The sequence below is a fragment of the Centropristis striata genome, chromosome 20, assembly GCF_030273125.1.
Source record: "Centropristis striata isolate RG_2023a ecotype Rhode Island chromosome 20, C.striata_1.0, whole genome shotgun sequence".
Lineage (NCBI taxonomy): Eukaryota > Metazoa > Chordata > Actinopteri > Perciformes > Serranidae > Centropristis > Centropristis striata.
In genome coordinates this window covers 28,062,161-28,178,465 of record NC_081536.1, presented here as the reverse complement: position 1 = coordinate 28,178,465, position 116,305 = coordinate 28,062,161, and the positions used below count along the sequence as shown (strand labels likewise).

The window sequence follows — 116,305 nt, the reverse complement described above, 5'->3', positions numbered from 1 at the left end:
TTTTTATCTTGTTTTTAGACACACCTTTTTTGCAGTGTACAAGCATGCCCATAAAGTTTTCCCTATATGCATCCTATTTGCAACTATCCATGGCATTGTATAAGAGTTACCTCTGCAACCAGTCGACCAAACAATTGAGGATGAAGAAAAATGTTATTTTCAGACCACAAGCTCCAGCTCCTGAATGACGAAGCACAGAGGCACTCCTCAAAACTCAAAAACAGGCAAAGAATTTAAAGTTGAAAGAGAGAAACCGTATTTGGGATTAAATGTCCGTTCAACCACCAACCCTCTAAACTAGTTAACACACTCATAGTTTCACTGTAACTGTGAGAGTGTGCACTTAGAGGGCTGATGTTTGGACTATTTTTACAATGAGGCTCTTTGCATCAAATGGGGCAGATCTTTCACCATATTACTTAATTTAAAAAAATTAAGGGATGCATTTATGCATTTCATCATTTGGGATGTTTCCACAAAGTCAAATTGAATTTTGAAGCAAAATTTTAAGGGCCAAGACTCGGTTAAAAAAATGAATCTAATTAATTTGAGGATTGATTAATTAATCGAAATTAATCGCATTTTAATCGCATATAAATATTTGACCTGAGAACAGTGAGAAGTAATTTTTTTCACATGGATTTTTAGTATACCATTGAATAATGACTGAATACATAAGCTTAAGCAACAAAAATATTGTTTATTTTTGTTCAAGTCCAACAGACCAGTGCAATTTTTGCCATTAAGTGTAGCAATAGCATATTTAGAAATATAGTACATTTCATAAATGCAGGTAGCCTATAGGTAGGTAGACCTTCTGTAAACTATAATACTTTGCTGGGGTGATACTTGAGGCTGGATGTGCTGCGGTGATATGTGAATTCCATGTTGCATAGCAACACAACCATGCTCTTATCAACGCTTCCATCCGTTGGTTTTTAGTAACTAAATGTCCCATCATCCACGGGGCCAACCAAAGCGTCTCATCAGCTTCTTCCTTCATGTTCACTGTGGTTTGTTGTTGTCTGAACTCATGAACGCTAGTTGGTGCTCCAGTATAATCGGTCCGCCTGAAACTCATCCAGTGAGAAACGTTCCGCGGTGCAAAAATAAGTGTGATTAAAATGCGTCAATTTTTTTAACGCGTTAATTTTTGTGTAATTAATTAATCTTTATTAACGCGTTAAAGTCCCGGCCCTAAAAATGTTAAAATGTGGCATTACAAAAAGTGTGAATTAGTGAGTTTCCACCAACTGGTTTAAAGCAAAAAACAAAGCTGCATAAATTTTGGTCAGAAGATAGCAGTGTAAATAGGAGAAGAAGAAGAGAGATAATAACAACAAAAATAGGTTGCTGATCGGAGAGAAAATGGCGAGAATTCTTCATGAATTAGATTCAACTGAACAATTGTTCTTTCATGCTAGAGGAAACAGCTGATCAGTCATGGGAGTTAAATGTTCACAACATCAGAATGTATTCTGAAAAAAGTTTTTCCATCTACTGTTTAGCATCGGATTTTGGTGTTTTTGTCAAGTTTTTCTCTTTGCAATCAAAAATTTGTTGATGGAAGCACGACTATTGTCTTTCTGTCTTACTTTAGATTATCGGCCGCAAAATCCTTGCAATTCTTTTGTGAATTTGCCTTGACAGTCACTCAACACGCGCGCACACACACACACACACACACACACACACACACACACACACACACAAACATGTTTAGGGGTTCAGATTCTAAAACAAGATGCTTCTACTGTCCATCATTTCTCTTTTCTTCTCTCTTAATGTATCTCCTGTTGCATCTTGTTTTTTGTTTTGTTTTTTTAAATTGTCAGACTGATCCAAAAAAGATGTTCTCCTGCAGAAGTTCTCCATGCCAAATTCCAAATGCTATTTCCAAATGTTCCACCCATACTCCCTAAAGTTCAATGTTGGCTACAGAGGAAAACAAGAAGATCATGTAGGAAGTTGTAGGAAACTGAACACACAGCGGCATGAGTTAATGATGGCAACAGTATTATGATGCTAAAGTATCATTCATCTTCCTCGCAGAATGTCACTGTGTGTACTTGTTTTTTGAGTCCCTGTATTTGTGAAGCTTTGTGTGTACATTTTATCATCTGACCTGTTTTTTTCATGCTCCTTCATTTGTGTTTATGTTGACACTTTCTTTTACGCTGCGTGCCAAATGTACTGTATTTTAAAAGGATGTGAAGGTGTATTGTAATTTTTTGAAACAAATTAAATATCATGATGTCAGAAAGATATTTCTGTTTGTCTCATGTATTATTTCTGTCTATCTATCTATCTCTTTTTTTTCTACATTTATGTCCTCTGTGACCCGTCAGTAGGACACCCAGGGAGAATGAAAAATTCCCCTCAGTAATCTTTACCATCTGAAATGTTTGAGAAGTTGACTGATGAGAATGATGTTAAATGCCAGAAGCAGTTATCTGCCTCAAAGTTTCTGAAAAATGTGGCGAAACCTGCTCTTTAACACACTGAGAGAGAACATCGACGACAGCTATGACGCAGGCTGAGCTGCTGCAGGTGATCTACCTTTGTGTTTGATATATAATGTTAAAACGCCTTGTGCTATATTCCAGATCAGTCAGGTGAGCCCAGATATTTAAATACAGATCTCATTCTCTTCCAAACACAGATCAATAGTCATGTTTTACATTTAAATTTCCTATCTGACAGTCAGCTGGAGTTTAGATATAAATCTATTTGAAAGCTCGGTGGATGATGTCAATAAATTACAAACGAAGAGCTGGAAGAAGTTCCACGGTCTAGAAATGCTGCACTTAAAATTTGGAGGCTCATACATACTCCCAAAGAACAGAGACATTTGTTCTCTCTCCCAGGCATGCACATATAAATATTGATGCATTATTTTGCATATTACTTTAATGTTGCAGCTGAAAAAGCTGAAAAAGTTTGGTTCATCCTTAATATACACAGTGTACTGTTGGGTATCTTCTGAATTTCAACAATAGATCAATCAATTTGATCAATTTTTATCATAATTTGCCTTTTTGATTATAATATGTATCAATAATCTGACACTGCAAAGAAACTTAAGATGCCAAACAAATGTAGTGGAGTAAAAAAGTACAATATTTGAGATGTAGTAAAGTAGAAGAAGATATATACATTTGCATAAATTAGAAAATACTCTGTTGGGTTAGTCAAGTCAAGTCAAATTTATTTATATAGCACATTTCATACGGCAGGTATAAACTCAATGTGCTTAAAGTAAAAATCATTCATGAAGGAAATATACAATATACATACGCTAAACATTGCATTGACATTATATATAAAACAGGAAATAAACCATAAAATAATGTGACAAACATAAAAACATATAATACAGCATAAAAAGTATATAGTACTGTTTTAAAAGTCACCCTTTACCTAACTAAAAGCTTGAGAAAAGAGATGTGTTTTAGTCTGTTTTTAAAGGAAGACACTGTTGTAACAGACCTGAGTTCCTGTGGTAAAGAATTCCAGAGAGTAGGACCAGAATGACTGAAGTTAGGGTTAGGGTTTGTGCAAGTACCTCAGAGCTTTACTTGAGTAAATGTACTTAGTTACTTTCCACTCCTGCTACCAAACTTATGCATTTTGGATTCAGTAATCGAATCATAAGAAAAATGCAAAAGTGCCCTCTATGGTAGATAAAATTTGATGGGGTGCTGGGATGCCCCTCCAGTGAAGAAAAACAACAAGAGGTGCACCAATGAGTTCCCTTTAATCGGAGTAAATGCAAGCAGGTGCACTGTGAGTGTCCTTAAATGGAGAAAACAGGATGCAGTGCCCTGATGGTGAAGAAATGTCCTCCAGAGTGTCCTTAAACTGAGAAAACATGTTTGGGTGCCATTCAGACTGCACTATGTGCTTGAGAACTTTTTGCATGCTGGTACCTTTCTGTTGTCCATAAATAAAGGTCTGGTGCCGAAGTTAAAGCATGCTCCCATCTGGTCTGTCATGAGCTGGTGTTTCTGTCTCATCAGTAGTTGAGATATGTAAAGCCACCCTCTCTGTCCATGCTACCTTTGACACAGTTCTTTCATCTTTCACTATAATATGCAAAATCTGTGCAACCTGGGGTTTGATTGACAGTTTGAAATGTGAAAACAAATGAGTTTCTACGGCATTTCAGGCTGCAGGGCTTGGACAACGGCATCTTGATTTGCAGGTCAAAGCGTTGCACTTCCACAGTACTTCACCGTAAGAAATACAGTGAGTGGGTTTTCTACTGTAAATTAAAATGTAAATATCTGTAATTTAGACTGAATAATCCCGTTATTTTTAGGGTTATGGTGTCATTGTTACATAATCGTATTTCTCCCTTAATTTTGCATGAAAATGTTAAATTTTTACAGCAAAACTGTGTGTTTCCTACAGTTAATGACAGTAAAAGTTAAAGTTTTGCTCGATTCTTTGATTTACGGTAATTAAGTGTCTGACTATGGTGATATATCATTTTAAATTTTACGCCCTATTACTGATGTTATTTGACAGTTTTTAATGTAATTTCTACTGTAAATGTAAATGTCAGCAAAAACTGTAAATTAGACTGAATATTCCTGGGTTTTTGTGTGGTGTAATTGTGACATCATGGTATTCTCCATTAATTTTACATGAAAATGTTATATTTTTACAGCAAAACTGTGTGTTTCCTACAGTTTCTGACAGTAAAAGTTAAAGTTTTTATGCTATTCTTTGATTTATGGTAATTAAAAGTGTCAATTTACAATTACAATTTTTAATTTCACGCCCTATTTCTGATGTAATTTGACAGTGTTTTACTGTAATTCCTACACACAGTTTTTATATTATATATATATATATATATATATATATATATATATATATATATTATCAATATTTGTATTGATGCCTTAATGATTTTGCAGCGATAGGGCTTATTTTTTTATTTTTTTTTTATGACTTTTTATTCTGTTATGAGGTATAATTTTTTTTTAAATACTTGAAATGTATCATGTTTTTTATGTTAAATCTCAACCTGAAAAGTAACTAAAGATGTCAGCTAAATGTGGATGTAGAAGTATACATTTACATAAAATGGAAGTACTCAATTAAATTATCTTCTAATTGTAATTACGTACAGTACTTGAGTAAATGTGATTTGTTACATTCCACCACTGTTTAAAACCAAATATGTTTTGAGAGTTTTCAGTAAAAAAAGTATAACTGTAAAAAAAGAAAAATCATTATGCATTTCATAAAAACATTATACTACTGGTGGAATGTAACTAAGTACATTTACTTACTTTAATAATGCACTTGATTATGATTTTGAGGTACTTTTACACTGTTGCCCATAAGGTTTAGAAGAAGATATGCACTTTATGTGTTAAGGATAAATCACATTGTCACAATCATTTCATGGAAAGAGGTAAAATAAATTTTATTCTAATTTTATCAGCAACAGTGTCCTTTACTTGAGTAATTCTATTTTATGTCGCCTTTACGTCTATTCCACTACATTATGAGGTAAATATTGTACTTTTTACTCAACTACATTTAGCTGACAGCTTTAAAAAAAAAAAAAAAGAGATAAATTTAAAATGATTACGCATGTTTATGAATCAAACCATATGTATAAGTATATTAAGTAGTTAAAATGAACCCTATCTTTATCAATGAAATACATACATCAATAGAAATAATCTAATAATACATTTAGAATATATAAAACATTCTGCATAACGAGTACTTTTACTTTGATACTGATATTTTTAAGTAGGGATTTTACATTTGTATAGTCATTTTAAGCCTATTTTTGTTTCTGTGATTGTTTCCCTCTTTTTAACGTGATTGAGAGCAGTGGTGAAATGTAAATATGTACATTTACTCAAATACTGTTCTTGAGTACAATTTTGAGGTACACAAATTTCTATTTTATGTAACTTTATACTGCTACTCCACTACATTTTGGAGGCAAATATTGTACTTATTGCTCCACTATACATTTAACTGACAGCTTTAGTTATTTTTCAGGTCGTGATTTAAGATTAAAAAAAAAAAAAAAAACATGATTCATTTAAAGTGATTAGACTGTCTTTTAAATACGTACCATAAGAGAATATTAAGTCGTATAAATGAGCTCTACCCTGCTTACATAAATGCACAATAAATGCATAATAATCTAATAATATATAAGAAAAAATCTGAGTGGGCCTATTCTGCATAATGAGTACTTTTGATACTTTAGGTTCATTAGACTTCATTTTAAATTTTTTATTTTTTTATTTATTGTTGTTTGCGTTTAAAAAAAACATGCAATCATAAAGAAAGAACAGTACAAGAAACAGAAAAAAAATGTGCAGGAATGATCAAAAAGCCAAAAGGGCTTATAAGCGACCCTCCCTCTTAAACCTATAAATAACTATACTTTACTTAAATTACATAGCTAGATGAAAATAAAAAACATACAAACAAAATATAAACAAAACAATGGTACAAAGGTGATTAGAACATCTGTAGTGATTTTTTGAGCTTGGATTCTGTTAGTTTTTTATGTCATTCCACAGCACTGCACCTTGATAAACAAATGAGAATTTGGCAACAGAGGTCCTCCAGAAAGGAATATGTGAGTCATTCTTTCTTCTTGTAAGATGTGCATGATAATGAGAATTAATCTCAAAGTAACTATGAAAACAATAGGTAAAGATGCAGGGTTCTTATATATAAATTACTTTATACATAAGAACCCCTGTTTGATACTTATTGACCTCATAAATTGTAAGTAGTTGCAATTGTTTAAATAATTGTTTAGTTGGGGCTAAATATGAAGAGTTGGTGGCAGTTCTTACAAAGGATTTATGAAATCTATGGATTGCTTGTAAATAAGAATGGTAAGTGTTCGCCCAAATTATATTACAGTAAGAGATGTAAGGATGAATTAAACTGGAATACAATGTGTGCTCCTTTTCAAATGGTGTTTAACTCTTTTTATAATGCCCAATGATTTTGAAAGCTTTTTACAAACAAATTCACAGTGATTCTTAAAACAGAGTTTCTCATCAATGTAGACACCTAAGAACTTTACTGATGAAACTTGTGCAAGTGCACTGTCATTGATATAAATTGTGGCTATCTCTGCATTGTAAATCTTGTTCTTATTTCTAAAAATAATAAAGTTAGATTTCCTGACATTGATTGATAACTTATTTAACTTGAACCAATAAGAAAAATGGATGAGTCCAGCATTTGCTTTAGCAATAAGGGAATCAAAGTTCTTGTCAGTGACAAAGAGATTTGTGTCATCAGCGAATAGGTGACAATAAACTTGAAGTATTGGTAAGATCATTAACATATATCAAAAACAACAAGGGTCCTAAAATGCACCCTTGTGGGACACCACATTTTAGTACAGTCTGTTTTGATCGATAACCATTGAAAACAACAAACCGCTCTCTTCTATTTAAGTAAAAATAAGCCCCATAACAGAATATTAAGTTGTATAAATGAGCTGTACCCTGCTTAAGGCTCGCTGAATCAGTGGGTTCTTTTAAATCACTTTTCAAAATAAATTTTTACAGACTTGCATTCATGTGATGTTGGTCTTTCTAACTTGTGTGGTATATATATGCCATATATACATGTCTAGAAACATAAATGGCACACTGTGAAAGCTCCTATGATTGAACTTTAACTGGCTTTCTCAGCTTCTTTACATATCATATATAAATAAAGTTATTTATGTAAATAAAACATGTATTTTCAAGAAATAGATGGACTCCAGAGGGTTAAAGTAAGTTTATATGGTTTTATATGGGTTAAAGTAAGTTTTGACTGCAGGACTTTAACTTGTAGTGGAGTCATTTCTGAATACTTTTTTACAGGTAGGGAGCAGAGCACACTTGGGGGGAGGGAGCAGTGCTGAAATGTAAATATGTACATTTACTTAAGTACTTTAAGTACTGTACTTGAGTACAATTTTGAGGTACATGTATTAAATTACTTGAGGTACAGATGTTTATAAATCAAACCATATGTATAAGTATATTAAGTAGTTAAAATGAGCCATATCTTTATCAATTAAATACATACATCAATACAAATAATCTAATAATACATTTAGAATATAAAAAACATTCTGCATAACGAGTACTTTTACTTTTGATACTTTGAGTACATTTTGATCCTGATACTTTTGTACTTTTACTGAAGTAAGGTTTTTACTTCTCTGTGTTGTCAGAGGGATTCTCTTTGTAGTTGCTTTGGTCATTTTTATAGTTATTTTAAGTCTATTTTTGTTTCTGTGATTGTTTCCCTCTTTTAAACATGATTGAGAGCAGTGGTGAAATGTAAATATGTACATTTACTGAAGTACTGTTCTTGAGTACAATTTTGAGGTACATGAATTTCTATTTTATGTAATTTTATAGTGCTACTCCACTACATTTTGGAGGCAAATATTGTACTTTTTACTCCACTAGATTTAACTGACGGCTTTAGTTACTTTTCAGGTCAATATTTAACAGAAAAAAACATGATACATTTAAAGTGATTAGACTTTCTTTTAAATACGCCCCATAAGAGAATATTAAGTGGTACACATGAGCTGTTGTACTTTTTACTCCACTACATTTAGCTGACAGCTTTAGCTACTTTTCAGGTCAATAGCCTATTTAACATAAAAAAAAAAACATGATACATTTAAAGTGATTAGACTTTCTTTTAAGCACTGAATAGTTTTCCCATTTCTGTTTATCGATCGTGTGTGAGTGACAGTTTGCCCAGCTCCCACCTGTTGCAGCTCAGGTATTAACAGGTAGGGAGCAGAGCGCGCTTGGGGGGAGGGGCGGGGTTGTTGAGGGGGGGCGGTTCCCGGCGCCGCTTGCAGCCAATCAGCGCGCCGGGACCGTGACAGCGGCTTCCACGGTGCCAGCTGAGCTACAGGTCAGACACCGAGCGGCTCCGGGACTTTTCAGATCACAAAGCGAAGAAAAGTTTGCAGAAGCGGACCTGTGGTCGGCTTCTGACAGCACGTTCAGCCCCAGCCTGTGCGGGCTTCTTACTGCGGGTTAGAGGCTGTACAATCCTCAGCAGTGTCCTGAGACTGTACGGCCCCGATCCCCTCACACTGCTTTATGGACTATCCAGCAGCTTAATGACATAATCAGTCAGAGAGCTCCTTCTGACCTGCGCACTTCTATCTCAAACCTGCAAGTGTCACTTCTTCTGGACTTGGACTAAACTTCTGCGGGATTTACAACTCAAGAGAAAACATGACGGCCGATAAGGAGAAAAAGAGGTAAGACGATCCTTCCTTTTCTGAGCTGTTTAGTTTCCTCTCCTTTATGAGTTTATTAATGCTTGGCTCGCAGATGACAGAGGCTGTTTGTTCAGCGGAGACTGGCTGACAGTTCGGCTTCTGTGGGACCTGTTGCTGCTGCAGTGCTGCATGTGACCTGGTCTACTTTCTGCTGGTTAGAAATCACAGTCACGGCGAGTGGTGTTTACAATACAAGCTTTATGATTATGTGAATGTGTTTTAATGCATTAATGTCACATTGGTAGTAATTTGACTCATGGAAGGTAAGTGGGGGATTTGATTTAGCAGTCTGTACACTGCAAATGATTTAGAAGTGTTTGATAATTGATATTGTTTTAAGAGTTAATTTCTTATTTTAAGCGTTCAACGTGCTTATTTCTACATTCAATAATACTAAATTAAGAAATATTTTAATAGTGAAATTATCTGTCCATGCAGCAAGATCATTTCCCTCAGATTGAGTGTTTTTATCTTGTTTTTAGACAGCCCTTTTTTTGCAGTTTACCATATTTATTTCAGGTTATCTCTGTGATAAACCAGATTTAAGTCTGTTTTTGGACATTTTTTGACTCATGCAACCTTTAAAACTTGTTTCTCTTCTGGCCTAACAAACTCAAACTTAAGATCTGAAGAAGTGGAGAACATTGAGCTGTTATAATGTGTCCACTCAATGAGAGGCTAAAGGTTATATACGTCGCTGAGCAGTGTCATATTAGAAGCATTGTGGTTTTCTCAACATGAAGCTTCAGTTTCCTGCAAAGCCACAGGGAACTTTTTACTTCTGCAGAGAGGATGGTGAGCAGACAGTTGAAATACCAGCAGCCTTGCATCTTTCTAGTGAGGATTTCAATCTTATAAATGTCCACACAGAGCTGTGAGTCTGTCTAATCTAACAGACAATGTGTTCAACCTCTTACCTTCTTTAAGAGATAACCACCAGTCATTACAGGAGATATCTGTTCAGGAAATTTCTAGAACTATCGGCTGGTAGCTGTGAGTGTGCTTTCTTGCGGACAAGATTACAACTGCTCAATAACCACTTCTGCTAGATCTTTTTTGTCTTTTGTAACTTCTTTTTTTAACTGAAAACATAGAAAATACACCACCTAACAAGACAAAACAAGGGGGAATAAAATCTAAGTCCACAAGCTCAGACATTCTGCTCTTACATAATCCAGCATTTTAAAATCAGAATAAGACTTATTTTGCCAAGTCACTTAAGAGGAATTTTACATGCGATAAACAAGAAACACACACACACACACACACACACACACACACACACACATATATATATATATATATATATGTGTGTGTGTGTGTGTGTGTGTGTGTGGCAAAGTACTGCGAGAGAAAATAATATAATGTATAAAATTACAGTAATAATATGAAAAATATATTTTTTTATTCATGCCGTCATGATTTTTTTGCTCTGCTGTGTCACCTGGAAACAATTCATTGTTATATTTATTATAAATATAAGCAGTTACTTACTTATTCATTTTCACTGTGAGCTATAACACAATAATTTCCCCTCTCACATGATTTATTCACATATTTTGAGGTATGTGTTTCAATCGACCTTCTATCGTGTCATCAGTGTGTCTTCCTGTTACGTCCTCTCTGCTTTTTTTGATTATTAATTGTTCACCAGTACTGATGAGGTCATATCTATTGCGACATAATGCTGTATTGATTCCAACTTGCCCCAGTTTGTTTCCCCAGAACAAATTCCAAGGAGCATTATCTCATTTTCTGAAGAATAATCACAGAAAGACGTGTAAATTAAGACCAGCGAGGCATTTTACTTTAGAGAGACTATCTGTTAAAAATGAGAGAATCAATCAGGCCACTTGGAGAAGAACATTGATTTGAATCAGTAGAGTTGGGTCTGTCCTGTGACTCTCTTCTTCTCTCTATAGCTCTCATCTAACAATCGCTATCAGATCAGGCCCCAAAATGAACAGAGCAGGTATTAAGACAGAGGACAGAGACACTGGACTCTCTGTCATCAGGGGATGAAAGAAAGAAAACAAGATTAGGAGACAGAAAGTGAGCGTTTCCTCTGGCTGTCCACGCCTTGGTGCTTCCACCGGAGAGCTATCGGCCATTTTAGGGACCTGCAAGTGTGTCTCTGTCAGGCTGCAAAGGAAAAACGTCTGTGTGTGTGTGTGTGTGTGTGTGTGTGTGTGTGTGTGTGTGTGTGTGTGTGTGTCCTTGTGTGATCTGTGTTTCCCTCTGTCACTGTGTTTGTATTACACAGTAGCACACTGTCGCTGCCGCTGCCTGGAAGTCATAATTGCTCTGATAAGTTGTATGAATCATACCCGGCAAACACACACACACACACGGAGTGTTTATTTGAGACACAGTGTGTCTGATTAGTCTTATTAATATAACTCTTGTTGATGTGAGAGGATGAACTTGATGGAATCTGTTATGTGTTTGATTAAGTTATGGCAGAAATAATGCACAATGCATCTTTAGAAGTCCATAAAAATAAAGAAAAACATGCACTACACCGTCGCCACTTATCAAACCGAAACAGTCGCTGTGTCCAAAATCATCATCTTTTCTTTTTTTTTTAAACTGTGTTTGCTTTATTATTGATTATTCTGCAGATTCATTTCTTGCATTGTTTGGTTGGAAGAATGTCAGAAAACAGTTGAAAATAGCCTTTACAATCTCCTAAAACCAGAGTTAGCGTCTAATCTTATACATGGCATTAAAATATTATGATCACAACCAGCTGGATTTAGTTGCTGGGTGAACTCTTTCATCCTTATATGGTTGATTTTATATCTTAATAAAAATATTCATTGCAATATGACATATTTTCTGCAAATATTCCCTTCCTGACATCACAACACCTTTTCATCTTTCACATGACACTAGAATCTGCACACTAACTTTTTATTTTATTTTCTGTTGATTGAATTCTGTTAAATATTCAAAATGAATCACAAAAGTATGAAAAAACTCATACACTAGATCAGGGATGGGCAACTGGAGGCCCGGGGGCTGCATACGGCCCGCACCCTCACTTGAAGTGGCCCTCAGTACAACTCCATGCATTTGAGCATGAAATCTTAAAAGTGCAGTGTAAAAATGCAAAAAAAATTACTTCTTGCAATTAATGTTGGTCTGCTGTTCTTGCACTGAAAAAAAAATCACAGTAAGTTATTTTGTATTTGCTTCAAACCTTTTGTATTCCTATTTATACTGTTATACATGCATTTGAGCATGAAATATGTTAAGTTACTGCTCTGTAAACATCTTTAAAATTGCAGTTTCATCATATCTGGTTAGGTGCACGGTCCTATATGTGGCCCTGTAGTAGTGTCAATAAAAAAAATTGTGGCCCCCTCCAGCATTTAAGCTGCCCATCTCTGCACTAGACATTCTTTATGTCGTTCTGATGATATTATATCGTGATATTGCCAGCGCTAGTTTCCAGTACCATTCCACACCTTAAGTTACAGTAAATACACACTGGAGCGTGTTATGGCAACAAACATCTCCTTAATCTCATATGCTGTCAGCTTGTAGATGACATTTAGAAACTCAACACACTTCACAGGTGACAACGATCATGGGAGTTTATTCTTATAGGTTTTTTTAAAGGCTTTTTTAAAATCAAAGCTCCATAAAGTACACATATGAATAAAAAATATCTTAGATAAAAATAGCCTATGAAATAAAATGGGCCAATCTTTTTCTGAAATGAATATATTTATATGAGAAAAGAATAACAAACATTAAAAAAAGAACTAAATATAACAAACCCTAGTAAGGGCAGCATTTATATATAAAGAAAGAAAATGTTTTTGAACTATATCGATATATGCGATGTGGTCTAATTCCATATCACATTTAAAAATATATCCATATATTTTTTATATCGATATATCGCCCAGCCCTAATATAGACAGCTGAAAAATGTCACCGTTACACAAGCATAAGTATTTATATTGCACACGTGAAGTTTAACAAAAAAACATTCAACACTGACATTCCCAGGTCATGTAAAACCAAAGATATGATAATAAGATAAGATAATAATGATAATAAGTCATTTTGCACATAGTTTGTTTTTGAAGAGTTGCAGCTAACAACTAACGTTTTTATGGGACTTTTTTGTATATAGTTTTATTATATTTAAATTTTACTTTTTTATATGTTCATATATGTATCCCATGTTACATTTTCAAGTTCAAAAACAGTTTATTGAGCATAGTTGTGGTTTTTATTGTAGTAAATAGTATCATTTTTCAACTCAGATTTCATGATTTTTGTGTATTTTTGGGCTCAATTTGATGATAAAGTAGTTTAAATCGAAAAAATAATTGTCAGATCATATAGGTGAATAAAAAATGGATACCAAATATAGGTATAGTAAACATTTGTATGTGGTACATGAAGGGCAAAATCAAATGTATTTAAAAACGGCCAAAATAGGCTCAGACCCCAGAGGGTTAAGAATAACTTCTAACTTTTGTTGATGAAGGTACACACACAAGTTAAATGTAATGACTCATTTTTAAGAGAGTTAAAGAGAGATAGAGAGTAGTAGGTTTCAGGTTCTCACGGAGCTGAGAGATTGTATCAGTTATACAAAGGAATCAGTCAAACTGCGTCACGTTCATCATCCTGTTATCTGTCAGTCAACTCCGGTAAACTCCAGCGTTTCTCTGCAGTCCATCACAGCTTGAGTCAGCTCTGACCACAGTGTGACGTGGCGACAAATCAGCACTTTTACTTTTCCCACAGTTGGAAATTAACCCTTTATCAGGCAAAAAAACATATTTGGTAACTTGAGCGGACATCTATAACAGGTCTCCTCTCTCTCTCTGTGAGCCCATAGGACCACATGGATTTCTACATCACAGATAGTGACACTGTGGCATCTGACCAATCAGTAAATCACACAAGATTCAAGCTTTCCTTTATTGTCATTGCATTTAAAAATTATGCAACTAAATTTACGTGTGCTTCCCATATATAAGGTGCTTTAAAAAAGACATTCAGACATTACGCATATGTCATAAGTAGTCTAAAAAGATAATAAATAGTTTAAAGGTAAAAGATAAAGTGGTGATGGATGCAAATGATGTGTTATTGTCTATTTAGGGTTGCTGTGGGAAAGAGACTATAATAAATATTATAATAATAATGACTCAATTGACCTCGATTTGCAATATGAAAATGAAACATTTTGCAAAAAGTCTTGTAATATCCTCTAATAACACTTCAGAGTTGACATTTTCAATTTCCAGGAGTGCCCTATAAAGGGTTAAAGTGCTTTATTTTGACATCCTGGCTGCCTGATAGCAGACATAGGGTTAGGGTTTGGAGGAACCCCGTACACTTCACTCAACATGTGAGTCTACTGGAAACAATGTGCAAAGGTCAGAGTACAGGGCAGCTGCCAGGCCCATATCATTACAGACTGTGGAGAGATTGATCCATTTGGGTGTATTTTCTGTCTCTTTTTAAGACCTCTCAGCAGTATCATCCTCAGTGGGAGTGTAACACTATATACTGTCACGAAACATCACTGCATTAAAATACTGTAGCTGCACGCTCCTATCTAACCCTTGTTTCCAATTTAGTGTTATATATCGATTATATTTTTGCATTTTGCATGACAATCTATAAGAAACCTGTCATAAAAATTAGATAGTTTTGCATTGTTATGACTACAGGAGGAAAAAATTGAGAATCTTCCTCTGCCTTATTAAAATATTGTTTATGTATTAAATGTGAACCTTGAAAATGAGTCAGTGCATGAAAGATGAAAGATTTTCAACCTAAACGACACATATGAGCAGCTCAAGGTACATATTAGATTAGATTCTTACAGCAGAGTGCTTCTAAAAATAAGCACACACGCCATTATACATACACGTATGGTTTAGGCGTTATAAAAGACAGCTTAAACAGTAAATAAATGTGGATAAATGCCAGAGGTGAAGTAGTTACGAGGGTTACGTGAGCCAAGAAAGTTGTGTTAAAAGTATTATACTTTTGTTTTCACATAGGACAATAACCCTGTTCTCCTGGGTGAAAGTCCACCGTTTGAAAACCATCATAAAAACGAAATAGTTTTGCACTGCTATGACTGCAGGAGGAAAAAATGGAGAATCTTCCTCTGCCTTGTTGAAATATTGTTTGGTCATTAAATTGTGAACCTTAAAAATGAGTCAGTGCATGAAAGATGAAATCGTTTACCACAATAATAGAGACTGGTCTCCCCTCAAAAACAACACCATCACAATCCTGCAGACGTAGAAGTAATGATTGCCCGTGATGAAAAGTTTAAATGTAGGACTTTCACCTAGATCAGGGGTAGGCAACCTGTGGCTCCAGAGCAACATGTGGCTCTTCAGGCCGTCTGCAGTGGCTCCCTGTGGCTGTGACAAACAAATTATACAGTTTTTTCTTGACATTTAAATTTTCATTTTCATTTTTCATTTTTGCTCAACTGTTTTTTATTATAAATATTTAACCTGTGGTTCTGTTAATTTTTACATGTTGCATTTTTCTTGTTAATAAAAATATTTCTGTTAAATTTTGGGGTCTTTGTTTTTATCCTGGTGGTATCGAAAATGGTGTCGAGTATCAAATATTTTCCTGAGTTGAACATTTTAGTATCGTGACAACCCTAGACATTAATGAGCAGCACAGGGGCTCCACAAGGCACTGTTCTGGCTCCATTCCTGTTCACACTGTACACAGCAGACTTCAAATACAACTCTGAGTCCTGCCACATCCAGAAGTACTCGGACGACACTGCTATTGTGGCGTGTATCAGGAATGGACAGGAATCTGAAAATGGTATCGAGTATCGAATATTTTCCTGAGTATCGGTATCGAGTTGAAAATTTTAGTATCGTGACAACCCTAGTTTGTGGTGCAAATTTGTTGATATTTAGGTTTCAAATGCCTCATCAGTTTATTCTTTTGTTGGCTGCCCTCGATTACGGCCTGCTGCTGCACCTCAGTGTCCCGCTCTGTTGTGCCTACTCATGAGAGGAGAGGGGAGGGAGAGAGAGAGGGAGGAGGAAAAGTTGCCAAAAAACAAGAGAGAGAGAAGAGAGCGGAGGACAGAAAGCTGTTAAACAATAGTCAGCTGGACGTGGAGGTGAAACAGATGAAGATGAATGAGTGAGGAGTGTAAAGACCGATGCAGAAGAAGCAGCTCTGACTCTGTCGGAGTGTTCAGGCCTGTCAGCTCGCCGCTTCACATGGTCGCTGTGCTCTGCGGCGAGCCGAGGCCTGGCTGGCACCGCGCCGTCATGCCTCTTTTGTGTGCTAACCCCCGGCCTCCTAACACTACCCAAACATCACGCCACTTACAGCAGCCGCTCAACCTGCCCGCTGAAAGACACAGGAATGCAGGAGAGTGAAGCTAAATGTCTAAAAGTGGACTGAGTGGATTTATCGCCTCTTGGTTTGTTTGCAGTGATGGGAAGACATTAAGTCCATATAAGTTCTCTGCTGCTTCAGTTCAGTTTGAGGTTCTCAAGCATCTGCCTTTTTCTCCTCTGGATTAAAAAACAAAAGGATTGTGCTGCTCCAATTATATGATGGCTGTGCCTTCTGATTACTCTGGGTATTGATTATCTTTCTTTATGAATTCTTTATGAAACCTTTTGGCCTCCTATTCAAGTCTCAAGTCTCACAAAGTGTTACTTTTAAAGCTGCAACCTGCAATCATTATTTTTTTTCATCAAATTTTTCTTTGGATTTTAAAGATTTGCATGAGAAAAGAGAAGAAAGACAAGAGAAGAAAAGAAAAGAGAAATGATGGACATTAGAAACATTAAGTTTCAAGTCTGAAGTGTGTGTGTGTGTGTGTGTGTGTGTGTGTGTGAGTGTGTGTGTGTGTGAGACCGTCAAGGTAAATTCACAAAAGAATTGCACAGCTTTTTACAATAGCCGTGATTCCATCAACACATTTCTCTGTGCATTTTGAAGATTTTCATGAGAAAAGCTTTATGGAAACATCAAAATTCGATAAAACTTTCTAAAATGCGCATAACAGTTTTTACTCACTTGAGGCGTTTTTTGTCTTTTTCGAAAAAAATAGTTAAGGCACTAAACAGGAGATGGAAACATTTAACTCACATGATCAGCTGTTTCCTCATGAAAGAACAATTAGAAGTTGCTCAGATCAATATATCAGAAAATGGACCTACTGGAAGGTGACACTTTTATTATTCTGGGCGAATAAAACATATCCAGTAAAGCTGACTTAGTAACCAATTTATTTAGGGATTGTGGTGGTGGATATGGAATTTCCCAAACCCATTGTCCTGGATCATTGTTGGGAAACACTAAGAGTTATTCTGGAAACTGGAAACCTTAATGTTTTACTTTTGGTTTGATAACTTCCAAGAATCACTGCCTGCATGATTCTCTGGTCTGAAGTGAACTTTGTTAGATGTCAGGTAATGTAAAAAACACACACCCAAAATCGTTTTTTTTTTTTGTTTTTTTTTAGCTGAAATCGCTTGAACTAAACAGCAGCAAGATTAAAAGCCACTTCAGTGTGTTTGTCAGTTCTGAATGAGTCTCTTGGTGGTTAAAAATCGCTCTTTGTGCTGTTTGTGTTCGGGGTTTCAAGCTCTTGTTCGGTGTGTAAACAGACAACAGACACTGGGAGGAGAGTGAGTTACAGATTGACTGCAGGAAGTGAGAGACTTTGGGTTATTAAGTAGAGAGGTGAGAGTGATACAGATGTTTTCCAGCTGTGTGGGTAGTGTGATTATTTCTCTGAGGGGGATGAAGAGCAGTGCAGGGGCCGCTCTGAGGCTAAATGACCGACTTTAACTGAGCCAGCTGTGGTGGACTTATTCTGTGGAGGTATGTGTAGATTCTGCTGAGAGCACTTAAAGAGCTCAGAGGATTGGGGGATAATGGGCAGTGTGAAGGGTAATAAAGTGCTCTTCAGTGATCACCACTTTCAGCAATGGGAGGCAGAGATTCAGCTCTGTATTGCATGACAATGGCGGTTCATTGGATGAGGATTATTACCTCTGCCAAGGAAGTTCTGTTTCTGTTTTCTGTCAGCATGCTTTACTTCTGGCGCATTTTTATGAAAAGTGGAAGGTTTTTTCCAGCAGATCGGAATTAAAGGGAGAACACACACACGTTTTTTACTTTCGATAACATTGTGAAATACGGTATTTGTGTTGCATTCATGTGGTGTTGGAATGTTTGGGAAAATTAGTTCCTGAGTGAGTAACCAGTTGAAACATCAGGAAAGGTGTTGGTGCACATTTCCTTCCTCACCTGGTCCATTCCCTTTGCTCTTTATTGACTACAAATTCTGGCTAAACGGCTATAAAACGTGTGGTGTAAACACTCAATTAAAGCAATCTTTAGATAAAAAAAAGTTTTCTACGTAGAATCCCTGTTGTTATCACGTTATGATTTTAAGTTCACGAAGCACGGCAAACATGATTAAGCTTGGCAGAGGTCTTTCAAAAATGTTTTGTTTCCTGCTGCAGAAGACACTTATTACCACTGACAGTAATATGTCCCCGTTAACCTAATGCTCATTTACATGCAGTAAGTAAAGTCCTCCTGCAACATTTACAACTCTGAAAATGCTTAAAAATATTGGGGAAAATAACAAATTCTGACAAAACACAAGCTCCTAATCACTCATCTAAATCTTTTTACATTTTCCTCAGGTTTAACAATAATGAAAAAAATAAAACAAATTATTACACACACACACACACACACACACACACACACACACACACACACATATATATATATATATATATAGTCATATTTTTTAGTTATATGTATATATATATTACATACATATATATTATTAATTCATATTTTAGTGATATGTATATATGTATGTATATATATATACATATATATGTGTATATGTATATATATACACACACACATATATATATATATATATATATATATATATATATACGTATATATGTATATATATGTATAGATATGTGTGTATATATATTTATATATGTATATATATGTAGATATAGATATAGATATAGATATATAGATATATGAGCCTAATAAAATGAATGCACTTTTTTGCATTGAGAACATTGAGATAATATATTTTAGGCTTTTAGCAATAAAAACCTTGAATTGAATTAAGATTAGTGTTTAAAAAAGTGATATAGAATGCAAAACAAATTCTAAAAACAAATTCTAAAGATTTGTAAAACTGTATATCTTAATATGGAACCTGCTGGTGAACACCTGAAGGCCTGTGGTGTCCGGAGGCCCCTGGTCATCCGTTTGGCCCCCGTGGCCCTCGGGCCCCTGCTCAGCGGGGGGAACCTCTCTCTGCATCTTTCCATTGTTGTTTTTGTCTCACTCATTCTCACCCGCCCACTCCCCCCTCCCGCTTTCCGTCTTCTTCTGTGTCTTTCTGCTCATATCAGCTCTCCCATGTTTCTGCTGGGCTCCCTGCTGAGCTCCCTGTGATGTTGTTTGCCCCCCTTTTTGCTTCCATGTTTGAGGTCATTAAACCAGGCCTACTGTATACGTTCCCCTCTCTCGCCTCCTTCAGAACTCTGTCTCCTTGCCATTTCCTATTTCCTGTCCGCCAGCTCCCCGTCTTCCTCTTCCTCTGCTACCAGAATGGCTCCCTGATCCGCTGTGTGTCACCTGGATGAGCTCCAGGTCCTCCCAGACTCCTTCAGGATGACCCTGAGAGTCTGGCTCCCCGATGCCAAGTCAATTCTTCCACTTCATGATCGCGTCAGTTAACAACTGTTAAATAAATTCAAGTGTTGCCAGTTGGAATTTCATCTCTTTTATTTGTTTGTAGCAAAGCCATTTTTGTTTTATTTATAAAGAAGAAGAAGATTACTTTATTGGACCTGCACTTATAAAGCGCTTTTCTAGTCGCTTTGCGACCACTCAAAGCGCTTTACACTACAGACTGCGCGCATTCACCCGTTCACACACACATTCATACTGGTGGCAGAGACTACCCTAAACAGTCCCACCTGCCACCATTGGGGATTCATTCACACACCGATGAACACAGCATCGGGAGCAATTTGGGGTTCAGTATCTTGCTCAAGGATACTTCGACATGTACGCTGCGACGGTCAGGGATCGAACCACCAACCCTTCGGTTGGGGACCAACCAACTCTACCAACTGAGCCACAGCCGCCCCACAATGGGGAAATTCCCCATTAATCCCACAATGGGGAAATTCAACCTCTGCATTTAACCCATCCTTTTTACACACAAGTGAGCAGTGGGCAGCACATTACTGTGCCCGGGATAGGTGCCTTGCTCAAGGGCACTTCAGTCCTAGACCTGTCAGTACCTAACCTCTAGGCCACAGACTGCCCTGAATTAATGTACTCATTAAGAGAATATTGTTAATTCCAGCCTAGTATCTGTACTATAAAAATATTGGTCTTCCCTCAAAAACGACCATTATTTGTTGTTTTTTTCTGTTGTTTTTGTGTGTATAAATAGTTTTTTAAAAAAAAAGTAAATTTCCATAGACACCAGTGTCTTTTGTTTGTATTTTGGGTTCCTGGCAGCTTTATACTTTGTTAATAAAAATAAAATGAAAAATCTGACTGATAGCCAAGTTTGTGGGGAGAAAAAGGAGCCATGCATGTGATGTAAGGACAGACTGAAAGATGCTAAACAGAGACAGAAATGAATGTATAGGAAGTTGACAAATTTGAACCAAAATCTCCTGGACTTCAGAGGTTTAATTTCCTAAATACATTTAGTATTTATCACGTTCATGAGGAATATTAACAGCACGAAAGTTCTTGGTCGTGTACAATTCGTCTCTGGAACGGAAGTCTAGAGACAGTCAGACTGTGTTTTTCCACCTGTGTGTTAAAAGCTTTCTCCTCCAGCTTAATTTTCAGCCATTTTTGACAAAACTCGCTTTCCAAAGTGAATAACAAGCAGAGAAAACACAGCAGCGCTGAGAGCGGCTAAAAGCCAGACACCCTCCGCAGGACGTATCGCTGTATCAGAGCTTGTTTTCTACCTGCAGCTGTGGCTTTTTGCTGCCTGAAAAACATGTTATGAACACTTAAAAAAAGATGTCCCGAGATACAGGAGATAGTCCATCTGAGTAAACAACCAGAAAATGGTGCACTTCACTTTTATTTTAATTTCTCTTGCATAGATATATTAGTTATCATATGCAAAAAGAAGTGTTCCTTACATTCAGGGTCACAGGGTTTTCTTTTTTTCCTTGCATTGCAGACTGTAAGCTGCTGTGAGAAGCTTCAGTGACATAGTGAAAAACTGTACAAAGCTTGCATTCCTTCCTCTTTAAGTCTCTGTAATCCTTTTCTACAGCTTACTGTTTTCAGTTTAACATTTCAGGACATGCAAACTAATGAAGTATAGCTTTCTCCTTCTCTCTTTCACCTCAGTCATCACATCTTTTTAGACATTTTTTAAAAGAAAATGTGCTTTTACCTCTGGAAGTCACACACAAATTGTCCTTCTGTTGCTGATGCAGTGCTGCAGAGCTCCTGCAACTAAAACGTATGTCTTCCCCAGAGAAGTTTATTTTTACTTCCAATAAGAAACACTGCCAATAAGGTTTTCCACACTATCTGGGAAAAAAATGATAAAAAGTTCACCTCTAATACACCGGTGTGGAGGCAGAAGTCAGGCATCTTAAAACCTTCAATAGGGCTGAAACAATTTATGTCCTTATGCCAAACTGTTTTCAGCATGGAGACGCAGTTCAATGCATACAGCTGCATGCAGAATACACCTATATAGATTGATGTATGTTCCACCTAGAAACCTTTTTATTATTTTTTAACCTTTTATATTTTATTAGAAGTTCCTTTCATTTAGATGGTGACGACGTTTTTGGGGCTTAAAAATGCTAAAATGTGAAACCCTCCAGAGTGTATAACTGTAATCCGCTCCGCCGTAGCGTGTCCGTCTACACTGCCAAGACACAAAACTCTGCTCAGATCTGCTCACGTCACGTACGCGTTTACGTCACATACTGTACATGCTCCAGTACAGGGAAATAAACAAACATGGGATTATTTCCATGCGTGGGACCTTCAAGCTGCTCTGGCAGCTCTAATAAACTTACAGGAGTCTTTCCACCAAATGTACAGGATATGTACAGATAGTATTAGTGAACAGAGAAGGATCTGGAATTACCTCTATCACATTTAGGATGCACCGATTGGTGGGAGGCGAGCCAGACGGCTTTGGACGAGACCTGGGAGATCTAGTGGATGGTGGAGAACTTTGTGGAAGGAGTAGCTGATGAAAATGCGTGGCGTGAAAACTTCCACATGCCCAAAGATGCTCTTATCACTTTAAGTGATGCCGCCTGGCATGCATACCCAATCCAATTCACACACTTTTGCGTCGCCGTATGCACGCAGATTTCCTCCTGAAAACGCTTGTCTAAACACGGAATAAATAATGAGGCTACGTTTACATGATGACGGTCTGAACAGAGGACGCAAAAGTGGTGTTGCGTCTTCTGTTCAGACCGTCATCATGTAAACGGGGCCTCAGTCACACTTATAAAACAGCAGAGCTGGAAGATGCAACAGGGTGAGAGAGAGTTGTGTAGAAGATGAATCCAGTGTGCTGGCTTGACTCCAACGTATGTAGCTATGAGAATGGAAACACATTCATGATACTAACACACGTTCAACCGGAGACTGATCGGCTCACTTGGCACATTTGATGATGTGATGCGGTTTAATGTTCACAGCTTTAAGATGCAAAAGAAAAACATGATATAACCTTACTGAAGCATTTACGTTGCCACAAAGCCAAGGTAGAACACTCCCCCTAATGCGCAAGTTTGATTTTTTTTTAAGCACCGGGACTCGATTAAAAAAATGAATCTAATTAATTAGAGGCTTTGTAATCAATTAATCAAAATTAATCACATTTTAATCGCATATAAATATCTGACCTGAGAACAGTGAGAAGTAATTTTTTTCACATGGATTTTTAGTATACCATTGAATAATGACTGAATACATAAGCTTAAGCAACAAAAATATTGTTTATTTTTGTTCAAGTCCAACAGACCAGTGCAATTTTTGCCATCAAGTGTAGCAATAGCATATTTAGAAATATAGTACATTTCATTCAGGTAGCCTATAGGTAGGTAGACCTTCTGTAAACTATAATACTTTGGTTTTTTAAGTAAAACACCATCCACGCTAGCTACCACACTAGCTGCTAGCTGCTATATGTTTTGCATTGAGGTGATACTTGAGGCTGGATGTGCTGCGGTGATATGTGAATTCCTTGTTGCATAGCAACACAACCATGCTCTTATCGATGCTTCCATCCGTTGGTTTTTTGTAACAATATGTCCCATCATCCACGGGGCCAACCAAAGCGTCTCATCAGCTTCTTCCTTCATGTTCACTGTGGTTTGTTGTTGTCTGAACTCATGAACGCTAGTTGGTGCTCCAGCATAATCGGTCCACCTGGAACTCATCCAGTGAGAAACGTTCCGCGGTGCAAAGATAAATGCGTCAATTTTTTTAATGCGTTCATTTTTGTGTAATTAATTAATCTTAATTAACGCGTTAAAGTCCCGGCCCTAATTTTTTTATTATACTGTGTATGTATTTTGGCTTTTTTCAGTTTGATAGCAGGCTACACGGTGGTGTGGTGGATAGACTCCGGTTCCACTCCGGCTTGCAGCTCTTCTGTGTTGAGTTTGCGTGTTCTCTCCATGTCAGCGTGGGTTTTCTCCAGGTCATCCGGTTTCCTCCCACAGACCAAAAACATGCACTTTAGGTTTAACTGGTGACTGTAATTTGCCTGTAGGAGTGAATGAGATCGTGAGTGGTTGTCTGTCTCTGTGTCTGTCCTGTGATAGTCCAGACCTGTCCAGGGTGTCGCCCAATGTCAGCTGGGATCGGCTCCAGCTGGCCACGACCTGAGTTCAGATAAGCGGTTAAAGATGAATGAATGAATAAATGAATGAATGGTTTCATAGCAGAAGAGATGCTTTTCAGTTTTGTAGCCTTGATGTGAGGAGTGTTTGAAATGTGATGTGAGCACTTGAAATGAAAAATAGTTTACTATACACTTAACTAAATCCTTTATCCTAATTATTCTGTCCATCTTTGACACATACAAGACTGTCTGTTTAAGATAATTGAGAAGAAAACATTCTTTATGCATTTATATTTCATGCTGCATGCTGACAACTTGAACCTTGACTTGAAATGCTACTAGAAAATCAAGGAACATAAACATAAAGCCTTGATAAACTACAAATTTCCAGTTTAGTTTGAGCCAAGCAGCTCATTTGGTATTCTGATGGAGGGTCCCACTGTGGTCAGCTGACCCCCTCACACCACCTGGCGCTCTCTCTCTATCTCTCTGTGCCTCTTTCAATCAGCCCGTCTATCCCGACCATCAGCGTGGCGTGGGCGGGTTTGTTTGTTTGTGCCAGAGAGTGTGTGTGTGTGTGTGTGTGTGTGTGTGTGTGTGTGTGCGCCTCTCTTTCATGGACTATCAAAATCATCAGCAATCTCCTGCATCGTTCTTCCCCTGATTGAGCCGAAGTCGGGGGCCCCTGTCTGGGATAGCTGTTTGTTCAGCCATGTGTGTGTGTGTGTGTGTGTGTGTGTGTGTGTGTGTGTGTGCGTGTGTGTTTGGCTGTGTTTCCAGAACTCTATGTTCCTCAGGATCACAGATTAGCCAGTACTGTATTGTTGCTCTGTGTTTGTGTTCGGCCAGGCGCCACAACTACAGGAAGACCCACTGTAAGCAAGGGAAGGTGTGTGTGTGTGTGTGTGTGTGTGTGGGTGTGTGTGTGTGTGTGTGTAGTTTCAGGTGTTTTAAAACAAAAAAGAATTGTCCTGGCCTCGTTAATACTTGGGCTTCAATAACTATATTTATACTTATTATAACTAATAGTTATATTATAACTATAACTATACTTTTTAATTTAATGAAGTGGAACGTGTTATGGGAGCAAGTGGCAACAGTTCAGCTCCTTTTGTGTATTTTGTGCAAGACTTTTTTCTCCTGCTAACCTTTTACTTTTCTATTTCTCCATACGTCAATGAAGCTGAGCTGTTGGAAGGCCTCTTTCTCTGTGACGCTCGGCTTACTGTGTCCGCGTTCCTGATACTTTAATACTTTTATAGTTAAGTCAAGTGTTCGGGCACCAGGCGACATCAGTGAAATCTGCTAATCTGTTCGTTGGTGAGAGTGATAGAAGCGACAAGGAAGGGATTCAGAACATTTGTAGAGCAAATTGTCCATGACCTGTTGTCCTGCAGTACCTGTTCTCTGGCTCACACACACACACACACACACACACACACACACACACACACACACACACACCTGCTCTGGTTACAGGATCTGTTTCCTATAAGCACCTCTTGACTTGTTATCACAACAATCACAAGGACACCAGGAGCTCATGTGTGAGGCCAGTGTGTCTGTGTGTGTTTGTGTGTGTGTGTTTCTTTTTGTGTTTGTGTGTTTATGTGTGTCTGCATGTCGCATGAAAAAACTGACAGTTCAGTCTGAATGTAATCTAATAGTTGCAAGATTAAAGACCGGAAGTGTAAAGAGAGAGAGTGTTGGATCAGTCTCAGTCTGGAAAAGGACAGAGCTGCACAGCATGTCATTTTTTTTATTAATGAACAAAATATATGATTTGTTTGAATTGTTCAGAGCATTTGTGCAAATTTAGAAGTTTCCCGGCTTAGATTAAGAAATATCTTAAACACCATAAAATGTCTCAGTACTTGTGATGCTTGAAGCTATAGTTTCATTTTGCAGACTGAGGTTTGAAATGCAGCTCTAGCAAAATGATCAAAAATAAGAAAATCTCATTTGAAACTAAGCCTGTTAAAATGTGAAGCAGGAAGACAAACCATATGGATCATTCCTCATCAGGACATGCAAAAAAAAAAGTCCTAAAAATATTATGCACACAGGGAAAAAGTTGTTAAATGTCTGTAGATTTTACAGTGAAAAACTGCTAAACCATGACAATAAAAGACCATAAAAGGATGAATGGGTTAATTCAGTTTCAGTAACAATGAAACACCATAAATGTATATCAGCCAAAACAGTATTTTTTTTAAATTTATTTTAAATACATAACTCCATTTTAAAATACACTCGCACCGTGTTTGTAGCGAAAATATACTGTAATATATATACAAACCATCATTTTTGCATTTATTTTTTGTAAAAATACTTTTTCTCACTGTTAAATGTACTAAACACCATATCTCTAGCATAAATATACTGTAATATTTCATGGTAAAATCATTAATTTATTCTTCATTTTAAAATTATTTTCTTGTTAATTATATGGCAGAACAGCGATTCTTTTGATGGAAAAACGTTTTTGTTTTTTTATAGTAAAATATGGAATAAAATGGCAATCTTAAAAGTGAAATCAACAGTACTAATATCCTTTTACCGTAATATTAGAAAAAGTTGCACCGTATTTATTACAGTAAAGTTCTGGCAACCACAGCTGCAAATTTTTTACGGTAAAAACATGTTTTTTTTTACAGTGTAGTCAAAGGGTCTGCATTTCAGGATGAAAACATTGACATAAGTAAAAACAAATAACTGTTTGTTTTTGCAGAATGTGCATATGAATCCTGATCACACACTGTTCACATGCAGACAGGAGCAGAAGAAGCGTTGTGCAGCGCTGCAGGGAGGAACATACACTCACTCACATGCAAACACAAACATATCGTCTGTGTCCTATCCCCTCAGGCTGGGGGTGGGAGGTATTGACTGACAAGTTAATCTCAGAGAGAGAAAGAGAAGTGATTGAAAAAGCTGCAGGCTGTGTGGAGAAGGTGTTGAGAGCTGTTGCTGTCACACCATCTTCACTGGGAAACAGAAGAAGGAAAGTCGGCGCGCTCTGCCCAGGAGCTAATTAAAGCTGTTGTAGGGAGAATAATCTGACTTGGCTGTATTGTTCAGATCTGTCACACCTTCTTCAGCTGGCTGGTGATGATGATGATGATGGATTGTTACTAAATCATCCAGTTACACCTTATAATTAAAGATAAACCACAGAATGGTAGTTAGAGTGTACAGGTTAAACATGTGTTTAATGTGGGCAACTGTGGTTAAATTGAACAAAAAATGTAATACCTATACCAAATAAAATAGTGATTTTTTTCTTTCACAACCCAGCTTTAATTATTTTTTAGAATGTTAATGAAATTCCACCACACAAACAACTCTTCTGAAGTGATTTACATGCATAGTTGGGAAAAAATCTCCAACGGAATTGGGAAATATTTCAGCCCATTTTCTATAAAGTAAACACAAACTCTTTTTCCTGAGAAGGTCCAAGATTTACTGATTGAGTTGTATGCTAACATGATCAATCAAAGCATCCTTATTGACTTTAGTTGTATTTAGCAGGTAACACACTCTGTTGACTCTTCTTGTTGTGGCCACTTTTTTATTTTGAGGTGTGAATGAAGAAACGGCACGCAGTGCAATTATTTAGCACTCACTATCAGCTTCCACCCGGGAAACCTATTTTAATACGACTGTCACACTGTGTGTGTGTGTGTGTGTGTGTGACCTTGTATTTCCTAAGAACTGAGGCCCGAGATGTGTTTTTAATGGACAGAGTGAGGATATTTTGGGGAAGTGAGGACATTTCAGCCGGTCCTCACTTCGTCAAAGGCTTGTTTAAGGAGTTAAAACTTGGTTTCAAGGTGAAAGTTAGGTTAAGGATAGGAATTGTGGTGAGGCATTTACAGTTAGTTAAGTTAAGTTAAGGTTAAGGAAAGGGGCTAATGTATTACTGTATGTCAATGAAGGATCCTCACAAAGATAGAAGTACAGGAATGTGTGTGTGTGTGTGTGTGTGTGTGTGTGTGTGGCCTTGTGACTTGCTGGGGTTTAGAGTGACAGTGTCACTTCTATCACAGAAGTTTAGAATGCGAGCTATCTACGTCCGACCTGTCCATCTCCCTCGGACTCTGTGTCCTTCTGTTTATCCGGCCATCTGTCCATCAGTGTTGCAAGAAGTGTTCAAATACTTCATTTAAAGAAGCAGTGCAGCAATGTAAAAATACTCATTTATAAGAATTATATCAGCATTCTTGGGGAAAAATACTTAAAAGTAAGTGTTTGTAGCATGTTGCAGCTGCTCAAGGTGGAGCTGATTTCAACTACTTTATATGCAGTTTGCTAGTTTAGTCAAGTGGTTCCCTTTCTAAAGGTATAGTGCTACACCAATAATAATACTTAGACCCATTACACAATATATAATGCAGAAAATGTTGTTTAGCATGATTAGACATGGTGTTAGCTATTCATTTTTAATTCCTTTTTTTAAATATAGCAATTGACAGTAATTATGTTAATTTAGCTACACTCAAAAAAATAACTTGTTCCCAGAACGAAATAAAATTATGGAAATAGTTTCCACCTCAACATGATGTATTTGCGTTACTGTTATTTAATGACCAGGGGTCAGTCCAACTAGATTTGTAAGGGTAATTGTAACATACTAACTTAATTTTCTTGGGGCATTTAAACGTGACTGACATTATTAAGAGTTACTTTATTTAATAGGGTAGATACAACTACTTTTTAAAATAGTGAAGTACATGAATTAACGTGTTGAGCCTACAAAACAAAGTTAGGTTGAAGTGGTTTAGCCTAAAAGATTACCTTTATCATATGAAAATGGTCATAATAGTAATTATTCAATAAAAAAATAATTTTAAAACAGAATATTATATTCAGCAATTTAATTATTTAATTAATTTTAATTTTAATTAGTTGTTTTAACATAAAGTATTCTAGTAAATGTTAAAGTGTTGCATTTTATGCTAAAACTACATGTTTTACTGTTCAACCACAAAACATCATTTTATTTAGTAGAAGCTACATGTTAGACTAAGGATAAGGTAACAGACACCCAGTTTGCTTTTTTGAGTGTATTTATTGTATCTTATTTATTCTTTATTTTCTTATTTTTATTAAATTTCTTTTCATCAAATAAAGTATGACTACAATCCACATAAACAGGTCTATATTCATTCCAGTTTATGAGTTATTAAAATCAGTATTGGCATCAGTCTCAAAAATCCCATATAAGTTTGGCTCTAATAATAATTATATAATTCATAGAGCAGTGAACTATATGATGGAGCATAAGAGACGTTTAGAGGGGAAACATTTCTTTGGTGGAGCTGTCTACAGCCCGAATACTTTTATTTTGGCGGTCTAGAGTGATGTAGAGTCTCCAACCCCAGCAGAGGGGATCTGATCACGGATCCTGCCGTAATGCTACCTTCCATCCACCTGTCATTAATGTCTGAGAAAGCTACAATAACAGAACCAAATGCAGCATTATGAGCACAAACACAACACAGTCATCCGGCAGGCTGCATGTTGACCTCAGAAAATCCTTTTAGGGTCACACATGCAATGTTTGCACGAGTGCAGGATGATGAAAATAGCTGGCAACCCGCATCTCCCTGGCTCAGGTTACTATTCTCACAGGTCTAAAAGCAGCATTGAGATGTGCCAATGAATCAGAGCAGAACAAAGAATGTTATCTCCGCTTTAACATCTTTTTCTGGCGGGAGCAGAAATCGGAGCTGTGTTTCAAGTGACGTTTTTTATTCTGGCAGCTCTCCCCGTGTTTGATAGTGTTAAAGGGACCAAGGTTAATGTGTGTTCTATTTTAGGAAACCATATTCTTGCAAATCTAATCTCAAATCTAATTTCAGACCTTGTTGTCACCTTCTGGTGAATGAAGCAACATTACTCATCAGCAGTGAGCTCACTATGCACACAGTGCACGTTTTGATTACATGTTTGGTCAATGAGTTGCGTGTCAGGTGTGACACAAACTGGGGTTGTGGGATGTTTGACCACGCACTTGTTTATTTGTCTTCAGGTGTTAATATGTAGCTAAAGGGCAGAGGATCAGTCCGAGAGGATTTCTGCCAGTAGCTGCTGAGAATACACTGCTTGCGTGTGTGTGTGACCTTTTTAAATCACCATAAGACATTGTTGTGATAGACATGCTCTTGTCACATATCTCAAATTGGCCGCAGTTGAAATGGGACAACGGGTTGTAAAGCTTGCGTGAGAAGTATTGGCAGTACTGTTTATGAATGAATGTTGGCCTTGCATGTGTTAACAACATCACAGCTGCACCACATACAGATTAGCTTCGCACGCAAGATGAAATGTTTACTGCAGAAAGTTTCATTTGAATTACAGCAAATATTAGGAATAATTGTTTATAAACCAAAACATAATCCGAAAAGTACAACACTAACTCCATAGGTCCAATTAGTAAACTAACCAAGTCCTTCATAATCTATCTCTGAGTTAGATGATTTAAAAGGACACAAAAAATAGTCAAAGTACGTTGAATTAAAGGTTTTTGGATGTGGTTTCACACTGTTAAATCGTCAAAATTTGTTAAATGTGTTTTAACATGTGAACTTATATTTGAGAGTTAAAAAAGTCGATCAAAAATATATTTTTAAACAAATTCCAGAACAAAACTACACATTTTTAGGTTAGGATCTTTTTAATTTGATGATTTAAAAATGAAAGTTAAAGACATTTGACAGAAATCACACCTTGAGATATCTGAAATTAATATATGAGTAGATAAATATTTTATACACTTTATAAGATTTTTTTCTTCACACTGCCATCACAAATGGTGCCAGAGGGTTTAATGCAAATAATGTTGTTGTAAAAAAAAAAAAAGTATAACTCAGCCTTTTTCTGGAAAAATTAAAAATTCTCAAGACAACATATTTAAATTTTATTTCCCAATAGTTTCTCCTATTAGTATTACCTCTTGCTTAATATTACAACATTATCCTCTCTTTCCCTATAATATAAGGACTTTTTTGTCCCAGTATAATGAAAAGGAAAGAAACCCCTTGATTAAATAAATTTACCAGGGTTCTTTGTCCAATAATCCCTCATTAGCATCAGCAAACAGCCAAAAAAATGTGCTAGTGACCTTAATACTGACAACACAAAGGCATCAGCTCATACAGCAGTCGGCTGATCAAAGTGTCTTATAGCAGTGATGATAATGAGACTCTGAACTGATCCTTCACCTGAGTCTCTGTTGGCTAAAGAGACAGTTTTAAAACCAGCCCTAAAAAGGCAAATACATCTGTCCGACAAAAGCCCTTCAAGTGATTTTGGGATGTTTGATAAGTGTCCAACTCTCGAGTGACTGACTGGAGCAGTAATAGTTGCCGTATTTTCCACATGGCTTAATTGCATGAACTCAGTACCCTCTGCAGCCAGACTGTGTCTGAGCGGCATCTAGAGACGAATGCTGCTGCAGGGAAGTTTTTTTTTATACTGCACCTTTTCTACCGGACGTCACATACTGCGTCACAATAAGGGAAAACAGACACAATATAAGAGTGGGGAAGCTAAACAAAGGCGGGTCTAAGCAGGTTTACTGTGGGTGGCTGGCTGCTACGTGAGGCTCCAGCATCAGTTCTACTTTTAGAGAGTTTTGGTGACTTTGTGTCAATTTTGGAAGCCAGCATATGATCAGGTTCAGGACAGACATGTCTGCACAAACTCCTGCACATACACCTTACTTTGCTGAGCCTTAATTTTGACCTTTTCAACCAAGAAACAAAAACAAAATGTATTTTACTTACCTCAGGGAACTGAACAGCAACTATTTAGAGTGTCTGTTAGTCCAACCAAACGCTGAACAAGACATTTTTAATTAAGTCATTAAGTGAAAATACAGTGAAAGGGTCAAAGTTATGACACCAAACCGGTAAAAGTCCTTTTTTATATCTAACGTTATATATAACTTTATTGACACGTTGCCATGGATACACATTGCTCTGCTTCTCTCCTGATGACGGCTCGCCTTGTTAGTGACCTGTCAATCAAAGGTAGCAACGCTCCAAATCATACGATTATTTATCTTCTATTTTCTTCTAAATGGGGCATTATTAGAACTATTGACATCGAATTGTGTTGAAGAAGATTTTTTACTAGTGATTTTTTACTAGTTGCCCTATAATAGTGTTCAACATAGTAGCCCCTTTCATAGTGCCGTTTCATGCCGGGACATTAACGGCTCTGTAACGTCTCGCCTACACTATGAACGCAGCCAAAGCGGGGTGCCGGGATCAAGTGATCCCATCAATTTTCCGCATCCAAAGGTAGTCACAGAGGAGGAAAATTGGTGGGACTGTTGGAAATGGGACCACTATGAAAGTCACGCGTGACGTCTAACACACACCTCCCACTTGGTTCCACAGTCATTGAACCACTGTTCACTGCAGCCGCTGTTGCTAATTTGGCACAGGCGGCAACCTCCAGGTCTGAGCAAGGGGCAAACCAGGAAGTGCCTTAAGCTGCATTCTACTGAAAATTCCAGCAGGGGACGCTAAATTTGGCTGCAAAAACATTTCTGTCCATTCATTTCAATGCAAAATGAGAAAACTTCTCACTTGATTTATTACCTCAGAATTTTTTTTAGGACAACACTATGGTCTCAATCTCTAGTAAAAAATCTTCTTCAAGACAATTTGATGTTCTAATAATGGCCCCATTTAGAAGAAAATTTTAAATAAATTAGCACTTCATCAGCACTCTACACACAGTACTTGCAACAAGGTCTCCAACCTAAATGATGCTTGCTGAAAATAGCACACACATCAGTACACATACACGTACGTTTCACTGTTCACTGCAGTTTCTGTGAATTTAGGCTACAAAATCACTGACCTAGGTTTAGGGCTAAAGTTTCTTGATGAATCGGTATGAAAGGCTTAAAAGATGCCGGAAGTGAAGTAGTTGTGAGGTTGACGTGAGCCACGGAAGTTACGTAAAAAATGTAAGTTGTTTTCTCCTGGGAAGGTCCACCGTTTAAACTCCACATTGCCATCAATCTTTACTACTAATAACAGTCTAAAATGTAAATATTAGGGCCGGGACTTTAATGCGTTAATGAAGATTAATTAATAACACAAAAATGAACGCATTAAAAAAATGTACGCATTGTAATCACACTTATTTTTGCACCACGGAACGTTTCTCACTGGATGAGTTTCAGGAGGACCGATTATACTGGAGCACCGACTAGCGTCCATGAGTTCAGACAACAACAAACCACAGTGAACATGAAGGAAGAAGCTGATGAGACGCTTTGGTTGGCCCCGTGGATGATGGGACATTTAGTTACTAAAAACCAACGGATGGAAGCGTCGATAAGAGCATGGCTGTGTTGCTATGCAACAAGGAATTTACATATCACCGCAGCACATCCAGCCTCAAGTATCACCTCAATGCAAAACATATAGCAGCTAGCGGCTAGTGTGGCAGCTAGCGTGGATTGTGTTTTACTTAAAAAACCAAAGTATTCTAGTTTACAGAAGGTCTACCTACCTATAGGCTACCTGAATTTATGAAATGTACTATATTTCTAAATATGCTATTGCTACACTTAATGGCAAAAATTGCACTGGTCTGTTGGACTTGAACAAAAATAAACAATATTTTTGTTGCTTAAGCTTATGTATTCAGTCATTATTCAATGGTATACTAAAAATCCAAGTGGAAAAAATTACTCCTCACTGTTGTCAGGTCAAATATTTATGTGCGATTAAAATGCGATTAATTTCGATTAATTACTTACCAAGCCTTGAATTAATTAGATTATTTTTTTTAATCGAGTCCCGGCCCTAGTAAATATTAGTAGTTTTTTGCTGCATGTACAAACCTATATTGACGTTTTTGAGGGGAGACCAGTCTCGTACGTGAGTAAATGCTTGGATACCTCTGACCCGTGTGTGTGTGTGTGTGTGTGTGTGTGTGTGTGTGTGTGTGTTTGTGTGTGTGTGTGTGTGTGTGTGTTTGTGTGTGTGTGTGTGTGTGTGTGTGCGCGAGAGAATGTGAATGAAGGGTCGTAGAGTACATCAGAAGGCTCAGTGCCCTGATGAAGCGCTGTGACTTCCATTGTTTCATATCCTGAAATAGTCTGCTGGGACCTGCAACAACAATGGCCCCAGACAATCAAAGAGTGCCACACACACACACACACACACACACACAATCACACACAATCACGCATACACTCAGGAGCCAGTTGAAGTTAACCGTTCCAGTTGACTTGATTGAGTCTGTCTGCTGGCTCATCAGTAATTAGGGTTTCACTGCTGGTCAGTGGAGGTTAATGAGTTTAAAGCTCAGAGAGACGAGCAGGGAGACGCACTGATGCGCCGATACCCTCGATGAGATAAGATAATGGTGCTTCTGTGCTCTGCCTTTCCTGTTAATTGTACTCCATCCTCTCCTTAATGTGCGTTTGCATGTTTGACTGTGTTTCTGTCGGCTCTAAATCATAGCCGGAGGGGAAACTGTGATTTTAAAATTTCTATTTTCTAACTGCCAAAACTGCTTTTGTTGATGTAAAGCAGATGGTTTTCACCTGTTTTTTTTTTGTATATTACCATCTGGTTTCCCTGTAAAAATGTCCTGTCAGTGATTGGATTTATGAGCTGGCACTGCGGCACAGAACCGCTACAATAATACTAAAACACACATATCCTCTCCTCATCATTCATCAAGTCATTTTAGTGTTTCAAGTTTTCTAAAATAAATCCACTTTTCTTGGTTTTAGAAAATAATTATTAAACAGACTTTCTTTAGATGAAGGAAACAAGTGTGTTTTTTTAAGTTTGATTTAATTTTAAAAAGTTGCTTTAGGATTTTATAACTTATTATATTACAGTAAAGGGCTGTCTGCTAATAAAACTAAAAAAAACCCAACTACAGATAACTTTGTATGTCTTAATTTATTAAATATATATTTTCAACACTATTGAAAATCGTTGTATTTAACCCTTTGATGCACAACATATGGACAACCCTTCTAATACACACATGGGTCAAAAATGACTCATTCACCCAAATTTGATTAAAAATTAAATTACCTAATACTATAATAATAGTAATTTCTTTCAAATAGTTACTTTCCGAACTCATATATTTAATATATTTAACATGTTTATGTATCATTTTGTCACACATACAGTGTATCTGGAAGGTATTCACAGCACTTCACTTTTTCAACATTTTTTTATGTTTCAGCCTTATTCCAAAATTGATTAAATTCATTTTTCCTTAAAATTATACACACAACACCCCATAATGAAATTTTTGACCCATGTTGTGCATTAGAAGCGTAGTGATACAAAAAAGGTTTTTATTCAAAAAGTAAAAAATGAAAACAAAAAATCAGGATGTATGATGATCAAAAACAAGTTGATTGAGGAAAACCTGGAATACTGAATGATGAAATTAATTTATTGCAAAGATATAGAAAATAAAAACTCAGTCAGGTCACTTCAGACCCATGTTGTGCATCAAAGGGTTAATAAGATGTTAAAAGGCAGCTTTGTGTTACATTCACCCAACCATTTATCAGAATGCAATCATGCATATACACCTGTTGTGGTAAATAATTACACTAATAATTCTCAAATTAGAATTTATCATGTAGTAAATTAGTGGGATTATAAAGTCCAGGTGTTTTAGACTTTAAAGTGGAGCAAGAGAGAACCGAACAAGTCAGTTTTTTTGCCTTCTGTGACTCTTTTTGACTCAAATACTAAAGAAAGAAATGAGAATAATTGTTGGATGGGATGAAAAAAGTTCTTGTTCAGTGGCTGAGACTGAAATGAACCCATGTGTGTAAACCTGCGCTGCTCAGTCTTTCATCAGTCATTTGTTTTGGCATTTAATTCTTCTCTTATCTTTGTGGGTTTTGAGTCGCAGCCACAGTGTTGACCTACAGCGTGTCTGCATGTGCTTCTGTTTGCACATCGGCTCCATTTAATGTTTTATTTTGCGTCATGTTTGAACGTTTGTAGTGTTTTTGCTGCTCCTGCATGTTGCAGGTTTGGCACAGACATGATCCACTCTGATAAAGTGTCTGGTGTCACCACAGAGGGGGTTGGGGGGTATCTTAAGTTCAGCAGAGCGGAGCTCCACCTCATCTGTTGTGGTTTCTGAAGTTAGCGTCACCACAGAGCCTGCAGACAGATCAGGAGTTGAAAAGCTCTTTGTTCAGGGGGATGTTTTAACCTTAAACTGATAAGGTTTTTACACAACATGCCCCCTTTGGGTCTGTGAAAAATGCTGTTCATTTAAATGTGTTATGCACACTCATTAATCCTGCTTGCAGGGCCTGTTTAGGCTTCAGCTGTAACTCTGTTAACACGTCTTTGGTTTTATGTCTTGATGACAGAAAAACGGCCTCTTAGTGACTTCTGATGGCCTTGGATATTAAATGTGGAAACAGCACAAATGACATTTAATATATCTTCAAGAGATTGTGCATGTTATGTTAAAAACCCTCTCTAGGCCAAATTTTCCCTTTTAGTTATGATTTTTTTTCCTGTGGCTTTTATTCCGCAGCTCCCAGCTTGACCCCCGTATGAGCGTATATTTTCTTTAAGTAATCGCCAAAAATACACTATTTATAGAAAGAAGAAACTGTAAAAACAGGCATTGTCTTTAAAATTTGAACTTTCCAACAGCCCTTGAATGGATCATAGGTTACAAAACTTTCTGTTAGAAAAAGTAACCAAAATGAAGCGTAAAATAGTGATATTTCTGTCAGAATCACTTTATTGTACATGTTTCATTTAAAATGTGTCCAAAAATAAAGAACCAGATCCTGTTAAAAACATTAAATTCTGCTCCTCAGAGACACTGTGAAGACATGATTGATTCTGCTGAGACGAACGATGAAAATCTGTTTACACAGAGCAGAGAGGAGAGGACAAGACAGGACAGGATGGAAACATGACAATATGTGAAATATGTATATATTTTTTACAACATCCATGACACCTGGGCACCTGTGGGTGTATATATATAATTTAATCTTTTTTTTTTTTTTTAAAGACTCATCTGAGACATTCATTTTTTTTTTCTTTATTTTTATGATTTATGTCATTCTAACTTTGTTATTCTGCTTTTTCTGTTATTTCTTGCAGTGAAATACAAGGCCACGGTGCGTCAAATGTTAGCGGCTTTAAAACTACATTTAGCAAAAGTCAACTTTGAAGCATGAAAAGTTTTCACCTGTCAGTGATATATAATTACTGTTGAACTGACTTGACCTGACACGTCTGGCGGTTATACGAGTCTTTTCTTCTTTTTTTAGTAACTAAGTTAGCAGCATAAACCAACATTAGCCGTGACTGCTTTGACAAGTTGTTGATTTCTCCGAGACTTTAATCTCATGTAGTTTATACTGGTCATTGTCCGTGCTGACATGCCTGTATTAGCAGCAGACCACATGGTATAATGGTGCTGCCATGCATGCAAGCTTCAGGCTGCATTTCCAGCCTCTGCACAGTGTGCTGCGTGTGACGCTGCAGGCCTCAATGATAGAGACGATTCACTGTTTTTATTTCTTATGCCTCGTGCTCCTTCAGGGTTTGCTTTTGTTATGGCCTTGTCACATAAGTCTGAACACTGTTACACACAGAAATACTCTGTGTAGACACAATATTGATAAAGTGTGAATGCAAGCTACAGACAGAACTAAGGTGAAGCCAAACTCCATGTGATGATGTCCTAATAAGGTTTGTTGGACCAGAGACTGAACTCCTGGACTGTCAGTCTGTCTGAGCATTGATATCAAAACGTAACTCAGAGCAAAGAGCCAGAAAAATAAGCCATACTTCTGGAAAGTTACCCAGAGTTCTGCTTGCTGACATGATTTGGGCATCAGGTCTCAGTGTTTGTAGAGAGCATTGTGCTATAGAGAGACATGGGGATTACAGTTTGCTTGTTTTCGTAAATGTTCATTTTATCATTATTGTTTTGGCCAAAAAGTTCTTTAAATAACAACCAAATTGACCTGAGGAAATGAAAATAATCACCTGGTTCTTTAAGTGGTAGGTAGGTCTAGATAAATTGTCGTCTCTTAAGAGCTGTTGTCCTCATGTGGAGCATCTGAAGCCCTGCATGATCCGTGGCTCCAAACACGTAGCATCCTCTTCTGTTTGCAAAGTTCAAATTAATGTTTGCTCACTATGTGTTGCTCAATACAAATCAAAGTTAACAAAAACACAAAACTGCACACAGCAGTGCCATTTATTATCCTATGTCAGGATTCTTTTTTTTATTATTGTTTTTATTTTTTGCAAAACCACAGTTTTTTTTATCTAGCATTTTTTGTGCATGTCTTATTGTTATTTTTTGAAACAGCACACATTTAGCTTTACAATATGCTATTAGATTTATAATATAAATGTTAAAACCTTTATTCTTTATAGCTGGGAACATACCAAGTGGTGATTTTCGAAAAAGAAGCCAGAACTGGGTCCAGACCTTTGAATCTTAATGATGTCCCTCATTTCAACAGCACTTCGAGGAAAACATGTCATGTTTTTCAAAGCATGATGAATTTAAAGCATCCAGGTTGTAGTTTTTTGAGGAATGTACTTTTATTAAAAAGGAAAAACTGAAAGTCTGGGGAATAATAATTCTATCAGCGACCGCGTAAGTGTTTTATTCATAATTTGTGTTACTTGCTAAACCAAAATGTTTTTATCATCTTGTTTATCTCACATTTGTTCAGTGAGTTTTATTGTGGTTGCTTGGGAAATTAAGTTTTTCGCTGGTGCATTTCAAGTTACACATGGAAGAAGTGTGAATGCTGTCAAAAAAACCCAAGGGAGCTCACACCTTAATCAGCTAACAATGGAGAATTGTGTCCTTAAAATTTGCAACAATATCCTCACTTTTTGTCCTATCAATTTTTATATTTTTTACCATGTTAACTGATTCGTCTGGAAGAGTCACACTACAGACAAGATTAACTACAGTGCCAGGCCGCATTGCAAAGACAGAACACAGCAGTCTTAACAGCAGTCTGTTTTTACTTTGCTCCTCTCCATCTAAAAGTCTCTGAAAAATCAGCACATTAGCATGTTTTCACATCCGTGTTAGCTTAAAATGAAGTTACATTTATGCAAATATGTCTGCACTGATTGGTTGGATTCAAAACTTCACCCCCACTCAAACTTTTGTTACATTCTACGGAAGACGATTGGGGCCAGGTAGGAGAAAATAAATAGATAAGAGGAGATTTACTTTCATTATGCAGTTCGACAAAAAAGCTGAATTGTCGAGAACAAAGTGAACCTTTTGAGTTGGGTAACGTTGTAAAGATATACACGGATTGGTTGTTCCCGTGTTGATAAGTCATCAGAGGAACATTGTTTTCTATCCGAACAATGTCATAAAATGAGCAATAACCACAATATTTAAGGTGTAGTAGAACTAAAAGGCTAACTAATGAGCTATTCTTGGTAAAAGCTGCTACAACTATTGTTTGGGAGAATCTGCTTTTATGTAATTTTATATGAGTTCTTAGACATATATTAGACACATTGAGGAAAATCCGTTTGTAGCTCACAGTCTACTTCACCAACTAAAAAGTTACTTTATTTTCAACATTTTGACTATTTTTTCTCAACATTGCATTTCAACTTTATTCTCGTAATTTTTTTTTTTTTTGATGTGCATAATAAACTTTTTTTTCCCTCCTCCCATAATTATTTTCTCATACCTGGCCCTAATCCTCTTCTTTTCTCACAAGAGCTGTTTAAGTGCTAAGACTTGGTTAATGGTTTGGTGAATGCACTATGGTCAGAATCACATTAGAACAAACATGTTTGTGTGTTTCTTTTTCAGACAGGAAGTGAAGGAAAAGCTGACATATCTTATGAAACATATCTCTCTGTATATCTCACTTTCGTACATCTGTTTTTAGCTGTGTTTTTGGAAATATGTTCGCTTTTAATGTGCTATTTTTCATATATATATATATATAGGTATTAAATTAGTCTGGTCTTGCTCTGTGTATTTATCCTGAAAACTGTGGAAGGTCACTCGTGGTGCTTAACGAATCACATTTATGGTAAATGTATAATATTTACATATTGACAAACCAACTGGCTGTCAGTGTGACCAAACAAAGTGAAGGTGTGATGCAAGGTTATTATAGTTAACGAAAACTAACGAAATAACGAAAACTAGAATTGAAAAAAACATTTTCATCAACTGAAATAAAAATAAAAATGAGAGTTTAAAAAAAAAAAAGATAACTAACTGGAACTGTATTTTGTGGTTACTAAACTAACTAAAATTATATTGAAAATGTCCTTCGTTTTCGTCTTTGTCAACTTTTTTCATACGCAAACCTTTTTGGTTGATTTGAAATCTATTTCATCTATCTGGTTTTATGACTTAATAAACTTATTGGGGCTGAGATGGATCAGACAAAGGAAATAAAGGAAACATTTATTGTGACCTTATTGAACCTTGTATTTTGTTTTATGTATTTCTAATCTTATTTTCATCTTTATTTAACAAATTGTATGATGTTCTGCATTGTTTTATCCATGCTGTATGGCGACCTTGAGTGCCTTGAAAGGCGCCCTATCAAATAAAATGCATTATTATTATTATTATTATTATAATCTCGCACCCAGTTTATACCCCATTACAAAAAACTAAAACTAATAAAAACTAAACTAAAACTAAGCATTGTCCAAAAAATAAAAACTCATTAAAACTAGCAAACTCACTCTAAAAACTAATTAAAACATTATCAAAAACCTATTTATTCTCCTTGGCGTTCAGTCAGTGGCATTCTCTTGCCCAGCTAGGCAAGAATCCTTGGCTTTCTTTTTTACTTTTTTACCCTTTTATTTGTCTTTTTTTATCTCTAACTCTGTTTTGGATTGAGCTTTTAATACTATTTTATTCTATTTTATTTTATGGTTTTACTGTTTTTAGTATTTTATTGTTTTCATTGTTTTTATTTATACCTATTTGTCTATGATTTATTCTATTTTAATAACTGTACAGCACTTTGGTCAACTGAGGTTGTTTTTAAATGTGCTCTATAAATAAACTTTGACTTGACTTTGACTTGACTAAAACAAACTGAATTTGAAAACAAAAAATCACAACAAAATTAAAACTAAAACTGATGAAAAATCCAAACTATTATAACCTTCAAAACTTTGTATACTGGGAATTTATCCCAAGGATTTTAAACACACAAAGAAACAGACTAAAGTGTTGGACTTTGGACTTTTGCATGCCAGGAGAGCTATTGCCTTGAATTGGAAGAGCATGGAGGCTCCTTCTATAAAACAATGGAAAAAAAGAACTATCAGAGTGCATCGGATTGGAAAGACTGACTTACATTACCAAAGGAAAACTGAAGGAATTTGTACAATTGTGGGAACCATATCTGAACATTATAGCATCTGGAAAATAGGGTCATAAAATTTAAATTATCTTTATTATTATTATTATTATGTGTATATGTTTACATGTATGTATAAGTATGTATATGGTTGTGTTTATAAGAATATATGTATGTAAATGTTGTTTAGATATGCATACGTGTGCAATGCATACATGTGTATGTATGTGTGCGTGTATGTATACATAGGCCTATATAATTTCGTGCAAATCTACCTGGTGTGAATGGGTGTGTGTATGAAGGTTTGGGTTCTGCTCTGCATTCTTTATGTATGTTATTTACTTTTGTTTGTTTGAATTTTATTGTAAAACTTGAAAACTAATAAAAATATTGTTTAAAAAAAAACAAAAAACTATTATAACCTTGGTTTGACGTCCTCCTGTCTGTGTTCTGTGTGCAGGAGCAGCTCCGAGCGGCGTAAGGAGAAGTCTCGGGATGCGGCTCGCTGCAGACGCAGCAAAGAGACGGAGGTGTTCTACGAGCTGGCTCACCAGCTGCCGTTACCTCACAGCGTCAGCGCTCACCTGGACAAGGCCTCCATCATGAGGCTGGCGATCAGCTTCCTGCGAACGCGCAAGGTGCTCGCCACAGGTATGGACATGGTGCACACACACACACACAGTGGCGGTTCTAGACTAATTTTACTGTAAGCAGGGGCCAGTGTTTAATCAGAGGGGCACATTAAAAAACTAAGCAAAAGATTATATTTAGGCATTCAAAACCTTTATTTTAGCTCATTTAAAAATCTCATTTAAGTATATTTGGAAGATACAAATACACTGATTGAAACAATGAGACTTACCAATAATAATTATTTTTGCACAACAATTAAATTTCTCATTTTTGTGCACAATTACCTTTATTTTTATTTTGAAAGTGCAGTATAGTGAGAATGATCTTTTTTTAATATATACATATATACACAAGCTTTTATTGCACAATTAAACTATTATACAATGTACACATTCTGGGTTCCTTTTATGCACAATGAGATATTGTTTGAACAAAAAATAGGTTAAAATTGTTCCGTCGTTCATCATTATAAATTGATCATTTTATTATTAATTTGACACAGGGGCCACAGCAGGGGCCAAAGGCTTCTTCACAGGGGCAGTGGCCCCTGGAGGCCCCTGTGTAGAACCGCCACTGCACACACACACACACACGCATGCAAACTGCAGACTGGTGCATTTAAATTTCTTCCACAAAGTAAACAATGCATGAATGTGTTCGTGTGTTGGTATGTATGACTAATTGTCCAGTAAAGTGGGAAGGTATTTGTCAGAGCCTTTCTTTGCGGTCCTTCCTCCCGTCTTATTTAAAATTAGAAGCTGAGGAAGCTCGATAAAGAAACAGACCTATTGTTCTGGAATTCCTCCGCTGTCTCGACGGGAGATCAGAGAGCCTCCACATTAAACAACCATGGCAGCTTGTATAAAATAGTTTTATACAACACGATTTAACCTCCTCACGCTTCGTTAACAGTCAGATTGGTCCTTTATTTTTATCAGCTCATAATGAGACATTCGCTGTATAATTACATGATGTGCAGCATCTGTGGTGTTTAATTTCATACATCCTTTTGTTTGTCCATGTTTTTGTTATGAAAGCGTATCTGATACTGATCTGTAATTTAAAACAGGTGTTTGAGACATTGAGCAATAAAAAACAAAACATGAACAAGCGATTGTAATGACAAGCTGCCAGGGTAACAGGAAAGTGTTTTGATTAATATGGGAGCTTAAGCTTATCTGTAAATCTTTACATGGCCCACTGACATTTTATCCTACTATTATTCTCCTCTTATGTAACTTCTGATAGCCAATTTATTGTCTTTTTATAAACTACTCTGAATGGTTTGCCAGTACAACACTTCAAACAACTGTAGCCACTGCTTCCTATTTCTCTTGATTTATAAACTGTCATCAATCAGAAAAACATAATAATGATCATCAACTTAATTTGTGTGTCACCTTATATAAAAGAGATGCAACAAAGTGCTTTATGATTAAAAAAAAAATGCAGGAAATTACACAAAATGAATGGACCGAATAAACATAGATAGAATTAATAAATAAATTACTCTAATTAATTTACAAAGCACTTTTTTTTTTGCAGAAATTGCAGCTTAAAGGTTAAAAATGATTGAATAAAAGTTTAACGTATGAAAAAATAGCTAAGAAGTTATTATTTTAAGTTGTTGCTTAGGAGAATTAATTGCATTGTAACATTTATATTGATATTTTGATATCTGCTGTACAGATTTTGTGATCATACTAAAAAAGGAATTTTATGTGTTTTGCAACAGTTTTTCCCAAATACAAAGTTTAGTTTGTTGTAAAGGGTCAGCGCCCTCAGAACACAAACACAAATCATGTTTTCTTACTGATCCCCAGTGGTATCTAGTTATGCATATAGTTTCAGTTTCATGTTCCGAGATTTTGTGATATCTGCCATTGTGTGAGGGTGGCAGCTGAAGACACACATTTAACAAAAAAACTTTCAGGGAATCTCCTTTACTCTGAGTTATCTTCAAACATCGTTGTGAGCAGTTTTTTTTATTATTATGTGCATGAACTAAAAAAAAGATGAAAATTCCTAGTAATCTTCAACCTACAGTCATTCTCTCACAAGGAGGAGGGATGGAGGTGGGGAAGACATATTTGTTAAGGAGAAGAGGAAGAGGTCAATTAGTGAAAGAGGAAAGAAGAAGGAATGACAGAGGGAGAAAGTGCTCATGGAAGACGGGAGAAGACGGGGAGAGGACAGGGGAGGATAGGAGGAGGACAAGGGGGAGGACTGGGACAGGACAGGGGGAAGACAGGGAGAGGACAGGGAGGACAGGAGAGGACTGAGAGAGGACAGGGAGGACAGGGAGAGGACAGGGGAGGACTGAGAGAGGACAGGGAGGACAGGAGAGGACTGAGAGAGGACAGGGAGGACAGGGAGAGGACTGAGAGAGGACTGAGAGAGGACATGGAGAGGACTGAGAGAGGACAGGGGAGGACTGAGAGAGGACTGAGAGAGGACAGGGAGAGGACTGAGAGAGGACTGAGAGAGGACTGAGAGAGGACAGGGAGAGGACTGAGAGAGGACAGGGAGAGGACTGAGAGAGGACAGGGAGAGGACTGAGAGAGGACAGGGAGAGGACTGAGAGAGGACTGAGAGAGGACAGGGAGAGGACTGAGAGAGGACAGAGAGAGGACTGAGAGAGGACAGGGGAGGACTGAGAGAGGACTGAGGGAGGACATGGAGAGGACTGAGAGAGGACATGGAGAGGACTGAGAGAGGACAGGGAGGACATGGAGATGCAGCAGCAGATAGAGTGCTATCAGGCTGGTCTGATTGCTGTGTGATGGAAGGAGAGATTGCAGAGGAAACACAGAGCTCTGCCCATCGTTCAGCTGATGCTGGCATTACCCCTGCTAGCCATAACACCCGGCCGCCTTGGCGCCTAACATGCACACACACACACACACACACACACACACACACACACACACACACACAAATGCTGTACACCAACAGCACATCTGCAAGCCCTGAGGTCTATTATTTATTTTTTTATGATATATTTACCTGATAAGTTTGACTCAACTTGGATCAAAAATATTATGAAACATCTGTTTGCAATCATATTATATATTATATAATTGTTTGCCATATAAGTAAATGGTAAGAATATTATATTTGTGGTGTTGCCAAACAGTTTGAACCCTCTGAACCCAACAAATTGTTTCAGGGCGGGTTTTTTTTTTGCTCTTTTTACTCTCTGTGTCACGTGACCCTTCGTCTCAGCAGAATCAATCATGGCTTCACAGTGTTGCTGAGGAGCAGATTTTAATGTTTTTAACACGATCTGGTTATTCCAAGCAGTTTATTTTTTGGACACGATTTAAATGACACATGTAGAATAAAGTGATTCTAACAGAAATATCACAATTTTAAGCTTTGTTTCGGTTACCTGACACATTCATCTTTTCTGTGGAAAGTTCAAACTGAAAATGCCTGTTTTCACAGGTTCTTTCTACGTATTTTTCAACAAGCTTTTCAATCCCAACAGTGAGTTCGGAGTTTCCCAAGGAGGCTTTCAGGTTCTGAATGCAGTAGTTTTTCTTGTAGTGGAGTATTTTTAGCAGGCCCAGTTGTAGACACCAGAGAGGAAATGGAAGGCAAAGGCAAATCAAAATCCCACAATGAATCAGTGAGTCTGAAATGTCCCCAATGGCCTGGCCTGTCACTTCATTCTGTCCAGCACAACAGAACAAATGTCAAAAAGCGGAGAGGAAGTCATTATCTCAGCAGCAGCTGTCTCTATCAGAAGCTCTTTTCTGCACACTTTTATTTTGAAACAAGGGCAGTTACGCAACCAAAGAACAACAGAGAGAAAGGAAAGCGCAACTCAGTCCAAATGACTGGTAATCACAGCTAAGTATTTAGGCCAAAGGTGCCTCTGGTCTTTGGACTGGGTCCTGAGAGCCTCTGCAGCTCCCAGGGGCCTATGAGAAAGCCCGAGGCTCCCCCGGGGGTTCTTGGTATCTGGGCCCAGCTCCAAACTCGAGCCCCAGGCCTCGCTGGGAGCCTTGAGAACCGGCCTCTCTTATCTCAGGGAAGCACACTGGAGGAACTGCAAGCTCCTCCACCCCCATCAGCTACTGGGCTTTGTTCAGCATGAAGCCCCCGTACACACACACACACACACACACACACACCCACACACACTCTATCTTGAGTGGTGTCCAGTTTATAATCATTTGCTCTGCACTGACACATTATAGAAACACTGGAGTCACTGTGTATAAATATTTGGGTACTGCACTTGTACATATTTGAGTATAATTGCATAATGTGCAAGTTATGTTCTAAAAATGCACGACTATTATGCATGTAGTTTTGGGTGTAATTTGTCAGTGTCGGGGATCGGGAGTGGTCTGAGATACAGGAAGAAGCTGCACTGGTTTGTTTTGGCCCCGAGCCAAAGCTTCAAGAAAGAAAAACAAGCCTGATGTGTGCACAGAGACACACACACCAACACACACATTAATTATCAGCATGCAATGATAGAAACAGTTTACGAGTGTAACTCATTTTGTGTTGTGTCTGTCCCTGCAGGGAGCAGCAGCAGCAGCAGCAGCAGCAGCAGCAGCAGCAGCAGCAGCAGCAGTGTTGACAGTGATGAGGACGGACAGATGGACAGTCTTTACCTGAAGTCTCTGGAGGGCTTTATCACCGTGGTAACGTCCGACGGCGACATGATATTCCTGTCTGAGAACATCAACAAATTCATGGGGCTCACGCAGGTACATAACCGCCGAGGAACACACGGATTAGAACAAAACAGACACGGGCAGAGTGCAGACGGTGAACATGAGTCACTTTTACTGCCCACTCTGCCAGAGACAGTGCAATTTGTTTTTGGCACAACATGTAAAAAACACTCAGCCAGACATAACATAGTAATAATCATAAATGATAAGCCAAATCAATCAAAGAAAGACATGCAGTTTTCAGACAAGGTGTTCCAGTCCAACAAAATTGTGGATGGCTACTCTCCATGCATTTAGGAAAAGGAATATATATGAAAACATGGTAAAAAAAAAAAATGTAAAATAGAACATTTAAATGAATGATATGCATGAAAAATACAAGCAGTAAAAAGTCAAACAACAGCAAAAACAGCTTAAAAATAGATTATATATGTATATTTGCAGGTAATTTACAGGGAGGATGTATGTGAAAGTTTAATATATAGCTTTTATTTACAGTTTTGTGCAAATTGCAGGGAAGCTCTAGGAAAGAAGCTGTTCCTCTGTGGGTGTGGGACGTGACTGTACCTGAACCGTTTGCTGGACAGCAATGGCTCAAACGGGGAGGACACTGCACTATATCTATCTATATTGAAGAAAATACATTTTTGATTCAGTCTTTTTGGAGCCTGCACTTCAGACAACAAGGCCCTAAAGTGTCTGGTACCAACTGTGTTTAAATTTTGGCAAAAGATATATTCATATTGATCCAAAATCTAATCCTTTTAAAACAAACAAACACACTCAAACTCTAAGCCCAAAGTTCAACATTTGATTTCTGTAGTTGTTTTGCTTCTGATGTTTTATCAGAAAATTTTTATTTATTAACTGAATTGGTTAGATTCAATTTGATCATGTCATAAACAACACGCAAATACAGCAAAAACAGCAACAAAGAGAAACACAAAAAGGAGAAAATCAAAACCAAAAAATTAATCTGAAATTGAACATGGACAAAAAATGAAACAAAGGAAGTCTTATGCATTAAATTGAGATAAAAACACCAATAATTAATTTTACTTATTGCTAGACTTATTGCTCAGACTTGAAAGTTATTGTAGATATAACTCATTGTGGATATATTGTCTGTTCTCTTTTTTTCCTTTAATAAAAAAAACTTGTTTTGCAATATAAAGTATTTTTATATACATCTTGTTATTTCAGTGAGGCAGACAGTCAGTGAGGGTAAGAGACATGGACGTGGACTGTCGGTCAGACACGTCTCTCGTTAAATACCTCTCATACCAGCAGAGTGTGTTTTTTTTACCCTCTGTCTGCAGCAGAGATAACGTTTTCTGTAAAACGTGGAGCAAGAGCTTTTTATTGTAGATTCTCTTCAGCATCTGTGGGGATGAGTTTCTCTTTGTTGGAAGCAAGGTTATTATAGAATAAATAACAAAAACTAGATTAAAAAAACATTTTCGTTAACTGAAATAAAAATAAAAACAAGAGTTTTTAAAAGAAACGATAACTAACTGAAACCGTATTGTGTGGTTATAAAACTAACTAAAACTATACTGAAAATGTCCTTAGTTTTCGTCTTTGTCAACTTTTTTCATACATAATCCAGTGTTTCTATTAGAAAGAGGATTCTGTTAGTGAACATACAGCACATGGTAAATGTGTTTACTGAGACTGGGATGTCTGCACTCCAACCAACATTCAAAACACCTGGAACTGTAAGAGTTAATAAACTTATTGGGGCAGAGATGGATAAACCAAAGGGAATAAAGGCAAAATTTATTATGACTTCTTTGAATCTCACACCCAACACATAGCCCATTACAAATAATAAATAAAACACTAAAACTAATAAAAACTAAACTAAAACTAAGCATTTTCAAAAAATAAAAACTAAACTAAAACTAGCAAACTCACTCTAAAAACGAACTAAAACTAACTGAATTTGAAAACGGAATTAAAACTAAAACTAATGAAAAATACAAAACTATTATAACCTTGGTTGGAAGGAAGCGACACACTTTCTGTATTCACACTCTCAACCCAGTTCTTCTCCCGTTTACCACAAACAAACTTCTGCTGCTGCTGCCAGAAATAAAAAAACACACACAGCATGTCTGAGCCTGTCTGAGGCAGAAAGACTGAGATATTTTCATGATATTATTTTTGTTCTTTTTACAATTTGATGAAGTTGTTTTTGTTTTTCAGGTGGACCTCACAGGTCACAGCATCTTTGACTTCACTCATCCATGTGACCACGAGGAGATCCGAGAAAACCTCAGCCTCAAGACATCTGGTCAGAACACTGTCTCATTCTTGTTTTTACCTCATTACAACAGCTTTCCACTAACTACGCTCACTGTCATTCTAACTGTATGACATGTATCATTCCCATTCCTCTCCATCATCAACAACTACTTGTTGAACTAAATGGGTCTTATTCTTTCTAGAAATTTAACTTCATTAAATCTGATGTATGCTTAAGTGTGGAAAATCCTCTGGGGAACAAATATAATTTTAGAAAAATACATTTTTATGATATTGTATGGTATGTTGTTTTTTGACAAAAGTTGTCAATTTTTAAAATGCCTAGAAATGTTAAAAATGGCTCTATTATAGTTTGTTGATACATGCTATGGCATCATTTATCCAGAAAAACACCATATTAACCCTTTAACTACCCCACCAAGAAAAGAGCAATTGAAAAATCATTTGTTTGCATTTCTTATTCCCTTGGGTCAATAATAAACACAATCAAAAACTTTTTTTTTCACAGACACCACGGTTTTCTAAATATTAGCCTCTACCAAATGGTTGAGATGGTCAAAGTACCAAAATTCCTACAAATACCAGAAACAGTAGAAAATCATATATAATGCCAATTTATAAAGAAATAAACAACCAAAAATGTTATTTCCTGGTTTGAGGCGAGACGAAGAGGCATACTATTTAAAGACACAGTGACATCTAGCAGATTTCTTTTTAGGAAAAAACATGGCTCAATCAGGTGGATTTCAGTTTAGCGCTCTTTTCATTGAGATATGGTTACTCAAAATGTGCTCTACCATATGGTTGAGCACGCAATTAATTAAAGGATGTACAAAATTAGAAAAAAAAAAATCCTAGTATAGTAACTATACTATGATTTTTTTCATGAAATTTTAATGAGGCAGGAGGCGAACCGGTGACCCTCCAGCTGTGAGGAAAGAGTGCTAACTAGTACACCACCGTGTAGTAAATTCAAATTAGAAATATAACTTTCAAAGTGGCTTTTATTCCAACATATATTCAGAATCGTGAGTTATCCACAGGTAGATTCGGGTCAGTCTGGTCAGCAGTTGTCTTCTCCCTCTTGACCAAAGTATTTAATGAACTCGGTGACATCCGAATCCTTTCAGCTTCTCATGGGAGGTGCTTCCAATTCTTGGCTCTCTGAAGCAGTAAATATCTGTAGTGCCTGGCCTATGTACAGCTTTGGGGCCCCCATATCATCATTCAGAGTCCCCAATCATTCAGCACCCCAGCTTGTGAGAAACAGAAGAGAATCCAAGGCAAAAAAAAAACCCAACAGCATACACAGTGTATAGTATAGTGTTATATAATGTTATCTATCTCATGAACAAGTGTCCAAAACAAATAGGAGTACAGAAGGTCAAAGATCGTATAGAGAGAGGAACCTAAAGAGAGATACAGTAGTGTGTGTGTGTGTGTGTGTGTGTGTGTGCGTGTGCAGAGGCGAGGAAAAGACCATGATAAGAGCTGAGAGCATGAGGACGAGAAGATGAGGACACAGGAGATGAACTGGGCATTATCTGTTGCAGATAGTGAACATGTTCATGTCAAGTCTGTAGTAGAAAGTCACACCAAGGTTATTGTAGTTAACGAAAACTTGAATTGAAAAAAACATTTTCGAAATAAAAAAACGAGTTTTAAAAAAAAAACTGAAACTGTAGCGTGGTTGCTAAACTAACTAAAACTAACTAAAATTATAGTGAAAATGTATTTTGTTTTCGTCTTTGTCAACTTTTTTCATATATAATCCAGTGTTTCTATTTCTCCACCGCTGAGTGTGTGAATTGCTGTTTTGTGACGATAGCGTAAACCGTTTAGTTATTATGGTAAAAGTGTAAAACTAAGCATTTTCAAAAACTAAAAACTAAGCTAAAACTAGCAAACTCACACTTAAAACTAATTAAAACTAACTGTATTTGAAAACAAAAATTAACAACAAAATTAAAACTAAAAAATAATAAAAAATCCCAAACTATTATAACCTTGAGTCACACACAAGATACAACGCAGGGGAAAATGAGTCAGAAGGTCCAGAAGTCTCACACACACACACACACACTAAGCTGTGGTTTATAACTGTTAACAGCAGTGACCACAAAACACACAAAGGGAACAACACTGTATATTTTATAGTCCCTCTCTCTTTACCGCACACTAGAGGTGTTTTTCTTTCTTTCTTTTATTGTAACTATGTAAAGATAAAGACACACTTCACCACTTTGCCGTGTGGCTGCAGCTCTGAGGCTGAACTTTGACCTTGTGATGTAACAGCTTGGCACGGTTTCATGTTCTCTGTGTGTGTATCTGTGTGTGTGTATTAGAGTGAGTGAGTGATTTGAAATGGAATATAATTAGAAATATAAAACTATAGCTACACTCAGCAATTATGTTACCCAGATTAAAAGTTAAAGTGGGTAGAATCTCCTGTTATTCTAAAATCAAATATTCAAAAAGAAGGGACAAAATCATTAACCCTTTCGCACCAACCATTTTTATGGAATTTTTGCATATTTGGCAGGCCCACATGCAAAAGCTTATGGTGCATTTTAGCTTTAAGTGTTCCAATTTTGATGGTTTCTGTAGAGCTATGGTAAATATTTAATTAAGTCTGCATCATTTTTGAAAAGACTGGAAAACAATTTAATTCATGAAACAGTTGTTTAAGACTTCATTTTTTCACAAATGTTTACACTGGTGTTCTTTCATTCACCGTCAAAATCAGCAAATCAAACTTTATGGCAACATGCAACACATTTTTCATCATTGTACTGCAGGAGTACTGTTGCTTTAATGTTTCCTCTCTGTTTATTATTTGTGTTTTAGGCAGCGGCTTCGCTAAAAAAGGCAAAGAGCTGAGTACTGAGCGGGATTTCTTTATGAGGATGAAGTGCACGGTGACCAACAGAGGACGCACCGTCAACCTCAAGTCAGCCAGCTGGAAGGTAAGAGAGCGCTGCTGCACATCTGCACATGACAAAGAAGAAACACGTTATACTTCTAGCAGAGGACAGAGCAGTAATGTGTCCTCCCGCTGCTCCCTCCAGGTGCTGCATTGCACCGGACACCTGAAGATGTACAACAGCTGTCCTCCCAGAGTGCTGTGCGGCTTCACGGAGCCTCCACTCACCTGCGCTGTCCTGATGTGCGAACCCATCGCACACCCATCCAACATTGACACGCCGCTGGACAGCAAGACCTTCCTGAGCAGACACAGCATGGACATGAAGTTCACCTACTGTGATGAGAGGTAGACAGGAACACACACACACACACACACACATTCTTGTACTTCTATCTTTGTGAGGGCCCTCATTGGAATAGTGAATTCCCTAGCAAGGTTATAATAGTTTTGAATTTTTCATTAGTTTTAGTTCTAATTGGGTTGTGAATTTTTGTTTTCAAATTCAGTTAGTTTTAATTAGTTTTTAGAGTGCGTTTGCTAGTTTTAGATTAGTATTTATTTTTTGAAATGCTTAAGTTTTAGTTTAGTTTTTTTTTAGTTTTTTATAATGGGGTATTTGTTGGGTGGGAGATAAAAAGAGGTCACATTAAATTTTGCCTTTATTTCCTTTGCCTTATCCATGACAAAGCCAAAGATGAAAAGTCTGAACTCTTAAAAAAGCCTTTAAAGACTTGAGGAACTGCCGAAATGTCCTCACTTTGCAAAAAGGTCCTCACTCTGTTGGTTAAAAATGTGTTCCGGTCCTCACTCCGCAACCTGTCGAGCTGCAGTGAGAATATGTGGGAAGTACAAGGACACACACACACACACACACACACACACACACACAGTAGGATGCACACAGGTGGACAGAAACAGAAATGGACTGCAGAATAAGGTAAATTAATGAGAAAATATACCCCCTCAATTAATGACATGATGATACTAAAAGCATGTTATACATTGTTTTTTTCTCATATGGATTAATCACCACATCCTAAAGCCTGAAAGCAGAAAAACAAATTCAAAAGTATACTTGTAAAATGACTTAACTGAAAAAGAATCACTGCATGTATTGAGTCTTTAAAAAACAGCACTAGAGTTCAATAGAACAGCATCTTGACATTGTGGAGAGCTGCCAGTTAAAACACAGTAAAGTACAGCACAAGTTTCTGACTGATTGCAGTGTGATGACTGAGTCGGTTGAACTTGGCAGGACGGTCAGTGGGAAATGTAAGCCAGAGATGAAATATTAATTCGTTTAATAAGATGCACTCACGTCATCGTCGAACCGTGCCAATTGTTCCCGTTCACAGATACACGTGAGGACAAGTCTGCAAACACATTCCAGTGTTTCAAAATTGTCACACAATGAATCGTTTAAGTGGTTAACTCTTTTTACACTTTATTCACTGTGGACTTGTATTTCACTGCACTTAAACAATCTATAAGTCCTGCAGCTCTATAGAATCAGCACATTCACGTCTTTGTGCAGAATAACACAGGTATAATTACATAAATCTGTTTCTGTAATTGGAATAAAATGGAATTTATAACACTATTCCAAGTGCCAAGTGTCACAAATGTTGTAAAAACAGTTCCACATATTGTCCATATTGAAGTATTGTCATGTTTCCAGCCTCTCCTGTCCTCTCCTCTCAGCTCTGTGTAAACAGATTTTCGCTAAATATTTATCACGTGACCGTTCGTCTAAGCAGAATCAATCATGGCTTCACAGTGTCGCTGAGGAGCAATATTTAATGTTTTTAACAGGATCTTGTTAGTGCAAACGCTTAATTTTGGACACGTTTTAAATGACACATGTAGAATAAAGTGATTCTGACAGAAATATCAATATTTAAAGCTAAGTTTTGGTCACTTTTTATGACGGAAACTATCGCAACTTATGATCCGTTCAAGAACTGTTGGAAAGTTCAGAATCTGAAGTTAATGTCCGTTTTTACAGTTTCGTTCTAGAATAAACAGTGTATTTTTGGCGGTCTTTTAAAGAAAACACACGATTCAATCCCACCGGCAGGATGATCTGACGTCACATCAGATGTTGCATGTAAAACGATTCGTCCCTCAGGAGCAAATTACAAGCATGGCGAGCATCTTGAAACCAAATAACCGATTATTTGCACCCAAATATTTCTGTCCCACTGGCACGAGGAGGTGATGACGAACACACACACACACACACACTCACACACACTCTGGTTCTGGTTACACAAGCACATGCTCGCAGACCTGTAATCTTATCAAGTTGCTCATTCAGGACAAAGGTTTCTTTTGCAGAAAAGTGAGTGTGCGGTTGTGTGTTGCGTTCACACGTCTGTGCTTGACTGCTCTACAAACAAGGACCCATTTTCCTTCTCGCCTTATTGGTGCAATTTGATAGCTGCCCAAATCTTCTCTCCAATTACGCAAATGAGTTTATTGTAGGTGGGTCGCCCTCCTGGCTCAGCGGGGACTTAGACTCATTAGGGAAGGGACAGAAGGTTTCTTCAGCTCATGCAAAGTGGTGGCAACGAGAAAATCCAACCCCTTCACTTCTCCTGGCTCGTTTCAGGCACTCAGTTTATTTACTGTATGAGATGTTACTGCAAACACTACTCCATCTGGTTTTAGACTTTTATGGCATCTTGTGAACAGGATGTAAAGAATTCAGCGAATAAGCTCAATCACATAATACATAATTTATTATCTGATGAAAGACGAGGACCTATGGCCTAGGACTCAATCGCCTTCCACCGTTACGCTGACGACACTCAAATTTATTTCCCACTAATGCCTAATGACTATAGCCCTGTTGAAACTCTCTGTCATTGTATTGATGAAGTAGATAAATGGATGTTCCAGAATTTTTGACAGCTCAACAAAAACAAAACTGAGGTTTTAGTTTTTGGAAAGAAGGAGGAAAGGCAAAATATTTCCGCCTTGCTTGTAAGGAAAGGCTTAATAGCAAAAGATGTGATAAAAAAATCTGGGTATCTAAATTTTAGCAGTCACATTAAATCAGTCACAAAATCAGCATACTTGCATCTTAAAAATATTAACAAACTTAGAGGATACATGTCAAAAGAGGATCTGGAAAAAATCATACATGCTTTCGTCACTAGTAGGATTGATTATTGCAATGTGCTTTTCACAAGACTTCCCAAAAAAAGTTTGAAACCACTTCAAATGATGCAGAACAGAACCAGAGTCCTCACTAAAACAAAAAGGAGAGATCACATCACCCCGATCTTAAAGTCCCTGCACTGGCTCCCAATCAGCTACAGAATTGATATTTCAAGCATTTCTGCTTGTTTTTAAGTCTCTGAAGGGAGTAGGGCCAAACTACTTAAATGACATGTTTAAACAGTATTCCCAACAAGATCCCTTAGATCACAACATAAACAACTGCTACTGAAACCGAGCGTCAGAACTTAGCAAGGTGAAGCAGCTTTTAGCCATTATGGCTCCATCTCTGGAACCAGCTTCCAGACCATCAAAAACACCCCAACTATCGCCGTTTTCAAAACAAAAGTTAAGACCAAACTCTTTTTGGATGCTTTCTGTAGTTATTACACATTGTTTTTATGTTTTATGTCTTTTGTTATTTTCTCATTTACTTTTAAACTGCCTCTTCCTCGATGTTGGTGTTCCATGCATATATATATATATATATATATATATATATATATATATATATTACTTTTTACTTTTATTATTGCTAAAATTGTGTATGGTTCCATATTTTTATTTTTATTTTTTTCATTGTTTTTGTGTGAAGCACATTGAATTGCTAGATGTATGAAATGCGATATACAAATAAATATGACTTGACTTGACTTGAGGACCTGATGGGTGGCACAGATTTGCCAAAAACAACAACAAAATGCTGTTGAACATAACTTAATGAACATTAGCTTCATTTAATTAAATCAAATATTTTGAAAGTCTTCAAATTTTTCGTCAAAGACAGAAAACCCCACGGGTATTTCATTTGCATGAAGTTGAGTCTCCCTTCCAATAACCCTCAATTTTTTAAATTTGAACAGATGTTTGTTGTATCGGTGCTGTTGTGAGGCGTGCGTGTAATAGCTTTATGACAATGATGAAGGGCCAAGTAATAATAATAACAACATGGAAGCTATGATACAACTTTGAGGAGTGAATGTTCTGTCTTTAAAGTGGATTCTTTGGCTGCACACTCAAGTGACTGTACAAAGTGTATTGGGAGAAAAATAATGGATGGAAGAAAACAGAAGGGGCTGAAAAAAAAGAGTGTTTGTGCAGTGTGGAGGTGGAAAGGGTCACATGACGGGGTCTGAAGCCAGCAATCATCATCATAATCATTATTATAATTATAATTTCATGCTATTTAAGTTGCAACTACTCATGGACATGATTTCTTTTGTGTTGCGCTCCAACTCTCCCCTCCTCTCCCCACTTCCTTTCCTTCTCATCTTCCATTTTCCCATCCATTTTTATTTGCTCTTCACTTCTTCCTTAGCGTCTCCTTCTTTCTGCCTTTTTGTTCGTCTAATTTTGTCCAATTTCCTTTAAAGGTGTAGCTCTGCTCTCCTCCCTCTCCCTCTCTCCACTCTGAGTCCTGCATCTGTCAGTGTTAAATAATCTGACACTCTCACACATTCATAGATTAATTTACGATTTATCTTCACTATTCACAAAAAAATTCAGGATTTCTTTCTGGGAACATGCAATTGGCAATGCATGATAGAGAATGGAGAGAACTGGAAACATTGTAGCCATTCATATTTGTCAGAAAGGCTGCCAGAGCTACAGTACAGTTAGATGTTTTTTTATAAATATGGTTATTACATTTTAATCTCTCAGCAGAATTAATCATGGTCAATGTTTTTAACAGGATCTTAGTGCAAATGCTTAATTTTGGACACGTTTTAAATGACACATGTAGAATAAAGCGATTCTGACAGAAACATATTAGAGTATTGTCATGTTTCCAGCCTCTCCTGTCCTCTCCTCTCAGCTCTGTGTAAACAGATTTTCGCTAAATATTTATCACCTGACCGTTCGTCTCAGCACAATCAATCATGGCTTCACAGTGTCGCTGAGGAGCAGACTTTAATGTTTTTAACAGGATCTTGTTAGTGCAAACGCTTAATTTTTGACACGTTTTAAATGACACATGTAGAATAAAGTGATTCTGACGATTCTGAAGTTCAAAATCTGACGTTAATGTCTGTTTTTACAGTTTTGTTCTAGAATAAACAGTGCATTTTTTACACATCTGACATATTCATAGATTAATTTACGATTTATCTTCACTATTCACAAAAAAAATGAACAGAAAGGCTGCCAGAGCTACAGGACAGTTAATACAGACAGATAATAAATATGGTTATTACGTTTTAATCTATCTGTTACTTGATTTACAGTTTGAGTAAAAAGGTTGATAAACAGAGACATTTAGATTTCAAGCAAACCCTAGATCATGCATAGTTCACAAACAGCTTACTTATTTAAGATTTCATGCTGCCAGACTGAAAGACTTTGGTGGCTGGAGGAGTCAAATGAAATCACATTCCAGCCTGTTTAATTTAAACTAAGCTTGATGAACCAGTCTGCACTCTTTATCCCAGTTTTACCCCCTCTGGTCTCCTATAAAACCATGTGTCCAGGGGTCATTTCCTGTTGTTGGTTTGGATTATGTTCTCACAGCACAGTTTGTTGGGAAAAGACTCTCCTTTGAGAGTGAATAAAGTATGTTTGGTGTCATCACAGCCTTAAACTAAGTCAGTATTTATCTTCTGCACTCAACAGAGTGAATGTATCTTAATGCACCTGCAATGCTTCCCGTTTGGTAATCAGATTACTGTAATCCTGTAATTTACCCCCAATAACCTGTATTATTGAGGTATTTGCTGGGAATAGAGAACTGGAGAGAAATAAAAGGAAAGCAGGGATTTTTTAAAATGAGGTAAGCCAGCAACAAAATCCTCATTAACAAAGTGAACTCGTGATGAAAGTGACGGAAAGAGATTAGCTGTTCCCAGAAACACAGGTTAGCAGGATCAAGAAGAGACAGAGAATGTGAACAATTCTTATTTTTGGAAGACTCACCTCTGCTTCATTTCCAAATTGTGCATTAAGCCTTTTGAAGTTCAGGAGTGGAGGATTTGTCTTCTGAGCATCTTGTGATAGGAGTAAACCAAAGAAAAGTTTAAATTGATAACATTTAATCGTGTGCATGATAAAACGTGTGTTTGTGTGTGTTTCAGGGTAACAGAGTTGATTGGTTACACTCCTGACGATCTGCTGGGTCGTTCGATCTACGACTTTTACCACGCGCTGGACTCAGACGGCGTCACAAGGAGTCACCACAACTGTAAGTATACACACTGATGGAGCATGAAAATTAATGTGGATCCAGGTTGTCTAAAGTCCCGTTTGGTGGATTAACATTTCACTGGGCAGTGACCTGGAGAAAGGTAGATTACCATGCAAAAAAAACTCCAAATACAAAGACATTACTCTGGTCATGATTTAAGTTACAGGAGGATCTGGGAAAACACAGGAAAGAAGTAGTTAATTGTAATTAGTAACTGTAATTATGACTCAGGTGGGTGTATAAAGTCATGCACTTCAGACCAGAATGAGCACTGAGCAGTGAAGTGGTGTCAAAATCACCCCAACACCCCATGGGAAATAAATCCAGTCTGCATCTGGCTTTATAATGATTGTATTTGCATAAACAAGCTAATAGGGGCTCAGGGGCTACAAATTCATTACATTAATGATGTGTCCTCAAAAAGATAGAAGTACACGAATGCATGTTTGTGTCTTCTCGTACTTCCTACATAGTGAGGACCATGTCTTTAACCAGCAAACTGAGGACATTTTTTCTTTAAAGGCCTGTTTGAGGGTTAAGACTTGATTTTAAGCTTCAGGTTATGAATAGGTTTAGGTTAGGTGGTTAGGGTTGGGGTTAGCCATTTAGTTGTGATGGTTAAGGTTAGGGGTCAGAGTCCTCACAAAGATAGAAGGACAAGAATGTGTGTGTGTGTGTGTGTGTGTGTGTGTGTGTGTGTGTGTGTGTGTACACAGAGCAGGGCCGTGGTATTAAGATGTCTTGCCTTTATTAAATTAAGCACAGCCATTGTTTGCACATCAGACAGGGACAGGAGACCAGCTGGCCTCTATTGCATTCTGTGTATGTGTGTGTGTGTGTGTGTGTGTGTGTGTGTGTGTGAAAAAACAAGAGCAAAACCATCACTCTAAGGGCCAATACTCTTGATAATGATCATGATTTTTAGAAGCAAAATGATACTTTGGTTTGCTGAGAATAAGATGGTTTTAAGTAAACTACACAGATAAATCGACTACAAACTTAATTAAAAATAATCAGGAAATCTTTGATAACATCTCATCATCACGTACAATGTAATTTCAGATCCGACCTTTAAGACCTATTTTTCATAAAACAATTAATAGAGTCTTGCAATCCCGTTGAAGTTCAAGTAATTAAATACAATTCTAGAAATGATGATTATCTGTAAATTGAAACGAAAAGACAAGATGAAGGAACTGACAACAATATATTAGGCATTAGATTATCTGCAGATTTTGTTGAGTGTGTGGGCAGTTCCTCAGTCTTCAATTGGCTGAAATCTGCGTAGATAAAGAGCTCTCTATCTGTCTCTCTGTGTCACACACACGACCCGCTCTCACGGCCAACGTGACCAGCCTGTTGATCAGCGCATGCTAACAGTGTTCTCTGCTACATGTAATGTTGCCCCGAGCTTCCTCCACACACACACACACACACACACACACACACACACACACACACTCACAGGCCTTATGTACACTCTCTGACCACAGCTCTGCTCCTTTCCCACGCCAGTGCTGAACTTTGGACTGCAGCCAGTACATCTCCGTCTCTGCTCAAAGTCAAACATCCCACTTTCTCCTGCTGACCAATGTTGGCTTGATTTCACAGTCTGCTGCAAAAAAAACTGCATCTATTTTCAGTGAATAATGCAATAATTCCACATTGAAATTAGAGAAAAATACAGCACATATAGCTGCTCTGAGCCTTGACTGCAAGGTTGAAAGGTTAATGTGAAATCAAACCTGGTCTCACAGGAATCCGTGGAATAGCCACGGAATCACTCAAATTTCCGTGAACTGACACGGATTTCGCTACAATGCAAGTTAATGACAGTCATATCCTGTGGCTATTCCATGGATATTTTTTCCTATTGGTTTGTTCCAAGTCATGTGACTTTCAAGGTCCCGGCGGTCAGAACAAAAAAACATGGTGGACAGTTCTCTAATTTTTAGTGAAAAAAATCAATATTTTGACTTTGTTTCTGCATAAAAATGGATTTTGATCACATTTCTAGCGAGAAATATATGTTTTATTTTCTAAATATTCACTCAGTGAATGTACATAATCACTTTGTATGTTGGAATAGCCACGGGATATGACTGTCATTAACTTACATTGTAGCGAAATCCGTGTCAGTTTCACGGAAATTTGAGTGATTCCGTGGCTATTCCACGGATTTTGAGTTGAGCAAATCTGTGGCTATTTCACGGATTCCTGTGAGACCATGTTGGTTAAATCATATCTTGTTAGCACTCATAACATTGAACAAGATCAAACAATGATAATTCTGTGTTTAATAAATACAGCTCCCATCCAAACCTCACAGGAGCTGCAGCTAAATAATGAAACATTTGACATCATTCAAAGGTTGAGGACAGTTTTTTCTGCAGCATAAAAAGTGACCTCTGTTACACATGAGTCATCAAAAGTCTCAAAACACACACTCTTTCTCTGTTTCTGCAGTGTGTTCCAAAGGCCAGGCAGTGAGTGGTCACTATCGCATGCTGGCCAAAAACGGAGGCTACGTCTGGGTAGAAAGCCAGGGAACTGTTATCTATAACAGCCGCAACTCCCAGCCCCAGTGCATCGTGTGCATCAACTATGTTCTCAGGTGAGCCGACTGTCCTGCCCTGCAAATTGTGCACTGCAAAAAATGTGTCTAAAAACAAGATAAAACCACTAAATCTGAGGGAAATGATCTTGCTGCATGGACAGATAATTTCACTTGACAAGACTTCTTAAATTAAGATTGTTAAATCTAGAAATAAGCATGTTGAACACTTAAAATAAGAAATTACTCTTAAAACAATATAATTTATAATTTATAATTTTTTTTTATCTCGGTAAGAAACAAATAGTTGTCAGTGAACTCTGTTCGGGCTAGTTCGTCGCTGCTTGCAGCTTTAATTTATCTTGTTTTGCAGAGTTAATTTCTTATTTTAAGAGTTCAACATGCTTATTTCTAAATTTAATGATCTTAATTTAAGAAATCTTGTCAAGGGAAATTATCTGTCCATGCAGCAAGATCATTTCCCTCAGATTTAGTGGTTTTATCTTGTTCTACCTTTTTTGCAGTGTAGGTAGAAAGTTGTACAAATCTAAATTGGATTTGTAAGAAAAGTTTCATTTATTTTGTCATGTTCATGAAGCAGATGCTTAAGTGAACAATAACTTGTACATTTAAAATACTCAGTTTTGTGGAAAAATTCAGTTTAAATTTTTTATGAGCTTTCATGGTGACTTTTGCTTTCGAGTGAGTGAGGAAGTCAAATTCCACACATGCATACAGTCGCCACATTATAAAGACACAATACACTGTACTCTGTATCCACTGAGTGCAAACTCACCGTGCTCTCCTTCTCCAAACCTGCAGTGACATCGAGGAGAAGTCGATGATTTTCTCCTTGAAGCAGACGGAGTCCCTGTTCAAGACGCGTCACATGAGCAGCTTCTTCACTGCAGGAGGTGCAGGTCTGACTGGAGAGCCAGGCGAAGCCCTCTTTACCAAACTCAAAGAAGAGCCAGAGGACCTGGCACAGCTGGCTCCGGCACCTGGAGACACAATCGTTGCTCTAGACTTCGGTCTGTATTGGTTCTGTCACTTGTTGGGTTCATTATGTTTGCATGGTAATGATTTGAACTAGTGTTTTTTCAGACAGTTAAACTTCTGTTTGTTAGTTAACTGAAATATAAAGTACATGAAGAATCAGTATTGTTGGTTTGGTTGTAGTTTCATGAATGACTTCCATTTTAGGCACTGATTAACCCTTAATAGGGCACTCATTGAAATACTTGCAAATTCCAAATTTCAACCCTAGAGAACATTGGAGGATATTACATACAGACAGAATGTGTAAAAAAAAACATACGGACCCGGGGGAGGGGGTTCATATTTTTAACTCAAATTAATCGTAAAAGAGTTGCACATTAGTGAGAAAAAAATCTCAAATTAATGGTAAAAAAACAAGATTAAAGTGGCAAATCTACGAGAAAAAAATGTGCAGATTTATGAGATTTAAAGTGATGAATCAGTGAGAAAAAAATTGTTGTTTTTTTTCCACTTTTTTTCTCGTAAATCTGCGACTTTTCTCGCGCAGATTTGCTTTAATCTAGTATTGTAGCCTGATCTTTGCTGATTAGCTGGACAAAATCCATGTGGTTCTTCAACCAAACAGAGAGACATGGGGACCCCATTTAGATATCGACTGAAGTTACCAAATATAGTTCTTCGCCCGATAAAGGGTTAAATATTTTTAAAGATATCGAAGCAAATGTTTCTGAATCTAATATCTGCTGCTTTCTTGCAGACCGTCCTCAGTTCGAGGAGCCTGCAGGATACACCCAGGTGTCTGCCGCAGCCATGCCCCCTCCGGGACCTCCATCTTGGGCCGCTGAGAGCCACAAGCCTGCTCCCCCTGCATCAGTTCCAAGGGACATGACCACCATGGCTGGTGCGTTCAGTATGCAGGAGAATCTGCCACCAGGCAGCGCCACTCCCAGCCTCAGCAGCTGCTCCACGGTGAGGACCACACTAAATGTCATTTGAAAAGATGAATTAGTTAGTGAAGCAATTGATTATGTTTGTTCTATCTGTGTTCAGTGAGGCCCGGGGGCCTAAAGGTCACTAACTGTGGGCAATGTGTGTGAGAATAACGGGGGTGGATAGCTGGAGGGTGAACAGTGAATAGTGCCTTTGTCAAAGCTCGTGTCTGTCTTTTTACTCTGTTCTCTAACATGTTGCCCCCTTTTTCTCTGCTTGTTCCTCTATGCTTGCTCCATCGATCTGGCCACCGCCCATTGTTCTCCTCTCCTCTCCTCCCCCTCACCCCTGCAGCCCAGCAGCCCAGGTGATTACTACAGCTCAGTGGAGAGTGACCTGAAGGTGGAACTGACTGAGAAGCTGTTTGCTCTGGACACAAAGAGCAGCAGCAGTCCTGCAAACACTGAGGTGTGTTTACCATCATTATGCTCATCAAAAACTTGGCCCCACCGTCCGTTCATTTGATTTCTGAGCTCTAAATTCTATTGAAAACTTTGCAGTTTTTATTACTGCTACCAAGTACCTAGCTTTTATCAAGTTTAATTGAACAGCAAAAATTACACATCCAACTTTTCAGCCTTTCAGAAACCCAAATCTCTGTGATCTTTGTGCATCAAACTTTTACTCCCTTCTAGGTTTTCACAATTCTGTCTAAACTTGATTGTAAAAATATATGGACATGAGGGGCGTTCCCGGTGGCACACCTGGTAGAGTGCGTACCGTAAAGGCATTGTCCTCGGCGGCCGGGGTTCGAATCCGACTCGGAGCCCTTTCCCGCATGTCTTCCCCTCTATCTCCCCCTCTGTCCTATCAATAAAGCCCCAAAAATGGCCCAAAAAATATCTTTGACCTAACTGGGCAATCATGTAAACAATATAAATAATTGCTTTCTTTAACAAACAACGTTGTCTTTTACGTTCCCAGAGGGACTTGAGTGACTTAGACCTGGATACGTTGGCTCCTTACATCCCCATGGACGGGGAGGACTTCCAGCTGAATCCTATCATTCCAGAGTCGGAGCCTCTGGAGAAAGGTGCAGCAGGATCCATGGGGAGCAACGGCAGTCTGGCCAAAATACACCCGTCGACCCAGCAGAGCTTTAGCAACATCGCCAGCCTCTTCCAGCCCCTGTCCTCCCCTCCACAGCCCCAGGGCCACTACCAGCAGCAGCCAGCTGCATCCTGGGCCACAGGGGAGAAGAGAGGCTCCAGCCAGGGGACTGCCGACCCCCGCACAGGGTCTTACATGTTGGGGCACATACAGAATCCCCCGTACCAGACTCCAGCCAGCACCCCTCTGTCCTCCATGGGTGGCAGGCACAATCTGCAGTGGCCACCGGATCCTCTGTTAACCTACCAACAACAACGAGCCACCAAGGCCTACCTGATGAACACGTTGTCAGGAGAGGAGCGCCCGTCCTGCCAACAGAACATGACACACCACCTGCAGAAACCAAGGTCAATACCTAGCACAAGTTTGCACTGCATGTATACTGCCTTACGAACCTGGTCTCACAGGAATCCGTGAAATAGCCACGGATTCGCTTAACTCAAAATCCGTGGAATAGCCATGGAATCACTCAAATTTCCGTGAAACTGACACGGATTTCGCTACAATGCAAGTTAATGACAGTCATATCCCGTGGCTATTCCATGGATATTTTTTCCTATTGGTTTGTTCCAAGTAACGTGACTTTTAAGGTCCCGGCGGTCAGAACAAAAAACATGGCGGACAGTTCTCTCATTTGTAGTGAAAAAAATCAATATTTTGACTTAGTTTCTGCATAAAAATGGATTTTGATCACATTTCTAGCGAGAAATATATGTTTTATTTTCTAAATATTCACTCAGTGAATGTACATAATCACTTTGTATGTTGGAATAGCCACGGGATATGACTGTCATTAACTTGCATTGTAGCGAAATCCGTGTCAGTTTCACGGATTAAGTCTAAAATACACAAATCTTTTTGAAAAGAGTTGTTGAACAACATTATAGTTACTGCACTCTGTTTTTGCATTAATAGAAATTAGTGTTATAGCCCTTACCTACTTATAACCTGTTTGGCTGGCCAAGTAAAAAAAGTTTTTAAAAAAAAACTTTAAAGCAGATTTTCTAAGTTTTACCCTTTGCGTAGTTACTGCAGTTAGGCTTTGTAGGGTAGTATACATAACTACAAATGAAAACTTGCAATGCAAAGTTAATCTAAAAACTGCTGCCACTTGGATGTCACATTTAAACGTTTTTGTTGTGTGTGCAGGTCCCTTGACAATTTTGTACAGGCCTACAGAGACATGAGTCCGGCCAGAATGGTCTTGGCCGACAATACCAAGCGCTCCTTCACTCAGATGACTGTGGTGAGTTTGCAGGAATTTATCACATGGGTTACCCACCATTAAGCCACACTAATAAAGTTGCATGCCTTGAATGATCACTCTTTTTTTTGTGGACATGCTTTGGTTTCAGGGTGAAAGTACGGCACCAGAAATCCTGTGGAAGAAGATGAGGGGTGACATTGATCGCTCCCTCAGCGCAGGATCAATAGCAGGTATCAGCACCGCATCTGTGTGACTGAAAAGATTGGGCCTCATTCACCAATATCTTCTTAAGAATCTTCTTAGATTCTTTCTTAAGTCCTTCTTAAGAAGATTTCTAAGAAGACCCTACGTCAGATTCATCAACGTGTTCTTAAGCTGCTGAATTGTTCGCAGCCGTGTTCTTAAATTGATGAATGCCATCTCCTGGTAAATAGAGCGGGCGTGCCAGGTGAGTCTAATTAACATAGGATTAGCATAGGTAGCCACCCATTAATGCCCATAAAAGGGCCCATAAAAAGGAGTGCAGGGCCGTGTGTAGACGCCACACAGAGGAAACAGCAACAGAATGCCTACCAAAGCGTAAATCCGCTGGAGCACAGGTAAAAAGAAAAAAAAACTTTAGCAGTTCAGAACTAGAAGTTCTGCTGCAGGAGATCACTCGGAGGAAGAAAATTATATTTAGCAGCCTTAGTGCAGGTTGCACCAACACAAACAAAAAGAAGGCCTGGGAGGCAGTTACGCGTACAGTGGATGCATTAAAATGAACAAGAAATGGAAGAAAAATGATGTTCTAATAATTTTTTCCATGACTGTATATACACTGCTCAAAAAAATAAAGGGAACACTTAAAAAACACAATGTACAGTAACTCAATCACACTTCTGTGAAATCAAACTGTCCTTGAATGTGTGCTATCACTAATTGACAGCATGATTTCCAATTTACTTGATTCATGTTGTAGCGTTGGCACATTTCATTTAATTAAAATAAAAAATGATATAAATGAAATGAATAAATAAATAAATAAATACATAAATATGAGGGAAATTTCACTGGAATGTATTTTATTGAACTTAACAAAAGAAGACAACACAACCATGCCAACATGTCAGCACTGAAATGTGCTTAACCCTTAATAGGGCACTAATTGAAATACTTGCAAATTCCAAATTTCAACCCTATAATACTGCCAGAATGTGTAAATATACGGACCTGGGGAATATTTAGAGAAATAAATTTACAACATTAAACTGGCAAATCTACGAGAAGATTTATGAGAATGAAGTGGTGAATCTGCGAGAAAAAAGCTTTTTTCCCCACTTTTTTCTTGTAAATCTCTGACTTTTTTCACACAGATTTGCCACTTTAAATCTCTTAAATCTGCAACTTTTTATCTTGTAGATTTGCCACTTTAATCTAGTCAATTTGCAACTTTTTTCTAAAAATATTTTTATTTTGGATATCCGCTGAAGTTACCAAATACGGTTATTCGCCGGATAAAGGGTTAAGAGTACTCCTGAGTGTTCCTAGGATTTGTTCTTACCGAAGAAAAATCTTGGATAAGAAAAAAATTCATGAATGCCACAATCTTCGTAAAATCTTCGTAAGTAGGACTTTAGAACAAATTTGTTCTTAAGAACGGTTCGTGAATGAGGCCCATTGTGCACTACTTTGTTTTCCACCATTAAACTGAACCTGTATTCTCTCCGTCAGTGTCAGAGATGGGGAGGATGATGCCAGGCAGCATGTCCACATGTCTCAGCTCTCTGCACCAACACAGGAAGTCTCTGTATCCAGGGAACGGGATAGGTGCTGCAAATGAAAAACCCTTTTCTCAAAAGAGCTGCAAATACACAGAGTATAACATGCTGTCTTCTAACAAGACTGAGGGTAAGCTGACCTCACTGAACTCTTTACAATCCACAGTGGTAAAACTGCCTCGAAACTTAAATAACATGACTAGAAATTATGATGATTAAGCTTTTTTATGCCCTAGTTGTTGAATTAATTAACATTACATGAATTATTTCATGCTTTTTGTGCATTAAGTCAGCTCTGAATTAATAATAGTTTATTTGCCCTGAATACACGTTTTCCTCTATTATTTTTACTGAAGATTCACCCAAATAAATTAAAAAATATATTGTAAATAAGCTGATGGAAACAGGCAAAAACGTTGTACTTGTTTTAAGAAAATAAGATTTTTAGGTCTCAATGACAACTTTTTACTTTTTTACCCTTTTATTTGTCTTTTTTATCTCTAACTCTGTTTTGGATTGAGTTTTTATTACTATTTTATTCTATTTTATTTTATTGTTTTACTGTTTTTAGTATTTTATTCTTTTTATTGTTTTTATTTATACCCAGTTGTGTATGATTTATTCTATTTTAATAACTGTACAGCACTTTGGTCAACTGAAGCTGTTTTTAAATGTGCTCTATAAATAAACTTTGGCTTGACTTGACTTGACTTAACTTTATTATCTGCAACTTTATGCATGCAGTAAATCATTGAAACACAGATTTTAACCTTTGCACTATTCAATGTTTAGTCTTAGATTCTCATTTCTTACTTGTGATTTTCTTTTTAAATGCATCGCCAATGACTGTTTCACTGTAATTGTTGTGCACACGAAAAATGTAAAACTTTCTTTCCATTTCTGTTTTTTTTCTAGGTATTGCTAGTCGTTTGCTGGGCCCTTCGTTTGAGGCCTCCTGTCTGCCGGAGCTGACCCGTTACGACTGCGAGGTCAATGTCCCGCTGCAGGGCAACCTGCACCTCCTTCAGGGCTGTGACCTGCTGAGAGCCCTGGACCAGGTCTCCTAAAGCCCCAGATTTAAAACCCGCCATAGACCCAGACTCATAAGCCTCAACCTGCAGCCCGAGACTTAAGCCTCTCTTCGCAAGCTACCTATAGGGATTGGTATTCATAACCACATCCTGCCTTATTTAGTGTACATGGCTCAGCCCCACAATCTGCTCCCTGTCCCTTTATCGCTCAGTACCTAGACCATCTAAACGAGCTGAGATATCAGGGTGAAGCCACTTACATCCCTTTATCCTCGAGCTCTCTACTCAGATCAGATGCCGGTTGAGTAACCAGTGTGTAAAGGTTGATCCACACATATAAGATAACATGAGTCAGCTGGTGAATAAAGGTCAGCGCGAGACAACTAACTAACAGAGTAAAAATGACGCAACACTGTCTGACCTGTGTCATAAAGTCTAGACACTGGGATTTATCGCTGATCATCGGGTTTGGTTGCGTGGGGTCCGAACCTACAACCTGTGTCTTATCCGTCACAGACCTCCACCCTGATATGAACTCTATGCAGCTCAGTTCCCTTCTCTTTATCATCTTACTCGTTTAGCTCAGAGGAAAAGCTATGATACTACCTAGACACTGTGTTTCTTTCAATTTGTTGTATTTGACCAGCAATTAGACCCTGCCCACTTTCGCAGACCCAGGCAAAGCCTCAAGCAAGAGTTGGGTATCATTAGAATAGTAGCTGTTTTCAAATTTACAACAAGCAAGAATTCCTTACAAAGGATGCTCTATGATTTTGCTTATTGATAACTGAAAAGCTCCCAAATCACAAAATGCCGTCTTTGGACGTCCAACACAAGTAAAAACGATGTTTAAATGCACATATAGAGATTTTTTGAATTATTATTTTAATGATAAACTAATTAAGATAAGTGTTTTTTTTTCTTTTTCGACATATTTAACTTTTTTTAAAATCATTTTTAAAAGACAAGAAACAGAATAAAGAAGCAGAAGCTCAATAAAAATGATGCCCAACTCTGCTCAAGTCTTTCAAGTCTTTTCCACATCCGCAAACAGATGCACACACAATTCTGCAGTCAGCCTGCCTCTTCTTGCCTGACTCGATCCCAGCTGAGTCACCACCTTCAGAGTCTCACAGTAGCATTAGGTCGGTTTGGGTCAAGTTGACATATGCATTATATTGTTATTTTAGTTATTATAATTTCGCTTTTATCAGATGTCCTTGCGTTATTTAATCGAAATCGACGGGATACTTTTTATGTTCTTAGTCTAACTACCAGATTCTTTTATTTTTAAGGTTTTGGTGTCTGAACTCACAGACACACAAAAAATAAACATATATTGCAATACATGTACTCTACTGTAAGTTGAATATTGTTAAGTTTTGTTTTTCTATCTCCTCTCTTTTTAAATCTATCCTTGATTTATCTTGACTTGTTTCTCTAACTTTCTCAGTCAGGTTAGTAGCTCGTGTGATTACAGGTTTTGTTTCTTTTCTTATTGTGCAATTATTTCATTGAGTTAAAGCTAATATAGCCAGCGACAAAGCTTGCCTTATCCACACATCTGGTAGATTTTTCAAAGGATCTGACTCGCACTCACCAGAAGAGTTTATATAGATAGAAATTGTAGACAATAAATTGCAATATTGAAAACTATAAAAAAATAAAAAAAGACTAAGGAGCAGGGGTGAGTGTGCAAAAGGGGGCCCCCCTCCTGCAGGGAAATTTCATTCCTAGCTTTAATTTTCGCCTCCAATAGTATTAAAGTGTTCTCAACTACAGAACAAGTTTTGAACAAGTATTTAAGCCTGTTTTTCCAACCTGTCATGTGCAGGTTTTATTGTTTTTCTAACATTGCAGGCAGCCATTGGTTTCCATTCATTTCTGTGCAGAATGAACATCAATTAGCACTCTTTTAAAAAAATATTTTTTGTCAAAATTACATTATCTGTTAAATTGCAACATGATTTTACAAGTCTGCTCTAAAATACCTGCTTCATTTAATTAAATTATAATACACTGTAGCGCTGAACGTAACAATTATTATTTATCTCTTCGTCTTTTCTTTTTTAAATTATTGTATTGTTCATATTAATTATTATTTCCCAGAGCCGAAAGTAGCAATTTAAAATCGGACCATCAGTCCAAAAGCCAAAGAGATTGAGATTACTATCATACATCGGCTGCATAATTCAAATTTAACGCAAATGATTTTTGCTATCTTATCTATCTCAACTATAATAAAACGTTGCATGTCATCTCTGTCATTCATATTCGCATAGTTCAGAAATTAAAATAAACCAATGTCTCCCTGAAATGGTAGAAAAAAATGTCTTTTTATAGAATAGTTAGCTTTAATGTTTGTAGTAAAGGGGCTAAACCTTGCAAAGTAAAGCTAACTGGCTCAAATGCCCTTCACATGCCCACAAATATCCTCCAATCACTGGGGGCTAATCAGACATGTGCTACAAGGTTAAGAGGGGCTTTTTGGCTGATCAGAAGGGCAATTGGGCCAATCAGAGTGCCACTGGAGTAGGTTTGAACTGTACTTTGGGCTCCTCAGAGCCAAAACAGAGATTATGTCAGCTTTGTTGTGATTTTATCTTTAAAACGTGGCGTTAGGAAAAGGCCACTTCAGCTTTTAGATTAAGCAGGGCAGCAAAGGCCGCCCCCTTTGCACCCACCCCACAAACTAAACTACACAGGGTAAAGTCAGACGGCAGCAGAATCGCATTATACATATGTACATAGCAGCAGCAGCAGCCTTAGTTTCAGTGCAGTGCAGCAGCCTGTGAAGTGACTTGAAAGTGTATGTATTATTTTCTATGATTAGGACAAGGCCAGTTTTACTTGTAATTCACGACACAGAGTGGCTGCAGATATCAAGTAGCTTTGATACAAAATATTATTAGTCGTCCTATTACACGATGAACTAGAGCTTTTATTTTCAAACTATAAATGTCAGACAATATGCCCTTTGTGAAAACTCTCCTTTCCTGTTCTTAATCTCTATTTTCTTTTTTCTTTTTTGAGGTAATCGTCTTTGTGTGGTGACCACTTAAAGAGTTATATGAATTATAGAGCTTTGTTCACATATACGTTACGTATTTAAAAAAGACAAAACTAATGTTGAAGATAGTGTTTGTGTGTTCTGGTACTTTGTCCTTATCTACCCCTGTAGATGCAGAAGGATCAGATCCCTTGCAGTGCTGTTTCCCTTTTGTGCTGTTTCTATGTTGTGGCATTTTTCCCCAAACCACCAGAGTTTTATCCTTAAATATCCTTTTTTCCTAAAATATCGATCGCATCTGTTGGTTGGGCAGTACTGTTTTTGTTCTCGCTTTAAGACGATAAAACTAAACTAAAAAAAAAAATTAAAAAAAAGGAAATAAGTTCAGATTAAAGATGAATATCAGTTTCACTTTTCAGATATGTAGCATTTTATGTATTGTAAAGAAGATGATTAATCACATAGTTTTAAAGTTGCATATATACAAGCAATGGTGCTTCATAGACCGATGTATTTGTCATTTTGAGAACTTGTATTACATCTCTTGGATCCAATAACACTATATTTTGATGTTCTCTGCTTTATGTTATGCTGAAATTTTCTTTGAATCAATATAATGTGCCTTATGGTCGTCTCAATACACAAATACACATACAGGAGTTTGCCCTTCAAGTGCACAGTTTGTTTCCTGCAACCTGTAGATGACTTCCTTCGACTCTGGGAGCTATTTTTGGATGAAATCTTAACTTGACATTGTGTCTTTAAATCTTGTCTTTTGTACATTGGCAATATAATGTCGCAGTTGGGATGATTTTCATAAATAGCTCTCAGGTTTTTTTTTTTATAGCCAACAGCTCCTTGACAGCCTCCTCTCAAACATCCATTTAGGCAAAGATCAAACAATAGAAGCATTTTTAGATTAAAGTAGAACCCTGTTAGAACCCATCGTAGATCCCCTGGTGAAGACGAGTCAAAACTTGTGCAAGGTTTTTAAGGGAACGGGTTATCCAGCTCATCAAACAACTAATAGTCTGTTTGTTGATGAAGCTGCTTGTGGGTTTTTTTTGGTTTAGTTGGAAAAAGATTTAACTGAACGATAAAAGTTCTCCTGGGATGGTCACACGTCACACATGTTAAGAGTCCATTACTGTCACTCTGGAAAACCAAATTCGAACGGCTTTTATTTTGAAAATATATTATAACTTAACTCAACATGCGCATAGAATCTTTCAGATTCAAATTTCAGAGACGGCATCTTAGTTTCATGGTTTTGGCCGTTAGTTTTACCAGGTACAATCACATTATTTGGACCTAATGTGGTAATTCAGATGTTTAGAAAAGTCTAGAAGCATCAGATCTGCAGTTTTAGTAAATTGCAGTATCTAAGCGTTTGAGAGGGGATGTGGGCAGAGAAACAGTTTGAACAGTTACGAAGGAGATAAGGGAGATACATCCTGCTCAGCCTGCCCACTGAAGCATATCTCTCAACTCCTCCACTCGACTTATAAATCATCTGTTTATACTCTCACGCCCCCTCTCGCTTCACTTTCTTTTAAGACTCAAAAGACAGATTTGGTTTTCCCTCCCCTGATATGTCAGTAATTACTTTAGACAAGATGCCATTTTTTTAAATGTTGCATACAAATTGAAATCAAACTAAATTAGTTTTCCAGATGCATGTTTTTGTGCAACATAAAACTGTTAAACTGTTAAAGAATTCCAGTTAATTCTTGCAGACCAAAGAAGGTTTTCGGACCACTTGTTGTGACACATGGAAGAAGAACAGCGCCTCAGATGGACTTTTTTTAAGCAACTGATGAGATTTGAAGTAAATTGTGTTAATGTATGTGGAAAGAGTTGGCTAGATGGAAGTCGATTTAAAAAATAAAAATCTAGGAGGAGGGGAAGTCCCACCCACGTTTTAGCCTCTGCTTCGCTAGCTTAATAATTTTTACAAATGTAAAATGTATATTCCCAGTCATTTAAACTAAGACAAAACAACTCTTATTTTGTGAACATTTTACTGCTTATAGTAGATATTAGTTTGTCTTAGAGGTGGGATAGAAACCTGAGGAACAGGTGCCAGCTACTTGCAGATGCAGAATAAACTTAAATGCTAGTAGCACAGATGCTAAACCAAAAATGGGTGGGGCTTCAGCTCTCTATAGACCAGTTTGGAGTGAGTGTGCATACTGGTGGCAGAAACTCAGAGGAAAACTATTACGATCTATAAACAATAAGAAAATAGAGTTAAACAGAAGCGTTTCAGGGGGTAACGATGTCTTGCTGTGCTGTTGGATGTCAAAACAGAAATGGTGAAAAAAAGAAAAACTGGCCTTTATTCTTAGCGATTACTTTGTCATGAGCCACATGTCTCCCTGTTGCTTTGACAAAATAAAACATGGAAATAAATACATTTTGGTAACATTTAAATTCTCATTGATCACCGTTGTCAGCCTAAATTGATTTTTACATTCTCCAATTATAAAAATATGTAGCCTGCAGACAGCAAAAAAAGCAAAGAGGCAAAGAAAAAAGCTTAAATCATCTGGTCCTTCGCTGTATCCTCAAAATGTTTCCAAATCTAACTATTGCTATACTGCCCTACAAAGTCTAACTGCAGTAACTACATTTTTGGTCAAAAGTGAGTTATAACTATGTTATAACTTGATGTCTGTTTTATCTTGTGATAATTATATCAAAACCGCAAAATCCAACTCAAAAGCAAGTAGTAATTTTAGTTACCAAGGTCTGCTTTGGATATATATACTAATTAAAACATAAAGATAATAGAAATTATAAGTTTATTTGAAAGGGAAACTAATATCTAGAAAGTGATTAAGTAAGAAAAAGTGAGATAAAATGATATTAGGACTAAAATATAACATTTCTACATAATATTAAGTCTAAATTACGTGAGTATTGAATTTGAAAACGTTTATCAACTGAAGACAAAATATAAAAGCTGAAAGAAGACAACACTCTGTTTGTGCGTTACTATTAGAACCTTTTACAGCAGTGCAGTAACTACATTTTTGGGGTCAAAGGTCAAATAAATCATCATGATTTTTTTGCATAAAAATGACATCATCAATACATGTAGAAATTAGTGTCATATCACTTATCTACCTATAACTCATTTGGCTGGCCAGACACTTTAAAGCAGTTTTTCTCAGTTTTACCTTTTGCCTAGTTACTGCAGTTAGACTTTGTAGGGCAGAATAGATTTCAAATGGATTTTTATTTCATTTTTTCTTTCACTGCCAGTGCTTCTGGCTTAGCCTGATCTGCAGCAAGAAATTAGCAAATTGCTTTCTTTATAAAGCTCAAATTTGCAGCTCCAGGTTGAATTTTCCTTTATCTTTTCAGTTTAAATGGAAGAGGATGCTGACTTCAAATTCCTGCCCTAATATCATCACAGGTTGCAGCTGCACTCTTTTAAAAGTCGAGCTGTGTGTCGATGAAATGAGCACTGCAAATATGAGATTTTCAGATTGGTTTCTGTTCTGATATTCAACGACACAGCTGTCATTATTGTTTTCATAGATCGGCCGTTAATACTAGCTATTTCCCTCTGAATTTTATTAAAGTAACATATATAGGAGCAGTACCTCTGTCTTCAGACATATTTTGATGTTTAGCCACTCTATTTTGGGTCCTTTACCAGTAGCTTACTGTCACTTTCTGCCACCAGGTAGTTTGTAAAAAATAAACTGGTCTATTTAAACCCTAGAAAGCTCTCACCAGTCCCACTTCTCAACATACTGTGCTGCTTGAAGGGTGTCATCCCAAAACTGATGTGACAAAGCGTTTCATTCATTCATTCATTCATTCATTCATTCATTGCAGTTCCTCTTTAAAGACGATATCAGCATCTTGTCTTGTGTCTCGTGTGACAACAGGGTTTTTTTTTTCTTTATGGGATCCATGTTCAGCTACTTTTATTCTATTTTTGTCATACAGTAAAGTTATATTAGCCGATTCTGCATTTTTTTAATATGCTAAAAATTCAAATTGATATTATTATTATTATTATTATTATGATCATATACTGTTATTATTGGTATTACTATATGATTACTATATGGGGAATTTTACCCAATAAGAAGTTTGTGTTTCTGCACTGATATCTTATCATTAAAGCATACTGATCTTACCCTCCCTCACTGGCTTCATGCATGGTTTATTGTTGTTCATTTTTATTTTACATTACTTTTATGTTCTTATCAATAAATTATTAGCAGTTTTATGGAGTAGATTATTCACAATAATTAAGTAAATTTACTCAGTATTATAACAGTTAAATATGCTCAAGTTTTTTTTATTATAATGATACTAATCCATAAAAGTTTGCAGAAGTATTGTGCTTTTTGGTTAAATATTTACAAGTTTTGATGTTTTTTGTTATCTTACATACATGTATATGATAATGTATATATATATATTTATATATTTATATATATATATATATTTATAACTAAGAATTAAGTTGAAAATATGTTTGGCTTTCCTTACATTAAAGTATAAATTTTGGATGCTATAGAGCTACCTAAAGCTGTCCTCCCTATCACAGCAATAAATAAATAAAATATTAAGCATAAACCTAAATATTTGCAACATTTACATTTCTCCAGATATTATGAATCAGTGGTAAATAACAGAGGCCCCATGTTTGTTTGTTTGTTTTTATTTAGATCCCCATTAGCTTTTGCAAAGCAGCAGCTATTGTTGCTGGGATCTATCATATTTCAGTGTGACAATACAATGTAGAATACACAGAATGATAACAGACATGACATACATTATATGAATACATAACATCAAACAAAAAGAACACACAGACAATACGTAATTATATTTAACATAGAAAATGGTTGACAAAACAAATCCAAAACAAAACAACGTGGTGTCGCTATGACGAACAGCTACATCAAGTAGTACTAAAATCCGCAATGGATAACAAAGCAAAAAGCGGATTAACATTATGCCTGTACCTGTGTTAGAAAGGCTATAATAATATATTAATAATAGGGCTGGGTAAGATTAATAATATTTTTTAATTTTTATTTTTTTTTATTTAATCTTTATTTAACCAGGAAATATCCCATTGAGATTAAGAACCTCTTTTACAAGGGAGCCCTGGCCAAGAGGCAGCAAACACAAAATACAGTTACATATTTATATAAGACAACAAACAAGTGCAAATTCCATTGTGGGATTGACCTCAATAACTCTGTTTGGATTTCAAAGTACTCAATGAAATTAAGTCAGTTCATTTGTAACTGTAACATTCCATGCATTAGGTGCAGAATAAACAAATTCCCTTTTACCAACTCTGTACGAGCAGAAGGGACAGGAAGCAACAATTGATCTGAAAGTACACCAATGACTCTGAGCCCTTGGAGTGGCCAGAGCAGGCCATCCTACCCCAGAGTATCATTCACAATGGTGAGTGGACATCTTACAGTTAGTAATGAAGCTCAAAGAAGCATGATAAACCGTATAAATCAATTATTATTATTAGTTATTATGCCATTCTTAATAAAAACCATCAATAATGAAAAATCTAGTTTTTACATCTAACCAACCTAATGATTTGTGCATTTTAATAACATTAGTTCTCCATCCATTAGGAGGTAGGAACTGGTAGTGGTTCCACCAGCGGGGAGCAAGAAATGCAAAGAGTCTGGATTGTCTTGGACCAACAGGGGGCAGAGCCAGGCGCCGTTTATTGGAAGACTGCAACGGTCATGAGGTAGCATATGCCTGAATCAGGACGTTCAGGTAGGTAGGAGCAGTACCACAGACAACTTAGTAATTATCTGTGACCAGTTTAACCCTCTGGAGTCCACGAAAGTAAGTCAACAACAAGTAAAACAAGTAAAATCATGTTAATACTTGTCCAATTTAATTATTGGACATGTATTAACATGATTTTACTTTTTTTGCAAACATTTTTCTAATTTAGCTTTGTGCATTTAGCATTTGTAATGCATTTTTTTGTGTTTACTGTTTTTTTTTGTGTGTCATTTCTTTGTGTTTTTTTCTGTGTTTCTTGTCATTTCTTTGTTTTTATCTGTGTTTTTTGTAATTTCTTTGTGTTTTTTTATAATTTCTTTGTTTTTATGTATTTTTATTATGTTTTTGGTGTGTTTTGAGTGAGTTTGTAAGTGTTTTTTTTATTTCTTTGTGTTTTTATCTGTGTTTTTTGTAAATTCTTTGTGTTTTTGTGTGTTTTTTGTAATTTCTTTGTGTTTTTTTGTATTTTTATTATGTTTTTGGTGTGTTTTGAGTGTGTTTGTATGTGTTTTTTGTAATTTTGTGTGTGTTTTTGGTTAGTTTTTCGTGTTTTATGTGTGTTGTTTGTAATTTATTTGTGTTTTTTTCTGTTTTTTTTTGTGTTTAAAATGTTGATCCAGTAAGTCAAAATGAAAAAATAATCAGGTCATATAGGTGAGGTTGTGCTGAAAACAATGATAGCAACATGTCATGGTAAAGATTCATAGGTGGTTTGTACAGGCAGAATGAAAAAGAGTCAAAAACCAACAAAATAGCCCCAAACTCCAAAGGGTTAAGTAATGTGAATGCTTAGACTTCTAAGGATTAATAAAGTGCTGAGGTGGCATGTCGCCTGTCAAGACGATAAATGAAGAGGAACCAGTGCATGTCTCGTCTCACGGATAAAGGTGCCCATCCCACCTTGTTGTATAGGAGTCAATGATGGGTGCAGTAACTGTCACCAGTGATGAATCAGAGTGCAGAGTGATGAACAGAGTCCGCTGAGGTGGGAGTGGAGGCAGAAGCATGTCTATAGATAACATCAGCATAATCCAGAACTGATAAAAAGACTGGATGATGAATGACTGAATGATCCGTTTCCTACAGAACAGATGGAAGTTTGTTTTGTTTCTGTATAAGTATCCAATTTTTTGTTTTAATTTACTTGTAAGTATGTCAGTATGAAATTTAAATGTGAGTTTTTGATCGAACCAGACACCCAGATACACTGTAATAAATGATTCTGTAGTCATTTCATTTTACTTAATATATTTGATAAAATGTATTAAATATAAATGTGTCCTTGATTTTGAGTCAGTTGTTTAAGTAACTTTAGTATAAAAATGTTTGAGATACAACCTACTTATTTTGATCACATTAAATATAATCTTTATGTGTATGTAATTCTAAATCAAGAGAATTTTGAATGAATCCAACACAGTAGAATTAGTCCGTTTTTAACTGACACTTAACACTTCCTGTTAAGTTGTTATTAACTCAACTTGTAACGTAGTTAGATTTAATAAATAATATTGCGTGGAATCTGTTGTCCCATTTTTATTGAGTAGCTATTTTTTAAAATCTTTTTTTACAGTGTATTTGTATTGTGAAACCCTTTCAATGCTGTGACCAGTTAAAGCGGTTATGTTTAGACCATCTTCTGTAAAATGTCTGGCTCTTGAGAATATTATTACTCTGACAGGTGAGTGTTTGTTTAGATCATGTGCCTATATAATTCAAGTTTTCATAAGCAAATCCTTCTGTGTGTGAGAGCATGTTTGAGTTGTCTCAAAGCCAGCACAATGTTAAGTTTAAAACTATTTTGCAGTTTCAAACATGCAGTCTGACTATAAATTCATCTGACATGAAAACACAGGTTATGATTTATTATGAGTTTTACTATGCAGCTATTTTTTGTTGTTTTTGTTTTTCGTTTGTTGTGATTACATTTAAACATGCTCCCTGCAACAAGTCTACTGTGATTAGTTCTGATCCTTTAACATGCTGGTGTTGTTCTACTTTATAATCATTTACAGTAAAATATGAAGAGTGTTTAAACTCCTTGACACCTGACCCTGAAATGGATCTGCGTGAGTTTTTCTGTAACGCTGTGAACATTAATGTGAGCAAAGGAAAGGAAAAGTCACATTTTATTTACTCAAAGCTTTTTGATGAAAGTCTGGTCTGCTTCCCTGTTCCATGGAAAACATGTTTCAAAGCTTTAACTCCACCTTCGTATTGTGCTTTATGTTTTTGTTTTGTATTGTGACGCACATCCTCTCTTTAACTTGCACAGACGGACAGACAGATAGGCACAAATAACCCAAACTGGCACAGAAAGAAAAACAAAAGTGTCTCCTACCTGCCGTCTGCTGGCCCAGGTCGTCCAGGTGGTTTTCAGCTTCTTCTGGACACGACTTGAATTGAGGATAACCTTCTAAAGCAACAAAACACAAGTCAAGAGAGTGACTATAGTAACCAGTGGTGGAAAAAGTATTCATATCCCTTACTTAAGTAAAAGTACTGATACCAATCTGCAGAACGACTCCACTACAAGTACAAGTCCTGCATTCAAAACTTAAGCAAAAGTACAAAAGTATCAGCATTAAATGTACTTAAAGTATCAAAAGTAAAAGTACTCGTTATGCAGAATGGACTCACTTAGATTGTTATGTAATTTCTAAATATATTATTATTATATTGTTTTTATAATTATATCATATACTTAGTTGCATTCCACAACTGAAAGTACCTATAGGTATTATCAACATTAGACCACCATCACAGTAAAAAAAACACCAAAATATATCCTGCACATACAAAAACAGATCAAATCAGCAATTGCATTTGAAAACTCTGCAGAGACCAAAGCCGACTTTTTCACCTTTTCACTAAGATTTCAACATCAGTAAGATTGACCTCTGTTTCATGAGCATTTATCTTTTTGTAAAATATTTTCGGATAAATTCCGATTGCACGTAATTCCAGGATGACAGTAAATGCTAAAGGATGTGTTTACTGAAAAGGTATAATCAGTCCATGCATTTTGGAGTTGTTGGCTGCTGACTAATTTTCCATTGTTTTGCAATCAGTGGCGGACTCGGGGGGGTTGGGGGGACTCAGGGACTCATGACTCATGGACTCATGTCTCCATGGTTGAAAAACCACGCTAAATTGCCCCCAAGAGTTAGCCTGGGTATACCCATACTGCCTTGATTTCATTTCGAACCCCCAGGCAGTCTGGCAACCAGGTCCGTTTCTTAGCCCTGTTTTAGGGATCCAATCACAGAACGGGGAGGGACGGCAAGACGATGAGCCGGGGGACAACGGAACCGGTGAGAGACCCGCAGCAGCTTGCTGCTCTCTCGCTCACACACACACCAACACTGCTGGTAGACTGTGAGCAGCCAGAGTCAGAACATGCTGCAGAAAAAACGTTGCAGAAGCAGATTTGAGCATTTTCGTCTCAAAGTAGAGATGCTAGAGGGCTAGTCTGGCTTTGTAAACCAAACATTAATTTCTGTCAATCTACATACGTCATCTGGTATAACTGATACGATTGGCTAAGAGCTACCTACAGACGCTTTTGATAGACATTCTTATCGCCCAATAAACGGTTCTGGAGGATCGTAAACCACGCCTCCTCTACGGAGAAATGAATGGCTGGTTTCCAGAATAATCTCATTTGTGATTAGTCTGGTGTTAGCCAGGCTACCCAAGAGTGGTGAAAACGAGAAGAAGTGCCTTACTGGTTGCCCTTTACACGTGCAAAAAATGAATGGGTGCCCTTTCACATAATAAATCATGATGATGTGTCCTCTAGTGCAATAAAAATGTATAATGTGCCTTAATGAGTGCCCTTCTGCCCTTCTGGTGCCATGGTGCCTCTCTTTGGTAGCCGATGAACAGGGAATGTCAAACATGCGTTGCTTTCATGTGGCGTCGCTATGACGAACAGCTACATCAAGTGGTACTAAAATCCGCAATGGATAACAAAGCAAAAAGCGGATTAACATTATGCCTGTACCTGTGTTAGAAAGGCTATAATAATATATTAATAATAGGGCTGGGTAAGATTAATAAATTACACAAAAATATGCGTTAAAAAATTGATGCATTTTAATCACACTTATTTTTGCACCGCGGAACGTTTCTCACTGGATGAGTTTCAGGCGGACCAATTATACTGGAGCACCAACTAGCGTTCATGAGTTCAGACAACAACAAACCACAGTGAACTTGAAGGAAGAAGCTGATGAGACGCTTTGGTTGGCCCCTGTGGATGATGGGACATTTAGTTACTAAAAACCAACGGATGGAAGCGTCGATAAGAGCATGGTTGTGTTGCTATGCAACAAGGAATTCACATATCACAGCAGCACATCCAGCCTCAAGTATCACCTCAATGCAAAACAGCTAGCAGCTGCAGCTAGCGTCTAAATATGCTATTGCCACACTTGATGGCAAAAATTGCACTGGTCTGTTGGACTTGAACAAAAATAAACAATATTTTTGTTTCTTAAGCTTATATATTCAGTCATTATTCAATGGTATACAAAAATCCATGTGAAAAAAAGTACTTTAAAGTGCAATTAAATGCAATTAAAGTGTGATTAATTAATTACAAAGCCTCTAATTAATTAGATTCATTTTTTTAATCGAGTCCCGGCCCTACTAATTAGATAAGATTTCTTTAAAAAGCCGAACAATAATAAGCGCAAGAAACTTTATCACTTTTGGGTAAACCGGATCCCAAAATGATTGATGGGAAATCTGGGAAAGCATTGGCACAGCATGCACTGGTTTATAGTCCCTGTTGACTGATTAATAAATATACATGGGTTTTTTTGTGCTTCTTCCTTCCTCTGCGAGAGGAAACTTTATGGGCACACAACAACGGGCAAGTGGAATATTCAGGCAGAAATTTAAGTAAACAGCACATACACACACACACACACACACATACACACAAGCATGCACGTCTTGCATCCCTTTGTTGCAGCTGATTCGGAGCCTTTTGTTTCCCTCAGGTGGGGAGTCAGGAAAACGTGGTGGAGGTAAATGGGAGGAACCGGCGACTCAGGCCCGTCCAGCTTCCTCTCGTTTCAGACAAGGAGAGTCTTTATCCAACAATTCATGCTGCAGCAAAAATATCACACAACCATCTAGACTCTGTGGCAGCAACCACTGCTAGTGCCTTTAATTCATCTCAGTAATGCATTACACACTGTGTGCACACTTCTATTTATGAGGCACCATAAATCTATGCATAGTTTTTACTACATTTTTTTTTTACTAAATCTTTTTATTGAAAAATCAACAGTAGTGACAATGACTTATCAGCACGGTTACAAAATATTTTCTTTTATTCCTTTTTTTTTCTATACACACAAACCAACCCCCACCCTGACTGGACCAAAAATAATAATAACAATAAGAAAAATAAACAAAATGAGGAGGCTTAGTTATAGGTGTCATAGACATAGATGCACCTAAATAAAATTGAAACACATGTAAATTAATAGGATTTCTATGAGGGACAACATGACTTCAGAGCTCTATATGACCAGCCAAGTGTGCCTTAGTGGCCCAAACCGCAAGACTCTTGGAGATTACTGAAGTATGACAAAAGAGGTTCCCAAACAGACTGAAATTTGTCTGAGCATCTTATTGCAAATTTAATCTTCTCCAAATGTAAAAGAAAAAAACAAAAAACAACAGCATTACATTTTTTAGCCATTGTGAGTAAAATTTGCCTTATCTATGCAAATTTCTGATTAATTTAAATGTGTTACTCAAGACTGAAACACTCAATTCTTTCTATAAAGTATGCATAAACAGCCTGGTCTCATTTGATCCTTATCTCATCATTTATCGTGGGCATATTCAGTCTATCATCAAATGTCAAATGTCAAACTTTTGCAGACACATACACACATACCTCAGCCTGGCTGCATGCAGGAATATTGTGTAAATCAGTAAGCAGTAGGGTTTAAAACACGAGATATTGTGTCATTAACACAACATAAATAGTCCAGATCAGTGCAATGCTATCTCTATTTGTTAATGTGAGTATTTACATCATTTGAATTACGCAAACACACCTCCTAATTAGTAGGTTCAGACTCCTCACAGCCATTTCAAACAAGTAGTGGTGTGACGATATTTCTTGTCGTGTTAAAAATCTGTCTTGCGAGATTTGTGAGCTATCCAAACTTCTATTTGTGACCTGTGGGGGCAGTAAAAGGAAAAGAAGAAGAGGAGGAGGAGAAGCAGCAAGTAGCCAGAATGACAGCTCGTTAAGAAGAGTAAGAACGAATCGAAGCAGCACAGTCCTGCTAATAGGCTAACAGTTAGCTCTTTAGCAGTACAGTGTGTATGTGCTGCTGCTGCAGGAGGTGTTCACTTAGCGATCTCTGTTTGTTGACAACAAGCACTGGGCGGACACACTCGTTAGCAATGCTGGTTAATTCAAGATCACTATGTTTATGATCAGCGCATAATTAGCCATGCTGCTTTGTTTATGATCAGCTGCTGATGTTGCGCACAATTAGCGATGTGCGATGTGCGATGGGCCACAGTTGCTTCTCCTGTGTTAATCCATCACTTATGTGATCATGGTCGAAACTGTCGCTAAACGTTTACGCGAGGACTGAAAACCATACGTCACCTCCAGAGTCTCTAAATCCCTCTGGGGTCCTTTTTGTAGTGGAGACCCACAGAGTGAGTGGACATTTGAGAGGGCGTGGCCTGAGACTTTCCCGGTGGCCCCCTAATAAAGAAAACACGGCTAATATTGTTTGCACTTGAAAAAAAGAAAGAAATATTTAATATTATTTTAACTTTTAGAAATTTTAGTTTTAATTTCAATTTGGGGAAGAAGAAATTTACTAAAAGCTCATGCTTACATCATGCATGTAAAGAGAATAAAACATTTCAAAATACATGTGCAACTCGGTTAAATAAAAGTCTGTTGGTCCAGTCACATCTTGTGTCATTGTAGTTTTCTTAAAATCTCATGGTGTTCTCGTGAACCCAACATCGTGTCTCGTCTCATGAGCTGAGAGTATCATCACGCCCCTACAAACAAGTGCATAAAATCAAGCGGCCCATCTAAACTGCAGAGTCATTAGATCGTTGTTGTTTACACTGTATAAAACAACTTTTTATATAATCAAATACACAAATTTCAATGCTTTCCAGGAAAATTATGATCTTAAAATAAGCAGATAAAACACCCGCAGTGCTACTACTGAGAAATACCACACAGCCAGCTGAGAGACAGAGACAGAAGAAATCATCTCTGCTGCGTCACGCTGTGAGCTGACCCAGTCGTTGCCTTTCTGTCCACTCATATGTCTGTCTACTTATATGTCTGTGTGTCCTCTGGGACCTCAGCATGTCTCAGGACAATTGTCCAATAAGCTGATCCAAGGACAGTTTGTTTGTGTTCTCGTCCAATCCCAGGACACTGAGCTGCTGTGACTGGGACTGACCCCCCGACGAGCTCCGATCTCACTGTAAACAAACATCCAGTTTCCCATGTTAGAATCAGAGACGACTTCTGTTTGGATCTCAACATGTGAGAGTACAGTCTTGGTATACAGTGGACTGTGTTTTTATCTTATGATATTAAAGGGGATCGGGTTATGGTGGCACACTGGAAGTTAGACTTGTCTTTTTGAAAATATATATATATTTCTCTTAATCGAGCCAAATGTGGATGAGAATCATTGAGGGACTATCAATCCAAAGCAGATGAAGATATCCCCAGAGGAGGAACTCTAATGATGGAGCTAAAATTTCCACTGGCACAGACCACACAGCACACGTCAATAGATAGACAGACATTGATGCTCCCCGGAGGATGAACCCTTTTATTATATCACTTTTCAATTTGACAATAAAAAGGGAAAGATTGGTTCCCACTAATTTCTAAGTAAAATCCCCTTGTGAATCAAATTATTCCAGAAGGAAAAGGTTCTGCTCAAATAGACCTGAGTGTCCAGAGAGGTTTGTGTTCAACGTTGGCACATACACACACTCCTCCTCCTCCTCCTCCTCCTTTATTGGGTAAAAAAAAGTTTTCATAACGGCACATATCGGGCAGCATATACACCGATACAGATATGCCTTTGTTAGGGTGATATCGGCCTGTCGGGCTGTCAGGTTATATATATATATATTTGTCAGCGCCACCCATGACGACACATATGAGCGTTTCTCGGCTCACGGTACAGAGCGGAGCTTTCTAAAAATAGCACATGTCATTATGCATACACGTACGGTTCCCGGTTGTAAAAAAAAAAGCTGCAGTTTCTGTGGATTTAGAGCAAAAAAAGTCCTGGTTAGGCGTTATAAATACAGTTTAAACAGTAAATAAATGTACATTAATGCCACAAGTGAAGTAGTTACGAGGGTGACGTGAGCCACGGAAGTTAAGTAAAAAACGTAAGTTAAGTAAAAAAACGTTTACTTTTGTTTTCACAAGGGACATGAAGCCTGTTCCCCTGGTGAAAGCCTGCTGTTTGTTCAACCCTCAGCCCCGAGTGTGACATTTTCCATTTAAATTCCACATCATCGTCAATCACTAGTACTATGTCAGCAAGATGACGACGAAGGACAGTCTAAAATGTAACTATGTGTCGTATTTTGCATCTGCACAGACTACAGTATTCTGGGTAAGTGTAGATTGAGGCTACGTTTACATGATGACGGTCTGAACAGAAGATGCAAAAGTGGCGTCGCATCTTCACTTTTTATTCCGCGTTTACACAAGCGTTTTCAGGAGGAAATCTGCTGCATACGGTGCCGCAAAAGTGTGTGGAATTGGATTTTATGCATGCCGGTCGGCATCACTTAAAGCCATATGAGCATCTTTGGGCATGTGGAAGTTTTCACACATTTTCATCAGCTACTCCTTCCACAAAGTTCTCCACCATCCACTAGATCTCCCAGGTCTCGTCCAAAGCCGTCTGGCTCGCCTCCCACCAATTGGTGCATCCTAAATGTGATAGAGGTAATTCCAGATCCTTCTCTGTTCAGTAATACTATCTGTACATATCCTGTACATTTGGTGGAGAGACTCCTGTAAGTTTACACTCTGGAGGGTGGTTTCAGATTTTTGCTTTTTTAAGCCCCAAAAACGACATCACCGTCTAAACGAAAGGCACTTCAGATGAAATATTTTGTCGTTTTTACCCGCAAGCGTCCTCGTGTAAAAGGGGCCTAAAACGACATCTTCTGTGACCCTGATTAGTTTGGTTGTTATTTTTTCATTTGGGGAAACAGACATCCACAAGAACAACAGCAGACCTTTATAAATCCATCAGCAAAGTCTGAGCTGCGTGGGCGGCGCTGGAACCGGCCCGCTCTGGCCCGTCTGTGACACGGTAACACAATGGATATCTTACATCATTCAAGTATTGACAAACGGATTGTCCCATGTCTTTGTTTTTCTGTGGGAATTCATTCAGAAATACAATTATTGGCCAAATCAAGCCTCTTCAGCCCACAATGGTGTTGTCAGCGATTGTTCTGATCGGGGAAGCATGAACACAAAGAGCTTATGCAATGATTATTCAATCCTCATCGCTGCTTGACCCCTTTAGATCCCAGTTTGGCGTGATCTGGAACGTAAGCTTTCTGAACGCCCGAGGTGGAGAAAAGGTCAACGATTATACACTATTAATAAATAATAGAATAGAATATAAATAGAATAACATGGCTTTTAGAGAGGAAAGAACATCCTCCACACATGGCAAATAAACATATTCTTATATTCCAATAACACAATTACTGGTCAGGATACACAGAGATGATGTTTTCTGTTCCAGTTCCTCAGTTATATAAGACTTGTGTAAAGATGAGACTCCACTCTATTGATACAATGCAATTCAAGCTCATATATTTATTTATCTTTTTCATAATACTGCAGTCTGTAAAAGAGATGCAAAGGGATTCATTTAAGATTACAAGGCATGACTAAAAACGTAATAATAACAATAATCTCAGTATCTCTTCATTGTGTTTACCAAATTTATTAAAGAGATTTCTACTTACATTTGGTTACTTTCCTATCCTCTTTAAGGGTTTTTAAAAGTTTCCTTTTTTATTTATTTTTCAATATTCCAACTTTAATTTTTCTACATTTAAAGGTCTGTGATTGTGCATGTGCATATATATATATATATATATATATATATATATATATATATATATATATATATATGTGTGTGTGTGTGTGTGTGTGTGTGTGTGTGTGTGTGTGTGTGTGTGTGTGAAAGTAGATTATTGCATATTAAATAGATTGTTGCATGTCATTTTATATGGTAATATGGACAATAAATGAATTAATTAATAGATAAATAAATACATAAATATATTTATATATATGTGCAAATGATATGCACAGTATAGTGTAAAAAATTCTATGAATCACTCAAGTATTTCTTTGAATAATTTATAGTTTATTTAGTCTATAAAATCTAAAAAAAATTGTTGTTGTTTTTTTAAAAAAAGTAATGAATTACTGTTACAATTAGTTTTTTGTGATTACTGACTGATCGTTTCAGCACCGACCGATCAAAATATTGCTTCAAATAAGTGAAGAGATGACAGCTGCAATAATTGTGTGAACAGTCTATATTCTCTGATCTCTCAGCGACCTTTGACCCTTGTGTCTGGCTACCTTTCCAACCTCTCAGTGACCTCAAGATCACTTCCTGTGTGGAGAGGAAGCACACAGACAGATGGCAGTGACGCTGTGTCATCCGTCAGTGTGTGTGTGTGTGTGTGTGTGTGTGTGTGTGTGTGTGTGTGTGTGTGTGTGTGTAAGTGAAAGCCACAGACAGCGCGGGCTGTATAGCTTCCGGAGGGTAAACATCAGCTTTCTCGTGAGAATGTTTCTCTCTCTGAGCTGCTCAGACCTCTTCTGTCAGTGTGTTTGTGTGTTTGGGTTATGTACACAATATTGTGAGTTTTGTACAAAGGAGAGATTTTATCTAAAAGTTACTGATGTGTATTTATATTTATATTTAAGTTACCAACATATTAACAGACTTGATGGAATTTAAAGCTAATTACTGTTTCATCCAGCTTTTCATAATCTCTAAAATACAAATAAATAACTTGTTCGGACACTTGGGTAGTGATGTCCTTGTGCAACTGGCTGCAGATTACAGCATCAGTCATTTTAGCTTCAACACACACACAGTGAAGTGCTCAGTTCCAGCAACAAGTTCAGTTTTTTGTAAGTTAGGTACAATTATTTATCCCAGAGCCGAGTTTGTCAGTTTTTGAGTCCTTTTCATTCTGCCTGCATAAATCACTTACATTTTTTTACCATGAGTGTTGGTATTATTGTTTTCAGCACAACCTCACCTATATGACCTGAGTATTATTTTTTTCATTTTGACTTACTGGATGAACATGTTGAACACACAAAAAAAACACACCAAAAAATACATGACACACAAAAACACACACCAAAAAATAAATAAAATTACAAAACACACACACACAAAAACAAATATAAAAAATCACACACACACGCACACACACACACACACACACATTGTTTTCAGCACAACCTCACCTATATGACCTGTGTATTATTTTTTTCATTTTGACTTACTGGATTAACATGTTGAACACACAAAAAAATACAATAAAACACACATAACACACAAAAAGACAGACCAAAAAATAAAAAAAAACACACAAAAAACACCAAAAAAACACACAAAAAAATTGAAACACACAAATAAATTACAAAAAACACAGTAAAGTAAAGTAATGTTACTTCAGTTGGTCAAGGTGTTTTTTTTTTTTTTTACCTTTGCTGTAAAATGGTTGATGACATAGAAACTTCTGGAAAAGCCAAAACCTTAGATAAAAGCTGACAGCAGGGCTCCATGCTGCTTCGTTTTTACGTCTTGACGTCATGAAGAAGTGGTGCTCCGGCGCTTTCATGGACTCCAGAGGGTTAACTGAAAATAAATAGTCTATGAGGTTTTTGTGTGACTGATCTTGTGATCTTTTGGTTGGTGCTGCTACATGAAAAAGTCAGATCAGCTGAATATATTGTCTACAGTTCTACAATTCTACAATGTCATTTATCAGACGCTTTTACCGTCTGATTAAAGGGGAATGAATGTACTGAAAGTCAAGTGTATCTCAAAGTTTTTATTTTATTTCATCTTTTATTTCTATGATTTACACAATTTTTTCACCTTTTCCCTTGTTGTTTATTTGTTTTTGTTTTTTTTATTCAAAAGTATCCCCATTAGCTGACGCCAAGACGCCAATCTTGTCTTCCTGGGGTCCAGACAATAATTTTTAATAGAGTATCACAGGCAATACAAACTGAAGTCATTGTAAAAATATATAAAAGTGAAAAGAATAAGAAAAAAAAAGAAAGTATTATACAGTCTTGTATCACATAGACCAGGGATGGGCAACTTAAATGCTGGAGGGGGCCACAATTTTTCATCGACACTACCACAGGGCCACATATAGGACCGTGCACTTAATTAATTGATGAAACTGCAATTTTAAATATGTTTACAGTGCAGTAACTTAACACATTTCATGCTAAAATGCATGTATAACAGTATAAATAGGAATAAAAAAGGTTTGAAGCAAATACAAAATAACCACTTACTGTGATTTCTTTTTTTTTTTTTACTACAAGTGCAAGAACAGCAGACCAACATTAATTGCAAGAAGTAATTTTGTGCGTTTTTACACTGCACTTTTAAGATTTCATGCTCAAATGCATGTAGTTGTACTGAGGGCCACTTCAAGTATGCGGCGCCCGGGCCTCCAGTTACCCATCCCTGACATAGCGCAACCACACTCAAATAAAATGATGATGGGGCGTTTACCACTAAGGCTGAGTCCTTGCTGCGGCGGAGCGGGGTTCGAATCCGGCCTGAGCTCCCTTTGCCACATGTCTTCCCCTCTATCACCCCCTTTCTATCTATCACTTTCAATAAAAACCAAAAATGCCAAAAAAATAATCTTTAAAAAAAAAAAAAAAAAATGATGATATAATTAAGGTGTTGACATCAATACATTCTTAATCTTTTTTTAAAACCAGCTTTTCCCTTAATTTCACCAACCTCACCTGGAAGACTGCTCCAAAATACTGTCAACTTCATAGAGACAGACTCAGGTAGTGGTAGACTAATCAGTCCACTATTCGCCCCTGGAGTGTTATAAGAATGAATATTTAAGCGGTCTATTATATTATTATAAAAAGATTTAGGAGTCTGAGTATTAATTATTTTATGCAAGTATATTTCTACATTAGCAGAGAGTCTATCCTTGACTCTTAACCAGGTGTTATAAGCCTCTCTTCAATACGTCTCAAAATAAACATATGTTCATACATTATCAGATCAGAATGAGAAACTTTTCTTTCCAATATGGAAATCAGCCATTCCAGCTGTCCCTTTGTTAAACAGAAGCTGTTACTGAGCGCTGTCATTTTACAGCCTGGAGTTTCCTTCTTCATTCCCTTCTTAAGACAAATCCACATCATCATCTAGAGGACAAAATCATGTACTGCTGCTGTGCTTCCATTCTTTTCTTCTATTCATTCTCCCTGATTCACAGGTCAATTTACAGCTGCCTGAGTAAAAGGGAGAACAGGCCACAAACAATATTACCTTTTATATAATTGAAAACTAATTATCACTTTGTCACTTTGAGATTTTTGACACTACATATTCCTAAATATGTTTATATAGATCAGGGGTCAGCAACCTGCGGCTCTGGAGCCACATGTGGCTCTTCAGGCCATCTGCAGTGGCTCCCTGTGGTTGAGACAAAAAAAACCCCAAATGAAACGTTTATTTCTTTACATTTAAACTTTTTTTTTTCATTGGTGTACACCAAAGTTATTTGTATTCTTAAATTGTAAAATTGTGTAGATTATACATGGCTGTAAAAGATTTTAATAAACTAAAATGTGCATTATAGCTTATGAAAGTCAGCACCTTAAACCAACTTCAAGTCTGGTTTTGAGTTTCCCTCGCTAGGCTAGCTTGCAATTCCAAATCTACTGCGATATTTCATGCAAAAATCATACAAAAAATCATAAAAATAAATGGTCAATATGAACTATTATTAATGTTGGTCGGCCAATTTAGACCTAGTAGGCCATATTATCTTCAACCTTCATCTCCATTTCGACTGTTTTTCTCTTATTTTGGCCGACAATGGCTCTTTTGTTAGTAAAGGTTGCCGACCCCTGATATAGATCATAGACTGATAGACATATTGTTCATATTTTCTGCAAAAATGACTGCAATATTAGGTCATTAGTGAATTGAGTAAGTTCAAACTCAGCTGCACCTCGTCAGTGCAAACAAAGACATATTCACATTAAAGATACAGAACACTGTGCACATAACATTTCAAAGAATAGTTCAGTTCAAGGTTCAGTTTTGTTGGGTTTCTGCACAAGTAGTTGCTAAAGAAATTAAATGGGAGAAGAAATAGCAAAGTGGGTTCCAAAAAAACATGACAATGCAACAGTTTGAGTCAAATGTGGGGACACAATGAGGTCCACAGAGGTTCTTAAAAATGCCCATGGTATTCATAATAGTAAAATCACAAACACATTAGCCCTAATTTAATTAGAGGAGAACTGATTCTACCAGACTGAATTTCCCCTTGGGGATGAATAAAGTAATCTTCATTTGATTTGATTTGATTGAAAGGATTTTAAATCTTTTTATTCAAGAATTAGCTTATAAACTAAATTAACTTTTTTATTTATATCTTAAATGGCCCATTCTAGCATCTATAAAATAGATTATCCGGACATCAAACAGCTCAATGGTGTGTTGTTGTTTTTTAAACCCAACTGTGGCTTTGAGTTTGTAGACCTCTTTCAGACTGGAGTACTGTCTGCAGGCTTGGTCACATGCTGCATGCAGCCCAACAGGAGCATCAACATTCTCTAAAGGCTGTGGTGTTTGTTTTGATTAGTGCATTTAAATACGATAATATTAACACCAATATAATGATCTCATGTCTTGAATTGTTCCCCAGGTGTGATGGTGTTACTGTAGAGTCTGGGCCTCTGCTGCCAAACTCTCTATATGTGGGCAGTCCAGGTTTTATTCCATGCACACCACAGATTCCCACTTGTCAGCCAGCTTCTTCTTGCCATGTTCCCCCTTGTTGGCAAGTAGCACACGCTCTCCAATGTGAAGCGACACACCCTTGACTCTTTTATTGTACTGTCACGTCTGGCGTTCTTGCTCTCCTGCGGTGTGATTCTTGTCTTCGAAGACAGACAACGAAGACCATAGGGGCTGAGGTCTTTATGCTCTCCAATGGGGCTCGAGGCGGGTTCTGGGGTCTTGGCAAGCACACACCTCTCACAGCATTGAACGTACTCCTACACGTCCCACCCCATGCTAGGCCAGAAAAAGCAATGCCTTGTCAGATGGAGAGTTCTAGCTTGTCCCTGATGTCTTGCCAAATCATGTAATCCCTCTAATGCCATGCTTCCCAAACTCGCAGGCATCACCAACTGTAGCCTCCTGAATTTGCTCACTGGGTCCCTTGTTTCCCTGTACAGGATCCCACCCTGAATCGTGAGCCTATCCCAATGCTTCAGCAGAGCCAAAGACTTTGCACCAATACGGTGTCTCTCTCGCCTCGAAGGACGTGCCTTGCGAGCTACCATGGCAGGACACTGGACTTAGACTGGATGCTAGCACTGCAAGAATCAATGTCAAGGTCGCTCAGACCTAGGCTGGAGAGTTGGTCCTCGAGGTCAACAGCAGTGGCGGCCGGTTGGCTGAACTAATGTGACTTCCTGTCCTCCTGACAGGAGTTCTGCTGGATGTTAAGGTCTTTCACCGCAACGCAAGGTGACACATTGGCAACCTTGGAGTTGCACCTCAGAGTGATCGGCTTTGAGGAGAGATTGGTAATCTTCATGGGCACCCACCGGTCTCCTCACATTGGTGTGATTACTCGCCCTATGAGGATGTCTCTCGGTCTTGACTTTGAGGTGCAAGGCTCAACAACAACCGTGCTGCCTGGAAAAACTGATGTATCACTTGGTATTCATCCCCATACTACACTGTAAAATGTGATTTTGACTGTTTGTTATCTTAACATTTTATCCTATGTCAGTAGGACAAATGATTACTGAGGTTGTTATAATAACATGAAATTACTTGTTAAAAACGTCTCAACTACAAAATAAATGCTAAATTGAAAATCCAGGTCCACCTGAATTAGTTATTTATGTCAAATTGATTTGGAGACAGCACCGGGATTAAAACGCCTGCGTCATCACCATAGACTGTATAAATAATGGACGTAGTCACCGTGACGTCACGCGTAGGGTTCTGAAGAGCGCAAATGAAGCTTTGTGGACGTTCCCCCAGTCGCCATCTTGGCAGGGCTGACTCCGCCCAACTCCCTGGATTGGCTAAGAGCTGGAGTGGAGACGGGCTCATGCACTGAAACACGTCCACCAAGCAAGCTAGCTGAGGCTAAGGAGCTAGGCTAAGAAGCTAGGCTATATGCTACTCTGATGCTACGGATGCTACATAACGGTGCATACCCTTGACGCCGGTGGCCACCTTCTCAATTATCTTAACCAAGGTAAGTTAAAATCAAAACTATACAACGAAACTTGAAATAATAACGACCTGATATTTATACTGATATTATATAACTCAATATATATGCTCATTATTTCATTGCAATCTGTTAAAGTTGGTTAAACTATATATTGTTGGGGTGTTTCCGGTGGCACACCTGGTAGAGCGCGTACCATATAGGCATTGTCCTCGTAAGCGGGTGGCCCGGGTTCGAATCCGACTGGGCCCTTTCCTTCTGTCTCCCCCTTCACTCTGTCCTATCAATAAAGCCCAAATATGGCCAAAAATATATCTTTAAAAAAAAAATGGCTGGGACGCGATTTAAAAAAATGTATCTAATAAATTAGAGGCTTTGTAATTAATTAATCGAAATTAGTCACATTTTAATCGCGTATAAATATTTGACCTGAGAACAGTGAGAAGTAATTTTTTTCACATGGATTTTTAGTATACCATTGAATAATGACTGAATACATAAGCTTAAGCAACAAAAATATTGTTTATTTTTTTCAAGTCCAACAGACCAGTGCAATTTTTGCCATTAAGTGTAGCAATAGCATATTTAGAAATATAGTACATTTCAGAAATTCAGGTAGCCTATAGGTAGGTAGACCTTCTGTAAACTAGAATACTTTGGTTTTTTGAGTAAAACACAATCCACGCTAGCTACCACACTAGCCGCTAGCTGCTATATGTTTTGCATTGAGGTGATACTTGAGGCTGGATGTGCTGCGGTGATATGTGAATTCCTTGTTGCATAGCAACACAACCATGCTCGTTGGTTTTTAGCAGGCGGCAATCTCCGTGCCTGAGCATGGAAGCCACCAGGAAGTGCATAAAGCCTGCAATTCACCGAAAATTCCAATAGGGGGTGCTAAGTTTGGCTGCAAAAGAAATCTGCCCATTCATTTCAGTGCTAAATTTGAAAACTTCTAACTTGATTTATTACCTCAGAAAAATTTTTCAGGGACAACATTATGGTCTCAATCGCTAGTTAAAAATCTTCTTCAAGACAATTTGATGTCAATAGTTCTAATAATGGCCCCATTTAGAAGAAAATAGAAGATAAAGAATCGTATGATTTGGGGCGTTTCTAGCTTTGATTGACAGGTCACTGACAAGGCGAGCCGTCACCAGGAGAGAAGCAGAGCGTATCCACGGCAACGTGTCAATAAAGTTATATATAACATTATATAGATAGAAAAGAGGACGTTTAGCGGTTTGGTCTCATAACTTTGACCCTTTCACACTATATTTTCACTTAATGACAGTTTATTTGAACGTTTTGTTCAGTAAAATGTCTTGTTCAGTGTTTGGTTGGACTAACAGACACTCCAAGGAGTCGCTGCTCAGTTTTCTGAGGTAAGAAAGATACATTTTGTTTTTGTTTTTTTGCTAGCCAAAACTAACATCCCAGTTAATGCTAACATGAATTAGCAGCGGCTTCTCTCAGTCGGGTTGCCGGTGTAGAGATGCGTGTAGTCAGTGTCGTCAGATCCCTCTCCTCCTCCACAGTCCAATTATGGTCTGCTCCGCGTATCGGAAACATGATGGCGACGCAAGATGGCGACGAGTGTAACGCTGAACTCGAGGCTTCCAACGGGCAGTCCACAAACCAATGGGTGACGTCACGGTGACTACGTCCATTATTTATATACAGTCTATGGTTTTTAGTAACTAAATGTCCCATCATCCACGGGGCCAACCAAAGCGTCTCATCAGCTTCTTCCTTCATGCTCACTGTGGTTTGTTGTTGTCTGAACTCATGAACGCTAGTTGGTGCTCCAGTATAATCGGTCTGTCACCTTAGCACGTCAGCACCTTCTTGTGCGGTGTATGGAATACGAATGTGCTAATAAAACCTGGAGAACTGAGTATTGTGTGGTTCTTGTTTGGCCATCACCCATTAACTTAGGGCAATCCACAAAATTGCCACAACAGTAGGTTCAGGGATCTTAGCTTGAGGCAGGTCATTGGGATTGGCTCCCACTAATCTGACAGATAAGGTACCAGCCTCAGGAGATTATGGGCTGAAGTGTTATTAAAATTATAAATTATAACATGATAACAATATTGCTTCGTCCACTATTTTCAAGGTCAAGGACTGTCAATGTATTTTTTCTGCCTTGTTATGTTTCCATTTGTCATCTCTTTAGTTGAAATTAGTCAAAGTTGAGAAGTCCAGTTTGTGACATCCAGAAGCTTTCAGTCATTTAAACTTTTACTGCATTTTAACCACACATCAATGACTAATTCTGGTTAATGTTTTCCTTGTTTCAAAACTGCAGCAACATGTGTAGAATGAAAAGCATCTCCCTACCCATGCAACGTGCAGGTTGTTGTGCAGAGGACCTCTACTCAACTGATGTCAGGGTTCACTTTAACTCTGAGTTCAAACATTTTAACAACGTCCTGTCATTACTGCTCTCAGGGAAATGTGTAACTTTCTTCTCAGTGTTGCAGATCAAGTCATGGAAACCATTCTTCATTCATGATTTTTCTTTTTTTTTTCCCAGTGTGGTTTGCTGCGTCACACTGGATAAGCAAAATGTATATGCATTTTTTTATTCTGTTTTAATAGAAGGTAATCTCTCTCAAAGACAGCTAGTAATATACTATACAATTAGGAAACAGATTAAAATGAAGCAGTTGCTTAAACTATGTCTTAAAAAGATGCTGTTCCCTCCTCACAGGAAGCTGAAACAGTGTGGAAGAAGGGAGATATAATGCAGGACAGACTTGATCTTAAATCTTATATCTTAAATTCCCACCATGAAACACCCTTGAGCAAAGTTTTCATGTATTCATTTTTTTTGTGCCAAAGCTAGAAAAATGTCAGCAAGTAAAATACAGGATCATGTTGTATACAAATTAATAAGGTTTTGAGAAGATGTACACTTTATCTGTCAAGAAGAAATCACATTGTCACAATCATTTCATGGAAAAATATTTTATTTCAACTCTATGGGTTTAATTAACTACCAATACAACACTTTTCTTAAAGGACATCTAACATAATTGAGTGTGTTCTTCTGTCAGAGAACTGAAGAACACATTTACCTAAGATTGTTGGGGGGATCCTTGTTTTGGCATCCCACATTATTATGATGTTTTAAAATATACCAGATTTGTCAGTATAATCTTTATTTTTATGCTAAATTCCTGCCCTAGCTATGTGATGTAACTTTGAATTAGTAACCATTTTTTTGCCTATTTTAGGTTGAAGGAGTGAAAATAAGTCATCAAAAGTACGATGATAACTTTTTTTCCAACTTTATGGGCGACCATGTATATATGTATGTATAACCATAGTAGTGTCTGGACAACGAAGCGTCATGAAGCATTTGCTTTATTTACAGAGCCCAAGAGATGGGGCACTTTGTTCAACAAAGGGCTGAAAACACACTCAATTACCATTGTTAAAGCCATTTTTTTAAAGCCAAGACCGACTAGTGGGGTCAAAAAATAAAGCAAATGGCTCATGAAGCTTTGATGTGTCAACACTAATATATAGGCTATATTTGCGCATAGTTTCCTTTAATTACTTCTTTGTTTGCTATATAAAATAGACATATTTTTTTTACCGCAGGGTTCTCATTTGTGTCATCTAATTAATTTAGAATTTAAATTTAACATGTATTTTAAGGCTTAAAAAGCTCTACTCAAATCCCTCCACTCCACATGAGCAAGGAGAAGCACATTGGGGTTTTATGAACTAAATGACATTTGGAGTCTATAAGATCAAACAAAACAAAAAAACATCAAAGAGGTGCTAAGATAAAATAATGTGCTTCTTTCCTAGAAACCAAACAACACTCTTAATTCCCTGTCCCCAGTTGAACATGTACTAATGTGTCTAATGTGTAATCTATTTCACAACTTTATGATGTCCAAAGGTGACACAAAGGTTAACGATCATGTTGGTTAGGTAGAAAAGGCTCAGAGCCAAATTCAGTCCTGCTCACCACAGAGAATCTGCAGAAACAGAGTGAAGTTGTGCAGCTAACACAGCATCAATCCTGTGCAGTTATCTATGCAGGTGAGTCATACTATATACTGTTGATATTTACCTATCGAGTCCTGTTTCCTTTTTAAATAGTTCATCAGACTTCAGCATTTTGTTCCGAGAAATAATATTATTTTATAGCATTGATTTATTATACTTCTTTATTTCTGTCAACTTAAAAATATGTTGTTGTAGAGGCTGTTAGCAGGGTGAAGATGAAGTTCGAGAATATCCTAGAGGAAATCGACGGTTTCGGTCCTTTTCAAATCATCACACTACTACTTACTATGTTTAGATTGGCAGTAGTATGTAATTATAAGGGCCGGGACTCGATTAAAAAAAATGATCTAATTAATTAGAGGCTTTGTAATTAATAAATCGAAATTAATCGCATTTTAATCGCATATAAATATTTGACCTGAGAACAGTGAGAAGTAATATTTTTCACATGGATTTTTAGTATACCATTGAATAATGACTGAATACATAAGCTTAAGCAACAAAAATATTGTTTATTTTTGTAAATATGCTATTGCTACACTTAATGGCAAAAATTGCACTGGTCTGTTGGACTTGAACAAAAATATTGTTTATTTTTGTTCAAGTCCAACAGACCAGTGCAATTTTTGCCATTAAGTGTAGCAATAGCATATTTAGAAATATAGTACATTTCAGAAATTGGTAGGTAGACCTTCTGTAAACTTTTGCTCACCACAGAGAATCTGCAGAAACAGAGTGAAGTTGTGCAGCTAACACAGCATCAATCCTGTGCAGTTATCTATGCAGGTGAGTCATACTATATACTGTTGATATTTACCTATCGATTCCTGTTTCCTTTTTAAATAGTTCATCAGACTTCAGCATTTTGTTCCGAGAAATGATATTATTTTATAGCATTGATTAATTATACTTCTTTATTTCTGTCAACTTGAAAATCTGTTGTTGTAGAGGCTGTTAGCAGGGTGAAGATGAAGTTCGAGAATATCCTAGAGGAAATCGACGGTTTCGGTCCTTTTCAAATCGTCATCATCATCCTGCTGTGCGCCCCGAGGATAGTTCTACCCTGTCACTTCCTCCTGAATAACTTCATCGCAGCGTTGCCTCCTCACCGCTGCGACATCAGCACCCTGGGTGGTGATGGAGGACTCTTCAGAAATCTAACTCCGGAGCAGAGACTGACTGTCAGCCTACCTGTAAAAGCAGACGGGGTCCCAAAGTCCTGTGAGATGTTTGCAGAGCCTCAGTTTCAGCTCTTAGCCAACAGCTCTGGCAGCGCTGACCTGCAGACCGTTCAGTGTCAGAGTGGATGGGTTTATGACAACTCCACCTTCACCTCCACTCTGGCAACAGAGGTACAGTCACTGGCTTTGATCAGTGTCAAACATTGTGTTAATAAGATGCATAAGATACGTTAAAGTGAGCAATAAGGCTTTAAACAGCAGAAGGGAGGAAAAATCTTGGTGCAAATACAGTTTTTAACAGGGAAACTACTACTACTTACTATGTTTCGATTGGCTGAAGTATGTAATTATTAGGGCCGGGACTCGATTCAAAAAAATTAATCTAATTAATTAGACGCTTTGTAATTAATTAATCGAAATTAATCGCATTTTAATCGCATATAAATATTTGACCTGAGAACAGTGAGAAGTTATCTTTTTCACATGGATTTTTAGTATACCATTGAATAATGACTGAATACATAAGCTTAAGCAACAAAAATATTTTTTTTCAAGTCCAACAGACCAGTGCAATTTTTGCCATTAAGTGTAGCAATAGCATATTTAGAAATAAAGTACATTTCAGAAATTGGTAGGTAGACCTTCTGTAAACTATAATACTTTGGTTTTTGAAGTAAAACACAATCCACGCTGGCTACCACACTAGCTATACACACTATAAATGTTTACTTTTCCAAAAACTCAATTCATATAAATAACCATTTTTTCTCAGTTTTTGACACCAAACATTTTCTGTTCTCTCAAAACTTAAATAATCTTTTCACTGTGTTTATATCCTGAATGATCAAATGATCTGGTGAACTCATTCACTCTTTTTTAGTTAATTATCTAAGCTCCCCCCAACAATGCCAAATGTGTTCTTCAATACTCAATTATATTAGATATCTTTCAGTAACAGTGTTTTATCGGTAGCTGTATTGGTAGTTGCAATAGTAGTAGTAGAACAATGGTTCTCAAATGGGGGTACGTGAAGGCACTCCAGGGGGTACGTGAGATTTTAAAATATACATTCAAAAAGTAGCATCCATGCAAAAGTCCTTTAAAAATAATTATTTAAGAAATATGTTATAATAAAATATAAGCATAAGTTCATAAAATTAATTTTATATTCAGTAGGCTATTCAATTTGATTCTCCTAAAAACCCAGAGTGTCCCCCAAACCAGGATGGTTGGACCCAACCTGTCATATGACACCTGGCATCACCTGTCAATCACTTGAAAACTCAAAGATGGAGTCGTGGTTGAAGCGTAGCAGTTATAGTTTTAAATGCTTATATGCTCACTGTTTTTACTACATTACTTTGAATCACTACATTTTAGTGATGAGAAATATTTGCAATAAATTTAGTCATGGATTATTAACATTTAAAATGTTTGACTTTTTTTTTTCTTCAAATGTTTGAATTTAGTATGTGTTTATCAGTTCCAAAGTTTAATAAATCAGACACTGATGGCACAGTGCTCTGTTTTAAGTCTTTGTTTTTCAACCAAAATGCTTTGCCCTGGTTAGGGGGTACTTGGCTGAAAAAATATTTCACAGGGGGTACATCATTGAAAAACGGTTGAGAACCACTGGTCTAGAATAACCCCTATGTGCAATGCAGGGGCAAGCCTATAAAGGGCAGTGTTTCCCCAGTAAAACAGACTTATTTCTCCATTGCTTTATTGGTCCAGTTTGACAGACTGAGAAGAAATGACACAAAGTTGACAGTTTATTGTAATGCAATACATTACAGCTGCCGTTGGGAATGGCATATCCTATATCATATTGATTGCATTTAATATTTTCTCATCAAAGGCATGTTAAGTAGTTAAATAAAGTTGGTTTAAATGTTTTCTGTTTTCTGTAGCCTACAGGAAATGTTTTTTTTGTGTGTGTTACAGGGCCACCTTATAAAGGAGAAAACAGGTATCTTATAAAATAATCTAATGACCTTTTCTCTGTTTCCCCAGTGGGATCTTGTGTGTGACAGAAAAAGCCTGTTAAAAACCACAAGCACTATCTTCTTTTTTGGAGTGATGATGGGGGCCATAGCTTTCGGATTTCTCTGTGATAAGTATGTGAATGAAAGGTCTCCAGCATTTTATTATGAAATGAAAACAACAGTATATAGTTACACATATAGTATTCTCAAGTAGTGTTCAAGTGCAGATATAGTCAGAATCAACTAATGTTGTTTGTAACAAGGTTATTATCGTTAACGAAAACTAATGAAATAATCAAAACTAGAATTGAAATTTTTTTTCATTAACTGAAATAAAAATAAAAACAAGTTTTTAAAAAAGTGATAACTAACGGAAACTTTATTTTGTGGCTGCAAAACTAACTAAAATTATAGTGAAAATGTCCTTAGTTTTCGTCTTTGTCAACTTTTTTCATACATAAACCTTTTTGGTTGATATGAAACCTATTTCATCTATCTGGTTTTATGACTTAATAAACTTTTTGGGGCTGAGATGGATAATAAAAGGAAATAAAGAAAATATTTATTGTGCCTTTTTTGAATCTCACACCCAACAAATACCCCATTACAAAAAAACTAACACTAAAACTAATAAAAACTAAACTAAAACTAAGCATTTTCCAAAAAATAAAAACTATTTAAAACTAGCAAACTCACTCAAACTGAATTTGAAAAGAAAAAATCACAACGAAATGAAAACTAAAACTAATATAAACTAAATAAAAAACTATTATAACCTTGGTCTGTAAATATCGTCTCATCTTTTCTAGGTATGGGAGGAAAAACACTCTTCTGGCCTCTTACATCATGGCCATGGTGTTCGGTTTCTCCAGCGCGTTTGCAAACTCCTATGTTCTGTTTGCAGTGCTGAGATTTCTCACTGGGTTTGGACTGACAGGAATCAGCATCAACTCAGTCGTTCTCAGTAAGTTTGCCATATGAATTAGATTTGTTGACCACAGAATGGCCAATATATATGTATATATATATATATATATATATATTAGGGCCGGGACTCGATTAAAAAAATGTATCTAATTAATTAGAGGCTTTGTAATTTATTAATTGAAATTAATCGCATACAAATATTTGACCTTCACATGGATTTTTAGTATACCATTGAATAATGACTGAATACATAAGCTTAAGCAACAAAAATATTGTTTTTTTTGTTCAAGTCCAACAGACCAGTGCAATTTTTGCCATTAAGTGTAGCAATAGCATACAATACTTTTTTTTTTATATGTTTAGCATTGAGGTGATACTTGAGGCTGGATGTGCTGCGGTGATATGTGAATTCCTTGTTGCATAGCAACACAACCATGCTCTTATCGACGCTTCCATCCGTTGGTTTTTTGTAACTAAATGTCCCATCATCCACGGGGCCAACCAAAGCGTGGTGTGATTTAAATGCGTCAATTTTTTTAACGCGTTAATTTTTGTGTAATTAATTAATCTTAATTAACGTGTTAAAGTCCCGGCCCTATTGTATTTCCCCACCCTTCAGGCATTGAGTGGGTGGACACAGGCCACAGGTCGTTCATCGGTGTGATCGGCAGCCTGGCCTGGTCTGCAGGTAACATGCTGCTGGCTGGGTTTGCCTTCCTGGTCAATGACTGGCGGACGCTGATCATGGCGGTCACGGCCCCACTGGGCTTTGCAGTTTTGACCTGGTGGTAAGTGAAACACGTGAATATGTAACATGCAGAGTTCACTGGCATTAAGTGCAATTAGTATATTTATTTAAATCACTTATACATTTCCAGGTGGATCCCTGAATCTGCTCGCTGGCTTTTAGCTCACGGTCGAGTGGACAGGGCCCAGTATTACCTCGACAAATGTGCCAAGTTTAACAAAAGGCAAAAAGTGTCATCCAAATTTAAACTGGAGGTAAGTTTGAGCATAATTTGTTTAAAAGTATTGTGCGTAAATTATGTGATTAAAAGCACTGATTTTGAAGTTAGATTACAGCTACAGGTTAATACGTTTTCTTGGCACTTTTGTTTTAGTTATGATTGGATGTTTTTCGGTTGTTTTCGGGCTAAGAACTTGCTAGTTTCACTTTTTATACACTACCTAAAAGCACTTACTAATGGACTCAAACTTAACCCATGGCACTGACTCATGTGTTGTCTTTTGACTTCATCTTTGCTTGTATTGTATTAACTAGCAAATGTACATCGCTTTGGCCAAAAGCATCTGCTAAATGACTTTGTAGAATTGAATTAAAGATTTAATCAAAGAAAATGACAAAGTGGGGGCGTCCCGGTGGCTCACACTGGTAGATCGCTTACCACTAACGCTGAGTCCTTTCTGCGGCGGAGCCGGGTTCAAATCCAGCCTGAGCTCCCTTTGCCGCATGTCCTCCCCTCTATCACCCCCTTTCACTCTACCACTTTCAATAAAAGCATAAAAATGCCAAAAAAAATAATCTTTAAAAAAAAAAAAAAAAAAAATGACAAAGTGCTCTTAGTAGAGAGCAGCTCTGATCGATCCAAAAAAACAAGCTTTTTAAAAATATTTTTTTTAAAAACATCACCGCCACTACCAGATCTTGCAGATTCTTGCTGCATAACATCAGGAGAATCCGCCCGTTTCTCACCCAGAATGCAGCTCAGGTCCTGGTCCAGGCACTGGTCATCTCACGCCTGGACTACTGCAACTCCCTCATGGCAGGTCTGCCTGCCAAAGCCATCCGACCTCTGCAACTCATCCAGAATGCAGCTGCTCGATTGGTCTTCAATCTTCCCAAATTTTCACACACAACACCCCTCCTCTGCTCCCTCCACTGGCTACCAGTGGCTGCGCGGATACGCTTCAAGACTCTAGCTCTGGCGTACTCTGCTGCTAACGGTTCAGGTCCTACTTACATCCAGGACCTTGTCAAACTCTACACCCCTGCCCGTCCTCTCCGCTCTGCATCAGCCAAACAGCTGGCGACTCCCACCTTGCGTGGGTCAACTCGCCTCAAAACCACTTCCAGACTTTTCTCTGTCTTGGCTCCCAGTTATGTACTTACTCGATTCCTATGGTCTATGTCTAGTACCATCAGGTTGAATGCACTTATTGTAAGTCGCTTTGGACAAAAGCGTCTGCTAAATGACATGTAATGTAATGTAATGTAATGCTTGACATCTTGCAGACTGACCTGATAAAGCTTGATGTCACACTTTTTACACAAACTCAAAGACAGTGGTTACTGCCCAGCATGATTGACACTGAAATCTTCCAACAATACCTCGGTTAAGTCATGGTCACCTAACAGATATATATATATTTAAAAAAAATAAATAAATAAATAAATAAATAAATTCTTATTCTTTTCTCTTCTTTTCTTCTTTAACATATAGCACTCCTTAGCAATGACAGTTAGCTCTTAAAGTTATGTACTTACTCGATTCCTATGGTCTATGTCTAGTACCATCAGGTTGAATGCACTTATTGTAAGTCGCTTTGGACAAAAGCGTCTGCTAAATGACATGTAATGTAATGTAATGTAATGAAATTGCAATGAAGGGACAGAAAAAATGATTTCAATGGACATATGTTAGAGCCACTTGAAAAAATGCACTGCAAAAAAAGGTGTGTCTAAAAACAAGATAAAAACACTAAATCTTAAGGAAATGATCTTGCTGCATTGACAGATAATTTCACTTGACAAGATTTCTTAAATTAAGATTATTAAATCTAAAAAATAAGCATGTTGAATGCTTAAAATAAGTAATTAACTCTTAAAACAAGATAAATTATCCAACACTTCTAAATCTAAGTTGTTTTTTTTATCTTGGTAAGAATCAAATAATTTGCAGTGTGTGAACCTATCATTTAACATTACTTTCCTGCCTCTGTAGACTCTCTCCAACATACAAATCCTGGAAAAACAGGACAAAAACTACACATACCTTGACCTAATCAAGACCCCGAAGATGAGACGGTTAACTCTGCTGACTGGGATTGTGTGGTGGGTATTAAGTTTAAAAGTTTAAATCTAAACGTGAACAGCAATGATTTGTTGTCCATTATCCTCTGCAGGTATGGAGTTGCCTCCACATATTATGGGATCAGTCTGAACATCAGTGGATTCGGTTTGAACATGTATCTCACACACTTCATCTATGCTGCCATCGAAGTCCCCGCCAAGCTGATGGTCTACTGGTTTCTTAACGTCATCGGACGGAGGAAATGCCAAGCGGGCACGCTGTTACTGACAGGAACGTGCATCGTCATAAACATCTTTTTACCACAAGGTTGTTATTGTCTTTGACATTTTTTTATGTTTACTCAGTATCTTAAACTCACACAGCTCCATTTGAAACGTAAGAGTTATTTTTCACACTTATCTTCATACTACCTGTTCTCTGTAGGTCTGTGGCATGTGCGTGCTGTTGTCGCCATCCTTGGAAAAGGCCTATCAGAAGCTTCCTTCACGACGATCTTCCTCTACACAACAGAGCTCTACCCTACAGTGGTCAGGTCAGTTACTGTCACACACTTTCATCAAACTGCCTGAAGGCTAAAGGCTAATACATACTCCGCAAGAAGAGAGAAATAGTCTCTCTCCCAGGGCTGCAAGAACAGAATGACGTTGTTCTGTTCTTGCAGCCCTGGGAGAGAGACTATATCCGTGTTTCAACTAGGGGAAAAGTGGCCACCAGGAAAGTCTCAGGCCACAACCTCTCAAAAGTCCACTCACTCTGCGTGTCTCCATTACAAGTTAGCACCCAGAGGGGTTTAGAGGCTCCAGAGGTGACATATGGTTTTCACCGTCGCTAACTGTGCACAACTTCAGCAGCTGAAAGCAGCATGGCTAATTATGTACAGTGTATCTGCTGATCAGAAACATAGTGATTGTGAATTAACAACATCGCTTACTGTGCACAGAGTGTCCGGTGCTTGTTGTAAACAAACAGAGATCGCTAAGAGAACACCTCCTGCAACAGCAGCACATACACACTGTACTGCTGCAGAGCTAACTGTAGCTAACTGCCGCTAAAGGCGGAGTAAGAAGGAGTCGCTGGATTTGTCTCCAGTTGCTTTCTTAAAAAATAGTCGCTATGGGGGTCTGAAAAGTCGCTAAATTTAGCAACAAAGTCGCTAAGTTGGTAACACTGCTTACAAATGGTGTGTGTTGTTGTCCTGTAGAGTACTACGTCACATCCCGCTTAGCGATCTATCTAATCAGCAACCAGGCTGTTTTCAGGGGAGAAAAAAGACGCTGCTCTTCTACAGGGACGAAAAAAGTCCCAACAAAAGCCGGCTCCAGACTGCTCGTATTCAAATTAGAGGCGTTTGGGCGAGTGAGACCCGCCTCATTCCGGGTATTGGCCAGTAGTGGAAACAGCCCTTATTTCACTCTTCTTGACACATCAGCTGGGCGGAATTTTTTTCTAGTGTGGTGTCCGACAGTGTGATTGGTGAGAAATTTGAATTTGAATTTGACGTGTGCTGCAATGGGAGAGCCCTATGAGGACTCCCCAGGAGTTCTGCCCTTGAGTTTCTTGTGAAGTATGAAATGTCATGGCCAGAACTAACTTTGTTCTTGTTCTTGCCACTTCCAATAGAAAGAACAAATTTCTTTAGCCTTTAGTTTGCTCATCACTCATATCACTTATGATTGTTTTTTATTATCCTTGCTCTACTGGACTTTAAAAAGAAGTTTGTGGGTAAAACATTATTGAAACATCATATCAGTGGGGAAAAATGGTAGTAAAATGTGTTATTTTACACTTCTTTTGAAGTTTAGGGACCCAAATTGTAAAAAAAAATCTAATCTTTTTATTTTTTTACAAATTGATTACAATTTCATTGGTAGAAATGATCTTGTGTACAGCACTTAATCAGTAAGGTTCACCATTTATTAACACTTATAACTAATTGTGATGGGAAATTACCTCAGACATATGTGATTATATTATATATATATATATATATATATATATATATATATATATACACACACATATATATATACACATATATACATATATACATATATATATATATATATATATATATATATATATATATACACATATATATGATGTGATGTCAATGTTTTATGACCTACAGCTGTGTGATCTTAGAGTGAGCATGTATTATATAAAAGGACGCCACAGAAGACGCTCTGCAACACTCTGTGGTGCTGATTGTTGCATCCTCTTGCAAGAGCTTAATAAACCACAAAGACCATTCTCTTGTTGTCATTCCTGAGTTCTTCAGAAATTACTGCTACACTAGTATTGCCATTGTTGTTGTTGTTGTTCTACTAAATCCTTTTATGTCCAAACTTTGTTCCAATTAATTCCATCCAGTTCAGTCGAACAGATAATTGTATCATCTTTAATAACATGGAAAGAGAGGGGTCTTCAAATTTAAATACTCCCTTTGTCTTAGAAAGTCTTAAAAATATTACTGAGACAATTATTTCAGTTTTGGGCCACAGTTTGGAGAATGATCTACCAGCAGTAAAAGGTTAATGGACTTTTCCTAGACAAACTTTGGTGCATACCTTTACAAAAACTCATAATTGAGTCAGTAGAGTGCCACTGAAAGTCCTTAACCCATAAGAACCCACGGTGACACAGGTCTCACAAACATTTTAAATGTTCTAGTAATGTTCATGTATGTTTTCTCAAGTACATAAGTTTGTTTTCAGTGTTCTACAGCTACAGTAGCTTGTTGAGAAGCCGTCAAATGAGGCAGTGTTATTTATATTTATTTATTATTGATTTATTATTATTTTGTTACTTAAAACAAATCTGAAATGGAATTTGTTGTCTAACAGCACTATTAAAGTCACAATTATGATATATGTTGTGGAGATGCAAAGAAAACGGCAAATTTCTGTAAGCAGAAAAGGTGTCTAGTTTATTTATTTTAAAATAAGAAATGTCATAAACATAAATGCCATAAACGCCCAATGTAACGTTTATATCACATTACAGATCTTTGACATTTAAGGGTAATATTTTTTTTAAAACATCATAAATGTGTTCTAAGTGGTCCACTTGGTCTCTGGTATATCCCCCATAATTTACCTTTAAGGATTACTGGGTCTTGGTTCTTATGGGTTAACCTTCCCTATGTGCAGTCACATAATGATTTTAGAGGACTTGTTAATATAGTAGGTTGTTGTGTCTCACCAGACAAAATGGCCTGGGCTACACCAGCTTCATGAGTCGTCTGGGAGTATCCGTGGCTCCTCTCATCCTGCTGCTGGAGGACGTGTGGACTCCTCTTCCTCAGATCATCATCTGCTCTTTGGCCTTCCTGTCCGGCCTGGTGGCTCTGCTGCTGCCAGAGACTCTGAGTGTGAGGCTGCCAGAGACTGTTGACGATATAGAAAAGCCAAGGTTGGTAATATTGTTTTTATGCACACTGTTCATTGCACCTTATTTGTTTCACAGCACCAAACATTTATTTTTATACTGTATATTCATATTTATTCTGCACTGGAATTCGACTCCTTAATACATACTCCTTCTTTAGACACTTTATTTTTTATTGTATTTTTATATTTTATTGCTTGAAGTATGCCTAGGTTGTTCTTATTTAATTGTGTTGTTAGAGTCTCTATGTGTAATGCTGCTGCTATCTATCTATCTATCTATCTATCTATCTATCTATCTATCTATCTATCTATCTATCTATCTATCTATCTATATATGTATTAAAGTGTAAAATGTTTTGGCACCATCTGGTGGTAGTATTTAGTATTACACCACAGCCAAACAAGAAACAAGTTATTTTTCTCATAAAACATATATATTCAAAATGATAATTACAAAGCACTGACTTATAAAAGCAAATAAAACCCATCTATTTGAGTTTTTAGCAAATTTCAAAAATAAAACATTTTTTATTAAGGAATATCACTAAATAGCTGATAAATACAGGAACATAAGCACCTGTATGATAAGACGTATGCCACACTAAACAGACAGATTTTTATAGCTTTAGTACCCGCCCTTACATTTCTCCTGTGACCAAATATGGTGCCACCCATGTGCATTATTGGGCACTTCCTCTGCCTCGCTGCCAGTCTGAGGAATGTGATTGGCCAAAAGCCACATGACCATTTACCCGGCCCATCTGCAGCATGTGTGAGTGCCCCATTGGCTGATATGTGGGTAGGTTTCTGATGAAGGTCACAGGCACAAATGTGTGCACAATAAAGTTTTTATTTCACTTCAAGTGTGGCTGAAGGTTTGTCCCAGTCAGATAAAACACATAATAATGCATACGTCTGTTTTATGTGAATTTTAATGTGCAGAAGATGTGGTTTGTGCACCTCAGCTCAGTGTTATTGGAGGAAACATTCACATCACTGCTGTGTTGTTTTTGTTTCATTTCAGAGGAAACGAAGTCTCCTCTCCCTCCGTGGAGCTTTCTGGTGTTTTCCTGGAATCAAAGAGCAAAACAGACAGTTCACAGTGAACTTACTGACTTTTGCAAATGTAAACAGTGGAGAAGAATCCATTGTTTACATTTGCATCATGTATAGAACATTTTTTATAAGAAAACTCAAGGTCAAAGTCTTTTAGTGTGTGTATGCTTTGTAATCATGCAGTGATGCAGGATGTATTTATACACTAAAAACTGAATTAATGGCATGTGTCACAGCTGTAGTACTGAGTTTAGTTTAGTGCATTTAAATAATTACATGCAGTATTGGAAAATGCTATATTAAATGAACTGAAACTGTTAGCTGTATTCTGCCCTACAAAACTGCAGTAACTATGCAAAGGCTGAAACTGAGAAAAACTGAGAAAAACTGCTGAAAAAGTATTTTAATGTTTTTTAACTGGCCAGCCAAATTAGTTATCGGTATGACACTTATTTCTACATGTATTGATGATGTAATTTTTACACTAAAAAATCATGACGATTTATTTGACCTTTGACCCCAAAAGGTTTTGCTGTAAAAAGTTCTAATAGTAATGCAAAAAATGAGTGCAGTAACTACATTTTGTTGTCTTTCAGCTTTTATATTTTGTATAAAAGCTGAAAGTGTATTTAAAAGTGTTTAACAACTCTATTCAAAGATTTGTTTATTTTAGACCTAATATTGTAAAGTAATGTTATATTTTAATCTTAATATAATTTTATCTCTTTTTTTTTTTTTTTACTAAATCACTATCTAGATAATAATCTCCCTATCAAATAAACTTGGAAGTAAGTAAACTTACTGCAGTCTGCTTTGGTTTTATGTTGGATTTTGTAGTTTCTGCAATTTCTCTGTCATTATTTATCTGAAATAAAGCAAAATTGAAATCTAAACTTTTGTCACAAGATAAAACAGACATCAAGGAGTTCATTTTAAGTTATAACTCAATTTTGACTGAAAATGTAGTTACTGCAGTTAGACTTTGTAGGGCAGTATTGTCATCTACTGTATAGACTTTTATTTTGATTTTTAAATAAATGTAATTACTTTATTAAACTTTTTCTTAAAGTGTAGACTTGTCTTGGCCATTACTTTTCAGATATTATATGACAAAATCGATGTAAATATTTAAAACGGTGTAAAAATGAAACAAAACAAAATAAATAAATCATAAATGAAATAAATAAAAATAAAATAAAAATTATAATAAAGTGCATGGGTACATGAAAATCTGAGTGCAATAAAATGTTTGAATATTTAAAGATAATAATTGCATGTAGCAGAGTAGGTACAAATAAAATGGAAGAAAATTAAAAATAAAAAAAATTATAAAATAAAATGCCAATTATTAAAATACACGCTCATATAGATAACAGCATGACAAGTTATAAATAAATGTATTCTGAAATATCCCTGGCAAAGGTATAAAAAGGATTATAAACACAAACATATTTGGTTAAAAAAATATATATGCACCTAGAACAAAAATGTACATTGATATAGATAACATGACAATTTTAATGATTAATAATAAAAATATATATAAATGCATTCAAAAACATCCTGAGCAGAGGTATATAAAATAAGAAAAAATACAAGCATATTATGAAAAACTGAAAAACTTCAGTCTGTTGTGTAAATTATTCCACACAGATGGATAAAATCTCTCAAGGCTTTCTTGCCAAAATGATTATTTGCTGCAGAAACACGTCCCAAAAAAGGAATATGAAATGATTTGCTTTCTCAATCAAAGTAACATTTAAAATGCAGTTCTAAAAAAATATCAATTTCCTTAGCTCTAGAAAAAAAACCTTTGTTTTATCTGCATTTAAAACAAGTTTAAGGTTTAAAGTGCATTCTGTAGGATATCAAAAGGTGTTCCTGAGATTCTAAGACATCATATTCCTTACTTCATACTCATATTACATACTGTAATGTTGTTATCAGAAATTCCATAACAATCAATTCATTCGTTCTCTTTATATGCTACAACTTTGGTTTTGTTGATTTATGTATTTAGTTTTCATGCATACAGTGGTGGAAGAAGTATTCAGATTCCTCACTTAAGTTAAAGTACAAATACCACACTGCAGACTGTATCCACTACAAGTAAAAGCCTTGCATTAAATACTTACTGTAGTAACAGTGCTAAAGTATCAGCATCAAAATGCACTCAAAGTATCAAAAGTAAATGTACTAATTATGTAGAATGAACCCACTAGGTTTTAATTTTGTCAAGGCAGGACACATTTTAACTACTTAACATACTGTTACTAGGGTAAATTAAAAAAAATGTTAAAGTCTAATCATTTTAAATTGATCATGTTTGTTAAATCTTGACCTGAAAAGTAACTAAAGCTGTTAGCTAAAAAGTACAATATTAGCCTCAAAATGTAGTGGAGTGGAAGTATAAAGATACATAAAATGGAAAAACTCAAGTAAAGTACATAAAAATTGTACACTGTAAGTACAGTAATTGAGTAAATTAACTTAGTTTCATTAGTTAGAAGTAAGTAAGTAAGAAACCGGCAGCTGTGGTTGCCAGAACTTTACCGTAATAAATACGGTGCAATTTTTTGTAATATTACGGTAAAATGTTATTAGCACTGTTGATTTCCTGTTTAAGATTGCTATTTTATTCTATATATTACCGTAAAAAATAAAAAGTTTTTCCATCAAAAGAAACGGAATATAATTGATAATAAAATACTTTATAAATGCTGCATGAATTAAAGATTTTACCATTAAATATTACAGTATATTTCTGTCAGAGATATGTTGTTTAGTACATTGAACAGTGTGAAAAAGTATTTTTCCCAAAAATAAATGCAAAAATGATGGCTTGTACATATATTACAGTATATTTTTGCAACAAACACGGTGCCAGTGTATTTTACAGTGGAGTAATGTATTTTTTTTTTAAATAAAAATGTTAAAAATACTGTTTTGGCTGATATATACAGTTACGGTGTTTTATTTTTACTGAAACTGAATTAACTCATTTAGCATTTTACGGTCTTTTACTTTCATGGTTTAGCAGTTTTTCACCGTAAAATCTACAGACATTTCTTACAGTGTAAATTGTCCTAAACTGGACTGACAGATGTGTTTGGAGGACTGAATGTCCTTCTCAAAGCCTCGTCTCCACAATCTCAGACACAGTATCCACAGTGGGTTGCGTGTTCTCTCTCTGCCGTTGTTTTTGACAGCAGGGCAGCGCCTGCAGCACCTCTTTGAGCCCTCTGGTCATGAATATGTAGAGGAAAGGGTCCACCAGAGGGCTGAGGTAGAGCAGCAGGTGAGACACCAGCCCCAGGTACGTCACCACCTCTTTAAAGGACAGAGCCTCCAGGAGGAGACTGAGAATGAAGGGGACGTAGAGGACGGTGTAGTTGGCCCAGATGGCAGTGATTCCCACCACCGACCTCTTCATCTCTGGGTCTGTCGGTTTGGATGTGGAGCAGATCAGGGCCCTGCAGGAGTCCACCGCGAAGAAGAGGAGGAAGGGAAAAGGAGCCAGCAGAGACACAGCAAACCACAGGGTGTAGCGCAGCACGGCGAGGGCCAGGATGCCGAACGGAGCGGCCCACGCCAAAAAGGTGACTGCAGGAGACTGTCTGATGCTCCTGCAGCAGCCAAGACACTGCGGGTAGGCCACCACCAGATGGCGCTCCTGAGCTATGAACAGCATGAGGGTGATGTTGGTGACGACGCCAAAATAGAATATGAAGTCGGTGGTGCTGGAGGAGAAGACGCCCCCAGTCATGTTCTGGCCGCCATGGGGACGGCCAAAGAAACTGATGATGTCAGAGACCAGAAGGAACATCACGTGCATAGGAACTTTGTTCCCACCTGCACAGAGAACACAGACGATCAATTAATATCTCTCTTCTCCTTCACACAGACATCATACTACCTTGTGCTTTCTGTTTGTGGCACTAATGTAAAATAAATGTTCTGTTGTTGATACTGTACTTATGGTAATGTTTCTTCTGATAAGCCTTTTGATACACTGGGACTTCAACCAAAAGGTCCTTTCACACACAATGCAACATCAACAACAACTGTTTGTGAAACTCATTGCATCCAATGGCTTTCTGCTGCGTTGAGCAAAGACCCAGCGACGACTGCAGCCCAAAGTGCATTGAGCCTTTAGGCCTTAAGCCCTGAAGCCTCTAGGACTTAACTGACGTCACCTGGTAAGTGCTTGAGTGCGAGAGGCTGCAAGGCTTCCAAATGGTAGAATGAGGAATGTGATAGCACTTTGTGGAGACGTATCACGTTGCATATAGTTGTGGGTTTGGAGCTTTTTATTTGGGGTTTTATACTTCCTCATGGCTGAGGCACTTCGGTCTGAACATCTTGCCTTACAGAGTGGTTATCTGGCGATTGTTAAAATAATTCCTTAACTTGTTTTTTTTTTAAAGTAGCACCATTGAGCAAAATTAAAAGACATGGTTGATTAATAAATACAGCCTCTTGTTTAATGTGTTTTGTATGTACCATGTTAAGTCTTAGTGTGTCTGCGTGAATTTAATAAGCCAGGCTAAACATGTCCCTTGTTTTCACTCTTCTTTGCCCTGTAACCTCATGTTTTAATGCCACAATGGCATGAAATGTGAGTAATTCCCTCAAAGAAATGCCTCCATGGTTAAAAAGCGTGCTAAAGTGTCCTCTAGAGTGGTGAAAACGAGAGGAAGTGCCTTATTGGCTGCCCTTTACACATGCAAAAAATGATTTTGTGCCCTCTAGGTTGCATCTTCATACAATAAATGATGATGATGTGGCTCTAGAGCAAGAATATGGCAAACCGAAAAAACATGTTGTGGTTAGCTAATGAGGTGCAGACGTTCCTCTCTTTGGTAGCCGACGAACCGGCAATGCAAAAGAGGTGTTGCTTTACTTTTGGCATCGTTATGATGAATTTAGCTCTCAAAGTGCACAAGATGAATGCATTTCACTTAAAAATGTACAAATGTTCACCCCCCTACATGGGTCGGTTCGATGGTTTTAATTGTCAGTATCATATTATTAATTACTTTGATCTGGATCTCCTTAATGCTAATCCTAATCAAGGATGAGGACTATTTCATCAAACGTGATCATCATAGCTTTTTGCGTGCTGGTGGGGCTCCATGTTGTGCAGAATGTGCCCTTTTTATTTGTTCGCCCCTGCCCTGAGTCCACCACTGAAAGTGTGTATAAAAGGACTCACATTGTCTGTGAGAGATCCCTCTAGCACTTGACTATTTAACTGTGGGAAGGCCTTGGCCACCCAGCCTTTTGTTGTTGTTTTTTCACAAAGGTCCTTATAGCTGTCGGAGCTGAAGGTGTTAAGGGTAAGAAAAGCTGGAATTACAGTTTTGATTTAGGGCGCTACTGAGCTAGCACAGATTGAACCAAGCCCCCAACTTGTGTGTAGGAAGTGGTGGCATAGTTTGTACATTGTGAGAGGACTGGTCTACAGTCACAGAGAAGTGTGAGTACAAACCTTTGGACAGGTTCTTGAGGGTGTACATAGCCAGGCCGATGGCAGGCAGGCCGATGGCGAACGTCAACCAGTTGATCAATTGTGTTATCTGGACAGCAGAGGAAGCGGTGGTGGTGTTAGCAGTGAGGATGCCAGTGACGTTGATGAGGGCGGGGACAGTTGTTGTCACTGTGCTGTTGTCAGCCATAAGAGGCCACACAGAGGATATTTATGTACTCAGCTGTTCAGATTAGCATTAAGATCCTCAGAGTGTCGATCAGCTGATGCTGTAGATGCAGCAGGTTGTATTAAAGATGACCTCAGTCTAGTTTCAAGCGGAACAAAGACAGGAATCTCTTGTAAGAACAAAAAAAATCGTAAGAAATATTTCAGTGTATTTTAACTTTGAAGGCAGACAGCCGAGTCGAGATAACAGAGCACTCACTTATCTGTCACCCATGACTGCTGATGTGGTCCAGACTGGGCATAAAGCCTCAAACCACTTAACATGGCACAACCAGTCTGGATTTCGACATCAATAGTCTTGCTGATTCACACCAGGAATTTTTTATGTTTAAAGTGTGCATGGTCAGGTACAAATAAGTACAACTAAATAAAGGAATTATCCTAAATGTTGTTCAGTCTCAAGAACCACATTTTGTTATCAATTGAGTAGCAGTATCAGTCTTCCAAAAATACGGCTGAATACCAAGCACCAACCTTTGAGTCTGCAAAGGGAACCCAATGCAGAAGTGTCTTAAACCCACATTCCTTTGGCTAGACTGTGAAACATGCTGACTATGGTTATTCTGCAAGGGATGTATGTACCCACTGTTGGGTAGAGAAGCACCAAAACTAGCTGACAAACTCACATATAATGACATATAATGACCTCACAAAATTATCATGGGAAACAAATCTCCCTTCAAGGGACTAATAAAGTGATTCTGATTCTGATGTTAGCAAACAGATGCCTATTAACACATATGGAATTAGACTTGTGTCCACCTGACTAATATAAGTCCCATAGAGTGCAAAGGAAACGATGTATTTTCGTAGGCCAAGTAGTAGCATTGCCATGCTGTCTCTCCTCTGGGATTTTTGCATAGGATTTTGCATCATTGCAGAAAATAAGCTCTGTGGCAAACACACGTTTCGGATGCTGACACGTTTCATTCAGCAGGATAATCTTCACAAATGAACACCACTTTTATCATGTTTGAAGCGTTAATGCAGCTGACAGATAGTATAGCTGACAATAAAAAACTAATGTTATGCTATAGAGAACTGCACCATGGTCAAGTGACTACCGTTAGCTTCAGGCACTCTCCGACAAGCTAACCAGCCATTTTTTTTTGTTCCCCGTGTCCTATGTTCCCCTCTTTGTATGAGACTGTGGAACATAGGACCCTTTCTCTCTCTCTCCATCGCAGGACGGAGAGATTCAAAACTTCCTTCGCTCCTACAGCCATCAGGCTGTCTCATTCTTCAAGAGATTCTACCAGACTAACTGAATTTCCCCTCGGGGATGAATAAAGTAATTTTGATTTTTGATTTTGACTTTGATTTTTCACCGGTTTTCCCAAAAAGGGTCCTATGTTCCCTGGTTTGTTACTTTTTCCACC

General features: G+C 37.3%; 2 protein-coding genes across 2 annotated transcripts; both read left to right on the top strand.

Moving 5' to 3' along the window:
- Positions 1-8,935: 8,935 nt before the first annotated feature.
- epas1b (endothelial PAS domain protein 1b) lies at positions 8,936-75,360 on the top strand. Its single transcript, XM_059359325.1, has 16 exons — positions 8,936-9,295; positions 42,077-42,267; positions 46,789-46,976; positions 49,152-49,239; positions 52,059-52,177; positions 52,280-52,482; positions 58,428-58,534; positions 61,004-61,151; positions 61,914-62,122; positions 62,848-63,059; positions 63,375-63,488; positions 64,005-64,537; positions 65,340-65,436; positions 65,546-65,627; positions 67,111-67,287; positions 68,073-75,360. The coding sequence occupies exons 1-16, from the start codon at positions 9,270-9,272 to the stop codon at positions 68,222-68,224; spliced, it is 2,646 nt and encodes an 881-aa protein (XP_059215308.1). The 5' UTR covers positions 8,936-9,269; the 3' UTR covers positions 68,225-75,360.
- A 22,913-nt stretch (positions 75,361-98,273) lies between these two features.
- LOC131993418 (solute carrier family 22 member 7-like) lies at positions 98,274-109,286 on the top strand. Its single transcript, XM_059359327.1, has 11 exons — positions 98,274-98,405; positions 98,568-98,971; positions 100,814-100,917; positions 101,595-101,749; positions 102,332-102,500; positions 102,591-102,714; positions 104,676-104,785; positions 104,857-105,071; positions 105,189-105,297; positions 107,970-108,176; positions 109,179-109,286. The coding sequence occupies exons 2-11, from the start codon at positions 98,588-98,590 to the stop codon at positions 109,258-109,260; spliced, it is 1,659 nt and encodes a 552-aa protein (XP_059215310.1). The 5' UTR covers positions 98,274-98,405; positions 98,568-98,587; the 3' UTR covers positions 109,261-109,286.
- The last annotated feature ends 7,019 nt before the right edge of the window (positions 109,287-116,305 follow it).

Excerpts from the sequence above, each read along its gene's own strand:
- epas1b (XM_059359325.1), top strand. The coding sequence starts at position 9,270 with ATGACGGCCGATAAGGAGAAAAAGAG. Across the intron at positions 46,977-49,151 it reads AATTCATGGGGCTCACGCAG|GTGGACCTCACAGGTCACAG; the intron begins GTACATAACCGC and ends TTTGTTTTTCAG. Across the intron at positions 58,535-61,003 it reads CACAAGGAGTCACCACAACT|TGTGTTCCAAAGGCCAGGCA; the intron begins GTAAGTATACAC and ends CTGTTTCTGCAG.
- LOC131993418 (XM_059359327.1), top strand. The coding sequence starts at position 98,588 with ATGAAGTTCGAGAATATCCTAGAGGAAATCGACGGTTTCGGTCCTTTT. Across the intron at positions 101,750-102,331 it reads CATCAACTCAGTCGTTCTCA|GCATTGAGTGGGTGGACACA; the intron begins GTAAGTTTGCCA and ends CCCACCCTTCAG. Across the intron at positions 102,715-104,675 it reads CATCCAAATTTAAACTGGAG|ACTCTCTCCAACATACAAAT; the intron begins GTAAGTTTGAGC and ends CTGCCTCTGTAG.